The sequence below is a fragment of the Sorghum bicolor genome, chromosome 10, assembly GCF_000003195.3.
Source record: "Sorghum bicolor cultivar BTx623 chromosome 10, Sorghum_bicolor_NCBIv3, whole genome shotgun sequence".
Classification (NCBI taxonomy): Eukaryota; Viridiplantae; Streptophyta; class Magnoliopsida; order Poales; family Poaceae; genus Sorghum; species Sorghum bicolor.
In genome coordinates this window covers 1,210,846-1,351,179 of record NC_012879.2, presented here as the reverse complement: position 1 = coordinate 1,351,179, position 140,334 = coordinate 1,210,846, and the positions used below count along the sequence as shown (strand labels likewise).

General features: G+C 44.0%; 16 protein-coding genes and 1 long non-coding RNA gene across 20 annotated transcripts; 7 read left to right on the top strand and 10 right to left on the bottom strand.

The window, feature by feature from the left end:
* LOC8069037 (histone-lysine N-methyltransferase setd3) lies at window positions 15,611–30,895 on the top strand. Of its 3 annotated transcripts, none has more exons than XM_021449265.1 (17): window positions 15,611–15,746; window positions 22,708–22,812; window positions 22,899–23,248; window positions 23,340–23,445; window positions 23,536–23,615; window positions 24,996–25,028; window positions 25,743–25,875; window positions 26,296–26,407; window positions 26,552–26,632; window positions 26,772–26,836; window positions 27,437–27,493; window positions 27,973–28,044; window positions 28,331–28,576; window positions 29,323–29,435; window positions 29,539–29,631; window positions 29,893–30,049; window positions 30,464–30,895. In XM_021449265.1, exons 2-16 carry the CDS (start codon window positions 22,753–22,755, stop codon window positions 30,035–30,037), a joined length of 1,746 nt encoding a protein of 581 aa, XP_021304940.1. In that variant the 5' UTR covers window positions 15,611–15,746; window positions 22,708–22,752; the 3' UTR covers window positions 30,038–30,049; window positions 30,464–30,895. The 3 variants fall into 3 exon arrangements, with proteins under 3 accessions (XP_021304940.1, XP_021304941.1, XP_002437738.2); XM_002437693.2 differs by lacking the exon at window positions 15,611–15,746 and having other exon boundaries at window positions 22,899–22,998; window positions 23,074–23,248; XM_021449266.1 differs by lacking the exons at window positions 29,893–30,049; window positions 30,464–30,895 and having other exon boundaries at window positions 29,514–29,631.
* LOC8069036 (dehydration-responsive element-binding protein 1C) lies at window positions 34,601–35,778 on the bottom strand. The gene has a single exon (XM_002436341.2). The coding sequence runs from the start codon at window positions 35,613–35,615 to the stop codon at window positions 34,866–34,868; it is 750 nt and encodes a 249-aa protein (XP_002436386.1). The 5' UTR covers window positions 35,616–35,778; the 3' UTR covers window positions 34,601–34,865.
* LOC8069035 (peroxisomal membrane protein 11-5) lies at window positions 40,361–43,322 on the bottom strand. The gene is made up of 8 exons (XM_002436340.2): window positions 43,156–43,322; window positions 42,031–42,238; window positions 41,860–41,934; window positions 41,685–41,759; window positions 41,342–41,422; window positions 41,128–41,202; window positions 40,867–41,040; window positions 40,361–40,759 (listed from the first exon to the last, which is right to left on the bottom strand). The coding sequence occupies exons 2-8, from the start codon at window positions 42,220–42,222 to the stop codon at window positions 40,727–40,729; spliced, it is 705 nt and encodes a 234-aa protein (XP_002436385.1). The 5' UTR covers window positions 42,223–42,238; window positions 43,156–43,322; the 3' UTR covers window positions 40,361–40,726.
* On the bottom strand, window positions 54,749–57,259 carry LOC8068368 (BAG family molecular chaperone regulator 3). Its single transcript, XM_002436339.2, has 4 exons — window positions 56,492–57,259; window positions 56,132–56,388; window positions 55,799–55,945; window positions 54,749–55,665 (listed from the first exon to the last, which is right to left on the bottom strand). The coding sequence occupies exons 1-4, from the start codon at window positions 56,796–56,798 to the stop codon at window positions 55,333–55,335; spliced, it is 1,044 nt and encodes a 347-aa protein (XP_002436384.1). The 5' UTR covers window positions 56,799–57,259; the 3' UTR covers window positions 54,749–55,332.
* Window positions 65,058–66,804, top strand: LOC8068367. The gene is made up of 3 exons (XM_002437692.2): window positions 65,058–65,652; window positions 65,807–66,292; window positions 66,434–66,804. The coding sequence occupies exons 1-3, from the start codon at window positions 65,530–65,532 to the stop codon at window positions 66,569–66,571; spliced, it is 747 nt and encodes a 248-aa protein (XP_002437737.1). The 5' UTR covers window positions 65,058–65,529; the 3' UTR covers window positions 66,572–66,804.
* Window positions 67,912–71,235, top strand: LOC8069034 (probable receptor-like protein kinase At2g21480). The gene has a single exon (XM_002437691.2). It carries the CDS (start codon window positions 68,295–68,297, stop codon window positions 70,884–70,886), a length of 2,592 nt encoding a protein of 863 aa, XP_002437736.1. The 5' UTR covers window positions 67,912–68,294; the 3' UTR covers window positions 70,887–71,235.
* On the bottom strand, window positions 73,582–78,563 carry LOC8069033 (glutathione S-transferase T3). Its single transcript, XM_021449183.1, has 3 exons — window positions 75,351–78,563; window positions 74,396–74,799; window positions 73,582–74,316 (listed from the first exon to the last, which is right to left on the bottom strand). The coding sequence occupies exons 1-3, from the start codon at window positions 75,367–75,369 to the stop codon at window positions 73,807–73,809; spliced, it is 933 nt and encodes a 310-aa protein (XP_021304858.1). The 5' UTR covers window positions 75,370–78,563; the 3' UTR covers window positions 73,582–73,806.
* Window positions 78,867–85,870, top strand: LOC110431238 (probable transcriptional regulator SLK2). Of its 2 annotated transcripts, none has more exons than XM_021450092.1 (10): window positions 78,867–79,023; window positions 80,495–81,315; window positions 81,403–81,531; window positions 81,839–81,887; window positions 82,619–82,833; window positions 82,986–83,054; window positions 83,520–83,620; window positions 83,735–83,828; window positions 83,914–83,983; window positions 84,590–85,870. In XM_021450092.1, the coding sequence occupies exons 2-10, from the start codon at window positions 80,578–80,580 to the stop codon at window positions 85,468–85,470; spliced, it is 2,346 nt and encodes a 781-aa protein (XP_021305767.1). In that variant the 5' UTR covers window positions 78,867–79,023; window positions 80,495–80,577; the 3' UTR covers window positions 85,471–85,870. The 2 variants fall into 2 exon arrangements, with proteins under 2 accessions (XP_021305767.1, XP_021305768.1); XM_021450093.1 differs by having other exon boundaries at window positions 78,868–79,003.
* Window positions 86,351–89,170, bottom strand: LOC110431239 (E3 ubiquitin-protein ligase MBR1-like). The gene is made up of 8 exons (XM_021450094.1): window positions 89,012–89,170; window positions 88,449–88,635; window positions 87,957–88,203; window positions 87,732–87,799; window positions 87,511–87,576; window positions 87,218–87,354; window positions 86,902–87,010; window positions 86,351–86,751 (listed from the first exon to the last, which is right to left on the bottom strand). The coding sequence occupies exons 2-8, from the start codon at window positions 88,596–88,598 to the stop codon at window positions 86,710–86,712; spliced, it is 819 nt and encodes a 272-aa protein (XP_021305769.1). The 5' UTR covers window positions 88,599–88,635; window positions 89,012–89,170; the 3' UTR covers window positions 86,351–86,709.
* On the bottom strand, window positions 91,096–94,220 carry LOC8068366 (pentatricopeptide repeat-containing protein At5g08510). The gene is made up of 3 exons (XM_002436337.2): window positions 93,263–94,220; window positions 92,194–93,056; window positions 91,096–92,002 (listed from the first exon to the last, which is right to left on the bottom strand). The coding sequence occupies exons 1-2, from the start codon at window positions 94,196–94,198 to the stop codon at window positions 92,469–92,471; spliced, it is 1,524 nt and encodes a 507-aa protein (XP_002436382.1). The 5' UTR covers window positions 94,199–94,220; the 3' UTR covers window positions 91,096–92,002; window positions 92,194–92,468.
* Window positions 101,689–105,743, top strand: LOC8069032 (oligopeptide transporter 7). Its single transcript, XM_002437690.2, has 7 exons — window positions 101,689–101,976; window positions 102,094–102,605; window positions 102,767–102,864; window positions 103,689–104,258; window positions 104,339–104,594; window positions 104,673–104,855; window positions 104,943–105,743. Exons 1-7 carry the CDS (start codon window positions 101,856–101,858, stop codon window positions 105,558–105,560), a joined length of 2,358 nt encoding a protein of 785 aa, XP_002437735.1. The 5' UTR covers window positions 101,689–101,855; the 3' UTR covers window positions 105,561–105,743.
* LOC110431009 lies at window positions 103,469–104,733 on the bottom strand. The gene is made up of 2 exons (XR_002448467.1): window positions 104,392–104,733; window positions 103,469–104,287 (listed from the first exon to the last, which is right to left on the bottom strand). It is a non-coding gene; the product is annotated as an uncharacterized LOC110431009 (long non-coding RNA).
* Window positions 106,168–108,337, bottom strand: LOC8069031 (pentatricopeptide repeat-containing protein At5g16420, mitochondrial). Its single transcript, XM_002436336.2, has one exon. It carries the CDS (start codon window positions 107,856–107,858, stop codon window positions 106,218–106,220), a length of 1,641 nt encoding a protein of 546 aa, XP_002436381.2. The 5' UTR covers window positions 107,859–108,337; the 3' UTR covers window positions 106,168–106,217.
* On the bottom strand, window positions 109,229–111,344 carry LOC8069030. The gene is made up of 2 exons (XM_002436335.2): window positions 110,100–111,344; window positions 109,229–109,893 (listed from the first exon to the last, which is right to left on the bottom strand). Exons 1-2 carry the CDS (start codon window positions 110,258–110,260, stop codon window positions 109,689–109,691), a joined length of 366 nt encoding a protein of 121 aa, XP_002436380.2. The 5' UTR covers window positions 110,261–111,344; the 3' UTR covers window positions 109,229–109,688.
* On the bottom strand, window positions 117,144–118,023 carry LOC8068365 (cytochrome c1). The gene is made up of 2 exons (XM_002436333.2): window positions 117,842–118,023; window positions 117,144–117,723 (listed from the first exon to the last, which is right to left on the bottom strand). Exons 1-2 carry the CDS (start codon window positions 117,947–117,949, stop codon window positions 117,376–117,378), a joined length of 456 nt encoding a protein of 151 aa, XP_002436378.1. The 5' UTR covers window positions 117,950–118,023; the 3' UTR covers window positions 117,144–117,375.
* LOC8068364 (ethylene-responsive transcription factor RAP2-7) lies at window positions 120,347–123,304 on the top strand. The gene is given in 9 exon segments (XM_002437689.2): window positions 120,347–120,672; window positions 120,758–121,285; window positions 121,432–121,457; window positions 121,565–121,595; window positions 121,685–121,772; window positions 121,852–121,894; window positions 121,897–121,996; window positions 122,202–122,317; window positions 122,405–123,304. Coding segments are annotated over 7 exon segments (711 nt in total). The 5' UTR covers window positions 120,347–120,672; window positions 120,758–120,902; the 3' UTR covers window positions 122,242–122,317; window positions 122,405–123,304.
* On the top strand, window positions 131,598–134,867 carry LOC8066990. The gene has a single exon (XM_021449144.1). The coding sequence runs from the start codon at window positions 132,201–132,203 to the stop codon at window positions 134,724–134,726; it is 2,526 nt and encodes an 841-aa protein (XP_021304819.1). The 5' UTR covers window positions 131,598–132,200; the 3' UTR covers window positions 134,727–134,867.

Genomic DNA, 140,334 nt, shown 5'->3' with positions numbered 1-140,334 from the left:
TGGCATCCTTATTGCGCAGAATATCCCCAAGAGGGAAACTGGTGGTCACCAAGACTCGATGGCCGTCGAAGTAGTGCTTCAGCTTTCTTGACGTTATTAGAATTGCGTATTTGAGCTTCTGTATTTGTGGATACCTGGCCTTGGACTCGTTTAAGACTTCACTTATGAAGTAAACGGGTCTCTGGACCTTATAGGCATGACCTGGTTCGTCACGCTCGACCACTATTGCTGTAGAAACAACCCTGTCGGTTGCAGCAATGTAGAGGAGTAGGTCTTCATTGGGCTGAGGTGCTGTAAGGACAGGTGGTGAAGTGAGGAAAGTCTTAAGCTGAGTGAACGCAGCGGCGGCTTCCTCTGTCCAAGAGAATTTTTCCGACGCTTTCAAGAGTTTGAAGAAAGGGAGGCCTTTTTCTCCTAGCCTTGAGATGAAGCGACTGAGGGCGGCCATACATCCGGTAAGCTTCTGAATATCCTTGACGTTCTTGGGTGGTCGCATGTCGAGTACTGCTTTTACTTTTGAAGGGTTTGGTCGTATGCCGTCACGACTGACAACGTTGCCGAGCAATAGACCGGAAGGAACACCGAAAATGCACTTCTTGGGGTTGAGCTTCCACTTGTATCTATTAAGCGCTTTGAAAGTTCTGTCTAAGTTGTCGATTAGGGTGCTCGCTTCCCTTGTTTTTACGACCACGTCGTCTACATAGGCCTCGACGAGGTCATCACGAATCTCGTCGTGGAGGCACTGCTGGATGGCCCGTTGATAAGTGGCTCCGGCGTTTTTAAGTCCGAATGACATGGTCGTGTAGCAGTATGCGCCGAAAGGAGTAATGAAAGATGTTTTGATCTGATCGTCTTCCTTTAGCGAAATCTGGTGATAACCAGAGTAGCAGTCTAGAAAAGAGAGGAGTTCGCATCCGGCCGTTGAGTCGACCACCTCGTCGATGCGAGGGAGACCAAAAGGATCTTTAGGATAGTGTTTATTGAGATCAGTGTAATCAACGCACATTCTCCATTCATTATTCTTTTTGCGTACAAGAACCGGATTGGCGAGCCAATCGGGGTGATACACTTCTTTTATGAATCCGGCTGCTAGAAGCCGTGTTATTTCTGTCCTAATAGCCTCCTTTTTGTCACGAGCGAACCGTCGCAGCTTTTGCTTGATTGGTCTTGCGGTCTTCGAGACATTTAAAGAGTGCTCGATCAGGTTTCGCGGGACGCCGGGCATGTCTGCGGGTTTCCATGCGAAAATGCTCACGTTGTCCCTTAGAAACCTGACGAGCGCGTCTTCCTATTTTGGATCCAGATTGGCCCCGATGAGGGTCGTCTTCTCGGAGCTGCCGTCGACCAGCTGCACTTCTTTGTACTCCTTGGATTTTGAATTCTTCCTGGCTGTCTCCTGCTCGGGTAATCGGAGCTGGTCGGGAGGCAGCTGCGCGGCTTGCGTTGCTGTTTCTGCCATGCGGATTGAGAGGTCGATTGCTTCGGTGATCTTGAAGCTCTCTTCTTCGCAGGTGTACGCGGTGTAGACATTGCCTCTGACGGTTAGGACGCCCTTCTCCGTAGACATTGCCATGAACTTTGTCAGCGATGGTCGGCCCAGTATAGCGTGGTAGGTCCCGTCGAAGTCCGCGACCACAAAGTTGATGAACTCTGTCCGAAAGTGGTCGGGCGTGCCGAATTGGACAGGCAATGTTATCTGTCCAAGGGGCACTGAACTCTGACCTGGCAAAACCCCCCAGAATTGGGCATCGTAAGGTTTTAGTTGTGCAGGAGATATCTTGAGAGCGGGCAGGCTGTTGCGGAAGAGGATGTCGATGGAGCTTCCCCCATCCACGAGCACGCGCTCGAATCTGATGCTGTTGATGCAAGGGTCCAGGATCAGGGGAAAACGACCCGGCTCTGGGATAGCAGCCCACTGGTCCTTCCTGCTGAATGAGATCTCCCTGTGCGACCACGGGGGATATTTTGGGTCTGCGATCCACCCGTCCGTGCTGTCTATGTTGAGGCAGGCTCTCTTTAACAGCTTTCTTTCTCGCTTAGATTCGATGGAGACCTTGCCCCCGAAGATGGAGTGAACCACGTCAGTGGGGCTGACGTATTGGTGTCGGGGGTCCCTATCCTGGTCCTCATCCTCGTCTTCGTGGTCGTGCCCGTCTCGTTTGCCGTTTTTCTTGGCGGAGTCGTCTTGGGCGGCTCGCCGTGTATAGATGCTTTTGAGGACGCGGCACTCTTCCATGGTATGATTAGACTTTGGATGTAATTGGCACGGTCCCTTCAACGTTTTGTTGTAGTCTTCTTGGTAGTCCCGCCGCCCGTTGGGACGCTTGACCGTATTTACTTCGTTGTCGTAGTCGCGGGGGCGCTTTCCTCTGAAATCGTCGCGGTTGTCGCGCCGTTGATCCCAACCTTCTCTGTGATCGCGGTTGTCGGGGCAGCGGTGGTTCCTGTTGTCGTAGCGACCACGACCGTCATCTCGCCGGGGAGGCTGGTCGGGACCTCTCGTATCGTCTCGGATTAGTTTTTCCGCGTCGTCGGCATCGGCGTAATTTTTGGCCGTGGCGAGGAGCTCCGCCACGGTTGTTGGCCGTTTACGCAACAGCTTGTTCCTCAGCGCTTCGTGGAAACGCAGGCCCTTGATGAAGGCAGAGATGGCCTCGTCGTGGGAAATCTTCGGGATCTTAAGGCGCATATCCGAGAATCGTCGGATGTAGTCGCGCAGAGGTTCGTTCTTCCTGTCCCTTATCCTTTCGAGGTCATACTTGTTTCCAGGCTACTCGCATGTGGCGATGAAGTTGTCGATGAAAGCCTGGCGTAGCTCTTCCCAAGAGTCGAAGGAGTCCTCGGGCAAGCCGAGAAGCCACTGATGACCAGCCTGGTCGAGGACTACGGGGAAGTAGTTGGCCATGACGTGCTCATCTCCCGCTGCTGATCGGACGGCGATTTCATAGAGAGTGATCCAGTTCTCTAGATTTTCCTTGCCGTCGTATTTCTTAAGTTTTTCGAGCTTGAAATTGCGGGGCCACACGACCTGGCGGAGGTGTGAGGAGAACTGTCTTAGGCCCGGGGGGCCGTGCGTTGCATCGTATTCGATACGGCGCAGGTTTTCGTGGACTGCTCTCTCTGTGGCGCGCCTGTTGATGCGGTCCCGGGCATCTTTGGGAGGGATGTTGTGCCGGAGATCCCTGTGCTGGTTTACTTCTTGACCGCGTCTGCGGTTCTGCTCGCGGTAACCGTTAGTGTCCCGACCACCATCGTCACGCCGTGAATCTTTTCGACGGTTGTCGGGAGAGCGGCTGCGGTGACGCCTGCTGGGAGGTGGTGAGGTCCGGCTACGATTAGTCTGGTCGGAGGTGGCTTCCGTGTAAGAGACGTCCTGCACTCTCTTGAGCAGAGTGGCTGTCTGTCCCATTGCGGCGATCAGGTGTGCTCGGATGCTGGTCCGGACTCCCTGGCACTCAGGGGTATCAGGGAGCCGATCTAGATTAGCCATGGCGACAGCCACGTTGGCGCTTAGCGTCTTGTAGACTGGCTGATCCCCGACCATGTCAAAAGCGTCGTTAAGATTATGCGGTGGAATTTGTTGTTGCTCGTCTGCGCGTCGTCGGGCGCGATCGGCATTGCGCTGCTCGCGAAGTTGCCTCTGCTCATCTGTTTCTCCATCAACAACCGGCTCGTCGGCGCTGACGTTGAAGACAATATCTCCTCGCCGGGGGGGGGAATACCGGGAAACGAGGGAAACCCGGAGGGTGTGAAGGCAAATCCAGGTTGTAGTCCTCGTCTTCGGAGTTTATAACTGCGGTGGGGACGGAGCCGGTGCTCGAGTTGGTGCTGGAAGCCTGGCCGTCCTGTAGTTCTCGGACTGTCACCATGTTGACGTAGTGACGACCGTTTCTTTTTGGGGACCAACCTGCTTTGTTGAAAACGGATTGGATGTGCCGTGAGTAGAGAGAGGCCGAGTTGTTCAGGCCGCAAGGATAGTCTCCCTTCTTGAGCTTGACAGACCGTTCTGAGGGAGTTGAGGTTATCGTCAGAGACGTTCCCAGCCGTTCGTGTGTAATGACACGAGTTGGCCGACGGGATTTGAAAAAATCCGTTGGAGCAGCTTGATCAGGCTGGCGCAAGATTCCGTCCACTAGTTGGGAGGCTTCAAGTAGCTTGGAATCAGGGTGATCGAGCGCTTGGAGAAGATCCGAGCAGTCGATCTTCTTTCCCTTGTAGAGCGGGAACGGTGGTCGGGCGCTCGGTGCCATCACGCGAGTGGTCGGAGACGACGTGTTCTCAGATTGGATCTGAGTTTCTTTCGAAACCGTGGTCGTGAGGCCGCCGCTGAGCGTCGTCCACGTGATCTGGCCGACGGTGAACGTGAGGCCTCCAGGCACGGCCGCGGAAGCTGGGATCGTGACCATCTTGTTCGCCGGAGAAGTTGCACGCACACCCCCTACCTGGCGCGCCACTGTCGACGAAAGCTAGTCGGCAGTCTACCTTGGGGTATACCCACGGTAGTAGTTTATCGGTAGACGGTGCGCAAACTACGAACTCGATGGTGACGCAAGACACGGGCAAGCTTTTTATCCAGGTTCGGCCGCCGAGTTGGCGTAATACCTACGTCCTGCGTCTGGTGTATTGATTTGTGTTGAGAGAATATGACCTGTCCTAGGGGGGTCCCTTGCCCCTCCTTATATAGTCTGGAGGGCAGGGTTACAGATCTGGAAACTAATCCTAGTCTGTTACAATTGCCATAGAAAATTCGATATCAATTCCTATTCTAACCGACTAGAATCCTGCTTGATCTCCTCATCTTGTTTCCTTGCGCGAGACTCCAAGCTGTCGGATCAAGCCTTAAACTCGTCTCGTAATGGGCCAAGCCTCCTGGCCCAAGTCTAGCCGTAAGGGTATAGGGGTTTATACCCCCACAGTGAGCTGGTCGAACTGTCCCCGAGCGTATAGTGCTCGGTGGTCGGCACAGTCCCCGAGCACGACGTAGGGACCGGTGGACAAGTCCCCGAGCGTGGTTGGGAACGTAAACGTGCTCGGTGGTCGGCACAGTCTTCGAGCATAGCATAGAGAGTAGTCGACAAGTCTCCGAGCGTGGTTGGGAACGTAAACGTGCTCGGTGGTCGGAGCAGTCCCCGGGCACAGCGTAGGGAATAGTCGACGAGTCTCCGAGCGTAGCTTGTCGACTGGGCCAAACTCCTAAAAAATAAATATAAAGAATTGGTAGTACATGATGTATAAATAACCTTTAGATAAAAAATCAGTACTAAGATAAGTTTTAGATTTTTTGTTATAAAATTAGCACGACTAGTTAGTTCATCCTAGAGCTTGTACCAGCTCTGGTCTAGCCAACAATCAACATGAGGTGCGGAATCTAGACACGCGTGGGATTGCCAGCCTCGCCAGAGAGCTACTGCCGACCACCCGGAACGCAGAGGGCGGATCTCATGCACGTGTAGGGAGGAGTCGGAGACAGTACCGGCTCTGCAAAGCTCGTGTTGGAGAAAAAACTAGTCGGCTAACCAAAAAGTTGTTTTGAAGGATAATAAAAAATATTATGCCAAAAATAAATAAAATATTAGAAGTGTACTTATCTTTGGACGAAAGTCTGGTCGGTGACGACAAAATTGTCTGGCCCTCGAGCTTTTGGACTTGTTGTCGTGACGGTGGTCGCGGTTGTCGTAGCGCCGTTCTTCGCGGCGATTATTATTGCGACTCGTGGTCAGAGCAAGTAGGCCAAACAACTTGGTTGATAGCCTGAGCAGGTCGGTGTCGTCGATCTGCCTCTCTTTGTAGCAGAGAAGCGACGACGCTTTGTCGGCGTGGTCGGAGACGTTGCTGGTGTGGTCGAAGCCGTAGCCAGCGTGGTTGGAGCTGCAGCCGACGTCGGTGAAGAAGTGATCGACACAGATCGGATCTACGCCTCCTTCGCGGTCGTGGTGGTGAAGCTGTTGAAGCTGACGGTGAACGTGAAGCCGCCCGCCATGGCCGTGAAGTCGGGGATGATGGCCATCTTGTTCGTCGGGAGAGCTATACGCACACCCCCTACCTGGCGCGCCACTGTCGACGAAAGCTAGTCGGCAGTCTACCTTGGGGTATACCCACGGTAGTACTTTATCGGTAGACGGTGCGTAAGCTACGAACTTGATGGTGACGCAAGACACGGACAAGCTTTTTATCCAGGTTCGGCCGCCGTGTGGCGTAATACCTACGTCCTGCGTCTGGTTGTATTGATTGTATTGAGAGAATAATGTCTGATGTGTCCTCTAGGGGACCCCTGCCCCTCCTTATATATCCTGAAGGGACAGAGTTACAAGCAAAGTATCCTATTTGGTAGTAGCCTTGCGGTGCACGGCGACCAGTCGCGCGCCGTACGTCTTCATCCTGTGGGCTGAGCCACCTTTGATGGTGCGGCCCATATAGGCCCATGAGGGTATAGGTGTTTATACCCCCACACTATCCAAATGTTGTACTTGTGCTTGTAGCTTCGGCCGAAAGAAGTTTCTTAAAATTGACGTTGTTGAAGAACTATTGAGATCAACTATGTTACTAGATAGGTTAAATGGCTTGGTTATGTGCACCATCGAAAAGGATATCTTGGATCAATATTGATCTCAATACCATCCTTCATGATTTTGCATTAGGAAATGTCCAAAATGATGGAGTTCTATTCTTCTTTTAAGGTAATTATATTAGATCTAGAAGTACAAATATTTTATTTTTTTAATCTACATTGTTTCTCATTCTCGATAATTATCAGACATGTTAAATTAAAAATATATTATTGAATTTTTTTCTCTTTACAAATAAAATTAGCTTATATATTATAAAATTTTATGATCTAAAGAGGGTGTCGCAACGGGTTACCAGAGGCTTCTTAAAATCCTACCGGCGCCGAGTATAGTCTGTTAAATCCATCCGCTAAGAGCATCTCCAACAACTTGGTAAAATTCACTTGTCAAAACTTGAGTTATAGCAAGTTGCTAATTTGTTTAGCAAAAGAAAAAAGGATGTATCTCCAATAAGTTGCTATTCTCACTTGGTAAAAATAGAGTATGGCAGATGGGACCCGCTCACTTGGTAAAAGAATATGTGTCTCCAACAAGTTGCACTCAGGATAGCAACTTGGGATAGCAACTTGACAAATCTCGGCAGTAGAAACCTCTGGATAGCAACTTGGGAAATTTAGCAAGTTGAGATAAAGAGTTGTTGGAGGAGGATTTTTATGCTTTTAGCAAATTTGGTAGGATAGCATGTTGAAATACCAAGCTGTTGGATAGCAACACGTGACCAAGACAATGCTGAACTAAAAGTAAGGGGGTGTTTAGTTCCTTTTTTTTCAAAAAAATTTGTGTTTTGGTTTATTATTTTGCAAAATAGAACTAAACACCATGTAAATTTTTTTGGCAAAAAGGTGGTTATTCTCCATTTTTTTTATTTTGGCATCAAGAGGCAAAAAAAAAACCCAAAAAGCCTCAAAAGGGCTCTTATGAGCGCAATAAATCTTGCATTTTAGATAAAACTAAACATGACCCTAAAAATTTTGGCATTTTATATTTCATCTCTTGAAAGTAGTTGTCATTTTGTATTTAGAGTAACGTCCACCACCGGTCCCTAAACTTGTACTGTCGTATCATCTCGGTCCCTAAACTTACAAATCGATCGTTTAGGTCCTCGAACTTGTTTATCTGTGTCATCTCAGTCCCTAAACTTGTTCAGTTGTGTCATTCCGGTCCCTAAACTTAGAAATCACCCATTTAGGTCCTTAAATTTGTTCAACTGTGTCATCCCGGTCCCTAAACTTGGTTTTGAATCTCATCTGGGTCAAAACAAAGCGATTTAAAAACTCTATATCAAAAAATAATTCATAATTTTTTCATATAAACTCGAATAAAGACAAACTTTATACCAAAGTTGTAGTCCTCAGCACAATCTACAACTTTGTAGTTGAAAAGGTTTTTATTTGAAGTTGTTTAGTGTTATAAAATTTAATTTTAAATTTTAAATTTCAAAATCTATAAACTTATAAAAAATATTTTAGGACCCCAAATGATTTTAATTTAAAAAATTTTCAACTGCAAAGTTGTAGATCACGTCGATGCCTACAATTTTGATATAAAGTTTATCTTTATTTGAGTTAATATGAAAAAAGTTATGAGTTATTTTTCAATATAAAGTTTTTAGATTCGTCCTGTTTTGATCCAGATGAGACTTAAAAACAAGTTTAGGGACCGGGATGACACAATTGAACAAGTTTGAGGACCTATATGGGAGATTTTTGAGTTTAGGGACCAAAATGATACAACCGAACAAGTTTAGGTACCTAAACAGTCGTTTTGCGAGTTTAAAGACCGGGATGACACATCCAAACAAGTTTAGGGACCGCTGATGGACTTTACTCTTGTATTTAGACTCTATGGGGAACAAAACATCCTCTTAGGTTTACCATGTAAACAATAAAATATTCCAGCCATGATGCTAATACCTACGAGTTGTTTTATTGCCTTCGTACTTAATTGCATAATCTTTCCTTCCATAATTACTGATTTGGCTGTTCAAAACCATGCAAATGTAAAGCTTTGCACATTTGGCCTGACGTACGAGATGACTTGCTGCGCCTGATGACCTGACACTGATGGGTCCTTCGTTGCACACCGCCAAGCCTGCTCTTGAGTTGCTAGTAGATTGATCAAAATAATGATCGATTATCTTGTTCACAAATTAACCGCCTGGCCATTGGATATATCAGGCTTTCATCGGCTAACAAACAAATAGGCTATAAAACCGAATTGAGCATCAAATGTGGGTCAACCAAATTACGCCATCAACAACTGCATTGCTTTATTATTCATTCAACAGACAACTACGTACAGACTCGCGGGTACAGTAACTGCTGAAAGTAAAATAAGATACGTACGGCAACTGTTGAACATCACACTGATATGAGAGAGCATATATATGCTAGCTCTAGCTGCCGGCAGCATGCATATCCAGCAGGAACCTACGTAGTCTCAGAACTGACAACACTTATTTATTAGGGACATGCATGCATGATTATTATTGTGGCATGCAATGCAATGCGTGATGGACATAATAACCCGGCCGGCCGTGAAAGCTACAGTACTAGAGAAGGGTCGAGCATATCCCCCTACAAACAGGGCTGCCAGCGCAACAACCTAGAGGAAAATCATCAGAACAACCATTTCCTCCGCATGTGTCGCCGACGATCTGGAGTAGCTTTCTTGTTGCCCCCAGCCCCAGCTGCTGGCTGGAGTCGGAGGTCGTGGCAGTGGCACTCGCCGTCGCCGTCGCCGCCGCCGCCGCCGCCGACTCTACAGTTGCCACCAGCAGCACGGCAGCCATGAACACCATCGTCACCACAGCCATCTTCTTGCTGGTCGCCATTCTATTAATTCCTCCGAACCCTTTAATAATTTCCAGTCACGGCTACTTTGCTTGCAAGCTTCCACACAGATGAGATATACTAGCTAGACGTATGTGGGTGGGAGGCTCCACTACCCCTACAATGCTTCTTATATAGCTAGACAGCTAGCTGCATTTCAGCATATTGCGAACAGCTGCATCTCGATCAATTAACTTGACAGCCAGCAGTTATTTCTTCCATCAATATAATGCAACTTGTTTCCATTGATATCGTCTATATGGAGCATACATATTTGATATTTCAGCGTATTGCCGAGCGAGGGGTCTTGGTGTGACCCGTCAGTCTAGGATTACGGGCTTGTTTGGTTCGGTTGCCACACTTCGCCGTAACTAGAGCGCCATATATAAATTTGAAGAACTTTGAGCTGGCGACAGAGTTAAGGCGTGCCACAATAAAATCATAGCAACGTAGTTTAAATTTGCTGCCACATCTTGCCAAACGTGCGGTGAGTGTTTTCAACGCCAGACATTTGGCGCAGCCGCAGTTGCGTTGCGGCACGGCAGCGCCGTGTATAGCAGGCGCCGTCCAAACAAGCCCGAGATGATAATTGATCTCTATGTGCCGATGCTTCGTGTTGTGCTTCCTTCAGTTCGTTGATTGGCATGCAAGTTTTTGTGCTCTTCTCTCGCTACTGGAAATCTTGTCTTTGCTTATAGTGCTAAATTATATTATCGAGTGCAAAAAAAAAAAAAAAAAAAAAATCGGCAAAGAGCTTGTTTGCTAAGTGTTTTTTTTTTTGCACTCGGATATATAAGAGTCTGTCAAGTAATTTTTTTTTGCACTCGGCAAACAATTGCAATGCCGAATGTTTTCTTTTTGCACTCGTCAAAGAGCTGCTTCAAAGCATATTTTGAAGTAGTAAATTAATTCAAATAAAAAAAGCTTTGTTTACTACAACGTTGTATAAGTTTTCAAGATCTACAACTTTTACTTTGGTTATTTCTTCATTTGACAAAGCAATAGTAACGTTGCTCACAAAATCTACATCTCTCTCATAAGTTTCATAAAACTATAAGAGAGATATATAAGATTTGTGAACAATGTTAGAACCACCATGTCAGATGAACAAATGATCAATAACCAAAATAAATTTTGTAGATCTTGAGAAGTTATAGAATTTATAGTTGGCAATTATTTCATTTGAGTTCACCTTGTCATACAAACTACGTTTGAATTTTAAAATTTGAATTTTTTAAATGACTTCGGATAGAAAAACAACCAAAATGAAATATGTAGATCCCAAAAAGTTATAAAACTTTGTAGTTGACAACCTTTTCATTTGAGTTCATCTTGTCATGTAAAATTACGTTTGAATTTCAAACTTAAATTTATCAAACGACCTTGGATGGAAAAATAACATAAATAAAAATGTAGATCTCAAAAAGTTATGAAACTTTATAGTTGACAACTTTTTCATTTGAAATTATCTAGCCATATAAAACTACGTTTGAATTTCTTAAACTTGAAATTCAAATTTTGTAAAAGACCTCGGATGGAGAAACTTCCTAAATAAAAATTATAGATCTCGAAAAGTTATGAAACTTGATAGTTGACAAGTTTTTGATTTAAATTCATTTAGGGCCTCAAATAATTAATTTACATTTGGTTTGGTATAATACGTGGAGAACCAAAACGGATTATAGACATAAGTGGTAGTGTGTTGTCGTGGTTAGAGGGGGAGATACGTGAGAGGAAGGTTGCCGGTTTGAATCTCACCGGCTGCATAGAGCGTGAACCAAAAAATGCCGTAACTTGCATCGGATGGGCACTGATTGGTGGGGCCTCTCCGAAATATTTTTTTTTTGGGTTTTTTGGTTTTTTATTTTGCCAAATGTTTTTTTAGTATTTGGCAAAGTCTTTGCCGATTATCCAACAAAAAGAACTCAGCAAAGAGCTCTTTGCCGATAAAATCTTTGGCGAGTACTTTTTGTCAAATGTGGTACTCGACAAAGTCTTTACGGAGTGCATTTGTGACTTTGCGGAGTGCCCGCGGCAATCAACAAAGGAGACGAATATGGTAGTGCCTCGTGGATATGGGAACAACAATATGAATAGCATGGCATAGCCCAACATATGACAAACTTTTCTTACACTGATATGATTGATGCAGGCAAAATATCTATCACTGTTTTAATGAATGTGAGTCACAATTAATGTTTTTAATTTGGTCTTTGCATCAACAATGCATATGCATTTGCATCAACAAATCAGCGGGCGAACAGAGCGTTAGTAAACAAAAACAGAAACACATATATGTCAGTTGCTGCAGCATGCATGTTTCAATCAACGTTCAGAATTAGCCAAGGATACACGATCTATAGACGGAAACGTGTTTGTACTCTCTTTTCTTCGATAAATACAATATCACATCAGCAAAATACAATAAATAGAAGGATCATAGAAACATGATATTTGTTACACCAATATACCACATGCAAATTAAGCTTTGCACATTTGGCCGGGCGTATGTACGAGATAACTTGCTGCATGCGCCTGATGACCTGACAGTGATGCGTCCTTCCTTGCCACACCGCCAAACCTGCTCTTTATAAATCCTGCTGCTTGAGTAGCTAGTAGATTAATGGAAATACTTGTTAATGATCGATTATCTTGTTCACAAATTAACCGCCTGGCCATTGGATATATCAGGTTTTCATCGGCTAACAAACAAATAGGCTATAAAACCGAATTGAGCATCAAATGTGGGTCAACCAAATTACGCCATCAACAACTGCATTGCTTTATTATTCATTCAACAGACAACTACGTACAGACTCGCGGGTACAGTAACTGCTGAAAAGTAAAATAAGACACGTACGGCAACTGTTGAACATCACACTGATATGAGAGAGCATATATATGCTAGCTCTAGCTGCCGGCAGCATGCATATCCAGCAGGAACCTACGTAGTCTCAGAACTGACAACACTTATTTATTAGGGACATGCATGCATGATTATTATTGTGGCATGCAATGCAATGCGTGATGGACATAATAACCCGGCCGGCCGTGAAAGCTACAGTACTAGAGAAGGGTCGAGCATATCCCCCTACAAACAGGGCTGCCAGCGCAACAACCTAGAGGAAAATCATCAGAACAATCATTTCCTCCGCATGTGTCGCCGACGATCTGGAGTAGCTTTCTTGTTGCCCCCAGCCCCAGCTGCTGGCTGGAGTCGGAGGTCGTGGCAGTGGCAGTGGCAGTCGCCGTCGCCGCCGCCGCCGCCGCCGACTCTACAGTTGCCAGCAGCAGCACGGCAGCCATGAACACCATCGTCACCACAGCCATCTTCTTGCTGGTCGCCATTCTATTAATTCCTCCGAACCCTTTAATTTCTAGTCACGGCTACTTTGCTTGCAAGCTTCCACACAGATGAGATAGCTAGACACGTATGTGGGAGGCTTCACTACCCTGGCCTACAATGCTTCTTATATATACATATAGCTAGCCAGCTAGCTGCATTTCTGCATATTGCGAACAGCTGCATCGATCAATTAACTTGACAGCCAGCAGTTATTTCTTGCATCAATATAATGCAACTTGTTTCCATCGTCTATATGGAGCATACATATTTCAGCGTGTTGCGAGTAAGGTCTTGGTGTGACCCGTCAGTCTAGGATTGCGGGTTTGTTTTTGGTTCGGTTGCCACACTTCGCCGCAACTAGCGCGCCATAATTAAATTTGACGAACTTGAGCTGGCGTTTGGCTGGCGACAGAGTTAAGGCGTGCCACAATATATAATCATAACAACCAAAAATCGACACACCCTCGTAAGTTAATCAACTATTCATACATTTTACTCTAATTGATCTATGTGCCGATGCTTCTTGTTGTGCTTTCGTTCAGTTCGTTGATTGGCGTGCAACCATTTTCTTTTTTTGTGTTCTCCCCTTCTGGATCATCAACACACATTTTTTTGTGTGTTTTCCCCTCCTAGCTAGGTCGCGCCGTTACGTCAGAATTGGTTGTTCCTTTTACGTAACATCGACTAAGAGATCTTCTACTAAGATGGTCCAGCTAGCCATAGGCCTTATTTAGATGAAAAAAGTTTTGAGATTTTGACACTGTAGCATTTTCGTTTTTATTTGACAAACATTGTCTAATTATGGAGTAACTAGGCTTAAAAGATTCATCTCGTGATTTACAAGTAAACTGTGCAATTAGTTATTCTTTTTATCTATATTTAATACTTCATGCATGTGTCGTAAGATTTGATATGACAGGGAATCTTGTAAAGTTTTGAATTTTTGGGTGTATCTAAACAAGACCATAGTTGTGTTGTGTCGACCTCCTTTAGCACTCATTTGAAACGTGTTGTATATGTTATCTAAACTCTTCTACTTAATACAATGATACATAAATCTTTTGCGTATTTAAAGATAAAACAGTATGAATGGCATGGCATGGCATGAGCCCAATATATTACAAACTTTTCTTACACTGATATGATTGATGCAGGCGAAATATATCTATCACTGTTTTAGTGAATGTGACTCACAATTAATGCTTTTAATTTGGTCTTTGCATTGCATCAACAATGCTATCGAGCGCAAGAGTAATTTGTTACACCGTATATACCACATAGTCGGTGGTCGTGCCCATTACATCTCGCACCTAGCAAGACAGCCAGTACATGAAGATGTCAACACACACATTGTTGGTTTGGCTAATAAACCATGACAAAAAATATTGTTGGCTGATTTGTTGTGAGAAAAAAATATTGCTAAATGGCTGACATGCTGACAGTTGGGAGGAAATATAGCTGGTAGTTAGACTTTTTATGACGTGCAAAGCACCAATCCAAGGAACTAAGTTCAAAATCTGCATGCCATTTGCATGCATGACGCCAATTCACTATAAGAAAAATGGTCCATCTTATCTTATAATAACATAAAATATAAAAGATGCGTTTCATTTGCTTATTTGCAATGTCCTAAAATAAATATTTATCTAGCTATTGGCAATGTGTTCCTTGGGAAATAGTAAATCAGCAAGCATAATAAAAAATAAAAAGAAATCAGAAAGAAAGAAATCTATCCCTATTACTAAATTGTGAAAATTTCAATCTGCCAAAAATTTTTCTGCCTGCCGAGTCGGACCGCCCACGCGTCCATGCGTTGGATGGAATCGTGGCTTCCGCTGGCAAAGAGGAAAAAGGAATAAAAGTTTTTTTAGATTTCCAATATAAAATCTCCTTTATATATTACACCACATTGAGATTAAAGAAACTATAGGGGCCTAAATACAAAATGTTTATCCTATTAATTTATTTTTCTTTTATTATTTCAATCGGCTGAAAATTGATAAATACAGAGTAATTCATAGAAAAATCTAAAAATTACAAAATAAACTTTTTTCAGCTCCACATACGTAGATCCATGCAGTAAACAAAAAATATCACAAAATTTATTATTATTTTTTGTTGGAGATGCTTGCCTATGTTTTTTAGTGTAAAATTGATCGGCTGAAATTGATAAATACGTAGTAATTCATAGAAAAATCTAAAAATTACAAAACAAATTTTGTTCAGCTCCACATATGTAGATCCATGCAGTAAACAAAAAATATCATAAATTTTAGTATATTTTTTTATTGAAGATGTTTGCCTATGTTTTTAGTGTAAAATTAAAATTGTAGTTATCTTGCTCCAATTATTATGAAAATTTTATGATAGTTTATTTAATGTGATGCTTGATTTGTGGTAAAAGTTTTAGCATCATTTCTGTATATCTCACTACTTTACTAATTTACCTAAATTTATGCTTGAGGATGCTTACACTACCTTTGCACGATGTGTTGTTATGTCATATAAACACTTCATTAGCGCATGTATACAAAGTTAGCAACAAACTTATCATGTTTTAATATAATACTAAGGTATATTAAGAGATAATATTAGAGTAAGATAATGTTTCTAATTTCTATTTTTATTATTAAATAAATATATCTCCAAACTACATATTATTGTAAATATTAATATCTAATACCATAGATGTCATGGTTATCAATAAAATAGTGAACTTTAAATTTTATAAAAAGAATAAATATAAATAGATATGTAACATTATGTCATCAGTTTCTATAGCCATTTAATATTTTTCTTCCGTTGCAACGCATGAGCATATTTGCTAGTAAGAATATAAAAAAAAACTGCAAAAGAAACACGAGGAAGCCCAGGTGCGGGTGCGCGCTCCCCCTTCACCATGCTTCACCCCGCTGGCCGCTCTCGCTCGGTCCCGGCGTCAACTGGGCTACCGCCGCCGCCTTACGCCAGTTACCGAGGTCTTCCTCACTCCCTTCGCCGGCGGTTAGTACCCTCCTGGTATTCTCACCCTTCCCTTCCTGCTGTGCGAAACCGAGCACCCAAATCTATCCTTTACAGGGTCCGCCCCTGCCTTCGCCCTGACTGCAGGGGCTTTCAGCAAACACGTAGGGTGTTTGTCAAAATTCCCGAGAGAAATGAGCTTGCGGTTTTTTGTTCCATTCCATGTTTTTTTTCCTTCAATGAATGATATTCTACCTGGATCGATCGATGCCCTGAATATATATGGTGAGTGGGGGGCAGCCGTGATTTCTCAGGCCTATGGCTAGGACAGCACAATTTGCATTTGATGTGGGATGCATCGTTTGGTATGTTGATTATTTGTTTCATAAAAATATGTATTGTCGTTTATAGGATATAAAAGAACGAACGATCTTTGGAATGCCATGTGTTTACAGGTTCTGTGGGTTCGGGTTCATTTAGTTCTGACAGAGTTTTTCTGGGAGCCATCACAAGTTCAATCTGTGCATGCCACAATAGGTGTCATAGCAAAATGCTTATCAAAAGTTGAGTGCTACTGCTAACATGTAGGAATATGGAACTCTGTAATGTCGTTGCCCCTTGCCCACCCTGCAAGTAACCATTCTATGTAAAGGAAAACAATTATAAATATTCTCTTGGTGAGGCGATCCTCTGTTTTTGTTGCACTCATGTCCATCTAGTATATTATTATTTGACTTTCACAAGAAACTACTCTAGTTTAAATTGTTGCTTTACTTGCCATGCTTCTAGATATGCAAATATTTTGCCTTTTTCAATTTGATCGCATGTTATTCGGATTCAGTACAAGTAGTCTAAGCTACTGAATCCGTTGCTAATTGCTTGGAATGAATTTAAATTGTACTACATGCAGTTTCTGTCACCTGGCTATTCTGTAGAGCTAAGTTTGTGTCTAACCAATGTTCCTTTAATCTTTTCCCCCCAAAGCACGCAACAATTACCAACACTTTTAGGATTGGTTGGTTGTAGGAGGTATATATTCATGTAATGTCTATTGAAAACATTTTCTTTGAAAAGGTCAGCAGGGGAGGCCCCTACCTAATTTTTATAGATATATATAGAATCACAAATTTACAGTATGTACAAGGTGCAATGCTTACAAAGCTCAAAGAAGAAAGAGACAAGAAAAGACTAGGTGTAAATTTCTTGCACACCAACCCAAGCTCTGCCTTGAACAAATCTTCCATTTTGTGAGGTTGCAGCTCTCATTGTCAAAGATGATAGTTATCTAAATAATCCAACAAGCAGTGGTGACAATTTCTCTGAAAATAGGACTATACGTCAAAGGTTGTTCTACCTTCAATCATCATATCTTAAGGCTGAACATTGAGGTCCTAGTGTATTGAAAGGGAGATCCAACAAGAAGTACTGAAAGGGCATTCAAAAAATAGGTGGAAACTAGCTTCTTCACGGCCACTGTTGCATAGGACACCACTGTAATCTTCAAGAACAAAGTTTGTTCTTCCTCTTCAAAAAGTTTCTTGTGTTAAGATGATCTTTGAGCAGTAGATGAAAAAATTGTGCTTACCAAAATTACCGGAGGACCATAGCCATGGAAAAAGAGAAGCCTCGAGTTTAGAGTGCCTTGTATTTGGGTGTAGACTTTCTTGAATCTTGATACTGACTTCATCCTTCACCCCATCTGCAGGTCGTATCAAAAGAATTATTCATGGAATCTTAGGAGTCCATGTTCAACACTCTGTTCAAGAAAAAAAAAAGTAAAGTTGTGAAAGCATCTAAAGAGATGCTTTATAAACTCCAGGTTTTTTATGAACCTGCTCTATGATGGAGTTTGTGGAACAGAGTTCGTGGAGTAGTCCCTACTATATAATTGATTTTCAATGATATGAGCTGTTTTATAGAGACGACTCAATGCAGTCGTCTCTAGAAATGTCTTTATAGAGGACTCTATTTTCTGTTGCCTTTACAAATATCCTTATTTTTTAGAGGTGGCTCTATTTCAGTTGCCTCTAAAAAGAATGTAGGAAATAGAGTTGCCTCTAAAAATAGGAGTTACATAGTAAAATTTAAAATTTCACGATGACCTCAGATGAATAAATGGTCAAAACAAAAGTTGTAGATCTCGAAAAGTTATACGTTTGTATAATTAAGAATATTGTTATTTGAAATCATCTATGCAAGTAAGTTACATTTGAGTTTCTCACAATTGAAATTCAAATGGAGAAATAATCAAAACAAAAATTATAGATTAAAAAAGTTATATAACTTTGTTTCCAAAATCGGACAAAGATACACCTGAGACTTCCCGGCACTGAGTCGCCGCGGCCGCGCGAAAAATCACGTGACTTTCAAGCAATAATTGTAGTCATAATCTCCAAATTTAAGATATTATTACTATACGTTCAACTCATCTTAGGCCTTGTAGTTCTCAAAATTTTTAGATTTGAGGTAGTGTAGTATTTTTTATTTTATTTGGCAAATATTGTTCAATTATGGACTAACTAGGCTCAAAAGATTCATCTCGTAATTTACAGGCAAACTGTGTAATTAGTTTTTGTGTTCGTCTATATTTAATACTTCATGCATGTGTCGCAAGATTCGATGTATTGGGAAATTTTGAAAAGTTTTTGGTTTATGGGCTGAATTAAACAAGGCCTTATCTTTTTGCTCGTCATTATTAATTCCTTTTTGGCAGAGTTGTATTTCCTATTGGGTTGGAAATTAAAAAGAACAAAAGGAAACACGGCATGCACTGCTTTAATTTATAGAACTATATATCAAAGTACACGAAAACAAACGCGTACAATGGATCTGTTTGGTTCCCCTTGCTAAATTTTAACCAACTAAACTTTAGTCACTTGTAGCTAAAGTTCTAAACATATTAACTAAAAAAAACTAAAATAGTTTAGTCTCATTAGTCATCCAAAAGTAGTTAAAATAAGTTTAGCTGGCTAAAATTTAGTATGAAAACCAAACGAGATCAATATATAGCTGAACATATGGACACTTGAGATCAAATTTTGATGCACCGTGAAGCAGGTAGCATGCACTGCACGCAGGCTATCACATCATCGGCAAAACCCGCGTGAACAACTGCCGGTGCAACACTTTGTAAGAACAGGAACACAAGGGAATCCATTTGGGAGGCACGCCAGTAGCTTTCTTGCCCCCAGGCTGCTGGATCGCGAGTAGGAGTAGCCCCCGTGGGTGCTCAAGGAGCTGGACAACCCCATGGCTGCTGATGCCGACTCCACGGTTGCCATCAGCGGCGGCAGCAGCAGCAGCACGGCGGCCACCGTCACCACAGCCATCTTCTTACTGGTCGCCGCCATTCCGATCCGACGACGACCGACTACTGGTGTCTTCTGCTTCGCTCTGCAAGTTTCCACAGCTAAGAAGCCTCCACACCCATCCAATATTAATGCTTATTCACCCTTAGGCTTTGTTTAATTACACCTAAAATCTAAAAACTTTTCAAGACACCTCGAATTTTACGGCACATCCATGAAGTATTAGGTATAAATAAAAAAATAACTAATTGTACAGTTTGTCTGTAATTTGCGAGACGAATCTTTTCAGACTAGTTAGTCCATGGTTGGATAATAATTACTAAATGCAAACGAAAGTGCTACATTATCTAAATCTAATTTTTTTTATCTAAACAGAGCCTTATATATGTATGCAACGGAGCCAATCGACCTTTGCTCGCTCGGCCAATCGGTGCATGGAGCCACCATCAAACTAAATATGTGGAATCTGTCACTTTAGAAATTATCTACATCTACATCTATATCTATATCTATATCTATATCTATATCTTTTAAATTTATATATATCTTTATCTATATGTATCTAGACTCTATTAGAGCTTCTTTCGTTGATATATGTTTTCCTTCTGTAGTTTCTTTTCTTTTCTTTTTTAGACCAAAGGCCTAACCTAGCTTTATTAGAAAGCTTAAGGTTTGAGCCCCTGATCCTGAATTAGGTTTAGAGCAACTCCAGCAGTAGCCCCTAAAACAGAGCCCCTACTTTTCATTTGGGTGCTCTTCCTACTTTTGGGTGCCCAAAATTTTTGCTTCCACTCCAACAGTACCACCTAAATGAAGGCCCCCAAATCCAAACTAGCAGACAATGACATGTGGGACCCACTCGTCATTGGGTCAAACATTTCGCTACCGCATGGACACAAGAAGGGGAGGCTCGACGCTCGCGATAACCATGGCTGGGGCTGCTCCCGCTCATCGAGGAGAGGCCACTCTCACCGGAAGGGATGGCGGCGAGGCCCAACGGTGGAGGTCGGAGGTGGAGGGAGGGAGCGCGGTAGTGAAAATTAGCGTTGGAGGGAGATGGGCGAAGCTGCGCTTGTTCGGTGTGATGAGGTAATTGCCACACCACGCAGGATGGGGGCTGGGCTGTTGGGCCAACAGGAATGGGGGCTGCAGGGAAGATTTGGGTGCCCACTCCAAATTGGGGACTCTAGTAGGGGCCCTGCTGGAGTGCTGTTTTTTGCCTGGACACCCATATTTAGCTATAGGGGCTCAAATAGGGGCCCTGCTGGAGTTGCTCTTACCAGCATACAAGATAAGCCTAACAACTAAAAAAGGGCCACACTAACGACTGGGTGTGCCAAACATCTAGCCTCAACAAGTCAAAACTAACATCGCCACACCCAACTCAAAAACTGAAACATCACCACCCATCTACAACTAAACAATCCTAAAACCAAACTTCACACCTCAAGAAGACCATGATTCAGTTTATCAATGATCATCTTTGCCATTGCCTTGGACTTTGGCTTGAGTAGGGGGCCTCCAAGTCTTGATCAACATAACTCTCTAGTGGATTACCATCAATGGTGAAAGCCATTATCTTGTTGTTGAGGACCACATCATTCCTTATCTTCCATAAGGTCAAGAGCACCTTACCCTATAGCTTCTCTTCTTTTCTCATCATTGCCTTCTTCATCATGTCCTCACCCTCTCTAATTCCCCTTGAGATCTATCATGTAGCCATGCATAGAAGGACCCTTGTTGGCCCCAAACTTTGCCTTGGCCTCATTGAGCAGCTTCCTTCAAGGCGAGACTACCTCTCCTCTTGAGCCACCTCCTAAACTTGCTCGCCCCCCTCAAGCTCAAGTGACATGTGCAACTCATATGAAAACAATTGTTTATGTAATATTTAAACTTCGTATTTCAAAACACTATAATCTCCAAATTTGAAATATTGTATGTTCAACTTGTCTTATCTTCCTGCGCTCATCACTGAAAACATAATAGAGTTGGGAAAATGTGCGATGTATTATTTAGTGACCATTAGCATGGACATATAGGCATGATGGGGAACCAAGGATGAGAGGCTCACAAGCCGAGGCACGTTTACAATCTAACACTCCCTCATAGATGGAACTAGGAGCACCGTGAACACTAAAATTGGCTCTGAATTCCACAAAGACGGATTGATAGGATCTAGATGGCTAGAGGGGGTAAATAGCCTCTAAAAATTATCCTACAAACTCACAAAATATTAGGGCAAATGTTGATTAGTATATAAGATGCTAATGCAACTACTTGCTCTAGCTCTATTTCACCACAAGCAAGCCTCTAATCAATTCTAGTTGATATGTCTTAGGTTGTATCACACAAGTGCATAAACTAGCAACTACACAACAGAACTAGAGAGCTAACTACAACTAGTTATAACTACAAGCTACTTTGGAGCTACTCTGCAAGTTACACAAGAAACTAGGAAAACAACTATCACACTAACAAGAATACTATGGATGTAAATACAAGCGTGATAGTGAGTAAACCAAATTGGGCAAGAGAGAGATGAACACAATGATATATCTCGAGGTTCGGTTGCTTACCGTCAACCTATGTCCTCATTATGGCGAGTCCAAACTAGGTGGTTCGCGCGCTAATTGGCATCACACGCTAAGCCACCACATGGGTGCCACAAGAACCACACATGTGGGGTGTATAAATATATGTCCAATTCATGCATTGACTCTCTCTTGCCCATTTCTTCGGCGGAGGCATTCATTTGGAGTTCAACGGAGTGCAAGAGCCTAGTGGGGTGATTGATATTTGTTAAGGACCTCACTCATTAGGCTTGTCATGGTTAAGTGAGAGTATATGCTTATTGCTCTTGGTGATCGTCGTTGCCTAGACGGCTCGGTGGTGATCATTCGACAGAGATTGTGGATGATCCAACTCATCTTGTGAGTGGTTGTGGGGCAATTCACTGCGTCGAAGAGACAAAGAATCAGCTCATAGAGAGCACTTGGTCCTTGCGCAAATCGAAGAGGAGCTACACCACCATTTGCGCGAGTGCTCCAACGAGGACTAGTGAGGAGTGACGACTCTCTGATATCTCAGAAAATCACTGTCGTGTTCCTAACCTTCTCTTTACTTTGAGCAATTTCAACTATGTTTTTACATTTCTAGAATTGCTATGATAGAATAGGGTTAGAATATAGGGAGTGTTTGGGACTGCTCCACCGACTCCACATTGGAGCAGATCCACAAAACCTAGGTTTGTGGAGCACCTCTTCACGTGTTCTCACAACTCTACTTTTTTTTTCTCAAACAGAGTACGTGGAGCTAAAACCGTTTGACTAAAAAATATAGAGTGGAGTTGAAAAACATGGAGTGGAGTAGTCCCAAGCACTCTTTTAGAATGCAAAACATTGTACAATAGAATAGAAAAACACTAGTAGCACTATAGGTGAAAATGGACTAAGCAGTAGATTTTAATTATTTCGAGAAATTTTAGATTAGCTCAATTCACTTTTCTTTTAAGCAATAGATGGAAAAGAATGGGCTAGACGAAAAACAGCCTAGACGATTTTTTTAAAATTTTTTGTCTGTTTATTATTAAGGATAGATAGAGTAGGCGTGATTGGATAGGCCTAATTTTAATCAGGCCCATCTGTCAGCCCAAGGGCTTGATCGTAATCAGGCCCCTCGATTTTTTCCTTCTGCAGCTCCCTCCACCTCACTCGTGCAATTCGTCGAACTCGAACACTGCCATGGCAGCCGCCGCTGCCGACGACGACGCCAAGCTCGAATCCTTCCTCCAATGGTTCCAGGTCCCTCCCTCTCCCTTTCCCATATCTCGTCCAACCCTTGCTTCCACGTAAAACCATAAACCCCGACCCCTCCCTTTCCTCCGCAGGCCAACGGCGCCGACCTCCGCGGCTGCACGATCCGCGCATGCGGCGGCAAGGGCTTGGGCGTCTTCTCCACCGCCGCCCCGGAGCCAGGCGCCAACGACGGTAACGCTCCCCTCCCCTCCCCTCCCTCCCCCGAACGGACGAGGCTCATCCGGGAGTTACGCCGGTGCGGTGCAGGGGTGGCGATGGTGGTGCCGCTCGATCTCGCCATCACGCCGATGCGGGTGCTGCAGGACCCACTCATTGGCCCGCGGTGCCACGCGCTCTTCGAGGAGGGACGCGTCGACGACCGCCTCCTCGTCATGCTCTTCCTCATGGCCGAGCGCCGACGCCCTGGCTCACTCTGGAAGCCGTAAGACTGCGATCCGCTACTGAATCCCCCTGCCCCCGCACATGGAAGTAGTTTGAACCGTAGCTGAAGTGGTGTGTCACTGCAATCGCAGATATTTGGATATGCTTCCGAGCACCTTCGGGAGCTCCCTTTGGTTTACTGAGGAAGAGCTTGCCGAACTGGAAGGGACGACGCTGCATCGGGCTACGGTGATCCAGGTTCATCTGGGCACACTGTTGTTGTTAGACTTCTGTGCTGGGGATATTGGGTGGTAAAGACAATCAATCTGTTTTGCGATTTTGTTTCAGAGGAAGTCATTGCAATCCTCATTTGATGAGAAGGTTAAAGGACTCGTTGAGGAGCTTTTACATGTCGATGAATCAGAAAGGTTTGGATTTAGTTTTCACCATTTTGTTCTTATATTTATTTAGCAAGCATGCTGCATGCTTAATTGTCGTTTATAAATCATAGAATCTTAATTTCTGTGGGGCCTCAATGCAAGGGCCTGGCTTGCCACTGGGGTCAGCCGGACCCATACAATCTTGAGAATTTCAATGGAAAAATACTGTGTATAGTGCTAATAGTTTCTAGTGATTACATCCATTCTCAGACTAAGACCCCAGTGATTGTTTGTCTTGGATTCACCCCCAATGCACAGCATTACACCTGATGGTATTTTACAGACATGATGATTTCCACAAGGATGCTGCATGACTAGTGTTTCTCGAGAGGCATTGCCCACTTTTGTGTGATGGCAAGAGTCTTGTCATCTTGTGTTCATCTAGGATGTTTTCAGTTGATTCATGGTAGAAATCTTACTGTCATGATATTCACAGCGTGGTGGCATTTATGTAAACTGTATATACCTTATTTATGAGGTATGGATTTAGTTTATAAGGTGTTTGAAATTCACTTCTAGTGTTGTTTATGGTTACCCATTTTGGTTTATTGACTTTTAGAGTCTATTTTGGTCTGAATAGCCTTTTTCAGCTAGCCCTTACTACACTTGCAGATCTTATGTTATTGATCTAATTGGATCTCTCATGATTTTATATTTGTTTCAAAATGTACTTAAGACCCATCAGTTCACAAATTTAACAACACCCAAATAATGACATACCTATGTATGCTCTCATGGCCTCATGTTGAAATTTGAATTTCACTCTGATTCTGTTGTAATAATGCTGGTGATTCTTCTAACTCTTTTATGCTGCATCACTTCTTATGCGCAAATACTGGCCTGTTTTTGTGCAACCAAGGAACTGACGCTAGGGCCTAATCTCATTCTGCTTAGCATCAAATTATCAGTTAGGCGTTTCTAAAATATTGTCAGTTATTCAGCTTTTTAGGTGCATGGGTATCTATTCATTAGGTGCCCGGTCGTTATCTTTGTCTCATTGATTGAGTTGTTAGGAGCCTCAAAATTGACAGAATGTTGCATCATGCTTAAGCACATAAATATTAACTTCATTCCATATCACTTCTCTTCTGCCATCTCCTCAAGTAAGCCAGTGCCATCTGGCTCTGTTTTCTTGAAAGGTTCATTGTTATTGCCTGATACATAAAGTATTATGTTTATTAAGCAAAAAAAAAAAAATCTATCTCTATTGTACTCCCTCTCAAGTAAATTGGTGCCTCCTGGCCTTTCTCTCCGAAACTAAGATTCATTACAAATGCTTGTAGCATGTTTGCTGAGAAATGTACTCCTTTTGATCCGCTTGAAATTTTCCATTCGTTAAATGCTAATACTATCAAAACTGTTTTGCAGCTCAATTGAAGTGCTGTTTGAGGACTTCCTTTGGTATGTAATAACTCTTGTTTGTACTAAAGTTAGAAACGAGTCAAACGACATACTGTAAACTTCACTTGATATCATTTTACCATCTTGATTGATCATGTCATTATGTGGACTGTGGACAATGCTTTATTAGTGTAATGTTGTAAAAAGTACATGGGATTGGAGAATCAAGAGAAGAAGACAATCCTGAAATGTTGTAATCAAGAAGAAACAGAAGAATCTTTTGTGGTTATTTTTTGTTTATGACAGTGTAGATTAGTTAGGTATCATCTGTTACAATAGTATAACAATTAGGAGTTCATTTTCACCATGATTAGTAGTGTTGCATAGCTATACTATTGTACCTGCAAATCTACCATGCAATTGGATGCTCATTGTTCAGTATAGCCACGTGCATAAATGAGTTAGCCACATGAAAAAGCCATAGCTGAACCAAATAAGGCATGGCAAGGTATTACTGTATTAGTCATTCAAAAAAAGTTAACATGTTTCAATATCTAGCATCAAGTACCTGCTTCCTTTTCCTGTGGTCAGGATGAAAATTTGATCGGCATTAAGGAATCTGCAATTCGTACTTGATTAAAGTGATGGTGTCAAGGACTAGTTCTTTCCACAAGTGTACATAATCAAAAGCTTAATGAAACTCCCATATAGACATCCCAGTTTTATTATCTCCAGCTATTTTTCTTTCTAATCAACAGTATGAGTCTTTGACAGGGCAAACTCAATCTTCTGGACTCGAGCACTGAACATACCACTGCCTCATTCTTATGTTTTTCCGGGGTCCTGTGGCGATGAACAAATCAGAACCGGCAATGATGCTTGCTATTCTAGCCCCCCTGCCCAACAGGTCAATTTCAACCTAGCTCTGGTATCATAATTGAAACTGAATTCAACATTGTGTCATGGTCACAAATCTTACAATTTGGAACGTAGGGAGTAGGTAAATGTACTATCCCCACCATCAAATGAGCCTCAGGATTGTTGCAGAGTTTTAAAAGTTGAAACTGAATTCAACATTGTGTCATGGTCACAAATCTTGAGTCTCGAACCATTTCTGACTTTGGAGGATTGGTATCATAATTGTACCTGTATGCTCGAGTGGGTGTCCTTTTCCTAACATAGAAATAGTTAAAGAAACTTAATGAGGCTCTGGTATACCATGGGCATCATTTCTACTCGTGCTTTCTGGCATCTTCACTATTACTTTTAAATGGTTTTCTTCATCCTTATGTTCTTGTGCCAAAATACTTGCTCTTTTTTTTGGCAGGAAATTGATGTTACGGCTAAGGATCATAGTGCTGACGACAATTCTAAATCAAGTAACACAGAGTCAATTTGGGTTGAGGGCCTTGTCCCAGGAATTGATTTCTGCAATCATAGTAAGGGTTCTATATTTAATTCATCAACTCTGACAAAGTATTGCCTGTTTTTTGACAATAAAGTAAACATGTATGATGTATCTTTAGTCTAGCATCACTCTTTCCCTAATCCCTGTTATAAGCTAGTTTGATTGTATTCACTAGATGTAAAGGCACTGGCAACATGGGAAGTTGATTCTGTGGGAAATGCTACTGGAATTCCTGCTTCAATGTACCTCTTGCTTGGTAACTTTATGATCCAACCTTCTTTTTGTATAGTTCACCACATGATAAATGAACTTTGTGGCTTTCCTTTAAGCTAATATTTTCAGTAAAATAATTATTCCCATTATGATTAACTGTATGTATTTGTTTCTTTCTGAAGCTGATAAAAGTTCTGCTGAGGCTGGAGCAGAGATCTGCATAAACTATGGCAACAAAGGAAATGAGGTATTACTCAAAAAAAATGTGTAGATCTAGCGTTATTAGTTTACCACTAATGTTTTGTTCTTTTTTATTTTAGCTTTCTGTTTTTTTATTATAGTTGCCGTTGTATGACTTGGATCACTCTCTTTGTCTCACATATTCTTTTTTAGAATCTCTATCACACTTTTTGTAATATACTAATACGGCACCATGATACTTGTGTAATTGCCTCTTGTGGAACAATAGAAACCATTACAGGAAATTCCTTTAGATCTGTATTCTTAGGCCTTAGTTACAATTTTGGCAAAGAAATCCAGAAAACAATCTAATGTTTCTTGACGATGCATAATCTAAAAGCAAACAAAATCAAATGAGGGGGATGCACTGCTTGAAGCTTATGTGGCCTTTTTTTATCCCTGGGGTCTGGTTATTTCATTTGAGTGGCACATGGATTCATATATCCTTAGTTGCTTATGGATTTACTTCTAGTGCAAATGCTGAATTATTGCTCTAGATTTCACACTGATCATACTTAGAGGTGAAAAGATGGTTTTGTTCCATGTTTAATAGTTTAACAACTAGAATAGCCATACTGATGAAGTTTTGTACTTTGTGTACTTACAGGAACTATTGTACCTATATGGATTTGTGGTTGACAACAATCCTGATGATTATCTCATGGTAACCCTCATAATGATGTATGTGCTAAAAGATAATAATTTAGAATTTTTCCATTTATCTTTTGTAGCCAATAAATAAAGAAAGGTCAGAATTTGGACTATTAAACTGACCAAGCATATGTTTGGCTTAAAAAATTGTGATACTAATCAGTTTACCATCCTGTGATATTTGGAAACCTAACTCTATTGCTGTCAAAAGTTGAAAGAAAAGGATGAAGTCAAGTTATTATTCACTACTAATTCCTTTCTCATTTATTGCTGAGTCAATAGAGCTAGGATTTGAAATTTCATAGAATAGCATGTCTGTGTCTCGTCCTTTGTATAAGTTACTAAGAAACCGTACAATTATTCAATTGGCTGTTTGAAAAGCTTCACGTGTTTACAGGATTAAATTGTTAAGATTCAGTATTTTCCCCTCTTTTGGCATACTTACGTAAGATGTATCTAATAAAGCAAGCTCGGGTTACTTGCTAAGTGCAGGTTCATTATCCTTTGGAAGCTCTTAGACAGATCCAGTCTGCTGATACAAAAATGCAGCTACTAGAGATGCAGGTACTGCCAAGGGATTAGCCCTTTTCGATCATATTCATGCATTGCTTCTGTCATTATATTAAGGTGCCCTGTACATGCCAGGGTTTTGGGAATTGCCTACTAGTAACAAGTACCTTTTGCTTATTAGTACCTTATATATCGCTTTTGACTGTTAATTTGTACAAAGATTTCAAGATTTGTCCCTGCTCAGGACAGCCCAAGATTATGATGACTGCACCCAGATCAAGCTCTCTAAGCCTTCATTACCTCCATGAATCTCACTTTGTGTGTCTTCTGTATTTTACAGAAGGGCGAATTGAGATGCCTCCTACCCAGAAGATTGCTTGATAATGGATTTTTTGGTATCCATTCCAGTGAAGATAAGGATAGCAAGAAAAATACTAGTCCATTTTCAAGTTTTAGTTGGAGTGGTCAACGCAAAGTTCCATCATATCTTCACAAAAATGTTTTCCCTCAGGAATTTATGAGTACCCTACGGACGATTGCCATGCAAGAACATGAGCTTGAACAAGTTGCTTCTTTACTTGGAGAGGTTAGCACTTTTTACGGTGTATTTTAAGCCAAGAGTTGACTCCTAAGGCTATATAATCTCATGATTTAGATTCAGATTTTATTCTTAAGGTGTCATACTACATTTTCTGGAGATGCAGTAATCAGCGATTACGTCTGAATTGATCTGTTGATAACTGTATACTGAAAGGGAGTAGGAGACTAGTGACTGTGCACGTAAGAATCTTTTCTTAGCCATTTATCGTGCCAAAATGGCAGAATTCCATGTAGCGTGATTTAGGCATGCTTTGTTAGCTGACATCCTCATCCTATGACAAAACTTGGAGTCCTTAGGTTTCAAAAAATCTTAAAACTAACTAGCATGGGTGCTTTCACACTCTTGTAATGTGTGCAGCTACATAATTTGCTGCATGTGCCCCTGTTTTTGTGGCAGCGCCAGATGATAGTTATTTCATGTCGTTTGCATGGAGGCACTAGTTTTTGGCATCACATCCATGATCCATGTCATGAAGGCTGCATTCATGAATAGGAGCTTTACTGGCTATGCATACCGTCAAAAAGTATTCATGAAGCAATTGAGCATTCAGATGAAGATTAGCTTTTGTTTTCAGCATCATTCTATATGGCCTATTTAACTGATGACTACACTTATATTTGAGGTGCTCAAAGAATTTATTTGGATGTAATACATCTAAACTTGAAATACAACAGATTCTGTATTATGCTGCAAATTGATTCTAGGGCCTTTGCCGAATTTGTTCTTGCTAGGTTGGATCTAGTGAAGATAGAGAAACATCTGATGCAGAGATCCAAAGTGCTATTTGGGAGGTCTGTGGTGATCAGGGTGCACTGGGTTTGCTTGTGGATCTTCTTGGGGTCAAGTAATCACTTTTATCTTCCTATTGATGTATTTTCGATCATATATCTGTCTTTGGTATAGCATCAAGAATAATCCATAGATCATCACCCCATTCATTTTGCAAGAATGGCTGAACTTGACGAGGGCTCTGGAACAGAAGCATCTGACACCGAACTGCTTGAGCAGTTTGATTCCATTCAGTCAGAAGACTGCGCGAGGTGAGCAGATCATTTTTTGGCTTTTCTCAGAGTTTTTTTAGTTTTATTTCTCTTATCTTAAATTCACATCCATGCATGGTACTATACTTATTTCCTGCAATGTACTATGGGGTCACTATTGAAAATTACTATTTTAGGATAAAACAAGAATAGCCCCAATATTCAAGATGTGCATGGAGCTAACAGATTTTAGAGCATGTCTTTGTTCATCAACCTCATGTTTTACTGTAACGATATGCAAACCATTTTCTTTATGCTCAGTGAAAGTGACGAGAAGCACAAAAGGAAGTCAAAAATAAATTACCGTTCATGTATAGTGTACCGAAGAGGGCAAAAGCAGCTGACAAGGTTGTTCCTGAGGGAGGCAGAGTATCTTCTGGAGCTTTCTGCAAAAGAACAGACCTAACAAACTTATCTGGTATAAGTTTTCTTCTCTGTATTTTCCAGTAAAATTTCTAAGGTTTTATACAGTTGTAGTTGTGGAAGTAATCTCCACGTAAGTGTGGATATTTCAGTACAGAGGCATGGTAGTTTGAGTCAATTTACAAGTGCAATGTTTTAAAAATCATATTCCACGGCATAGTTTGCAGTGCAAGTCATTTTGTACCTATGATAGCAAAGCACAATTTCTATGCTCCCCAAGCTTGCGTTGGATTATTCAAGTGTTTCCTCTGCAATGTTTGGCCATGCCTGATTTTTTTATTAGAAGTTACTCCCGAATCACATGAAAAAAAAAGAGTGTACAGAAAGGCATCAGATGGCTTAAAAAACACTTGCAGTGATAAAGGTTGCAATATATTTTCTAATTTGTTTATAATCGTGGCATTGGCAGGCCTGCATCAGGTCTTGAATTGCAGAGTTGTCAAACTTAGTGCTGGTGGCCAGATCCGATGGAGGAATGGCACCTGTATGTACCCTCTCGGATTCTTCGGGCAGGAGACCTTCTTTGCTTTGCTAGGGGTAGCAATAGCATTCACATACATGCAAAAGCACTTGATGCCAGAGTACGTATGCACGTTTGATGTCCTTTCCAAAGGATTCTGGATGCAAAAGACCGAAGCATGCTGCAGTCGCTGGTGTTTACCTCTGTCCTTTCCCGCTGGGGATGCAAAAGACCGAAGCATGCTGCAGTCGCTGAAAGTAGTGGTAGTAGTGGTAGTAGTAGTACCACCACTACCACTACTACTAATACTACTAATAAATCTCCACCACGGATGAATAATTAGAATATAATTCAAGTTTAATATGAAATTAAAACAATCTAGTTCATATCGTAACACCAAGTTCAAATTACGATTATCTATTTCTGTCACTTCTTTATCTATGACAACGCTTAAGATAGGAACAAGCACATATAAATTCACTAATCAATTGAACTGTAAAGTATCCAATAGAACCATGGAATAGACTTCGCTGGTAATAATGCTTCACACAACGTGGCCGGTTTACCGCAGAGGTAAACACCACCTGCCTGCTGCAACATGTCCTCCACTGTTCTGAGCTATCCGAGCTGAGTCATATCTGCTGCAATTGCACAATTTTGAGTAAACAGATTTGCACCCCACTGACACACATTGCAAGTTATCAAACTTCTCGTGCAAACTGTGAGCAAGACTAACATTGGTGTTGCTAAGATATATATAATGCACTTAAGGTTTGCCACCTACTACCTGTCTTCAGTTTCAAACAGCAACTACAAACTGCCACCAGTCAACTGATTGTCCCATGAAGGATTCCCCATCAGGAACTACAGCTAAGCCATCAAGGATGCCTCCATCAGGAACTATAGGCTTGTCGCGTTAAATCTCATAGGAAAACATAGGCCTTGTTTAGTTCCAGAAAAAATTTGAATTTTAGTATCGTAGCATTTTCGCTTTTATTTGACAAATATTGTCCAATTATGGATTAACTAGGCTTAAAAGATTCATCTCGTGATTTACAGGCAAACTGTGCAATTAGTTTTTGTTTTTGTCTATATTTAATACTCCATGCATATGCCGTAAGATTCGATGTGACAGAGAATCTTGAAAAGTTTTTGGTTTTTGGGGTGAACTAAACAAGGCCATAATTAAAAAACTATACAATCAAAATTTTGTTCAACAACTCAAAATCAATTTTGCAACAATTTTTTTTTTTGCAAGTGCTAGCAATCACACCAAATTTTGTTCGAGGCGAAAGCAATCTATACAGGAGATTATATCCTACAACGTAGTTGACTGTCTTTTTTTGTTTTACTCTTTTTTAAAAGATTCTTACAATTACACCTCTTATAATTTGATTTAGAATCTGGGCTTAGTAACACTGTAATTAATTATTTTTTATTTATATTTAATTAATGCTCTATACATATGTCACAAGATTTGATGTAATGAATAATAAAGGTTTTGAATTTTGAATGCAACTAATAAGACCTGGGTGATGATGTCATGATGGGCTTGTCGTGAGGTGTGGCCATGCGCCGCACCGCCCGCGCAGACGCGTCTAGTACGAGTGCGGCCGGTGGCCATATTTATTCAATTCGGGATTAGCAATGCAACGACGACTTTTATCTGCTAATAATCACCTGCATGATTCCCCGTCAGGTAGTACTACTACTACCCTATGTTCGCAAGTCGCAACAGGGTATCACGTGCGGAACCGTGACGTGCTGGAACTTGCGCCACCGCCAAGATCTTGTCCTACCCTCTTGTAGTAAGGCCTTGTTTAGTTCAAAAAAATTTACAAAACTTTTCAGATTTCATGTCACATCAAATCTTTAGACATATGCATGAAGTATTAAATATAGACGAAAATAAAAACTAATTGCACAGTTTGGTCAGAATTGACGAGACGAATCTTTTGAGCCTAGTTAGTTCATAATTAGATAATATTTGCCAAATACAAACGAAAGTGTTACTGTTCTTATTTTGTAAAAAATTTTGGAACTAAACAAAGCCTCAGCCACGGGCACGTGCACCGTCCTAGTCCTAGGTACTTTCGGTAGGGTTGTCTGGACGTGTATCAAAGTCTTCTTCCTATTACTACTAGTACACCTCAACCTTTTTTTTCATTTCCCCTTTCTTTTTTTTTTCTACAAATAATAAATAAATAGCGAGCATGACCGGGGTAAGACCAAGATTCAAGTGAATTTCGTGTACTCCCGTCCCACAAATAAATATATTTTTTTGACGGATATGATTTATATTTAACTATTTATCTTATTCAAATTTTTGTGCAAATAATAAAATAAATAAATCATTATAAAAATATATCTAATAATAAAATAAGTCATGAAAAAATAAATAGTATTTATTAAAAATTTCTGAATAAGACGATTGGTCAAACATGAATTATAGAAGTCAAAGAAATGTAATTATTTGTGGGATAGAGGGAGTAGTAATTACGGTGATTACTTCAAGCAGTGTGCGTTGTGCGGGCCCAATGATTCAGAGAAGACGATACGATACGATGGGCCATGGGGGCAGGCAGAGCTGAGCTGAGCTGCATGCGCGCCGCCCGCGCAAACGCGTCTCTGCCTGCCTGCAAATCTGCAACCGAGGTCGGTGGCGTGCTCATTTTTTATCCGTAATAATCACCCATCACTAAAATGATTGTCATCACGTGCATGTAGTCTAAGCACGTGCGCCATGTCCGACTGCCTGCATGGAATGGATGGATGAACGCACGGGGATCACCGGCCGTCACCGCCGTCGCGCCTCCACAGGCACGTGCATCGATCTGCTTATCACTCCATCCATTCATATCCAGCCGTTGAATTTTATTTTCTGTGACGATGTTGCCATTTCCCACTTAGGCCTTGTTTAGTTCACTCCAAAAATCAAAAAAAAATTTAAGATTTTTCTCACGTCGAATCTTGTGGCACATGTATAAATCATTAAATATAGATAAAAACGAAAACTAATTGCATAGTTTGCTTGTAAATCGTGAGACGAATCTTTTAAGTCTAGTTACTCCATGATTGAACAATATTTGTCAAATAAAAACGAAAGTACTGCAGTATCAAAATCAAAAAAATAATAATCTAAACAAGGCCTGAAAAGTTGTTGATCTTTAGAAACCCAAGGAAAACAGATTTAGTATTAGGCCTTGTTTAGTTTCAAAAAACTTTGCAAAATTTTTCAGATTTGTCACATCGAATCTTGCTACACATACATGGAGTATTAAATATAGATAAAAAGAAATAACTAATTGCACAGTTTACCTGTAATTTGCGAGATGAATCTTTTGAGCCTAATTAGTCCATAATTGGACAATATTTGTCAAATACAAACGAAAGTGCTACAATGTCCATTTTGCAAAAAAAAATGGAAGTAAACAAGGTCTTAGTTCACTCCAAAATACATTTTTTTAAAAGATTTTTCATCACATCAAATCTTATGGCACATGTATGGAGCATTAAAAAATAATGAATTGTACAGTTTGCCTGAAATTTACGAGATGAATCTTTTGAGTCTAGTTAATCTATGGTTAGACAATAATTGCTAAATACAAACGAAAATACTACAGTATGAAAATCCAAAACTTTTTTGAATCTAAACCAGGCCTTACAGAGCATTTCTCAGCCAGTACTTGCTGCTCACCTCTCTTCCATCTCAAAAAAAAAACATAGGTATAGTTTTGGGTTTAAATTGACAGCCAAATTATCTCCAATTTAATTAAATCCATAGCTTAAAATGTTTGACTTTTTTTTTCAAAATCGACAATTGCTTCTTTTTTGTAAAAAGAGATATGATACTAGGTGACACCGTATGTAGCTGAAAAAACTTAGCTCTGCAATGCAAGCACCAATCTGGATCTGATGGTCTCTAAACTTTGGGTGCAAACATGGCCTTACAATCACTGTACCCATACATGCAGCATAAGGGGATCCTGCAAACTTCCAGCCTAGTTAGTTAATCTTGTTATTTCGTCCCATGAAGATTAGCAGTCAGCAGTGTTAATCTCATCTCATTTGAAAAAAAAATGTAAAAGAAAAAATAAGAAGAAGAAGAAGAAAAACAAGAGTCCTCTTTTTATGTTTTAAAAAAATAGTATAAACTCTTGGCAGAGTTGCAGGTCTTTTATTATTCTCTCCCACCAAAAAAAAAGGCAGAAGAACGGCAAATGCATTCTTGCGCGCCCTTTCGCCGTTCCCTCGTGTATACTACTACGAACATTTGAATTCAAATTCAGACTCCCCTGCCCCTATCAGCGCCAGCCCCAGCACCTGAATTTGTGCTGGTGCAGTGCAGAGCTCAGTAATAGCTCCAGAGCGACATGTCGCCGGCGCCTTCGTCGTCGCCGGCGTCCACGTTGCTATGCCACCCGCTGCTGCCGGCGCTCTGCCACTCGTTCCCGCCCACCATCCCGTCGTAGTAATACGAGTGGTCGAAGTCCATGCCAGCGCCATACATTGCCGCCGCCGCGTACTCGGCGCCATACATTGCAGCCCCCGTGGCGTCGTCCCCGGCCTGGTACGCGGACGACGAGGGCGTGGCCTGGCCGACGGAGGCAGATGACGCCACGGCCACGGCAGCGGCGGCGGCGGAGGCGTCCGGCGTGGAGGAAGAGGAGTCCTCGGCGAGCTGGATGGCGGCGCGTCGGATGTCGTCGGGGGTGGCGAGCGTGGCGGGGTCGACGCGGAGCAGGCGCGCGGAGTCGGCGAAGTTGAGGCAGGCGGCTCGGCCGCGGAGCGCGAGCGCGGCGACGTCGTGCGCGCGCGCGGCGGCCTCGGCGGTGGCGAAGGTGCCGAGCCAGATGCGGGACTTCTTGTTGGGCTCCCGGACCTCGCACACCCACCGCCCCGCGGGCCCGCGCCGCCGCACGCCGCGGTACACCGGGTGACGCGTCTCCCGGAACTTGGTCCGACCCGCGGGGCGCTTCGGCGGCGCCGACAGCACCGTCGCGTACTCGTCACCGTCCACGGACGACGACGACGGCAGATCCTGCTGGTCGTCGTACCCGCCGTACCCGTACCCGTAGTCGTCGGCGACGCCGTACTCCATGGATTCGGCGGCGGCGGTGGTGAAGTGGCGATCGTTCGAGTGGTGTCTAGAATGTTGGATGGAAATGGATTGGATATGGCGTGGCTGGCGATCGTTTATATAGGATTTGGTGGTGGAGGGGGAGGAGACATGGATGGATTTGGAGAGGAGGAGTTTGAAGCGGGGGCGCGTGGCGGGAGACGGAGGTGAGCTGGAGACTGGCTGCGCCTGCGTGCGGTGCGGGACGGTGGCGAGGCGGCGGGGGAAGCCGCGTTGGCGTCAGCGTGGCGTTGCTTAGCGGACGGCGTTAAGGAACGTTGCGGATTACTGTAGATTTGAGAGGTGGGGCCCGCAATGGCAGCGACAGAGGAAGGCGCTAGGCAGGTGGGGTGTCATGGGGGGTGGCCACGTGGAGATGGCGACAGCGGCTGGCTTTTGGGCGGCTGGGCTACCTGTCAGGCTATCACCGGCCGCCACACCCACACCACACTGTGCTGTCGTCTTTCATTCTTCACACTCACTGACCAGTGAAAAGGCAAGAAGGGTGCCTGGTCCGATTGCATCAGGGCCTTGTTTAGTTCACCCCGAAATCCAAAAAATTTTCAAGATTTTCTGTCACATCGAATTTTGCGGCACACATGCATAAAGCATTAAATATAAACGAAAATAAAAACTAATTATACAGTTTGTCTGTAAATCGCGAGACGAATCTTTTGATTCTAGTTAGTTCATGATTGGACAATATTTATCAAATAGAAACGAAAATGCTACAGTAGTGATATCTGAATTTTTTTCGAAACTAAACAAGGCCTAGTTCCGAAAAGTGAAAAGTTTTCGGTACTGTAGCACTTTTCGTTTGTTTGTGATAAATATTATCCAATCATGTACTAACTAGGATCAAAAGATTCGTCTCGTGATTTACAGCTAAACTGTGTAATTAGTTTTTGTTTTCGTCTATATTTAATGTTTCATACACGTGCCACAAGATTCGATGTGATGGGAAATCTTGAAAACTTTTTGGTTTTCAGGGTGAACTAAACAAGGCCCTGGTCCGATTGCATCAGGGCCTTGTTTAGTTTCCAAAAAAAATTAGCAAAATTTTTTAGATTGCCCGTCGCATTGAATTTTTAGACGTATGCATGAAGTATTAAATATATACAAAAATAAAAACTAATTACACAGTTTGGTCGGAATTGACAAGACGAATCTTTTGAGCCAGGTTAGTCCATGATTGGACAATATTTGTCAAATAAAAACGAAATTGATACTATTCACATTTTGTAAAATATTTTGTAAGTAAACAAGGCCTAAATTTTAGAATTTCAAAAGAGCATGAAAATAAAAAATATTTAGGCTTCCAAAGATTACGAGAGAGATACCAAAAATCTTAGACATTGTTTACCTAAAAACTTTTTAAATTTAATATTATAGTACTTTCGTTTATATTTAAGAATTATTGTTTAACTATAGACTAACTAAACTTAAAAAAATTATTTTGCAAATTATAGATAAATTGTATAATTAGTTATTTTTTATTTATATTTAATGTTTTATGTATATGTCCCAATTAAGATTTAATATGCAGCCTGGGCCTGTTGGAGCACCAATAGTAGTAGTAGTACAACTCCGGCTGCGACTGCGAGAGTCGAGACAAGAGGATGGTGATGGTCCTCTCAGCCCCACTATACAATTCAAAAATGCTGTGGAGTACTACTCGTACGGCCTTGTTTAGTTCATCCTAAAAATTTTTAAAAAAATCACGATTCCTCATCATATTAAATATTACGGTATATATATAAAGTGTTAAATATAAATAAAAAATATAATTAACCTAGGTCTTATTTAGTTGTAAAACTTTTTTGGTTTTAGGTACTATAGCATTTTTTGTTTTTATTTGATAATTATTGTCTCATTGACTAACTAGGCTCAAAAAAAATGTATCTCACGATTTATAGGCAAATTGTGTAATTAGTTTTTGTTTTTGTCTATATTTAATGCTCAATGCATGTGCCGCAAGATTCGATGTGATGGGAATCTTAAAATTTTTTTGGTTTTGGGGTGAACTAAACAAGACCCTAGTTAGTTTATGATTGGATAATAATTACCAAATACTCTTAGAAACGGAAGTGCTACAGTGTCAAAATAAAAAAAATAGATCTAAGGCCTTGTTTAGTTCCTCAATTTTTTTTGTTTTGGATACTGTAGCACTTTTGTCTAATTATAGACTAATTATACTTAAAAGATTTATCTCGCAATTTATAAATAAACTATGAGCTACCAGATTTGATATGACATGACAGAGAATTTTGATTTTTTTTTTGTTTTTAGGTGAACCTAAACAAGGCCATAGTACTCAGGCGCCGCCTTTTTTGCCGTCCGATTGCCCTCTGGAACCCGCGGGCTGATCGGAGCGGTGCGCACGTCACGTGACGGCGGCCGGTGGGCTTGGCTTGGATTGGCATGGCACGTGCAAGTGCAGTGCGGCGGCAGTCCACTGGTTTGGTTTTCCGTCGGCTGGGGCTGCGGGCTACAGCTACACCCTCGTGGCATGCCAGTGCCAGCTCGGAGACAGCCGGTGGGGCGCCGCCCGCGGAAACGCGTGGGCTACCTCTACCTGCCGCCCGACACCGACCCACCCGCACCCGAGGGGGTCGGGGGACTCGGGCCTCGTTTAGTTAAAAAAAAAAATTTACAAAATTTTTCAGATTTTTCATCGTATCGAATCTTTAAACGTATGCATGGAGTATTAAATATAGACGAAAATAAAAACTAATTACACAGTTTAGTCGAAATTGACGAGACGAATCTTTTAAACCTAGTTGGTCCATGATTGAATAATACTTGTCAAATACAAACGAAAGTGCTACAATATCGATTTTGCAAAAAAAATTGGAACTAAGGCCTTGTTTAGTTCCCAAAAAATTTTACAAAATTTTTCAGATTCCCCATTACATCGAATCTTTAGACGTATGCATGAAGTATTAAATATAGACAAAAATAAAAACTAATTACACAGTTTGATCGTAATTGACGAGACGAATCTTTTGAGCCTAGTTAGTCCATAATTAGATAATATTTGTCAAATACAAATGAAATTGGTACTATTCACATTTTGCAAAATATTTTGGAACTAAAACGAGGCCTCGGATTCGATGCGGATGTGGCCGCCGCCGGCCGCGCGGTCCGTCCTACGACTACCCCCAGCACTCTCAACTGATCAAATCGAATCGGGGTGTCGCCGTCAACCAGCGGCGGGCTGCGACGACCAGCCAGCCACCCGTCCGCCTCTCCTTGCTGCTCCCGCCCCAGGAAAAGAAAGCAAAACGGAACGAAAGCTGCTGCTGCTATGGCTCGTGCCGTGACGTGAGTCCCCGCCTGACACGTGGTGCGGTGCTCCCAGGTTGGATGTGACGGTCGTGGTCCAGCCGACCGGGTCGTCACGACTCCGGAGGGCCCCGACGCAGAGGCACGCGTGAAACCACCATTGGGCTGGGCTGCCCATCCATCCATCGTTCTCATTCAAATCGGCACGAGGCACGCCCAGATGGGTTGGATACTGACACTACTCTCCCCGCTTTGGACCGGGTCACCGACCGTCGTTGCCATCCCGATGCACGCACGTCCACCTTCCATTCCATTCTGCCCACGTCACCGCACAGTCCCAAAACAAGTTTGTCGTTTGCCTTTTCTGACAAATAACTTAGTCGTCTTATTTAGGCTTTGTTTAGTTTTAAAAAAAAAATTTGGATTTCGCTACAATAGCACTTTCGTTTTTATTTCACAAATATTGTCCAATCATGAACTAACTAGAATCAAAAGATTTGTCTCGCGATTTACAGACAAACTGTGTAATTAGTTTTTGTTTTCGTCTATATTTAATGCTTCATGCATGTGCCGCAAGATTCGATGTGATGGGAAATCTTGAAAACTTTTTGGATTTCGCACCGAATCTTGCGGTACATGCATGAAGCATTAAATATAGATAAAAACAAAAACTAATTACATAGTTTACCTGTAAATCACGAGACGAATCTTTTGATCCTAGTTAGTTTATGATTGAATAATATTTGCCACAAACAAACAAATGTGTTATAGTAGCGAAATCTAAAAACTTTTCGCATCTAAACAAGGCTTAAATATATAGTTAAAAATATTAATATTTATAATATATAGTTAGTATCATTATAAAGATCTTTACGTTTAGTTTTTTAACAAATTTATTTAGAGTTATAAATATTGCACGTATTTTTTATAAATCGAATTAAATTTGTGACACGAAAACCTAAAACGACATTTTTTTTGGGAACAGAGAGAGTACTCTACACCTGAACTACTGTTACTGCTATACCGGTATCACTACCTGAATTGATTATACTCCCTCCGTTTCAAAACAGATATATACTCTTTCCGTTTCAAAACAGATTGATCTTGTAGCATTCAAATTTTTCCTGAAAGTACTTGATCTCCTCACTTTTTCAATGTACCGCCGATCTCTCAATATATCTTTCTCCTTTCACGACATTGTTTATCTTTTGGTTTCAGCGTCGGTTTTCGTGAGAGATTCTAAAACGTCAACTTAATATGAGATGAATGAGGTATAAAATAATAAAACCTGCTTTGCAGGCAGGAACAGTAAAAGTGTAAACACACAGACCACAACTAATGGGCCGCCAGATGATCTTCCTCAGCGGCGACCAGACGGCCCCGCCGCCTGCAGACTCCACTGACCCACCCGCATCAAAGCCACCCATCGTTGTTTCACCCCATCAACAGTATCAAAGCTTTACACCCGATAGAAAATGAAAGCTAGTACTTGGTGATGCTATAACACGAATCGTTTTCACAGGTGGCTATTTTCTTTATTCTGCCACAGGTCACTGTGCCTTCAAGCTACATAACCAACCAACCAAACCATCAACAATATGATTATTTATGATTAGTCCACCAGAACAGACACCACAATTGCCGTGGTTACCGCCACCTTGCGTGGCAACCGACCTACTAGTACACGCTACACGCAGAGCTGAGAGTTCCATCCGGGAATTATTTCCTGCTGACAAGGATGCCATCCATCAAATCGTCGACGCACCAAGCCGATCTCTGCATATGCAGCAGCCGCCGCCGTCGTGTACTCACTTGCTCTTCGCTGGTGGGCTTGGAAGCAACTGCCAAGGCGACAACAAGAGATGAAATTTCCAGCTCAGTCTTTTATTTTACACAAACAGTCAAACAGAGGACAAGCATAAGCAACGGTGGTACAGCACTTATATACCTGGTAGCAAGCGATCAGCGAGCTGGCGAAACCAAACGCGCCCGTGACACGAGGGGTCACCTTCTTGGGCGCCAGCTGCAGCAGCCCCACGGCAACCACGATGTCGAGGCTCGACTTGATGAGGGCCAGCAGCCGCTCGTTCGACTTCTGCAGCTTCATCCGGTACTGCTCATTCTGGCACAAAGATACAACCAAATGCATCAGAAGGAAGAGACGTGGAGAGCAGTTTCATTTTCATCAAGGTGACAAGAGGAAACGCACCTTGTACAACTCTTGGTGTTTCAGCTCCTTCTCTAGCTTCTTCATTGAAGCAGATAACCGTTGGAGCTCAGCTAGCTACATGGTTTGAGCATAAATCAGGTAATGGTAACAAGATCGTGCCGAAAACTGTAGGCTCACATAATAGAATTGTTTCTAGATGGAGATGGTTAAATGCTTACATACATGATATGACACACTAGAAAAAGCGACATACCTCGATAATGGTTGTGCAGGTGTTTGAACCGAGGAAGCAATAAAATGCTATCCTTCCAAGGAACTCCGCTCGCTCCTTGTTCTGTAATGTATAAATAATCGGATTAGTTTTCTGTCTCTTGTTTGTCATCATGTAGCAAGTAGTATTGACTTTCATATGTAATTTCTCTAACAGATACTATAGGGAAGAACAGTTGTACATCAACTTTTTTCCCCTTTTGTTTATCTGAACACAAAGGATAGCAACACCCAGTCCTTTTTCCTATGCCACAATCGAAGACACAGGGCAAGACCAGTGCATATCAAACTTTTTGTAGCATGAAGATGTGAAAGGAAATTCAAACCTTGTATATTCCTGTCCTCCCAGCCCACACAATTTGGTCCAGGAAGAGGAAAGTTGACAGCATCGCATTCTTCGACTGGAACACGCATAAACAATATCAATCAGAAAACTTCAGAACAGAACCATCCTCATCTGAACAAGTTCTCATGTAATGCAAACTTCAGCAATCAGCATACCTTCCCGAGTAAGATCAGTGGAAGTGGAGTTCCTTTGGCAGGAGGACTAATTAAAGCATGGAGATCATTGACAAACTGTAAATAAGGAAAGACTGAGTCATAAACCACACCAAGATGCAAGAACAAAGTGTTTTGATTTGAAAGCAGTAGTAGTAAGTAAACGATTAATACCTTAAAAAGCCGGAAAACTTTCCGAGCCAGACTAGTTGACTTGTCGACATTCTGTGCAGGCCCTGGTTCTCCATTGCTCAGGAACTTTGATCCATACTGTATCGCTCTGCAGATTTTATCTCTTGCCTCAGCCTTGTTTAGGTACAAAATAACCAGGGCAAGATCTCCTCTCACGGTGTCCAGAGAAGTCATACTGTATCTTCAGTAACTGCACACAAGTGACGATGAGTCAAAACTATGGCATTGAATCAATGGACATCACAATGACTGAATGACAGCAGCAGGCATGCAACTGAAGCACACACGGCGAAATTGAAAACTGGTGTGGGCAGTCAATGGATGAACTATCCTGAATAGTTATGCAGAGATAAATGATTCTAAGATTACATGAGCATAGCCTAACAACTACTAATATAAATAGTTTAAGCTTCAGAAAATCTGCACATGCAGGATGAGATTCTTCGTAAGAATCCTGGCTAAAAGAACACTGCCCAGAAATATATATACCCTTATTTATGAAAATTCATGGATGTCGTATAGTATTAAAAGTAGGAAATACGGTTGCAAAGAACAGATCAGTTAGTTCAATTCCATGAGATGCAATTTCTCCTGCACCACCAAACTTTAGCTCGCTGCAGGATCCACTGCAGCGAGCGAGCTGGACCTCAGCAGCAACAGGCGCCTGAGGCACCAGCAGCACCGCCGCCACGGGTTGACGGCGTGAGCCGTGCCTCGCAAGTACTTGGAGGTCGCCGGCTGGCACATCACTGGCACGTGTGTGTGCCGTCAACGGAACCCAAGCCCCCGGCCCCCGCGCGCGACCGAGAGAGAAGCGGCGGCGGATTCGGGTGGCGGAACCGCGGAAGCCAGTCAGATCGACAGCGGCGGCCCGGCGGCAAGGTAGAGAGATCCCCGAACAGAAACACGCCGCGCCCCGAATCGAACCAGCGAGCTAGCAAACCGCGCAATCAGGATCGGAATTTCGGGCGCCGCACCTGAGGAATCGGGTGGCACGAACACTACTCTTTTCTCTTTCAAATCCGCCCAAATCCCGCTACGGAAATCAGTGCGCAGACTCGCGACCGATCGATGGGAGCCAAAGGCGGCGTGCAAGAAGGTTCTCACCTGCGCCTGCGAGTCCGACGAACGATCTCGCCTTGTTGCTTGCCGGCTGCTGCAGCTGCTGCGGCGTTGCGGGCGATGAATCGATCAATTTGATTGGGACAGGGATGGGCACGGCAAGAGGGAAGAGGACGAGGACACCACGCGAAGTACTCCTATACGTCTTTTTTCTCTTCTCTTTATTTATAAATTTATAAATATAAATATACGTATTTTTGTTGGGCAGGTAAATGTTAGGCGCACATGGAAATGGAAACCTGTTACTAGTGCAAAACGTGCGCTTCTTCGCTTTGGAGGAGTACAAATTGTTGAGCTGGATGAAACCGTGCCAAACAAAATTGTAACCCTGTTTCTTTTGTAATCTTATGTATGTGTTGAAACTTTGAATCGGCTAATGATTATTGTTGGTTGAGTTAATAGGGTTACAACATCAGCCTAGCTAAGTTATGCTGCTGGACGATTTGGGCGATTTATCATAAGCTTTGTGAAATTCCTTCTTAACACATAATTAGGGACAACGATAATAAATTTTGAAGTGTCCATCCTAGTTTAGGTCCTATTTAGATCTATTAACTGCTAATAGTTAGCTAGCCAACAACTCATATACTCTCTCTCTATCCCAAATTAGTGGATGTTAAAGGAGCCATAACAGCGACCAATATGCAAGCCAAAAGACCCTGCCACCCATATACAACTGGTAGCTGATGCTTGACGGTGACGTCACTTTGGAGCAGCTAATAAGCTCCAACTGGAAATCACATTTTACTCAATTCTCCACATTGTAGTACATCAATAGTTTGGAATCTTCTTTTTTTATTTGATCTCACAGATGAGTGGACGACGGGAAGTGACACTTTCATGGTATGTTGGTAGAGGTTTGATGTATGTGTTGGACTATAATGTTTAACCTCATAATGTCCTATATTTTTGGGGACGGAGGGAGTAGCTGATAGCGAGACAATTGTTAGTTAGTGTTAGCTAATGATTAGCTATACCATTAGTTGGACATGTTTGATCTAAATGAGCTAACTATTATCTCTATTGACCTAAATAGGGTTCGCTTTGTGTCAAGCTTTCTAATATCTAGATTCAAAGTATAGACGAGGGTGTAACCTTATAAAAATTAAAATGTACTATCACGTTAAGTTTTGCCTTGTCCCACCTTGCAATGCAATTATACAATATATGAAAACATTTTTTTCTGCTATATCTTAATTTACTTGACACTAAAATCTGCAAAATACGATTATACAAATTATGGTACAATGGCTGAGAGTCCAATTCTAAAACATAAAAGCAAGGTAATAATATAGTCGGCTTAGCTTTCTTGTAACCTACTCATATAGTGTAACATCCCCGATGTTACGGTTACTAAAACTGGACCATGTCATCATGAGCATTGCATAGCATATTGATTAAACACAACTTGATGCACAAACTTAAAACAAGTTTATTTTGATTGCTTGTGCTTAGGGAAGTAAAGTGTGCTTATGTTGTGAAGTGATGCTTGTGTTGGTTGTATAATCCCTAGGGTGAAAGATTTTCGAGAAAATGGGGGGGGACCCTGATTTTAAAAGCCTTGTTTTGCCCCCTTTTGTGCAATTTAAAAACTAAGCAAAATTTGAGGTTGAGTTCAAAAGCAAAGTTGTATATCTTGTCAAGATGTACAACTTTGGTGTTTTGAGTTTTTGAAGTTTCAATACAAAATTCAAAGTAATTTTAAAAATACAGATTTCCAGAAAGTGTCCCCTTTTCCAAATTGAACCTCCAATTCAAAATCTATTTGGAATTTTGAAAAGTGACCAACATTAAAGTTTTAGAGCTCAAAAAGTTGAACAACTTTCATGTTGGGAGTTTTTCAAGTTCTTTGGAAAAATTAAAAGTAATTTTGGAAATTCTAATCTGCCCCAATTCAAAAATTGGAATTTCCCCAATTTGGGATTTGAAATTCAAACTGTTTTGTCAAATTCGTCATTTTCCACCCAGAATTGGCTTTGGTCACCAAAAGAAGATTTGTAGTTTGTAAAATTTTAAATAACTTTTGTTTTGGTGGAATTTTGTCTTCAGTTCAAAATCTGAACGAATTTTGCAAAACCACAAAACTGGTTGGATAAAGCCTGCTACAGTAACCGATGAGGATCACGGGCTGCACTGTCGCTGCGGCAGGCGCCGCTGCTCCGCATGCGGCCACGCACCCCGCTACGCAGCTACCTGCCTGCTTGGAGTCGCGAGCGTGTCCTGATCCTGATCGTGCCGGCCGTTGCCGAGAAACGGTGTCGTTTCTTCTGTGACCTCGCCGCCGAGGACCACCACTACTACACCCGTGTTCCAGCGCCTTGGCAGGCCATATCGCAAGCTTCCTGAGCGTCGTATGCCACTCCTACAGCTAGCCTCTCGGCTTCCCTACTGTCGGAGCGCCGAGTTCCTCCCTAGCGCCGGCCAGAGCTCTACCGGTGCCGCTGCCCGCGCGGCCAGGCCGTCTCGAGCCATTGCGGGACAAGCTATGACCACCAGAAGGTGCACACTAGTCTGGGAAAGCTCCCCCGATGCTTCACTGCCGCCGACGAGCACTCCAACGCCGAAACTGCGAACTCCGACGAGCTCCTCTGTTTCCAGTTCGCGACCAGGGACCTCGTGCAACAATTTGATGTTTCCCAGGGGTCTAATTGCAGAGACTGTGACTCAGGTGAATAGTGCTATAAGGACTTGTTTGTAGATGTTTTGTTGAATCTTTGAAAATTCATATCTGGAGTTTGGTAACTCCAATTTTGGTGAACCAAATTTTGTTGTGCTCCTTGAGATGTCTAGTTTTTATTAAAAATATGAAACTGACCATGTTTTGTAGTAAAATAATTAGTTATGATTTATGCCTTTTAATTATGTTTAAAAAGGAGAAATTCATATCTCATTCTGTGTAGCTCCTATAGGCCTGAAATTTTTATTGTGTTCTCATGATGTTATGTGAGTGTTGCAGTAAAAATTTCATGTTCAGTGGATGATATATGGTTAAGTTATTAATTTATCTTGTTTAGTGCTTATTAAATAGTTTACAATTAAAGTAAAAAAATAAATAAATGTAAAATGTGGTTCCTCTGCATTCATATGAAATTGTTATAACATATAGATACATAATTTAGCTATGTGTTTGTATAAAATGTTGAGTTTCTTATTTATCTTGCCGTTACATGCTTCTTTGTGATGGAAATTTATCTTTTTCATGGAAATTGCTATACTTATCCAAGTGGCATGAAATTTATACAGTAGACTTTGGAGAGCATATATGAGCTTCTGTAGTTTTCTCAGAATTTATTGTGTACTTTTGATATATGGTTATTACTTTGTCTATTTATCTAAATAAATTAATAAAGACATAAAAAGAATTTATTTAGGGATGACCATGATATTTTCTAGTATCTCTTTGATGTATTTCAACTGTTGGTGAGCTGGGTTTTGCCCAGGTTTAAGTTTGGGAACATAAATGAAATGTTTTTTCTCTGTAATTCAATTATTAGTGATTTCTAGATAGTTTCTGGAACATTATGAATTTCTCTAGGTAAATGATGTTGGATATGAAACTTGTCTATAACAAAGTTATATATAATTCATGTATCTACCTGGTGTTAAATTTTGGTGGCATTTGGCCCTATAGTTTCTGAGTTATGCCTGTTTAAATTTAAGTTTCAGAAATGGTTACTCTCTGTCAAATTCTGGACCAGTTTCTGTAGTTGTGCAATTTCGACCTACTAAACTTGTGAATCATGATTTGATGATGAAAGATAAATTGTAATAATTTTCATAAGCTTTCCAAAATGTTATGGATCATAACGTTTGGTGATCTAGAACTCTGGTTATAGAGGTATAAAGCTTAATGTCTGATTCTGTCCAAAGTTTGGACAGAATTGTTTATTCATGCTGTTTGGCTATTTTATCTTTTAAATCAGTTCTCGAAGATAATAACAAAGTTGTAGAAAATTATCTAAGCTTTCCAAAAAGTCTAATATCACCTTTATTGGATGTTTGGATCTCTAATTATGGTTGAATGAAGTTGTGTATATGCTGCTGTCCTGGTTATGTGTGCAAATAGAATTGTTTGTTTTTAGCTAGCCTTTACTTAAATAATGAGTTGCTTAATTTCCAAATTAGAATTTGAGTGCTTTTGGGATTGCATGATGACCTGAGGTCATTATCTTTCAATGACCTTTGGCACTTAATTATTGTTTGATGTTAATACTTAATTACTGCCTTTAATATTTAATTAAGAATTGATTAAGATAAATAGAAAGCCTAATCATTTTAGGTTTTGATTGATCTTTGGGATTGATTGACAACTAGTGGTTACTTGGCATGAGATCTATACAACCTTGCTTCATGAAAATGATAAAATTTGCTTAGTAGTAATCTATATTTTGATAACTAAGTTAGTTTGTTTCTATACCGTGAAGGTAAGTTATACTCGAGGTAGTTATGTTTGTTGTTATCATCTAAGAACTTGTAACCTGTCTTTATCATGTCATGAACATCTCATTAATCATGCATATGCACTTCTACGTGTAGACTACGCTCCGGAGGAATCTGATCCTCAGTGGGTTGCTTCCGAGTTTGTGGATCCATCTGTTTTTCCTGGTTTTTCTGAGTTGTCGGACTTCCCTTCCCACCAAGGCAAGCCCCGGACATTAAACCCTATCCTTGTATTTTCATAAAGTTATTTATATCACTTGAGTTAATATGATGCATTAGGTGAATAAGAGTTGAGTGAATCCTATTTGCTGCATTATCCACCTTGATGATTTTCATATTAAACTTGATACTTGTTTTATGAAAATACTTAGTATGCTTAGCCCTGCTTATTAGATAGGTTTTCAAATGAGAAAGTTTGAAGGGTTGTTGTGGAATACTTTTATGGTTAATAATGTTTCAACTTGAGACCGGTCGGTGGACTTGCTTTAAGAATGGAGTCTTAAAGTAGTGTCTCCAACTGTGTCGATTAAGGACCGTTCCGTTGTTGGCCTGTTGTGATTGAGACCTTTGAGTACAGCCCACATGCGGTGGTAAGCCTTACCTATAGCTATTCCGATACTTGAGAACGGCCAACCGCGTACTGGGAGTGGAGAGATGGCGAGAGTAGCGTGTACCCACCTTACGGATCTGAGATGACCGAGAAACATCTAGATTGGCTGTAGGATGGTGGTGTACTGTACTCTCGGGTGACGCTGGACCCGTTCTTGTATGGGAGGATCTATAGAAACAGGTTGACATATGTAAGATTAAGTTCTACATATGTCGTGTGGTACTGAATCCCCAGCTGGGTTTAATCGATTCGAATCGCCGTGTTTCCTCGGACATGGAGCCTCAATCCTCACACCATCATCGTAGTAATAAATGAACCTTTGGTATAATAAAGATGTGGTATGCTTATGAAAGTTTGATAATAATTGTGGTTAGTCATAAATAATGATCTTGAGTTAAAACTTGAAAGTAGGTTTTACTCTTAGTAAGCTTTTATGCAAAAGAAATGCTTTGATCTTGCTAAAGCTTTACCTTGAATCCCTATAACCTGCATACCTGAGTCTTCACCTCTTTTCTAGTCGGTTAAGTCTTGTTGAGTACTTTTGTACTCAGGGTTTTATAACCCCTGTTGCAGGTGCTGAATTAGACTGCTAATGGAGGTCATGTCGGTGGGCGCGACATGATTTATCCACCTCTTCTATCTTAGAAGCTTCACCTAGGATGCTTCCGCTACTCTACACATCTTTTGAAAATTTAGTTGTTTATACTCCATCATATGTTGTAAATTAAGTTATAAATCTTCGGCACTCTGATGTAAGTTATTTTTGTAACAAATGTTGTAATGTTGTGGTAACTCCATGTTGATCCTGTATGAGTTAAAAACGTGGATGATTCGGGTTTCCCGAGGACACCCGACAGACTTGTTGAGTCATTTGGAACTCGTGCACGCCGATCAGAAGTCTTTGAGACAACGATGGGTGCATGTGGGCCACTTAATTCAGGAGGTTCTGCCACATATAGTGGTTAGCTCATCACTATTAATACATGATCTACTTATCTCTTTTACAAACTTTATTGGTTCTCATGTCTAAGCTGACTGTAAGTTTACAATCCGCTTCTACTCTCTTTTCTTTTCCTGTCTTAACATTTAGCCGGCTTACAACCTGATATTTATACTTGCTGTAAGGCAAATGTCACGATCATTGCATAAACCTCGGGACCGACGTGGACACGAAAATGAAGAGTAATTAATGAAAAATCGAGGAACAGCACCCCGGGCTGGTTGGTCCTCTTCTCGGGTGTGAATTTGGTTGCGCCCCGTAGCATAGCTGTGGCTCATACGGATAGATAGATGTGTCCCGGCCGGTTGCATAAACCTAGAAGAAAGCGCTTTTGTGGGTCCCAGCTGACATGGGCATAACTAAAAAGGCTAGCTCGCGTGCGTGCAATTGGATGTTCCCAAGTTGATTGATTATTTGGAGGCCATATAGCTAGCTGGAGATCACCGTGGAGATTACAATTTACAAAGGTCTTGGCGCTGTTTTATGAAGTCAGATCAGAGGACGACTCCTCATTCAGGTACGTACAGATGAATGAATGAGGCAGTTTCAGAGTTTTGGTAATGGTAATGGCTACTCACACTGCCACACAAGATAACGGGCGGAGGTATGCAGTGGGCCGTGTGCAACCGATCGAAAGCACCTGTGTCTTGTGCTGTGCATGACTCGATCGTTTTTTTTTTAAAAAAAAAAACTTCAGCAGCCACGCCCACGACTTCCACACGTTCCATGACGACCGCGCACGAACCCGCGAAAGAAACCTCTCTCCTAACTAAACCCTCCTCCTGCCTTAAGTTAAGTTGTGCCTTCTCTCTAGCTATACGTCACTCTTGTCGTCTCTCCGCTCTGCACCGACATATGTCGCTGCATGCCGAGCCTGCGTATTGTTCGGTGTACTCGATATCTAGTCACCATCGGCGTTCGACAATAATAGACTCTCCTTGCAGCATTAACCAAAAAAAAAATCAAACAAATGATCACTCATAAATCCCCATCTCAATTACTCACCTAGCTAGGTGTGTATGGACTTTCCTCGCAAAAAAAAAACTATTAAAAGTAATTAACTACAATTCCAAAACATCGGCTAAATTATAACACATATTTGTTATGAAAAGTACTCTAGAGCAACCCTTTAATTAGTATGGATCTAGGTTAATTTCCAACCGTTGTCCCTATGAAGATATAGACCTTGGGTGAAACTGTTTCGCTTTACATCGTCGCCTATGAACCTCGGGAAGAAGGCCATGACATAGTCTCCAAGATAGCGATGCTTGTGCTCTATGTGACCAGGCACCGTAATCAGTGAGTCATTTGTTTTTGGAGTGCGTTTTCACCAGACAGGTTTGGTTCGCGTTGCTTTGCCCATTGCAGCTATTGTCGCTTGTCCCGGATGCAGAAGAGGATCTTTGCCTCGTGGTGGCTCGATCGCCATTAGTGTGTCTGGACATCACATCCAGGCCAATCTTCGATTTGCTACTCCTTCTCATCTCTTGGGTGGTGTAGAAGGAGAGAAACTGTAGGGTCTTTGATCGATCTTCATCCTCGTTGCAATCTATTGTGCAAGGAGGGGTCAGATTGGGTACTGGGCAGATTCATGCCAGTGTCGGCTTTGTTAGAAGTTTGGTCACCGCATCTGTTTCATATGTAATCATTTTATTGTTTTTAGACCTTGGGTTTCACTGCGGTTAGCTTGTTGTTGGTCACGCGCGACCGGCGACGAGCTGCTGATTTTGTATCTTTGTTTTTTCCTCCTAATTAAAAACGGGTGAAGTCTCGGTCTCAAAAAAAAAAAGTATAATAGCTTATAAATAACTCATACTCGCTTTGTTCCGAGTTATAAGAAGTTATCCTAGGTTTTCTAGTTGCATCGTTTTTGTTTTGTATCTAGATATACATAATAACATCTATGTATCTAGACAAGCCAATTAACTTATAGTTTAGAATAGAGAGTAGGTTGTTTTATCTCAATTACTCGCACATGCTATTACAAAATAAATAATAAAAAAGTATCTGAAAACCTATACATGTACAACGCCTCTTCATAATAAAAGACACGTATGAAGTCATTATCAGATCGTTTTCTATGCCCAAGACACAGCCAAACATACATCTAAGGCACAAGGCACCGATGGAGGTGCTACGTTATGCAAAGCAGGAAAACTATAATCAAATCAAACGGTCTAAATAAAGCAACACGTAACCTTCGATCATATAAAAGCGTACAAAGTGCCACGAGTATTGCGTTACAACACGACTGAAAAAAAACAAAAGATAAAAGATTCTTTATTAGGTCTGCGGCTCTACGCCCAAGTTTGTTTTTTTTAATCAAAAGACTTCTAACAGTTTTATATATCAAAATCACTACCCTCTGCACAGGGTGATGGACCACCATTGCCTGCCTCTATTTCGTGACTTATTTATTTGGAGAAACTCTGCCGTCGAACAGTTTTTTTTTTTTACCTCTAAGAATTCATTTTTGTTTTTACTGATTCTGTGAAATGATTCTTTGAAACGAACTAGGGACCGTGAGCTAGAAAGAGGTAACTTTTCTTCCCTTGTATACATAGAGTTTATCCTAGAGAATCAATTTCAATAAGAGAAACACTTCTCACAAAGAATCAACATTCACATAGAATCTAGAGAAGAAAAAGCTCTACCAAACCGATGCATTTGGAGCTCTACCAAGTCAGGATGCTTGCATTATCGGCCGTGGCATTGCACTCTTGCCCTCTCTTTCTCCGCCACGGCGGGCTGGCGATCGCCGTCGCAGACGAGACCACGACTACGCAACCAATAGCCACATAACTATCATGGCTGTCTTGTTCTCGTCACGCGTTGGACTCCCCACAATATGCTTAACAAAAAAACACACACAAAGGATGTACGCGTCAGCTCCAAGTGTCTTTATGACTTCTTTTTGTCTTTTTTTTTTCCTTCTTTGGTCATGTGTGAAGCACTTGTCCTGTTGCATAATCCGTCACAAAAAAAAAGGACGGCCATGACTTCCACGAGCTCGCGAAAGAAAGAAACCTCTCTCCTAAGCCTCTCCTCTCTTCTCTCCATGCCACTTTTGTGTCTCTGCTCTACGCGTCATAGCTGCCAAAGAAAGAGATACAGAGCCATCACTCGTTTTTTAAAAAAATATGTTTTTCTTAAACCAACCGAACTACCCATCTATCTTATGATTACTGAAAGAGATTGTTTTCTTTTTCCCTTTTAGCATTTTATATATGTTGATCCTCGTGTTGACACATGCCAAGGCGAAAGATTCTACGAGTCATGGGGAACAAAACATAAACATCTAGCCTTGTGATCGATGTACTCTAACCATCATCGACATTCAAGAATAATATCTCTGATGTGCTATTATTAGAAATAACCCAAAATGTAAACCTTCAGCTAAATTACTCATTGTATTACTTGTGGTCTTATGGAAAATAACTCTAAAGCAAGCCTTTTAGAGTGGACCTAAATTTCCCACCTCTTTAGCCATAAAAGTAGCCTAGATAGCTCATACTCCATCCATTCCAAATTATAGGTCATCCAAGGGTTTCTACACATTTGGTTGATGGTTGTGGAATGGAGCATTTGGCCACAAGTACGCCCAAACCCTTGGTCTCCCACTAACACTATGCTTGAATATAATATATGTTGGACATTGTTGACAAAAAAAACTCTGTGATCCCAAAGAAAGGAATTCGTTCTCTAATCCTGCTTGTTGTGTGGGAATCGTGGAATGAGACGAATGCAAGAGTATTTAGGCACGGGGAAGCTTCCACCATTTCACTTGTAAACACTGGGAGAGCGAGGCAGAAGCTTGGTTCATGGCACAGGTGGGTGCCTTGCACCACTCCTTTGCAAAGAGTAAATTTTCACCTTTTTTTGGCTTGACTGATTTCTAATCTTTTCAGAATTCAGATTAGCAAACCAAGTAACTCTTCTTTTATAAATAGAATTTAATTTGGCACTGTCTTTTGCCTTTCGTTAAAAATGAAATATAGTAAAAACTACTATATACCTAGAAAACAACAACTTATATAGTTCTGATGAATGGAGAGAGTGTGTTGCTTTATCTGTATTACTCGCACATGCCGTTACAAAATAATTAAAAAAAAGCCTAAAAACATATACATGTACGATGCTTTTCATCATAATATAAAGACATGTATGAAGTCATTAGCATACCATTTTCTATGCCGAAGACACAGCCAAACCTACATCATCTAAGACACAAATCATCTAAGACACAAACAAGGCAGAAGGCACCGATGGGTGCTACGCAAAGCAGGAAAACTATATATATAATAATAAAACGGTCTAAATAAAGCAACAGGTAACTCACGATCATATAAAAGCGTACAAAGTGCCACGAGTATTGCGCTACAACACGAATAAAAAGAACGAAAGATAGAAAATACTTTTGGTTAGGTCTGCGCTCAAATTTGTTTTTTTATCCAAAGTCTTGTAACAGTTCTATATCATATCAAAATCACTACCCTTCCCACAGGTTGACGATGGACCAGTGTCTGCCTCTAATTCGTGTCAAATTGTTTTTTGAGACGTATCTAAACAACCGAATCATATATAGGCGACAGACTGAGAGGCATTAATTAGGAGGTCCGTAACAAAAGATAAACAAGTTTTGATTAGGTCTGCGCCCCAAATTTATCCTTTTTATCTAGAACTTGTAAAACCTTCATCTTTCAAAATCACTACCCTATATATGCAGGTTGATGGACCAGTGCCTTTCTCTAATTGGTGGCATTTTTATTAGGAGATGCATCTAAACAAATCGAATCATGTGTGACAGGCATCAGTAGGTCGGGAGGCATCCCCCTCTCCTGCCAGCAGCAACGCGAGAATGAAGCTCCGGGCATCTCGCATCTCACATGTCACAATTGGGCATCGGCTCCCACGCATGATCCCCCACTGCTCAACTACCGGAAATAATACGCTTGCTGCACACACACACACACACAGCTGACAGCACACGACACTGGCAGCAGCCTCTGCAACGGCAACGGGCTCCTGCTAATCTCCCAATTAATCAACTGATCAATCAGCAGACCAAGTTGCACACTTGCACTGTTGTTAGTTGGGCAAGTCATCGTCGTCGTCTTCCTCCATCTCTGCTTGGGTTTCTTTGCTTTTATCAAGTGAGCAAGCAAAACCAAGCTGGGAATTGGAATCGTGGATGGATGCAAATGGGGCACCTACTAAAATGTGGTCGCAATAAAGAATTCAACAGCGCACCAACCCAAGGCCACTGTTCATCATCTCTGACAGATAGGCGCCAACTAACTCAGCAATAGCAACAGGAAATTTAAAACGTTTTTGTTTTATTGCCTGATTGCTACATTATACAGGAGAGAATAAGGGGGGGGGGGGGGGGGGGGGGGGGAAACAAAACTCTCTGCATCTGCATCCACCACAGCACAGCAGTGAGGAGTGACAGGCAACCGACCAAGTGCCCTCTCGATCGATCTCTCATCACTCTCAAACAACAGTGTAATCCATGTATGTAATGTGTGTAGTGTAGGTAGGCATGGCTACATTTCTTGCTTTGTTCCTTTCTTCAGAGTTCAGAGTAGACACCAACGACAACTGCAGTTGGACATGGACGACGACAATCCTTTTTTTTTTTGACTCAACAACTAGCTTATTATTCCCAATCTGAATACATTTCACTTGCCCTAACCAACTCTCTCATTCTCTCTTTATCTTTCTCTATCTGAATAGTATGCACACAAAAGAATCTCAAACGTTTCATGAACAGCAACAAGAAGAACAGAAGAAGAAGAAGAAAAAAAAAAAATTACTCTCACATGAATGATTGATTGATGAACTAGAATTGGCTGGTACGGTACCATGCAGCGCAATGCAGTTGTGTGATCAAAGCTAGCGTAGCCCTGCCTGCCTGCCTGCCCAAATCCAATCATGGCCTCATCAGGAGAGCTACCAGATTTCTGCCGGGCAGGGTGGGCAGGCAGAGGGTGCAATTCTTGGCACACAAGCATCGCATCTGCACTCGCCCTCTCGCTTTCCCCCCACATCGGACTCGCTGCTGCTTTTGCGCTGGTGGTGGCCGGTGGCCGGTGACGGGTTGCACTCAGAGTCAGAGCATCCAGTCCAGGCGGTTCGTCGGCGGCGCGCCGGAGGACGCCGTGGAGCTCACGGTGGTCGTTGACGAGGCCGAGGACGTGGATGGCAGCGACGACAGCAGGTCGAACATCTCCCACCGCGTCGGCCCCTGCTGCTGCTGGTGGTGCTGATGCCTCGGTTGCTGCTGCTGCTGCTGCGGCGGCGGCTGGTGCCTTGGCTGATGATACTGCTGCGGCGGCGGTGGTGCTGGCTTGGCGGCGGCCTTCTCGCTGGACTTGCGGATGATGGCGGCGTTCTTGGCTGCCACCGCGTCCAGCGTCTCCACGTACTTCTGGACGCGCTTCACCTGCGACGGCGAAGGCCGGAATCGATTCGAATTCAGTCGAGACAGCCGCGGCATTGGAAATCAACGGCGTGGGGGTGGGGAGGCGAATGAATCGAATTGATGCTCTACTGCAACCCGCTACTATCTCACTCACCTGCATCCGCCTCTGCGCCTTGACGTCGCCGTCGGCGACCACGGCGTCGAGCTTGAGCAGCTCGTTCATGAGCAGCTCCGTCACCTGCACCACGTCGTTCTCCGCGACCTTCTCCCCCTTGCGCACCGACGCGTCCAGCGCCGCCACCTGCCAAGCCAATCAGATTTATTCAGAGGCGAGCAGCACCGACTGCTTGTTTGGTTGGTCAACTCCCCTAGTCTAGTCCCTCCCCTGTTCTGCTCTCGATATCGGGCTCGGAAAAAGATGCAATCTTGGGATGGATGGATGGATATGGGTAGATGGAGATGGATGGCTAAAATGTACTGTAAGTACCTTGGGGGCGAGCTTGTCGACCTCGGCGGTGACGGCGGCGACGGCCCTGGCGGCCTTCTCGAGGTGTCCGTTGCGGCGCTCCTCGATGAGGCGGCGCGCGCGGGCCTCGGGGTCCTCCACCACCACCACCTTGGAGCGGTCCTTGACGCCGGCCATGTCCAGGAACGCCTTGGAGTCGCGCTCCTTGTCCTTGTACAGCACCTTCTGGTCGTCCGGGTGCAGCCCCGTCTTGGCGGCCACCAGCTTCTTCAGCTCCCCTGCACACCGCAAGCCGCCGGAGGAGCTTCGTCAGGTGGTTGGCCTGGCCGGCGCGGAAACGGACAAGAGAAACGAGCGGAGCGGATAGACTGACTGACTGACCGAAGGAGGCCTCGGAGCTGATGTAGATCTCGTGCGTGACGCCGGCGTGCTTCACCTTGACCCGGATGGTGGGCACCGGCTTCACGTTGGGCGACGGCTCGTCGTCGCCCGCCCCGCCGCCGATGCCGCCCCTCTTCTGCACCAGCATCCCGCCCGGACGCACCTCCCACACCTCCTCCGCCGGCACCTTCCCGCCGTTCCCTCCTCCACCGGCTGCGGCCACCGCCACCGCCGGCGCCGGCACTTCCTTCATCGACCCCAGCTTCACCGCCGCGCCCTTCCTGCTCTTGGGGCTCGCTCCCAGCATACTTCCTGCCTTCTCCCCTGCTCGACTCCTCAAAACCTGGGCGCCGCCGCCGCCGCCGCCGCCGCCGCCGATCGAGGCAATGGCGCGAAAGAAAGCACACCTAGCTAGCTAGCCCGAAGCTTGTTTGTCGGCCGGGCGGCGAATATGAAGGCAGGTGGGGCGGGCAGCGGGGATCGGAGGGAGAAGCCAAGAAGAGGACCGACGGACGGATGGATGGATGGACAGCGAAGAGGAGGAGAAGAAAATAATGGCGAGGTGGATGCGGGAACCACCGCATGGACAGGGGGAATATATACGCCAAATAGAATACCGGCAGCGGCGGCCACTGCCCACATGGCCGCCCGCGACCGCATACTACATTGCCATTACCATCGTCGGTCATCAGGTCCGGTACTCCAGTCCAGAGGAGGAAGACGATTTAAAATCGCAAGCCCCCACTTCTCATACATAATTCCGGCTAAATTGAATTGATTAATTAACTTTCAGAGCTTTGGCTCGATCGATCGCAACCTTTTTTAATTCGGGCAGCAGAAAGAAACGACGAAATGGCTCACTGTATAGTAGGTCTGTAGCTGATTGCTTGCTTGCTTAGCTAGATGATGCTGATGGCGCCATCTGAAACCATTTCGTTTGTTTATTTATCGTTAATGCTCTTGCTACCTGCAAATGCAAAAACTTAACAGATTGATCTTGCTGAAACATCATTTCGGTGCTGCTTCCTGCTTGTCTCCACGCTAGCTAGTGTACCTGCCTGGATTTATTTATTTAATGGTAGATTTATTCGCAGTTTTTGTTTGATAATGTAATAAAGGAGAAAATAGTAGAAGAATCCTGATCGATGACGCCCGATTCTTTCGGTTTGGTTGGACGTTGGAATCGCGCAGTGTCGGCTCGGAGAGAGCGGCGTCTCGTAATCATGCGCTTTTGCCTGTGCTTTGACGTTAATCGCGATGGGCGGTGCCTGTCAGACACCGACGACGTCTCAACCGTCGATCGTACCAGCCTACCACAATTTTACAAGGGATTTTGCGTTTGCGACAAGCAGAAACAACCGTGTCCGTGAGCAAATTTGAAGAAACCGTGTCCGTCAGTCGTCACTCACTCCTGCTGAGCTAGAGTAGAACTACCACTGCATCAGCAAATTCCAGCAATTCAGCAATGCAGCTAGCTGGCTGGGTACTGGTAGTTCGTTCAGCACATGCAGAGATTCAGCTGGTGGTGCATGGAATGAATGAGGAATCATCGCGGAGAAAGTGTGTGATCAGGGAGGAAGAGGAGCAAGAGCATTATTAGCGATGGACCGGAGGAGGCATGATTTGGGTTAGTTATTAGTTAGTTAGCTCCGATCCAACTACTGAACGATCTGAAGCCTGAACAAACTAAACCTGCGGTGTTAATACGCGGGCTTTATCTGTCGGGTCGGATGATACTGTAGTTTTGAGGCATGCAAGAGCAAACGGTTTTCAAGCTGTGACATAATGATGCTGTAGTATCGTCCTTCATTTCATCAGGTTCATGGACAAGGAATTACATTACCATAGTGTAATTGTAAAAGGAGCTGCTTTTATCTTAGCTGTCTAAATTTTCATGCACAACCAGCTAGTACGATTAAAAGGACAAGTAAGAAGAGATAGTTCATTTTTTTCATTCTATAGCCAAACAGTAATGTTGCCTGAACAATAACAAAGAGATCAGTCATCTGAAATACGGAGTACAATAGAAGTCCGGTATGAAACCCTTGCATTCTATTCTACTAGGTCAGTCTCAATGCATGTTTTATGAAAGTGTCATGCACATTAAATAGGTTGCCACATAAGCAAAATTGGTGACTTGGTAGGATTATTAAATGAAGGAGTTTCATCGTATGAGAGAGGAGTTTCATCCCCATAAAACTCATGTGGCTCGGTTATCTAGTTTATAGTTTTGGTAACTGTGTCATGAAACTGTGTATTGAGACTGGGCTAACAGAAGAGTACGATCCACCGGTTTGCTCTAGCTTCGCCCCTAACAGAGACGGCGAATTGAAGCGGCAAAAATTATGTTAGCAAGTGTGCAACACTGCAATCTGCGTCTGGACGTGATCGGATCGGAATGTTCATGCTGGTACGATTAGGTACACGAGAAATCGTCGTCGTCGGTGTTTTTACGAGAAAAAGAAAAGGAAAAAAAAAGGCAGAAATAAATGAATTGTGATGCATGGGTGTGAGGAGGATGTCCATGGGAATTAATACAAGGGGCCAACCGGCCAAACATGCAGTGGGTGCACGGTGGAGGAGCGAACAGTGTGATCTAATCAGACGGCGGAGCTAGCTAGCACAGCGTCCGGGTCAATCTCCAATCATGGAAGGACGCAATTATGTGTACATTGGCCCATCAGTGAGTCAGTGACAATCTATTGTACTCCCTCCATAACAGTAAAGAAAGATATTTAGGACGAAGATACAATCTCAAAAGCCTAATTTTGACTTCTTATTTTTATAAAAATATTTATCAAAAATAGTGTATATATGTTTTTTATAAATATACTTTTTAAGACAAATCTATTTATATAGTTTTCACATTTCTAAAGTCAACGGCTTAAAAGTTACTCATGATCTATATTATCAATGTTTGATCTAAATTTTATCCAAAACGATTTTCTTTACAGATATGGAGAGTGTTATAGATTTAGTTAGTACCAAGTTATTTTAAAATTAACAAAGTTTTATGAAGAAATAACATTAACATTAAGACTCTAAATAGATATATTTCAAATATATACTTAATGATAAATCTAACGGTACTTATCTAGTTATGAGAGATACTAATATTGTTTTCACTGTTCCCCAAAGCAAGATTCTTAAAAAACTAGTAGAAACTAGAGGATCCAAACTAGACGGGCCTTGTTTACTTCCAAATTTTTTTTGCAAAATAGGAATAATAGCACTTTCGTTTGTATTTGATAAATATTGTCTAATTATAGACTAACTAGGCTCAAAAGATTCATCTCGTCAATTCCGACCAAACTGTACAATTAGTTTTTATTTTCATCTATATTTAATACTCAATGCATACGTCTAAAGATTCGATGTGACAAGAAATCTGAAAAATTTTGCAAAATTTTTAGGGAACTAAACAAGGCCCTAAGCTAATAGTATTGCATTCACGTACAGTAGATGATGAATAAATAGTAGTAAGAAGTATTTTAGACTGCTCCGCTTTATGTTTTTAGCTTTGTTTTATCTTTTTTAACCGAACTATTCTAGGGCCTTGTTTATTTCCACCTCAAAATTAATTTTTTTAAGATTTTCTATCAGATCAAATCTTTAGATGCATGCATGGAGTATTAAATACAGACGAAAATAAAAACTAATTGCACAGTTTGGTCGGAATTTATGAGACGAATCTTTTGAGTCTAGTTTTAGTCATAGTTGGACAATAATTACCACAAACAAACAAAAGTGCTACAGTATTGCGAATTTTTTTCCCCTTAAAAAGTAAACACAGCCTAGCTCTAGGCATTTTGTTTGAGTAAAAAAGGTGAAGTTATATAACTCTCTGTTTTGTTCCAAGGTGGAGTGTGCGCAGGAGTTCCGCACACCATGTGACTAACGCCGTGGCACTAAACTTTAGTTTCGAAAAATTTTTATTTTAAATGCTGAGCATTTTTATTTTTATTGAATAATTATTATCTAGTCATAGACTAATTAGATTTAAAAGATCAATCTCATGATTTATAGGTAAATTGTACAATTAGTTTATATTTTTATTTATATTTAATATCTTACACATATGCCGTAAGATTCGTAGTAATGGGAATCTTAAAAAAATTATTTTTGAGATGAATAAACAAGTCCAAAGTTTGGGTAAAAAAAACGGTGGCCATGCATCGAGAATCTGAGAGCAGTGGTATTATTGTGCGATGATATGATACGATCCGTTGCGCTTGCAGAAGGTGACACGGCTGACAGTCTGCGCTCCACCGACAGTGAGGAGTGTCGCGGCGGTCCCCACCGTCCACGTGGGTGTGCATGCCACGCTGGCCGCCGCCCGCCCTGGTCCCTCTATGCTCCTCTCGGCTCTTCCATTTCCATTCCATACGGTGGCCTTATTTAGTTTCAAAAAAAATCACAAAAAATTTCACGTTTCATCGTTACATCAAATTTTAAAACGCATACATAAAAAATTAAATAATAATAATAGTAATAATAATAGTAATAATAATAGTAATAATAATAATAATAATTTATTTATAATTTGTGAGACGAATTTTGTAAAGTATATGATTAATTAAATTTTGTCAAATACAAACGAAAATATTACCGTATCTATTTTGAAAAAAAAAAAAACTAAACAAGGCCTGTATTTCCATCGATCAGTAGTCGGCCGTTGACCGCCGCCGAAAAAGACGCTGGAACGAACCTTACCTACCTGCCGCCGGCCGCCGTGGCTGTTGATGTTGGTGTTCGTGTTCCTGTTCCCGGCGCGGCAAGCCTCGCACCTGCACAAACCCTACAACATGCAGGCCCCAGCAGCAGTTGATGAAGGACCTCGCTCGTGTCGTGCCAAAACAAAGACCTTCAAAACTTAACGCGTGAGAAATAATATATAGTATATTGTCCCGTTTTTTAGGTTGTTTTTCCTCTCAGGTCTTGTTTACTTGAAAAGTTTTTACAAAATGTAAACAATATTATTTTCGTTTGTATTTAACAAATATTGTCTAATTATAGGCTAACTAGGTTTAAAAGATTCGTCTCACAAATTACATATAAATTGTGTAGTTAGTTATATTTTTTATCTATATTTAATACTCTATGCATGTGTCGTAAGATTCGATGTGATGGGAAATCTAAAAATTTTTACAAATTTTTTTGGAACTAAACAAGGCCTCAGAACTAACGAACTGGTTTCTATAAAATTCTTATGAAGTTATTCCTACGTTTTAAAGAGGTCCTAACTCCTAACCGTTCCTCGAATTCTGGTCACATATATTGTGAATCATGGCACAACGAGCAACGGATATGATATGATGATAGAAGCACAAGGGGACACCAACACCATCAGAGTCCCCGTCTATATATACTGTATTTTCAGACAACAAGCACGCAGGACGATGGTACAACACCACTAGTGTGCCACACATATCATCGCCGGACGGGACGTACAGTATACGTTTTTCTCGAATACGCAGGAGATCTACGCATCATTTCCATTAAGAAGGAATAAAATTAAGTACAAAGACCGACTGACCAGGCCGGCTGGCTGGCTGCTCAAACTGGGCTATATGATTGAAACAAAAAACGACCGTGGCGCAAAACGGAGGGAAAGGTTAACTCCTAGCTAAGACTGCAAGGCCGGTGGCGCCCGCGTTGATCCAACGATCGGCTTCCATCGTGATGAGCTGCAGCAGATCGTTGATGGTGGCTGAGGCATCTCGAAAACACCTGGCGTTCCGCTCCTTCCACACATGCCAAGAGACTAGCGCAAAAAGAGTGTCAAGCCCCTTGCGCCGCTGTCCGCTTGCCAAAGCGCGGATGCGCCTCCACCAGATGAGTGAAGAGGCAGTTCCTGCAGGTAACTGTAGATGAAGAGCTTGTAGGATGTGGTGCCAGAGCTCCCTAGTGTAGGGGCAGGCGGCGACGATATGATCAATCGTCTCAGAGGCTTGGTCGCACAGGAAGCAAACATCTCTGGCTTCCAGTCCGTGCCGAGCTCGCCTGTCTGCTGTCCAGTGCCGACGCCGTAATGTGAGCCAGAGGAAGAACCTACATCATTTCGCATCTGCTAATGATCCGAATAAAATTCGGAGTGATCTCCATTCTCCAAGGAGGGCAAAGCGGACAAGTGTCGGCTCCTTCCTTCTTATCACACATACATCATATCAATCCGCCAGCTCCTCTCTTTTCTTTTCTTTTTTGCCCAGCATAATTAAGCATCTGACGACGACACGTCGATCCCTCCATCTTCTTCCATCAACAGGCTGTAGCCATGCATGATACTCCTAGTGCCATGCAGTTGCTATATGGAATATATAGACATGCAAGCCGGCCTTCTTTCAATTCGATCGAGAAGCACCATATTGCAGCCTTCTTGCTTTTGTAGTAGTACTCCAGTAGTAACTAGTTCACACAGTTTCGAACATGGATATACTAGAGCTAGCTACCTAACCTAGCTCGTGGCCGGCTTCGTCGTTCATGCATTGCCATCTGCAACTACCCTATTGATATATAGTATATAGTAGTACTACTCCTAATATTATATATAAAGTCTAATAATAGGCGATCGAGATGGACCGAACGGGATTATGCATGTATGCATGCAGGATCAGTTCATTAGTGTTCAACCTACTAGCTAGACATGTGCATGCATGATCTGTCTCGTTCCCATTTGTTAGCTCGTTTGGTCATCAGTCAATCATCAGTGTGGCTACTACTGTATATACGTACCTCAAGTGATCATGCATATATGCGCGTGGAGGGATCAAGACCGTTGGCTGATTTTGTTGTGAGAGAAAAATACTGTTAGTTGATAGATTTGGTTGATAAGCTCAAGCTAACATCAGCTTCTGAATATAGTAATAGTCTTCCACACTTCCTATATATGATAATAAACAAATAATCCATCCTAATCTCTCATGACTTTGCTTGCTTTCACTGTCAAAGTCTTACTGGTGAAAAGTGGTAATTAAGGTTTATTTTTTGGGGTGTCAGGTGAAAAGTAAAGGTTAGTGAGCCAGTGGTTGCATGAACTTTTATACAGTAGTATATATAATATATAAGCATATTTGGTCATCAGTTGCTTGCATTGCTTGCCATATGCTGACCAAGGAAGCTGCTTGGAATTGTTTAGGCAGCGCAGCACGAGTTTCAGACACTAACTAGACCGGGACCGACCGCGTGGATGTTCAGAACGATCTAACTAACGCCCGGTCAGAGAGGAATGCATGGAGTACTGTCAGGCAGGCATAGCCAAAAGCCCAGAAGGCCCCCCAAGCAATGCAGAGCAAGTTGATTGTGGATCTCGATACAGCTACTTGTATATATGTATCCATGGTGGTACTGATTTGTGCACATTATTATCGATCTCCCTCTGTGATCCACACTGTAGCTAGTTGGTTTTGACTTTGGGGATAGATGCCTCGTTCCGGACCAATCATCCGGGTTCTGACTTTCCGACGCTAGCTCCAATTAGTGTTCTGTGCAAGCTGGTCCTCACTCGTAAACCATGGCCGGGCTATCTCCTTTTCTATTTTTTCAGGAGGCAGCGCCGGCCAGCTTCGTTCATAGATGGCAAAATTTTTCCATTGGGAAACGAAACCCGAAAGCAAAACCAAATTAAAAGCTTTTGACTGTCATCACTCTTCATTGATGGCGAAGGTGAAGGTCAAGACGCTAATGTTGATGGTGAGTCCGCCTTCCCGCTCCAAATTAGCGGTTAAGGCAATGTCGGTGACGCCAAAGTTGATGGCAAAGCTTCTCGACGTAAGGTTTGTGTAGGTGGTGTCAATGATACCGGAGCTGATGACAAAGCTCATTGAGCCTTTTGATGACATGTTGTGGTGTGTGGCTAGGGTTGGTTTTGCCACTTGGGCCCTTTGATGATGCAATTTATGCAGGAGTTTTTGCTTCTACTGATTGCTCTTCCAGCATCTAAGGTGTACCTTTGACTCTTGATCTCTCTCAAGATTCTTGACCTCCCATGAAAGTGGATGTAATAAGGGGAAACACCCCTCTTTCTAGTGGACTAGAATAAAAAATCTGGCGTGCAGTACCCATCCTGCTCCTACGCGCACAAGAATAGGTAGAGGAGGCCCCTAAACCACACCATCCTCTGCGTTTATCAGCTCAGGTGAAGGTTTCATCAGGACGAAACCCACCGACATGGTTACCAACACAAAGGCTAATGTGTCACTCTCGGTGACTGTGCTATGAAACTTTCCACTTAAACTGGACTAAGATAAATATGATACACAGATTTATAGTATGTAATAACAATCTATGGAAAGTATTAATTTATAGCAACAAAAGTTTGAGCACTAATTAGGAATGAAGTTAGGCTAATTAAAATAACAAAGCAGTTAGCATTTTGAAATAGCTAGGGATTAGTGTCTACCTGGTCAAAGGGTTATGAGTTTAATAATGTCTATCTGTATCTCTAATTATTGTAGATTCTAGAAGTTATACTTTTTTGCTATAAAGATTTCATGTTTCGGATTCCTTGGGTGCCTAGCACTCGGTTTTCTCCTGTAGAATCAACAAAGTGAGAAAAGAACACTACCGGCCTGTTATGATTGGAAGCCATCGAAGCAGGCCTATTGTTTGAGGGAAGGAATCACACAACTATATGGGCCACATTCTCGAGGATGGGCTGTCTCTCTCTCTCTCTCTCTCTCTCTCTCTCTCTCTCTCTCTCTCTCTCTCTCTCTCTCTAGCTATGCCGGGATGGTTCACGTTGTTGGACCCAGCCAAGTCTACGACCCGACCTCGGCTCCGACCATGCCGGCCTCCGCTGCACCGCACCCCGTCGTCGCCATGCCGCTGCATGCTCCTCGATCGCCGCCCCGATCACCTCTGACCGACGACCCGGCCTGCGCTCCGCTGCGCTGCTGCTCCTCACCGCCGTGCCTTTATAACTGACGATGGCACGCCGCGTCGTCCTTGCAGCCGCAGCAGGCAGCGTCGTCACCTGAACCAGGCGTCGAAGTAGCTAGCAGCCAGCAGCCCCTGCGCGCGAGCCGTCGCCGTCGTCCGTCATGGCGGACGTGCTGGTGGACTCCCAGCGCCGCGTCCTCATCAGCGGATACGGGTACGGCCTCCCCCCGCCGCAGCCTGCAGAGAGCCTGCTGCTCGGCCGCCTCGACCAGATCGACCTCCGGGTAAGTACGTACGTCGTGTAGTTGCTGATGGGCCGGCCGGTGATGGCCGGCGGCCGGTCCGGCCGCATGCATGGACGTTTGTATTGTGTGTATACATCGTCCATGCACACCGATGTGATGCATGCCTCCATCCCTGTGTGGTGTTTTCGTGCAGCTGCGGCAGCTGGAGGAGCAGCAGCAGCAGCGCCGCCCGTCGCACGACGATCATGGCGCGCCCGCCCCGGCCCCGGCCCCGACCCGCCGCGCGCCGGCGGCGCAGCACCAGCACACCAAGTCCATGCCGGCGGCGCTGCAGCACGTGCAGGTGCGGGGCGACCTCATGGACCGCCTCAACCTGCTGGAGTCCCGCATCAGGCAGGTCAGCTGCGAGCTGGGCCTGGACAGCGGCGGCGGCAAGGCCGTCCATCCCCAGTTCGGGCTGGGGCTAGGTCTGGGATCCTCCTCGTCCGTGCCGGCAGTCGAGGATCCCGCCACGTGGTCCGACTCCGCGCCGGTGGCGGTGGTGGACCCAGCGTTCGGCGGCGGCAAGGTGCAGAACAAGCCCGCGGCGGCCGGCGGGAGCTGGAGCGCCGTGGAGATCCTGCAGCGGGGCGCGCGCCAGCTCCACCGCAGCACCAGCAAGCCCAACCCACCCATCAAGGTGAGCTCCGCTCCGACGATTCACCGCCGACGACGACGACAGAAAAACCTCTCTGATCGATTTTGCACATTGATCGATCAGGGATTCCAGATGCGAGAAAAAGTTCTGATCTTGTTGTTCCGTTTGTTTGATTTGAAAAAGGTGAACAAATTGAAAGAAGCGAAATCCGCGTGCGAGAAGGAGAAGAGGAAGGCGGAGCGCAGCAAGTCTCTGACGAAGGCGGAACGCAGCAAGTCGCTGACGAGCAGGCTGTGGCTCATGGTTGGATGTAAGCATTAGTTGGATGCTGAAAAAGTGAAAAAAATTGCCAATAACAAGCATGGGATGAACTGATCTTTACATATATGTTTTTGTAATTTTTGTTTCTACTCTGATTTGATCTACTTCCGTCCAATCATTAGCTGTACACAGGTCTGTATGGGTTTCAGAGTATTAGTACCACTTCGATAGAATTCCCGATTCAGTTTGCTTCGTGATGATAACAATGTCAGATACTCACATATTTTCACTTCTGATTTGATGCTAGCTGAGCGTAGTCTGTTTTTTGAGATAGAGCAGATCACTAAACAAGGCCTTTTGCTGCATTATTGTGGTACTGTTGATCATTTTTGGATAATATTTGTCAAATAAAAACGAAAATGCTACAATACTCAAAACTGAAAAATTTTCAGAACTAAACAAGGCCTTTGCTGCATTATTGGAGCTTGCACATGCAGTATCTCTGAAACTAGTCTGAACATGCAGCATACCGATGAAAAAAGTTTGAACATGCAGTATCTCTGAAACTAGTTTGAACGTGTACTCTTTTTCTTTTTTGCGTGGAAATGTGAAATTGTGTGAACAGCAATAGGCAATAGCATAATTGTTTCGCATGCATCTGTGAACTAGTGCGAATAGCAGTAGCATATTTTTTTTCTTCCATGATTCGGTGATACAGTGAGCTTTACTACAGTGATTTCGTTCAGATACAGTGCATCAAGAAAGTCTACATAATATTTGGCACACGGTTGATCCTTGTTTGTTTGTGTTGGATAAAGTGTTCATTAGATTCTTACTCCATAGAAACTACCTGTACAAACTATGCATTATTGTGAATAATATATACTTTCTAATGATAGAGTATTGAAGCTATCGAAACTAAGTTAATTTTGAGCATTGGGAGTGCCCTTAAAATCTCCATGGCTGCTGCTGCTCCTTCCCCCAAAACACATTAAAACAATTAAAATCTTGTACAACAAACAATGCTTGAGATTGAGGCATTACCGCAAAACCATGAACAAACTACTACTGGTCTGCTTGGTTTGCGACCAAAATTTATCATGCCAGTAAGCCAAAGCTAGGCAAAAAAAAAAAAAGAGAAATTGGCAAGTTTTGGCAACAAACCAAATAATAACTAAAATCACGGCTTGTCAAATCTTACATCTTTTCCTTCCAAGAGAAAGATCGATTCTGACCTGTAAAGATGAGTTGTGTGAATGTGCAGTGCACAGCAGTAGCACGGTAGCAGTGTCCATTTGTCCAGCATACATATATAGCATCCGGTTGGGCCTGCCTGAGGAAAGGAAGCAAAATGATGCGATGGGATGGCCGGCTCCAAGAATAGGCAGGTTGGCACACAGCAGCAGGTGGGGCAGGCAAGCAGCGCCAGCGCGGGCGCGCGGGGGCCGGAGAATGCGGTGGAGCGCACGTCTCGGCGGTGACCCGGTCGCCGGCCCAAACATAGCCGGCTGCTTAAACTTGGCGCGCCGGTGGCCACCACATAATTAACCCGCCATTTCAACCCCCCTCCCTCCTCCCTCTCCTCCGATTGGGCCCACCAACCAGAGAGAGGGTGAGAGGGCCCCCCCGCCACCGTCAATAACCCCACCCAGTCAGCGTGCCGGCGTCCGGTGCTGCTCTGCCACCGCCCTCCGGTGCCGGTGGTGCTGACGTGCACGCTGGACTAGCAAGCGCTGCTGCTGCTGCTGGTGGTCGAGCTAGTACGTAGCACACCAGGCCAGCCATGTCGCGCCGCGGGACGCTCCCGCCGGCGCTGCTGCTGCTGCTGCTGCTGCTGCTGCTGGCGGCGGCGGCAATAACCACCGTGTCCGGGCAGGGCCGGCCCGTGACCGAGAGCGGCGCGGAGACGCCGCCCACGCCGTCCAGCTTCACGCCCAAGGACAGCTTCCTGATCGACTGCGGCGGGACGGCGCCCGTCACCGCCGACGGCAAGTCGTACAAGACGGACGCGCAGGCCAACCACCTGCTCTCCGCCAGCGACGCCATCCGCGTCGCCGCCGACGACAAGGCCGGCCTGCCTTCGCCGCTGTACGACACCGCGCGGGTCTTCAAGGAGGAGGCCGTCTACAGCTTCCCGCTCACCGTCCCGGGCTGGCACTTCGTCCGCATCTACCTCTTCCCCATCAAGGGCGGCGACGTGGACCTGGCGTCCTCCACCTTCAGCGTCGTCACCGACGACAACGTCCTCCTCCACAGCTTCACCCCGGAGAACAAGCCGGTGATGAAGGAGTACGTGATCAACGCCACCGAGAACCACCTCGCGCTCAAGTTCCAGCCGCTCAAGGGCTCCGCCGCCTTCGTCAACGCCATCGAGGTGGTGAACGCCCCCGACGAGCTCATCACCGACTCGGCGCTGGCCGTCCAGCCGCTGGGCGAGATCACCGGCCTCGTCCACGACGCGTACCAGGTCCTGTACCGGATCAACGTCGGCGGCCCCGCCATCGGCCCCGCCAACGACACGCTGGGCCGGCGGTGGGAGACCGACGCGTCCTACGTGCAGACCAAGGCGGCGGTGAAGGACGTGTCGGTGCCCACCAGCACCATCAAGTTCCCCGACGGCACGTCCCGTCTCGTGGCGCCGACGCTGGTGTACGCCAGCGCCGCCAAGATGGCGGACGCCGACGTCGGGAGCGCCAACTTCAACCTGACGTGGAAGGTGGACGTGGACCCGTCCTTCAGCTACCTGGTCCGCCTCTTCTTCGCCGACATCGTCAGCAAGGCCACCAACGACCTCTACTTCGACGTCTACATCAGCGGGCGCAAGGCCGTGTCCGGGCTGGACCTGTCCACGGTGACCGGCGGCGAGCTGGCGGCGCCCTACTACAAGGACTTCGTGGTGAACTCGTCGTCGCTGGAGGGCGGGGACGGGAAGCTGAGCGTCCAGGTTGGTCCCATGGGGCAGGACACGGGGCGCATCGACGCGCTGCTCAACGGCATGGAGGTGCTCAAGATGAGCAACTCCGTGGGCAGCCTTGACGGCGAGTTCGGCGTGGACGGGCGGAAGGCCGACGACGGCGTCGGCGGGCGGAAGGCGGTGGCGGCCGTGGGTTTCGCCATGATGTTCGGCGCGTTCGCGGGGCTAGGCGCCATGGTGGTCAAGTGGTACAAGCGGCCGCAGGACTGGGAGCGACGGGAGAGCTTCTCGTCGTGGCTGCTCCCCATCCACACGGGGCAGTCCTTCACGACGGGGAGCAAAGGCGGCGGGTACGGGTCCCACAAGAGCGGCAACACCTTCTCCTCCACCATGGGGCTGGGCCGCTTCTTCTCGTTCGCCGAGATCCAGGCGGCGACGGGGAACTGGGACGAGAAGAACATCATCGGCGTGGGAGGGTTCGGCAACGTGTACGTCGGGGAGATCGACGACGACGGCGGCACCAAGACCAAGGTGGCGGTGAAGCGCGGGAGCGCCGAGTCGGAGCAGGGCATCAACGAGTTCAACACGGAGATCCAGATGCTGTCCAAGCTGCGGCACCGGCACCTGGTGTCGCTCATCGGCTACTGCGACGAGAACCAGGAGATGATCCTGGTGTACGAGTACATGCACAACGGCGTGTTCCGGGACCACATCTACGGCAAGGAAGGGGTGGCGCCGCTGCCGTGGAAGCAGCGGCTGGAGATCTGCATCGGCGCCGCCAGGGGGCTGCACTACCTGCACACGGGCACGGCGCAGGGGATCATCCACCGGGACGTCAAGACCACCAACATCCTGCTGGACGACAACTTCGTGGCCAAGGTGTCGGACTTCGGGCTGTCCAAGGACGGGCCAGGGATGAACCAGCTCCACGTCAGCACCGCCGTGAAGGGAAGCTTCGGGTACCTGGACCCGGAGTACTTCAGGTGCCAGCAGCTGACGGACAAGTCGGACGTCTACTCCTTCGGAGTGGTGCTGCTGGAGGCGCTGTGCGCGCGGCCGCCCATCGACCCGCAGCTGCCGCGGGAGCAGGTGTCGCTGGCGGAGTGGGGCATGCAGTGGAAGCGCAAGGGACTCATCGAGAAGATCATGGACCCCAAGCTCGCCGGAACCGTCAACCCGGAGTCGCTGGCCAAGTTCGCCGAGACGGCCGAGAAGTGCCTCGCCGAGTTCGGCAGCGACCGCATCTCCATGGGGGACGTGCTGTGGAACCTCGAGTACGCGCTGCAGCTGCAGGACTCCAACCCGCCCGAGGGAGCGGGGGAGGACGCCTGCGAGGGCGGCGGAGGCGGCGGCGGCGCCGTCGTCCCCGCGGCCAGCGCCTCGGGCGGCGGCGTGCCGGACGCGTCCACCACCGCCGCCGGGGAGCTCTTCCAGCAGCTCGCCGACATGCAGGGGAGGTGATCCATCGACGATCGGCCAGCCAAACCGATATGATCGACACGCACGCACTGCACATTGTATACGTGGCATGGCATGGCAATCTGACTGACTCAACTCAGCTCATATCGATGCATGTATTGCACGGTGAAAATTCGATTCGTTAAAACACAAATTCAAAAGAGTGGTGAGTACGTATGTGTATAAATATATGTATATGTACGTGTAATAACTAGCACTGATCGATACGTACATTCTTTCAACCTGCTGTTCTGAGACGTGGGGTCTGGACTACTGCTGAAGGAGGGGGAGCTCATCATTATTTCTGAAATCTCCAATCTAATATACATGTGCCATAATGTATTTGTAATTTCGTGATGGTGTGATACTGGCCCCCTCATTTCATTTTTCACCGTGGTAGTGAAGCCGGAGACACGTAGCTAGGTCGCTGCAAATTTTGCTCCATCTTTGTTTCTTATGAGTCTTCACCAAAATATTGAAGAGAAAGAGGCTAATATCGCTGCCCAGTTCACGTGTGAGTGGTTCGAGCCAAGGCGCACGTGTTGCATAGCATAGCAAAATCCTCTCGTTCCGAGGCTGTACATGATGAGAAGTGATATACAGAGGCACACACCAATGATTTAACATATAAATCAACTGGTTTGGACACCTGACAAATGTGAGTTGGAAAGAGAAATGAACTAATTTGTCATAAACCTCCCTAGTATACTTGAGTCCACATGATGACGCGTGAAACAAACAAAATCCTAGAGTAGTAGCGTTCGGCTTAATTCTTAATTCAATTATTTTTTAAAATGATTCAATTATTAAAGTTCGTTCTGAGGGAAACTTTTCTTTTTAAAAAATAGCTAATAAGAACTTTGGTATTTACCAACTATAGAAAGAAGATCGATAAACACAAAAGTCAGTCTTATATATGGGTCAAATGATAAATCAAAATGAAGGGTTAGTCTTGAGCGACCTTCCAAACATCAGCAAATCTGGGAATTTTTAGTGCCTAATGACTAACATCCTCGTCAGGTGTGCTTCGAGGCGAAGGATGCATCTTTTTAGACAACCAAATGGCTAAACCCACACGTAATGCCATGCTACTGGTTGGGGATGCCTTGGTTTAGGCCGGTTTCACCACTTAAAAGTTTATTGCCGGTTATATCAAATGTTTAGATACATACATAGAGTATCAAATATAGACTATTTACGAAACTAAAAATATAGCTAGAGAGTAATTTGTGAAACGAATCTTTTGAGCTTAATTAGTCCATGATTAGACATTAATTGTCAAATAAAACAAAAATGCTACACAATTAGTATTCAACTATGGACTAAATAGGCTCAAAAGATTCGTCTCGCAAATTATCCTCTAGTCGTTGTTTTAGTTTTGTAAATAGTACATATTTAGTACTTTATATATGTGTCCAAATATTAATGTGAGGAGTGGTAGAAAAAATCACCGGGAACCAAGTAGGGCCTTAGTGTACATGGCCTGGTCAGCTGGAATATCTTGATACCATGGGGCCATATTTCTAGTATTTCTTGACTTAGACCGTTGGAAAATTGAAAAGTGAACTCTATATGTACTAACATTCTAAGATATACATGATTTCTCTTTAATCTCTCATTGAAGAGAATATGAAAATTCAGATACATTTTATTCATTTGCGTATGTGAACTTATAATATATGAAATTACTAAGGCCTTGTTTAGTTTCGAAAAATTTCACATTTTTGTACTGTAGCATTTTCGTTTTTATTTGACAAATATTATCCAATCATAGAGTAATTAGGCTCAAAAGATTCATCTCGTGATTTACAGGTAAACTGTACAATTAGTTTTTATTTTTGTCTATATCTAATGCTTCATGCATGTGCTTCAAGATTTGTTGTGACGGGAAATCTTGAAAAGTTTTTGGTTTTCGGGGTGAACTAAACAAAGCCTAAGTAGTTTATGCAAGATCGACTAGAAGAAAACTCCCTCGCGGATGGCCGACATTGCAACCCCCGTTTGAAGTCCTCATATCATCCTGCGCTTTAGCCTAGAACGGGAACATGACCTACGTTCTCGTTTTCAGGTTCCACGTTTCGGGAACGTCTACATTCCGAAAACGCAAATATTCCTATTCCCATGTTATAAAATGGCACTCTAAGTTCCCGTTCTCGTTCTGAAGACGGGGACAAGAACATGGCTGCTAAGATCCTGCGTGGATGCGTGAGGTGAGCGCCCTCGTGCACTTGCCGAGCATTGCTCGCTGCCAGAGTTTGTCGTTGCACTAGGAGTACTTTTTCCACCAGCCATCAGTGTTTTTCTCTCACAATAAATCGGCCAACAGTAATTTCATTCATGACTTTTCAGACTAGCGAACAGAGGGGTTTAGATTTGAAAAGTTTTTGGATTTTAATACTATAATAATTTTATTTGTATTTGTCAATTATTATCTAAAAATAGACTAAATAGGCTCAAAAGTTTTCTCTCGTGATTTCTAACCTAGCTGTGCAATAAATTATTTTTTAATCTATATTTAATGTTTTATAAATGTGCCGTAAGATTCTATGTGCCTAAGAATCTTGGAAAGTTTTTGAATTCTGGATGAAACTAAACGAGACCTAGGATTAGGGAAAGAGAACTGAGAGCATCTCCAAGAGATTAGCCAAAATGACTATCTAAATTTAGTGATTTAGCTATTTTGTAAAATAGCTCCTACTTAAAAAAACTAGACCACTCCAATAGACTATCTAAATTAAGACTCTCCATATTCAAAACCCTGCCACGTCACCTAATCTCCCGTCTTATCGGATCACGGCGACGTTTGCGTCTCGTAAGCCGCCGTCTGGGAATCATCTTCGTCAATTTGAAGTCACGATCTGCTAGCTAGCCAAGTCACGATATTAGCACGAATGGCATTTTTGAGAACTTCATAGTACTGCTGTTAGTCAGTGCACAAGTGACTTGTGTCGATATTCATAATTCTCTCTTCTTCTAGGTAGAACTCAAATTGGTCCCTTTGTAACTCAAGTTTTTCTTTCTCCAGTCTGATCCTTTCTTCCTGCAATGTGAAGGCTTTCTTGTACCGTTCCTCTTTCTTCAACTCCTTCTCTGCATCAGCTTCTTTCTTTTTTGCCAAAAGATAATCCAATTCTTCGATGCTAGAATGTTGCCGTAATTTATGCTTCTCCTTCTTTTGCCCTTGAGGTCTCTGAAGTGCACTATCAGAATGTTGATTCTCATCAACAGTACGAGCAGGCAGCAAAGGAGTAGCTGATGTATGACTTGAATTGGCTGAAACCTTCTGCTTTTTATTGTTTGGCTTCTGAGTTTCCATCTGTTTTTGCCTATCTGCCCACTTAGCTTGACCTTTTAATAATTTCCAGCAATGCTTGTAAGGAATTTGCCTATGCTGCTTGTCTTCTCTGATAAACATTTTCAATGCATCTGCTTGCTACATAGTGGACAAAGATGAATGTGTGACATGCATCAAAATCATTTACAATTGGAAAGGGAAAGATGTGATGTCAAACCTTGCCATCGATGGTCACTCCACTTTGATTTCTGCCCTCAATCTTAGAAAGACAACCCGCAAAGAGGTTCACATCGTGCTGTATACCAGACCAACGGTTCATCAGAGAGCCTTGCGAGCGGTCAGATGAGAAATCCTTGTGCGTATGAAAATGTTCATGTATTCGTTTCCAATATGTGGTACGTGATTGGTCCACACCTTTCACTGGATCCAAGCTCACGTTTAGCCACGATTTGACAAGTTGTTCATCCTCATGAATTGTGAAATTTTTTGTTCTTTTCGGATTTCTTGCTTGAACCTCATCTTGTGCAACTAATTCCTGAGCAGGAGGTGCATTTTCAGAATGACCAGCAACAAAGCCGTTTGTAATCAGGTCAGTGAAATATCCCCCTGAATCCATGGCACCTATGATAACAAATAATAAAGAACATTAATGATATAAATTATACTGCTCACTGTTTGGTAATACGACTAACAAACACCATAATTTTAGACCTTGCAGTAACAATAAGACACTAAAAGTAAGACTTCAGGAAATGCAGTGACAATCAGACTACAAGTAGGAATTCACATAAACTAACACACTACAAGACTGCATGATTTCACAACAACTAACACACTAATTGACTGATGCATATCCCTAGTCTATTGACCTCAAGCATCTCGTACAGAGCAGGAAAAATTAATATTAGGTACACTATAACTAAGTTCATCCTTGCTGTGACAATCAGACTTGACTGATGTATACCCATGCTGCCTCAAGTGACCTCAGCCTGTCCTACGAAGTGTAGAAAATATCAATAGCATGACGAACTGCATCTGGGTCTTTCAAGCAAAGGTTAATCGTTTGGTTTTCAAAATTAAAATTATGCATGCACTGTGAAGGAAATACCATGGGCAGAGAGCACAAGTGCAACAGCTGCAAAGCAGCAAGAATAATGTTGAAAAAAACTAACCTTGCCCATTGCCTTGCATCGATGCTGCAAAACAAATATTAATATTAATTTCTAATCTAAATGTCACTCTACAACTAGAGAAAATATATCAGTTCAGTCTCAAACAAATTGCTATTTCTGGTGACAGAGCCAAACACCACATTCTCAAATTACTACATAAACTCAACAGGGCATCACTTCTGAGTGCAATTATTTCCAAACACGAGGTCATTCATAATTCAGCCCTCGGCTACAGAACATACAAAAATTCATCCGTACAAGAGAGGAGCAAGATATGGAAAAAATTGATGACAATTCATTTCTAGATTTTATTTCCTGAATTAAATCGATTTTGCTCAGAGCAAAACACCGCTATGAACAAATTGAGAAATAAAATAAAATTAACAAGGCCTCACCAGAAAAATCCTCCACGCCGTCGACCTGGTTTGCACCTAGGATGGGAAACTGCGATGGCTGCCCACTGGCTGGGAAAGATAACTGCTGGGCACCGAAGCCGGTGGGAGGCACCACCCGCCGGCGCAGCAGTCCGACTCTTTCGTTTTTCATCCAATCTAGATTCATGAGCTCCTCACAACGACTGGAATCTTGGCTACCTTGACTCATGGAACTACCAGGCAAGTGAAGCATCGGAGAAGACCGGGCGCCATACCCCCTGCGCGCAGTTGCCAAAAACAGGAGGACGCGGCGGCAGGGACATGGGGGGTGCTTGCAGGGGGCGACGAGCAGCAGATTGGTGAGGGAGTTGGGCGGAAGCAGCAGGGGACGCACTTTGTTCGCGGGAAACTGCAGGAGAAGATGCGGGAAGAGGGAAACGCTGAGCGCGCCAACAGCCTCATGGCGAGCGATGTGGGCTCTCCAGGAATAGAGAGCGGAGGGGGAGGGATGGAGAGCGATTAGATTTGGATAGTCACTTAGAGAGACTATTGGAGAACAGTTTTTTCTACTAATAGCTAAATTTAGCTTTACAAAACGTTTTAGAACATCTCTCGGAGATGCTCTGAATAAAGGAAGGAGCAGCGAGGCAAGAAAGACGTAAGCATGTGTGAGAGAGTTGAGAGACGCTGTCAACAGCAACTGGCGAGATTTTGGGCCACTAGGCCTTATTAGGCCTTCGGTGTAGAGGGAAGCAAGTAAAAATATGTATGTTTTTTTACGCTCAATGCTTAACGTATATGTATTTATTCTAGCTTTATTTTCTCTTTTTTCAGTATACACATATATATACACTATATATACAACTTTTTTACTAAAATCTTTAGGTATTCAGTTAAATATTAGTGAGGCAGCCCTGTCACGTTTTCACTTCAGAATGCTATACTTATACACAAAACAACTCCTTATTTTTTTCTAGGATATTGCATATATGGTCATACATCCATCTTTGTTTCTAAATTTTGTCACAAATTAGGAATGACGAGCTTTTGGCGAAGAAACATTTTACGAATTACTAATGAAAACAAGACACTGATTGATCATCAGTCACCAACGGCCTGTTCACTTGGCTGATAAGTCATAACTAAAAGTATTATTCGCTGATTTATTGTGAGAGAAAAAATATTATTAAATGACTGCTAGATACGGTAGATAAGCTTAAGCGAATAGGCTGACAAACTATCATCATACGTGTTATGATTGTTTGGTCATTTTTCATGTCAAGATTGTCTGTCAATCCCAATTATGCTTGTACCCTGTCTATAATATAAACAGGTGATCAAGGGGAGAAGGAAAACCGTACACACTACAGACCACACTAGTCCAGCTCCAGCCTAATTATCCTAAGCAGAAAACAATGCAAGCTAGTCAAACCCAACAAGCATGCTGGGCCCCACAGGCTTCTTCTACTTCTACAACAAGGAAAAGGAAGCTCTGTTTTCGCCTAAAAAAAGCTCTGATAGAGTGCGGAGTCATCCTCCCCTCCTTCCCGGTGTGCACGTAGCAAAATGCAAAACCGCGAACAGTGTGGTCGGCCCTGGAAAAAAGAAATGGCGACAGACTTGCCAACATACCCACACGCATGTTTTCGTCACGAACACGTAGGCCCCAGTTTAGGCGGCCCCACGCATCAGTAGGAGCCGTGTGGGCGTCTATAACGTCGCTAAACCTGGAAAGGTCCGTCCCTTTCTTCTCATAAATACCAACCGGGACACCCTGGAGAAGGAAGCAAAACGGGTCACTTACACTCCGGGCCCACAGACAGGAGATCGATGAAGAGGTTTAGCACATTGGTTTTTTCTTAGCTTATTATCAGGTTTGGTTTGGTGTGCGCTGATCTACCAAACAAAACTGGGCACCGTGTAAGAAATTTTTTTTATTGTTTTTGTCGTTTCAGTCTTATAGAAAAATTGTGATGAAACTAAAGATAGCTTGTTACGAAATAACAGCCAATTACATTTATATATGATTGAAAATAACAGCCAATTACATTTAGTTTTGCCTCTTTTTTTAATAATAGAAGAAATATACAACTTGATCCTCCAAAGAGAGGAGTTAGACCACCTTGTTACAAAAAATAAGACATTGCATGGCCTTACCGAATAAACGAACAGACTCGACACACGATTATGAAAATAAAAGGCTATTACGAAATAGAACATGCAAGCCAGAGACAATTAGTTTTGTTATGATCTTTTAGATACATAGCTTTTGCTATGTACCTAGATATACATTACGTTTAAATACATAGAAAAATATTATGTATCTAAAAAAACTAGAACGACTTACAATTTAAAACAGATGTACATGAAACTTATTTGGTAAATCAATATTATGCTAGGTGAAGAAATACTCTATTAGTCCAATAATTTTCATTAAAACTAGTGATGGGAGGAACAACCTGACAAATATCCATCGCGGCTGCACAAGTATCTATACTCCATTTTGTTGCAATTTATAGATTATTTTGGATTTTTTAGATATATGAAACTTTTATTATGTATCTAGAGTTGTAGACATATATCGTATATCTAAGTACATAACTAGCATCTAAAAATGGCGGAACCACCTATAATTTGGAACAGTGGGTGGCATTACTTAATTTTAAAAAGGCAAATATAAATCTTATTTATTTATCAAAAGGAATTATGGAGCTACTTTAACAAGCCACTAGTATGCTCTAGCTAACAAATTTTAGCCTAATGTCTAGTGATGGGCTCATCGCCTCATGGATATCATGAGCAAGCAGCACCCACCGACCCAGCGCGTCTGGCACGGGTCCCACCGCTTCCTCCTCCCCGCATGGCCCCACCCAACCCCTAACGTGTACACCCGCTGGGTGCACGTAGCCACGGGACGGACCGCCCCTCTCCCGGTCACCCTGTCCCCACCGCCACCCAATCAGGCGCCGACGCGTGTAAATATCCGCCTCACGCGCGCGCTGCCGGCGCGATCCGACGGTCCTGATCGACCCCGCGGGCCCGCCGAGACCGGCGACGGGCGGTCAAAGGCGGGCCGCCCCACCGGCTGCGCCCGGTCACCCCCGCCTCGGGCGCCGCGAAGCTATTTAGCAACCCGGTGGCCGCGGCGCCGGCAACGGCTGCCACACCAACACACACACAGACAGACGGGCGCAGGAAGAGGAGGGGGAAGAACCGAAGGAGGAAGGAGATGAGAGGGAAATAATTTAGCAGCGGAAGCGGAAGAAGCAGCAGCACGAGGTGGGGGAAGCGGCAGCGGGGTGAGATTTTTTTTTGAACCCCTCTTGCTTTTGTGCACGCGATTGATTGCCGGACTGGTTGCGAGGGGGCGGAGTTCGTGCGCTCGCCGGCGTGGGGAGGATTCGTGGTGGGATGGCCACCGGATACCGCCGTGTTGGGGGATTTTTTAGGGGGTGGATGGGCGCCGGTTCCCGCAATGCAGCGCGCCTGAATTTTGGGGTTCGAGGCGGGAATTCTGCTCCTGCTCCTGCTGTCGCTGGTTTGGTTTTGCTAGCCGTTTCGATTTGGTTTGGGTTTGGTTTGCAGCGAGTTTTTGCTTAGGGTTCAAATTCAATTCGTCCGAGGGGAGCGAAGTTTAGTTCTGAGGGTTTCTGCCTGCCCAATCTAGTTGTCGTCTTCTACCTTCCCCAAGCTCTACCGATAAAGTCCCCCCAAAATATTTCCTTTTTCTTTTTATTTCTCCCCCGTAGCGGTTAATTTGGCCTGGTAGGCGGAAGGCGGTAGCAATCTACGTCTTTGCTTCCTCCAGCAGCGCCATTAGCGTTCGCTTCGTGCCGCTGCGTACATGATGTGTTTATGTTCTTGTCCCCTTCGGTTGCTGAACCGGATGGTTGGTGGAAAGCCAACCCAGCAAAAGTACTCCATGGTATTAGTTATTGGGGTGATTATCTTTTTTTTTTCTACCTAAGATTGTTGTTTCAAATGTTCTCTATGTGATTACGTTCTTTGCTTTTGGGGTTACTTCTTTCCCGTGTGCACTCCTGCGTTATCTTCTTTGCACTGCAGAATATCTTCCGCCTGGGTACATGTAGGGATTGTCTGCGTTTCCCCCGAGATAAGATTTGGCGGTACAATTACTTCACTGGCTGCAATACCTCTGATTGATGTATAAGCGGGTGGTTAGGTACCACCCTGCTGCTGTAATTTGGGGAGAATCGATGCCTAGCTGGCCAACACCGTGGTGGTTTGAGCTTAGTTCATGGTCTGGGCAGTCCACGATTGTGCTGTCATTAGGTCTATCAAGTTTTATGGAATGCTGATTTTACATTGGAAATTTGTAGTCTTGGGCTCTTGGCCTCTCGGGGAAGGCTAAGGATCTCAGCTTTGTAGGCCAATTTCGCTAATTAGTAGTATCTGATGAATAGAGGCACGTTACATCTGGGTCTTACATAGTAGCTTCTTATATACTCTTATAACAGACAACTAAATACCTGGATTTTGTTGCTTCAAGTTGGTGCAGGCTCTTTTATTTATCGCTTGCAGCTTGATCCAGTTTTGTTCCCTTAATCATCTGTTACTTGCCTTGTTTGCAGTTAGGAAACTGACCTGGTTAGTTTCGTGTTTTGCTGAGATGAACACAATTTGTTTCGCTTATATGAAAGCTTACAGTGCACACATTTTTTTTGTTAGTGCAAAACAAAGTGAAAAATATATGATGCATAATTCCTTTGCATGTCCTTAATACCGTTGACACCTGCTCTCTTTTTACAGGTTCTGGCTGAAGTATTTTAAGGTCTTTATTATCAGTGATACCAGTAATGTGCCTTGCCTCTTGTACGTGATTGTACAAGGCAATGAACGGAACTCATCCCTGGACCTCCATGTCCGGGGGTGCATGTTCTAACCTTGGATATGCCAGGGACATGAATGGTAATGTTCCAATTAGCACCACAAATTCCTCTGGGCCAAGTATTGGAGTTAGCTCGTTGGTGACTGACGCCAACTCGTCACTTTCCGGTGGTGCTCAGTTACAGCCAAGTACTAGCATGAATGGTGATTCATTGATGCGTGTTCCTGCATCACCAATGTCATTTTCATCCAATAACATCTCTGGCTCTTCAGTCATTGACGGTTCCATCATGCAGCAAAGTCCACCCCAAGAGCAGGTGCAGAAACGGAGGTCTTCAAGTGTAACATCACAACCTGTGATCGATGCTGGAGGTGCATTGCATGCTCAGAAGAAATCAAGGATTGATGTTAGTCCGGGTGATATCATGCAGCAACAGCTGATTCAGCAGCTGATCCATGGTCAGAATTCTCTTCATTTCCAGGGGCAACAGAACCCACAGCTTCAAGCTTTGATTCAGCAGCATAAACTGGCACAACTTCAGCAACGGCAGCAGCAGCATTTGTTGCAACCATTTTCTCAGATGCAACAACCCCAAGTTGGTATTCCTCGGCTGCCTCAACTTAGGCCACCACTGGCACAGGCTGGAATGCAGTTAAGTGGTCCTGTTAGGACTCCTATCGAGAGTGGGATTTGTTCTCGCAGGATACTGCAGTATTTATTTCACAAGCGTCATCGTCCAGAGGTGAGTTTCTCTATAGTGTTAATTGTTTGTGGGATTATGAGGTACAAGCTCTTGGCAATACAATTTATTTTGAACGATGTTTTCTAGAATAACCCTATAACATACTGGAGGAAGCTTGTTGAAGAGTACTTTGCACCTCGAGCAAGAGAAAGATGGTGTGTCTCTTCTTATGACAACAGAGGGAATTCTTCAGCTGCTGCACCACAGAAATCTCTGGTAATTAATACTTCACACCTACTTGTATTTTATTTCCCACCATATACTGCTCTTTATTTCATGTCTGAACATCACTTTCTGCTTGATGTTCAGTATTAGATTGATTAGCATCAGTGCAAAGCTCTGATTGGGTTACTGAAAACCACATTTAATTTGTCAAGTGCCTTCAATGGTAGAAAAATAGATCTTGTATGCACAACTTTTTGCAGTAAAGAGTTCCATTGTAGCCTGCAGCGGTTAATTTTTTTTCTATATATAAAGATGCGATGGTTACATTCATCAATTTTCTATTGTCTCTATGGTACAGGATACATGGCGATGTGACATTTGCAATACACATGGTGGGAAAGGATATGGTTAGTTGTTCTCTGTCAACTCTACCTGACCAATGATAATGGTTCTTTCATTTGTCCAAATTCTTAGTTTGCTCAGTTCATAGTTGTGATCTATTAGTCTTACCGTATTTTCTGGTAACCTTCTTGTGGCTCTAAAGAATGTCTTGCCATTTCAGACTAGAAAAATATAATACTAACAATTTGTTGATAAGCATTAATAATGATAAAAGTATCATGCAAAGATCATTGCCAAGTTGAAAATTAATCTCTGGATCAGCTGAATGCTTTTTGAAATGTATGAATGTCGCAAGCAAAGAATATTGAAGGATCTGAAGTTTGTAGCTCCTAGTCAGTAGTCACAAATTAAGAGTTTGAGCCCTCTGTTTAGTCTCAAATTGGAATCGAGGTTCTTCACTCAAACACCCCTATTCTACCTGAGCTCTCCCAAACAGGGCCTTTGAACAAGGTGATGCCCTAGTGATTCTTGTTTTCTCACAGTGAATCTCTGGTTAAATCAGATATGTTTTTATGTCTTCGTGCTATCATTTATGCATTCTGCATGTGCTATTAAGATGACATAGATGATTGCCTTAGTTTCTCCTTTCTGAGTAGATTTCTTCTTAACATCTGTAGGTTATTCTCATAGATCATGATTTATTTTGTGCTTTTCCTATTTTCTGTTTCAATGTCTGCCATTAAGCTCGCTAAGTTAACTTTATCTTTTTTTTTTTGGTCTTTGTTCCATTTGGTAGAAGCTACCTATGAAGTACTTCCTAGACTCTGCCAAATTAGATTTGACCATGGTGTTATTGATGAATACTTGTACTTTGACTCACCCAACGAATTCCGGTTGCCAAATGGACAAATGGTGCTGGAGCATGCAAAAGTTGTTCAAAAAAGTGTTTATGAACATCTACATGTTATACATGAGGGACATCTGAGAATCATTTTCACACCAGAACTGAAGGTATGTTGCTTAGCTGTCCTGGTTGCTTGCAAATGCCATTATCCATTTTGGTAACATGCCCATGTTATTTAGCATTTGTAGGCACTGGAATGTTTCAAATGGGTGGCAATTGATAATCATTTCTATTTCCTGATTGCCTGTGAAATGTGTAGATAATGTCCTGGGAGTTCTGTTCACGGCGCCATGAGGAGTACATCACTCGCAAGACTATAGCACCACAGGTGGAGTTCTTTGTCCAGTGTGCTGTTCCTTTGATTTTCGCTACAATTTTTCAAGTCTATAATTTGGCAGGACAGTATGGTAGTTTAATCATCTTTGCCTATATGTGTATATATATTGCTTGGCTATAGGAAACAAATTTATATGATGTGGCATGAGTTGTTGGATCCTGGATTATTTGTTGGGGTGAAAAATGCCTTTCGTTTTGTGCACTCGCATTTATTTCTTATCTTCTCTATGTTTTTATTTGCCCTACAATATTTTACAGCCGCATGGACTTAGTATAAGGTCAAAATATTAAAATTTGTACACATAATGCATCACATTTCTTATTCTAATGCGTATTCATTGTGGGTGCTACCCCAAGTGCATATTCCTTGTACCTGAGTTAACTCCTCTTGTATGGTATGCCACTAACTTTGGTGACTGTTATATCATATCTTCTACTCACCCTTCTGTTTTTCCAGGTTAATAATCTGCTGCAAGTTGCCCAGAAATACCAAGCTGTTGCCAGTGAAAGTGGATCAGCGGGGATATCAAACAATGATGCACAAACCATCTGCAACATGTTAGTGATCCCATATTTCACCTTCAGTACTTGACATTGACATCCACATGTACTGAGCAAAATTTTCTGGTTATCTAATTGATGTGGTTACATCTTTTTCTTCTGTACTGTTAGGTTTGTCACTGCATCACGGCAACTGGCAAAAAATCTAGAGCATCACACCTTAAATGAACATGGGCTTTCTAAAAGATATGTACGCTGCCTGCAGGTAGTTTGAATCCCCCCCTGTTTCTTTTTACAGTTCAAGTACATACATATGCATGCAGCATCTGATGGTTGTCTGTACTTGTCAGATATCGGAGGTGGTGAATCACATGAAGGACTTGATTGAGTTCAGCCACAAGAACAATCTTGGTCCTAAAGGTATGATGATTGTGCACATTTATTTAATAGTGTCTCCAATTTTCATTTAGTTGTGTGAATTAGTTTTTTCTCTCTAAATTATTAGGTTCTTCCTTGCTGTTTTCCCCACATTTTTGTATAAAGATGGTTGGATTTAGTATTAAAATTGGAATCCTGTATTCAGAGGAAATTGAATTTGTAGGTCAAGTTTTGTTTTATAAAAATCTACAGAACCGGAAATCCACCATTTTGACCATAATGGGCTGTACCCAGACAGTTTGATGCGATAACTTGGTAGACATGGTTGTTTTTGGCTTACTCAAGCAGCAAGAGTATTTTTGCAAGTTATGCAGTAGAGTTGAAGAATACCAATGGATAACAGGTAGTAATGTCTGTGCACATGGTATGTAGTGGGAAGTTGAGCATCTCATCTATAATTTGTGTAGCTTCATTTATTTTTTCAGCTGATATCAGCAGAGCAATAAACAACTAAAAAGAAACAATATGAACAATGACAAAAACTGATTGCTGTTTTGATAGTATTGTGATCTTTAGTATGTTAGTGCACCTTCTGTTTGCCCCATTTATCTACACTGCACTTCTAACATTTTCTCTGTTCATATGCAGAGAGCCTGAACAGTTATTCGAAAACCATGGCGAAGTTTCAGAATATGCCTGATTCAAGACAGCTCATGGCTGCTGCTAACCTTGCCAATAACCAGAGCAACACCAAACTAATGGGGGTCAAACAAGAGCCAAGTACTTCTGTGAACAATCAGACTCCTGGTGTTGGAACCATTGGCAATAACACTCTACAGAATGCCACACCTCTAAACAGCTACCAGAATATGCTCAGAAGCTCCAGTGCAAATCCGATTTTGCTGCAGCAGGAGGCATCAAGTGTCTTCAAAGGTCCTGCGGCAATGCACAATGGCATACAGCTGGAAGCGGCCAGATCCTTCCGTGGACCTAACCAAGTGCAGTTCCAACACCCCACGTCATTTCAGCAGCCTATGCCGCAGCAAAACAATTTCCAGGGTTTTGGTGTTAGCCCACAATACCAGCAACATGTGCTTAATCAGCTTCTGCAGGAAGTTAAGAATAATAACAACCGCACAAAAGCACAGCAACCACCTCCAGATGCTCCTAATGCGAGCGGTAGTCTCGCATCAGGAGTTGCTATCCCCAACGTTGCTGCTACTGGGGAGCAGGGACAACATATCAATAATAGCAACAGTAACCATAACAGCGCGGTGAAGGGTGCTGCTCCAGCTGGCACTGGCCCTAGCAATGTGATCAACAATAGCACAGCCAGCATTGCCCCTGGCAGAAACAACAGCTTCAAGTCGGTGAGCAGCAGTCCAGCTGCTGCTGCTGCTACCACTACCGCTGGCAATGCCGTGAACTCAAAGGTCGATGACTCCTTCCTTCAACTGGAGGACCTCGATGACACAATCACTAACGCACTGGTGGAAAGCGGGCTGTTCGGTGCAGGACAAGGGTGGTAGTGCCTTGCCGTGGTAACATGTGAGCATGTCAGCACGGTATATAAACGTCTCACTACTCTTGAGTTCGTTTGCCGTAAGCGCCAAACAATGATGTAGCCTGATTGGTGCTGGCAAGTGCTTTGCCACCCTTGTCTTTCTGGAGCTTCTGTATTGACAGTTTCTCATCATCATATCGTACACTGATGTAACTCCAGATGCGTAAGATAGTGAGTGAGTTGGATTTGGCTTGGGAATCGGGAGTGGTGCAACCACTAGCTGTTAGCGTGTGTATGACATGTTGCTGAATGATATGATGTGATTATCGCAAGGTCACAAACATTACCTCTGTCATGTATATCATTTTCATGCTACAGGGAGTGCCAATTATAATCTCCTGTTATCTAGAACAGGTTGTGTGTTTCGCATGGTTCTATGTCAAATGATAGAAGAAACAAGGATCAATCTTAACTCGTGCTCGCCAGTTTGGTGTCCCAAGCCTCTGGGCAGCACTTCAGTAGACTCTGGTAAAGATGTGTTAGAGATTCTTACGGAAATGTTTTAGGTTAGAGATTCTCACGAAAAGGAATTTACTACTGTTGAGATCGCTTGGCAGCTGGGTTAATACGGACTATTGGAAAGGGAATTACCTACTATTGAAATCGTTTAGCAACTGGATTATTATCTAGTACTATTGAAATCGCTTGGCAACTGGATTTACTTTCTTATTAGAAGAGTAAAATAAAAAGTGTAGAGAAAAGAATTGGTGTGAAACCACGATTTAGGAATTGATTCTCTGCGATTCAGCGCCCTGGGCGTTTGGCACCATTTCCAGTGATTCCACTAATAAATTCTTATCTAAAAAAACAAGAAAGGTTCTATGCAATCATACGCCCCTAAATAAATATAAAAAAATGGCTATGTTTTGTGAGAAAACAGTTTTCATAATTCATCGCACAACAAATACATATAGTCATGGCAAGAGAAAGAGCAAGCTTCTAACCAACTATAAAATTGGGTCTCTTTAAAATACATTTCCACAAGCCAAAGGCAAAATAAAAACACCTAAAATTCATTTTTTTTTTCCTTTTTCATTTCTTTTCCTTGGGTGATCAAGCATCTATACTTCTAACTTTTTTTTCTCCTTTTGGATTGTTTTTTTTTTCATTTTCAATTTTCTTGACACTAAAAAAGTAGATGATGCAACCAGCCGGGTGTGACGCCTCATCATTTTATCAGCTCGGTCGGTGACGCGGTCGGATGCTAGGAATGTCCAAACAGTTCATATTTGCATACAGGACATGTCTGTTTTCACAAAACAAGGAGAGATTCAAGTTCAGAAAAGAAAAACTATCACGGTGAATAAATCCCAATCCACTGTAACGGCAGTAACAAGTTGCTATTATTACTAACAAATAGCAGGAGAAAAGGATGTTTCGTCATCTGCAGATTTACCTTGTTGACCTTGAGCCATTTGGTGACACAAGCTGCGTGGTAGTGATGCCTGCACGGCAACGTTATCATGGTTTCACGGCTTCTGAAAGTGGACAAGCAGATAGGGCAGCTGCATCCAAACAAACCCCAAAAAACATCATCAGTGATGCCATGGAAATTTCATCATTTGTCATCAATATCAGAAAACAACAACTCACAAGCTGTAATTGCGCATATGAATCGATATTTATGGCTCGAGTATATTTGTATGTTTCATACTATTCTTAAAGAGCAAACTTGTAATAATGTAAACTGAAAAAGGCAGGCGTACACCTACTCTTCATGGTTTGTTTTCCGGGAGAAAAACCCTGAAGCCTTGACTGCCTTGTACTTCCATGGCTGCAGGTAGGAGATGAGCTCATCGGATAAACCTCTGTCCTCAGTCCCCACAGATTCTACAAGTGCCTGTCTTTGCTGCATGACCGGAAAAAGGGCAGGAAATCAATGGCCGTTCCAAATTCCAACCCAGGTGTAAAGGTACACACTACATGCATAATTCTATTTTGTTCACAAGCTTTACATGTCACTTCAAAAGAGGTGGGAAAAAAAGAACATTCCATAACCACAAACCTCATAAGTCATGTTGTCTGGATCAACATCATCATCATCATCACCATTGCCATCCTGCCTGTCAGCCTTCAGACACAATTATCAGAATCTTCAGTTCTCCACTTTTCATATCTTTGAAGAATAACTAACTAATTCAGAAAGATAGATAGATGTTGAGCCTGCCAAGTTGAGCAATGTTCTCCTTCGTGTTCGAGAAAAGGAAAAAAAAGTTGAGCAATCACCTCTTCCTCTTCGTCGTGATGGTCATGGTCATCGTCGGAGTCAGATGGAGACGGCACGCAGCTGATATCTGAACAATCATGGCAGCGACAACACAAGAACCACAAAATTATGAGATGCGACGGCCGACGAGCACAAGAATCCGACGAGTGTCACATCAACATCATGTAAAAACGAAACGCATCTGAATTTGCTGAATCATCATCCATAGGCAGAGCAGATCATACCGTCGCCATCGTCGTCTTCGACGCTGAGGTCCTCCATCTCCTGCTGCAGCTGCTTGGCGTACTCGAAGTCTGAGGCGATCTGTTGATCCGTGCCTGAATTCCTGGTAGCAGTTGCTGCTGCAGCAGTGCTGCTCTCTCCATGGTATTCCTGTGCCTGTGAATAATCATACGGGGCATGGGGCCCTGCACCTCTCATATGGTTCTGGTTGCTGTATGCTCCTTCCAAGATCGATTGGTGTAAACCTTCCTGCAATTGTGAAATCTAGTCAGTAATTGTTGCTTGTTTATGAGCCTATTTTATTTTTCAGTAGAGACTGAAATCCTACTTCCAAAGCTACAAGAACGAAAGCTACAGAAATGATACGCAGGTCTGAGGTCTCCTTCGTCTTCACAGAAGAAACAAAGATACAACGAGGCTGACAGAGACGCCATGTTTGAAGGTCTGCTTGAGTGCTTGCGCTGAAGATTTGAAGGCGAAGAAAGGGCACGTACCTGGCCAGGAAGAAGATCGGCGAGGACAAACTGGAGCAGCTCGTCGTCGAAGTCGTCAAGGCTCACCTCTGCCACCGTGCTGCGGGTGGGTGAGTTGGCGTAGTGCACGGTGACCCTCCTCAGGGCCCCGGACTGCCCCACGGTGGCCATGATTGGCCGGCCACCGAAACAAGCGTGAGCCGGTTACCTGCAAGCCATGGCACAGCATCTCTCATAATCAATTGGGACAAAGAAAGTCTCTGATCACCGGGAACAAGAGGTAACCACTTAGTTGATGTCAACTGTTATAAGCCCAAGTCTAACACTAGTGATTTTAATTTGGGAAAAGAACTTTTTTTTCTCGAAGGAAACTCATCCAAATCTCTCATGTTCTTGTGAGTCATGCACTGTGCATAGCTGAATTAATTTGCAAGAAAAAAAATCAAAGAAAATGGCACTCAAGAGCCAAGAACATGGAAAGACTGTACCGATGAAGCACAAATTAAAGAGCAGAATCAAATTGCGAAAACAAAAAGGGAGATCGAAGGAAGATGAAGAGGATGACAGAAGGATGCTTAGTGTACCTCTGTGTCTCTTGTTGTCTCCTCTCTTCTCTCTCTCAACTCAAGGTTTGTTGAAGGGAAGGGGTGGATGCTTTGTTATTGGGAAGAGTGGGTGGCTGCCTCAGTGTTTATATGTAGAGACACACAGGTCGCTCTCACTGTCTGTTTTTTAACATAATTCCATGGACAACAGAACAGCAGTGTGTGAGCTTTTATACGTTCTGGCCTGACGAGCCTCTCATTGTCTCTGAGTTTGTTTTTACCAATCACAGTAAAATCTTGTCAGTGAGTTTGTTTTCATCCTACTTTTGACTTGCCTTGCGTTTTCAGTTGTGGAATACTCCTGTCTGTCCATTTATTTCTGGACAAAGGCATCAAATGGCGACAATTTCACATTTAGGAACCTTGGTGATGCCCTTTTTCTTTTCTTTCCTTTTAAAGAACCAAGGATTTAACCCTAGTTGGGCCGTCAGTGTCACAACTGAAAGAACCACCACTTCATTGTGCATGACAATTCAACATTCGTTTCTGAAAAATAAATCACAATTGCAATTCGACATTGGTTTGTGAAAAAGTACGTCACAGTTACCTGAGCTTGAAATCTCATCCAATCAGACGGTGAGAATAGGAGGTTTTTATTGAGAGGACAGGAGTATCTGACGGGGATTTTTTTCCCTTTGTTTCAAGAGTAAGTCACATGCGCTGTGTTGTTCTTCCTCCCCTACTTTGCTTCGCAGTTACAAGTCATTATCATCCATGACTCCATCACGTCGAGACCGTGTGGACGGTTGCATTGCCGTCCATGTGAGCCGTTGCACTTAATTTAATTTAATGCATCATTGTTGAGTCAAGGTCTTCTGCGACGACGACAACTGCAGACAAAGAAACACTAAAAATCAAAATGGGCCACTAAAAACTTTGAACCAAGCACCGGTATAGTAGCAATTGTAAACTGACCTCACCTCAGGCAATGTGGCTTGTTAGCACAATCAGCGATGACTTGGAGTCTTCAGAAGATAAAGATCAAGACATATCTTAAGCGCAATTGCGATCATGATCGAGATAGGAATGGTTAATGACAGCTGGAATGCTGGATCTTTTGAAACTTGTCAGTTAGTTCTTGGAAGAGGACCCCCAATATGGGTTGCTAACTTGCTAAGCCCAAGATTTTGTTCTTCAAGCATGATGCATGCCCGTTTCTTGCAAATTACTACTGTCCAAGTGCTTCATGTTATATAGAGCGCACTTAATTTGTCGCGCAGCAAATCTTGGTGTTTGGTGCAGGAAGCTTCATCTGAGATTCTAAGATCAGCTTCTGGTACACACAAAAGAAGATCCTAGCTAGTGCCAACAAGAAGCAGATATAGAAAACCCTCCTTGCTTTAGACCATGCATGTGTCCTGTGTCCATATTCAGCACAACAAATGCTTGGCATCCACTGAAGAAATGATCTGCTCAACACACACACACACATACACACACACACTAGTATACTAGATCAGTGACCAGTGGTAGTATATATGTGTAGGAATCTATTGGCATGTTCCAGCCGGACACCCAATTATCTTTACATCAGTAGGTGGCAATCCCTTTCACTTCCAACGGCGACATCTCATGCATGCCTCTGGCTCTGCCCTGCCTACCATCCAATCAGTGTAGCCAAGGGCGGTGGTGGATTATCATCATGTGGTTAAGACACCGGCCACCCTACTACTGATCTCTCGCCATTACTCACTGACCACGACCTCATGCTGTCACGCACAAATCATTCTGTCAATTTCATCAACGAAATTTCTGAGCAGCATCGCTGCACGTCAACACGACATGATCGAGAAGATTGGCCGCCAAGACATACATGGAGGGGGCCAAAGACTTGGAGCCAGTCAGGTCATTAGGTCAACCATAAAGTACTGCCGGCAGTTGGTGTTGCCAAATTGATTAAGCTTCTCTGTTCTTAAAATAATCTGGAGAAGGATACAAAGCAGTGTACTTTGTACTAGCTGATGGTGTCATGGAGATAATTACAATAGCATAGTACTGTGCAGTAACCTAAATTTCAGCTACAACACATGTACAACTAACTATAAAATAATCTACCTCTACCATACATCTGAATGTCTGATTTTTTTTAAGTATCTGAATGTCTGATACATGGCTCAGAGGACGAGCCTAATCCCATTTGGCTTCTGACACTATTATTTCCACAGGGGAACAAGCATGTATCTCCTGATTTCAATGCGTCATCAAGCATCCAGAGCACTAACTTCCTGGATCAGCCAACTTTTCAAATGCAAAAGGATCAGAAACGAAATCATAGTGCTGATTATTTCAACAAGAGAAACAACGGACAAAAGTAAAAGGAAGATGCTGCGTCATGTTCATTTCGTCAGCATTTACAAGTCATGTCAAGCATCTAACGTTATGATTATGCTCCTAATTGTGAAACTGACCCGGCGAAGTTGTTCTTTTTTCCACAAACACATGGCGATCTGAACATTGACCGGTGTCCTTCTGGAAGTGTCCTATCTGAGCAAATCTTTCTGCTCGTTTGTGCCGGTATGTTCACACCTTAATCAGCAGCCGCCATTTTCAAGTTTGATAGAATCCAGACAGATCCATAGTACACAACTAAAATTTTAGCTAAAAGTTGTAAACTTGTTCAACATATGAGCCTGTGCTATAAAAAGAACTAAGGAACATGATAAATCCAATGAAGCATGACAAAACATATATACTGCAAAGGGGGAGGGCATATTCTTTTAGAGAAAGCAGAGGACAAATGAGGGTTCTTATGTCTGCTATTTGTCAGTTTCATGTTTGCCTTGCTTCCAGGCTGCATCCAATATGAGGGTGTTCTCCAAACCACGGCTGCAAAGTGGTACCAGAAGGCAACCATGAGAATTTGATGGGCACAAAATATAACGTTGATCATTCCTGCATCATACTTCCAAGCAATCTCATGCACAACCAACCCCATAGTCTGAAAGTTCCTCTACTGTCTTCCATGATGAGCTGTCATGGCAAACGATGAGTTAGCGAGGTAGTCAGATAACTGCAGCAAAGCAGAAAGCATACACTACATGAAAACTAAATCACCAAAGCATATAAGCTTTCTCTGTAATAAACAGTTCTCCAGTTTCTGTTTAATAACTTGCTTGTCAGATCCAAAATTTCATAATTTAAAAGAGAAACAGAGAATTCACCTGTTTGGGGTATGTCATGCAATTATATGTTTCTTTCTGTCTGATGCTCTTGCACCTCTGAATTGTACGAACAAGAGAAACAGCCATTTGGTAGTAGAGGAAAGTCCGCTGATTTCAGGTGGTGCATTCAGTCACATCTTCTGTTGCCTCCTTGGTGTATCCCTTCGCAGTTCAATTTGATGTGGAGGATCAGAGCAAGAAGTCCGTGATCAATCTCAAGTGATTTTCTCAGTTTCTTCTCGCATAAAAGAGATAGAAGATGGTAATGCCAAAAATTAGCTTTCCACTTCTGAATTTTCCAAGTTGACAAGCTTCATGATCAGTGTGATGCTATCCAGGGTGTCATATACCATCTCATATATTGGATGCGACTTATCCTCAACCAGGAACTTGTGCATCCTACCATCTAACTCAATAAAGCTGTACCCAGCAGATTTCTTATGATCTTTTTCCTTTAGCAACTTCCATACCTGGGCAACACCGTCCCATTTACCATGTGACGCGTATATATTTGAAAGGATCACTAGGTTTGCTGTATTCTGCGGCTCCAGACGCATTAGTTTTTCCACTGCTACTTCCGCTAGCTCTAAGTTGCCATGGAAGCTGCAAGCTCCAAGCAAGGCTCCCCAGATCACGGCGTCAGGCTCCATTGGCATGCTCGCGATCAGACTGTCAGCTTCTTTTAACAGACCAGCACGCCCCAGCAGGTCAACCATGCAACCATAGTGCTCGATTCTTGGCTTAAGACCGAACTCCTCTCTCATTGAGTTGAAGAGCAGCTTGCCTTCATCCACCAAGCCTCCATGAGTACAGGCCAGAATGACTCCAACAAATGTAATGCCATCTGGTTTAGCCCCTGTCATCTAAAGAGAGTAAAATCAGCTCCAGGTTTAGCAACTGAGATGCAGTAGTAGGTAATCTGGATTTAAGGTCACTAGTCACTAGTGTTGTGCTTCAAAAGCATATTTGATCCTCTAGGCCATCTATGCAACCAAATTGGATGCAGAGCAAATGCTTGAAGTAGGGATATAATAAGATCATCAAAAGAGTGCAAGAAAGAAATCCTCACCCTCAATTTATGAAACAAGCCCAGCACCTCCCTCCAGAGTCCATGCACGGCAAACGCCATGATCATCGAGTTCCAAGAACAAAGATCCCTCTGCTTCCCGATACCCCGAAACACCATCCAAGCCCGACGGATGCTGCCACACTTGGCATACATCTCGACCAAGGCGTTGGCGACATACACGTTGGTGAGCATCCCTCTCCCCCTGGCGTACCGCTCCACCTTCCTCCCCAGCGCCAAGGCCCCGACGGCAGCGCACGCGGGCAGCACGCTGCTGACGGTGACCTCGTTCGGCCGTACGCCGCACCCCTCCCACATCTCCAGGAACGTGCGCACGGCCTCCTCGTGCCTCCCGTTCTGCGCGTACCCCGACACCATCGCCGTCCAGGAGATGACGTTCCGGTCGGGCATTCCCGCGAACAGCGACTCCGCGTCGTCCACCCGCCCGCACCGCGCGTACGCCGACAGCAGCGCGTTGCGTGCCGCCGCGTCACTGTGTGGCGGCAGCTCGTCGAACACCCGCCGGGACTCCGCTAGGTGGCCGGACCTGGCGTAGGAGGCGACGAGCGCCGACGCGAGGTACGGGTCGCCCGACGACGCGGCATGCCCGGACTTGCTCAGCAAGGCGTGGGCGAGCCGCGTGGTGGTGGTGGAGGAGGAGGGGGAGGAGAAGAGGAGGGTGAAGGAGAGCGGGGTGAGGAGTCGGAGGCGGTGCGCGCGCGCGAAGCAGGGGAGTAGGAGCGGGTGGCGCGCGGCGGCCAGCGCGTGGAGCAGTCGGTTGTGGAGCGGCGCGGAGGGCGGGGACGAGGAAGAGTAGGAGTCGAGCAGGCGCGCGGCGTAGCGCAGGTCCCCCGCCGCGAGCACGCGCAGGAGCAGCGGCTGCAGGCGGCGCTCCCCGCGGCGGAGCAGGCGCGCGTGCAGCCGCTTGGCTTCCTCCATGGCCGCCGCCGCTGCTGGCAGGCCGCGGGCGGGGCTGAGTGAGATCGTACGTGGATGGATGGATGGGCCAGATAGGCCGAGTCCACTGGAGTGGGCCTATTTGGGCCTATTTGTGACTTGGAGTGGGCCGAGCGTGTTGGTGGCGGGCCTTGACTTATCGAGCGACCCACGACTTGATTTTGTGGCTTGGGCCTCTCACAAAAAAAATCAAAAACTTTTCAAGATTTCCCATCGAATATTACGGCACATGCATACAACAATAAATATAGATAAAAATAAAAACTAATTGCACAGTTTTTTTTAATTGCAAGATGAATCTTTTAAACCTAGTTACTCCATGATTGGATAGTTGTCAAATAAAAATGAAAATGGTACAGTAGCGAAATTTAAAATCTTTTCGGATGTAAACAAGGCGTTAGTGATCGTCGGCAACTGGCGCTGCTTGTCCGTTCACTGAGGCCTTGTTTACTTCCCAGAAAATTTTGCAAAATTTTTCACATTCTCCATCACATCGAATCTTTAGACGCATGCATAGAATATTAAATATAGACGAAAATAAAAACTAATTGCACAGTTTGGTCGAAATTGACGAGACGAATCTTTTGAGCCTAATTAGTGCATGATTGGATAATATTGGAACTAAACAAGGCCTGAGCCCTTGTTCAGTTTACAAAAGTTTTTTGATTTCGACATTGTAGTATTTTTGTTTTTATTTGACCAACATTGTCCAATCATAAAGTAACTAAGCTTAAAAGATTTGTATCGTGATTTATATACAATTAGTTTTTGTTTTGATATACTGCAAGATTCAATATGATGGAAATTTTTTAGCAACTGTGAATGAAAAGCAGGTTCAGGCTCACTGTGGCTGTGAGAGAATTCAGAGCCAGAGAGCACTGATGACTGATGACCCCATCGGCATCGGAGTAGTACCAGACTAGGCCTTGTTTACTTCCAAAAAATTTTGCAAAATAGGAATTGTAGCACTTTCGTTTGTATTTGATAAATAAATATTGTCTAATTATAGACTAACTAAGCTCAAAAGATTCGTCTCGTCAATTCCGACCAAACTGTGTAATTAGTTTTAATTTTTATATATATTTAATACTCCATGCATATGTCTAAAGATTCGATGTGACGGGGAATCTAAAAAAATTTGTAAAATTTTTCAGGAACTGAGCAAGGTCACTGTTTGTTCTTGGAGGCTGGCCTGGAATAGAGATTCCAGGAATCTCATCATCTCGTCAAAGCAAGCCCGGTCCTTGACCAGAGCTAGAGCTAGCAGAGACGTGGACTGACAGGTACCGTACCGGCAGGGGCCCCAGCTGCTTGAATGCTGCTCCAACCTGATTGGATTGGAGAGGCCGTGGTGGTTCAGATTCCGCTTCATCCCTCATGGCAACGAGGAACCGTCCAAAAGGGCATATTCATCTGCTTTCATACTTCGGCCTTGTTTAAACTATTTTTTTTAATATTTTCATCACGTCAAATTTTATAATACATACATAAAACATTAAATATAAATAAAAATAAAAACTAACTATACATTTTATCTATAAATCGTGAAATAATTTTTTTAAATTTAATTAGCTTATGATTAGATAATACTCATCATTGGGCTAAATAGAAACGAAAGCGCTATAATACCCAAAATTAAAAAAAAAATCGAAAATAAACAAGGCCGATTCCTTCTCTAGCTCGTTAGCTGGAGTGATGTGATGCAACGTAATAACGTAATGGAATCAGCCGCACATGATATTTATTTTACAAAAAAAAAAAGCACTGCACGTCTCTATTTAATTGGAGAACCGCACATGATTTTTATTTTACAAAAAAAAACACTTCACGTCTATATTTAATTGGAGAATTGAATTTTTGTTTACACGATCAGGATTTCATTCATGCTCGATCAAGGCCACCGCCATAAAGGGCGCCGCAAAGCCACTAAGAGCCCACTCCTTCCCCTCCAACGTTAACGTACCTCCATGCAGCACAAGCACAACACAGACACTGCAATGGCGATTGCACTGCAGCGTGTGCGAATTGTAAACGTACCAAAGAGCATGAGCACATTTTTGTGGAAAACTTCCATGGTTGCATGCATTTTCATGGGTTGCGTTTGATGATTTGGGAAAGAACTTGGTGTTCAAGTTTTGAGAGGAGCAGCGCGTGCAAGGAGAATTCTCGTGGAATAGTATTCCCCTAGCTAAGAGCTGATTTATCTCGCCTTGGCTTTCAACTCTACATACACTAGAGGAAAAAGGATCGTGGTGTCATTACCAAATCTAGAACAAGTTACGGTGTGCAGTACGGCAATGCATGCAGGGTGGAATATATGATGTCCCTCAATGGATCTATTCATGAGATACATACATACATACATATATACACACACAACTTAGTCTTGCATTGTCTTGAGGAAAAGCAACCTTGAGGTTGACTTTGACAGAGAGATCTGGTGGACCTACCTGCCAGTGTCACTATATGACTCAACGATTCGCTCTCGAGAATATAAACCAATAACCTTCAGAGAAACCCGCCTTAAGTTCATGAGAAATTTTACAAAATTTTTAGATTTTTCGTCACATTGAATCTTATGGTCCATGTATGGAGCATTAAATATGGATTAGAAAAATAACTAATTATACTGTAATTTACGAGACAAATCTTTTGAGCCTAGTTAGTATATAATTGAACAATATTTATCAAATACAAATAAAATTGCTATATTATCCATTTTATAAAAAAATTTACAACTAAACAAGACAAAAAAAAAACACATCATGAAATTCGACCACAGTCATTCAAGAGCTGGTACGGACGACGACGGTCCAGTCCTGGATCCGTAGGTACATTGAACCTGGCCGGAAAATGCAGTTGACGTGGACGAATGTGGGCACATTAGGACATAACATTAACAACACACAAGGGGCAAATGTCGCATGTGTCCATTTGCATTGCATGCAATTGCAAACAAACCATTGCATTGCATTGCATCTCCCAGATCCGATCCAACGTACGAAAGGGAAACTAGTACAGTACTGTACTGTACATGAGGGGAGGGGGAGGGCAGAGAGGAGTTGGTGGTAGTTGAGTTGGGTTTGTTTAGTTTCTAAAAGTTTTTGGTTTAGGGTACGGTAGCACTTTCATTTATTTATGACAAATATAATTCAATTATAGACTAACTAGGTTTAAAATATTCATCTCATAATTTACAGGTAAATTATAATTAATTTTTGTTTTTACTATATTTAATATTTCATATATACCGTAAGATTTAATATGATGAGAAATCTTTTAAAAAAATAGTTTTTAGGTGAAGATCTAACCTCGCCTCGCTCGCGCGAGGACAACAACAGCGTGCATGTCGTCACAAACACCCATGCATGTAGCATGTTCCATAATCATAGTCTTGTCCCCACGTCTGCACGCGTAGCATATATAGGCCTTGTTTAGGCCGTAATTTTTTTATTTGATATCGTAGCACTTTTATTTATATTTAATAATTATTATTTAACTAGTAAAAATGTGCCCGTGCGTTGCTACGGGTGAATGCCAAATTATTCATTCAATACAGCGACGAAGCCAGCAGTGGGGCTAGGGGGCTCCAGCCCCCCTACCGCTGTTGGCCCAGTGGAATCCCTAGTGCCCTCTTTCTAATTTTAGACACAAATTTATAAGGTACGGTGGGCTGAAAACTTTATTTTTTAATATATTTTGTGAATTTCATTATTAATGTATATTTACAAGGGGTAATAGTAGAGCTAAGTCGATGTAGAATTTTTGTTTAGCCCTCCTAAATTTTTTCCTACCTTCGTCCCTGATTCAATATGTATATTTTTTTCAACTCTTTATAAAACAATTAAAACTATAATAGCTTATTTTGCGGTTACCTAGATGATTTATATCTCGGATGATTTATCTAGTGATCACATCTTCTCTTCAGATATGTCTTCTACACGTGTTGTTGTAGCTTTGAGTCCAAGTTATTTATGAGACATGAAGTGCCGTAAGGCATTGTACGAAGTAAAAAAAACAAAGGTAATTAGAAAATATTATTTCAATTTAATATTAAACAAAGATAGCACAACGCTTTGATATGATTTTAGTTGGTTCATTTTATAAAAAATCCTAATAAATAAGTCTTAGAACTTTAATTTTATTCAAGCCAAAAAAAACAGCCAATTTCATGCAATGAAACATAAATAATTATAATTAGATTGGACCTTGCTCGTGTCTTAGCGTTTCCCTCACCTCCACGTGAGCCTCGTCCACGGCCTTGCTCGTGTTATCGTCATCTTCCTGCCCCGTATCGTTGTGGTGTCGTTGCTCAGTCTCGTCCACAACGCCCTCTCCCCTAAAGATGGCAACTAAAATATGTCCGTGCCTTGCAACAAGATTTATATCTTGTTCTATTTTTTAAATATATTTTAGAATCAGACTCCTTATATTGATTGGATGTATGGTACGTATCTCGCATGAATATGGCTCATGACTTCGAGACACTAAGTAATTATGATTTTAATCTCTTACCTAAGAAAGACAAAATGACTTATAATTGCAACAGAGAGACTAATAACATAATATTCTAATCGTCGATTCTAATAAATCCAATGCTGCATATTTCAATTTTCAACATGGCCCTATATTTGGAAAAAAAAAGAGAGACAAAGGTATTAGAGAGAACCCCCAACTCTACCTCGTATATATGAAAAAAAAACAGTAAAGTAGAATATAAGTGCATATGAATTATTAAATAATTATACGCAAGAGATGTTTGTGCAAGTTGCAAATTATTCATTTCTTATTAAAAAATGTGTTGTTTGTTGCAAATTGAAGTAACTCTAATATCAGTAGTAAATACAATCATCATAAAAGGAAACTGAAAATTAAATATAGTATATAGATTGGAAACAGGTGTAAATTTCCCTATCAACAAAAAACAATGCTTAGCCAAAGATTTACATATATAGATTTAAGCCTGTATTTATCCCTAAATAAATTTTATTTAAAATAATTCAAAACCTAGCATGTAGGCTAAAAGACATGGGTTAGATTGAATAAGGCACACACAACACGAGTACACATACTGTCCTAGACTTATCTAACATGGCATCACAGTGCACTTTGAGCACAGCCCTGCGCCCAATTCGCGGGCCTCCGCATCATGTTCTCGTGGTCACGCGCTCCGAAAGAAAAGCTCCCCAAAAATAACTTCGCTCTGGCTCATTTGAAGAAACTGTTTCAAAAAATGTTTAGCAAAATGCCTTCTTTAGACATTGAAAAGTTGAAAATGCCATTAGTCCTCTTTTTTACACATCTCTCTCTCTCTCTCTCTCTCTCTCTCTCTCCTATCTATTTCTCAACCTTATCTTTATCCTTTCTACCAGTATGGTACTTTCCTCACCCACGCATCCACATCACTCGGAGGGTCATTGGCATCGCAGCTGCTGGCCTCCGCCTCCGCCTCCGCCTCCGCCTCGCAAGGACCTCCCTGCATCCTCTGATCCTCTCGCGCCAGCCTCGTCCTTCGTTGCGCCTAGCCGCATCTGCTCCTCCGGTGCCGGCATCCGCGTCGCTTCTCATGCCGACCTCACCGTGGCGGTCTTCTCCATGCCCCTCCCTATGGTCGTCTCTTCATCCGGCTTCGTCCCTTCCAGTGCCGGGTGGAGGCTCTCCCCCTTGCCCTCGGAGCAAATTTTGCAAGGATATCTGCCACCACCTGGCTAACAAGGAGCGCCGTCGTCGCCATTGTAGCCTTCGCCGCCGCCGCCGCCGTGTCAACCACCCTGGTTGTTTTTCTCAATTTATATTCTATTTCTATTTGGATTCGACTTTGATCGTGAATTTTTGTTCTGAAACTTTTTGTGTGTATGCATATGTAGTACAATATCTGTGTGTTTCAATTTTGATTTGGATTTTCAATGATGAAATATCAGGTGAAGACTGATACGGGAGTATGAGGTGATTAGTTTTCATCAATTTCAATTTTGATTCAATTTAGATTTTGAGAATCAAGAGATCTTGATTCGTGACGCGAAGAACGTATGAACTATGGACTTGAGTTGGATTTTTATTTGTTGGATGTATATTATGTTTGATAGAAGATGTGTTTTCTAGGATGGTTTGGTTACGACCCTTGCACGGAAGAAGAATAGAGTCCGAGTGTCAGACGGTAACAGAAACCACGATAAAAACATGGAAGGGCAGACCAAAAAATTTCCAGACCAAAATTAAGGCTGAAATTTTACCTCTTTATTATTAGGGATAGATTACAGGCTAACTAGTCTTAAAAGATTCGTCTTGTAAATTATAGATAACTATGTAACTTGTTTTTATTTTTTTATATTTAATGCTCTATGTATGAGTTTGAAAATATGATGTGATGGAGAATCTTATATTTTTTTAACTAAACCAGACCTATACAGTACTCCGTAATAATAAATGAATATAAAAAAATAAATAGAGACCTCGTGTTGCTTGCTGATCACTGATCAGCACGTTCAGTTATTAACATGCATGTGCCGGCCCTCAACATCTAGCTCAACAACCGATTAGATACGAACATAAATCCTCTTGCATTGTCCTCACACCAACTGATCGATGATGGCCCTTCTGTCATTCAAAAGGGAGAGAGAAGAAAAAGCCCTCATGATTAGCATTATTTCACCTCCACATCCAATAAACATAGCCTACAATTTGTGTTTTTTCATAATAATTAAGAATACAACTTTTGTATAACTAGGCCCACAAATAAAATTAGTTCGTCACCAAAACTCTCCATTCAGACCATTCCTATGCATCCTAATAGCAACTTAATTTAAAGGAAAACGAAAGACAACTTCGCGAATCGCTGCATTATTCATCACAGCTAATACCTATAACAGCAACAAGCTCACGGTAGGTATTCGATTCTATATGGACGGCTCTCTCAGCAGAGACCAATAAACATAGCCGTCCAACTTTGTACCCTGATCCAAATGATATCCCATTTAAGGATTCAAGTAAAGATGAATGCGACACTTACACGAGATCGACTTTCTCAAGGCTTACTGTTAAATTTTCATATTTGTTTTTTTCTTAAATACGCAAAAGATTTGCGCATCTTTGCATCAAGATCAAGAAGTAGTGAAAGCTACAACAACACACCACGAATGGCACACTAGACAAGGGATGGTGATATACAATTGACCCTGCCCTCCCTCAGAAGGAGATCATGGCTATTTTTTAATATTTATTATGATTTTTTTAATAATTTAGACCATTAGATAGATGAACACGAAATCCAAACGCATTAGGGAGTCTTCACTGGCTATGGGACACACGTAAGAGGGGGTTCGAGCCCACTTGTCATTGAGTGGAAGAGGCGACGCATGGAAATGACCTATTTTTTAATATCTAGATATATGTTGTATACAGATGAGGTATCAAATACAACATCTTTGTATATATAAAAAAGTCTCAAGACACACTAACACGCAAATAAGTTATCAGTTGGCGCGCAGATATTTCCACAAACATCCCTGTCCCACAAAAATGCAGAACACAGAAGAAGACTGCAGTATTAGCAGACAGCTACGGGAACAGCATCAGGAGCGTGTGACCCCAAAAGGGCCAACGGCCAGGACAGGTAGAGGTAGGCACACAGGCCACATCCATGGCATCCTCTCCTCCTCCTCCTCCTCTCCAGGAAGAGGAACAGGAACAGGGACGGGAAGAGGAGCACCGCCATGGCGCCGGCGGCGGTGACGATGACCAGATCACCACCCCGCTCCTCCGTAAGCATCTACCGTCCCCGTGGTCTCATGCACCATAGCTGTTTGCTACTGTTCGCTGCTCCACCCTGCCTCGTCGTCTGTCAATCGTGTTCATTCCTAATGATGATGATGATGCAGTGGTGGAAGCGACGACATCGACGTCGCGCAGCTCGCCGGCGGGCGACGAGCACTACTCCGACGACTTGTCGTCGTCGGAGGGAGAGAACTCGCCGATCGAGCAGGTGGCGCTGACGGTGCCGGTGGGGGACGACCCGACGACGCCGGTGCTGACGTTCCGGATGTGGGTGCTGGGCACGGCGTCGTGCGCGCTGCTGTCGTTCCTGAACCAGTTCTTCTGGTACCGCAAGGAGCCGCTGACCATCACGGCCATCTCGGCGCAGATCGCGGTGGTGCCGCTGGGCCGCCTCATGGCGGCGGCGCTGCCGGAGCGCGCCTTCCTCCGGGGCACGCGCTGGGAGTTCTCACTCAACCCGGGGCCCTTCAACGTGAAGGAGCACGTGCTCATCACCATCTTCGCCAACTCCGGCGCCGGCACCGTCTACGCCATCCACGTCATCACCGCCGTCCGCGTCTTCTACGGCAAGAACATCACCTTCTTCGTCTCCCTCCTCGTCGTCCTCACCACCCAGGTACTCTCTCTCCTCGCCGCCGGCCACGCACGCACGCCCGGCGTGGCGGCGTCACGCGTCGCTGCACGGACAAAGCGTTTAGCGTACGTTTGGTTAGCTTCGTGTTGCGTGCCGTGCGAGGCTTCACCGTCGTCGTCTGTCATGTAATTGTGTGCACGCAGGTGCTGGGGTTTGGTTGGGCGGGAATATTCCGGCGGTATCTGGTGGAGCCGGCGGCGATGTGGTGGCCCTCCAACCTCGTGCAGGTCTCCCTCTTCAGGTACGGGATTTACGACCAATAGTTTCATTTCATCAAAGACAGCCAAAACGATTTACGATTTGGGAAGGATGATGGAGTAATGGACAAGCTATCGTTGATTAGTTTGACAAAGACAAAATAAACAAAAAAGCTTACTAGTCATCATTGATGACGAGACAAGTATCGGTACATTAGTGTGAGCGAGGAGAGATGTAATAATGTGTGGTTGGCACGTCTGTGTGTGCATGCGTTTGGCGTTCTGATTTTTAAGACAAATCACGTCATGATAGACAATGGGCGGGGATTACCTGGCATGGGCCATGCCACGTCGGTTTGGAGTTGCTTACATCCAAGGATGAAAGCGACTGCAATGTGACTTGTACATTGGGTCCATTATTTGAAATTATGGACAGATAGTAGAAAAAAAAAGAGACGATCACGAACATTAGGGTTCATATTCCAGGTAGAGAGTAATTTCTGAATTGTAAGGTTGTGACGATGAAGCACGCAATAGATCGACAATACATACAAGAAAGGTCTGACCAAGCTAGATTCGAAAGATTCCAACAACTGGCATTTGCATCTTGTTCGAATTGTACTGGTCCTGAAAACGACTCACATCACATGCAAAGAAAAATTTCCTTATCAGTCTAGACAATGAGGTAAACAGGCACGGCGAGTACAAGTCACTGTTTATTTAGACCATAACCCAAATGAAAATTCGTTTGAGAATGCAGAGAGATTAATCAAAGATTCAGACAAATGTACATGTTCATGTTTTGACACTAATAACTTTACTACGACAACGACTCACACAAACATTGCAATGTGTATCTGCTCACCAGGGCGCTCCACGAGAGAGAACGGCGGGTCAAAGGCGGCATGACTCGCAACCAGTTCTTCCTGGTGGCATTCATCTGCAGCTTCGCCTACTACATCTTCCCGGGCTACCTGTTCCAGATGCTCACTTCCCTGTCCTGGATCTGCTGGGTCTTCCCGCACTCCGTGCTCGCCCAGCAGCTCGGGTCAGGCCTGACCGGACTAGGCATTGGAGCGATCGGTCTCGACTGGTCCACCATCTCCTCCTACCTTGGGAGCCCCCTTGCCAGCCCCTGGTTTGCCACCGCGAATGTCGCTGCTGGGTTCTTCATCATCATGTATGTGATCACGCCCATTGCTTACTGGTTCAACTTCTACAAGGCGCAAAACTTCCCCATCTTTTCCGATGGCCTCTTCACCTTGACCGGGCAGACGTACAACATCTCGAGCATCGTGGACTCTCACTTCCAATTTGATACGGAGGCGTACGAGAAGAATGGTCCGCTATACCTCAGCACTTTCTTTGCTGTCACCTATGGTGTCGGTTTCGCATCCCTTACCGCGACAATTGTTCATGTTTTCCTCTTCCATGGAAGGTGAGCAACTTCTTCTGGACTTCCTCATTCTGCTAAGGAAAACAAAATAATGAAGTTAAGAATCATGTGCTTGTGTGCAGTGAAATTTTGCAGTTAAGTAAATCAGCTTTCCAAGAAAAAAAGGTGGACATACATACAAAACTTATGAGGAGATATAAGCAGGTCCCGGAGTGGTGGTTCATCTGCATCCTCATTGCTAACATTGCTGTCACCATATTTGCCTGTGAATACTATATTGAGCAACTCCAGCTGCCTTGGTGGGGTGTTCTGCTTGCATGTGCCATTGCGTTTACCTTCACCCTCCCAATTGGAATAATCACAGCAACAACGAACCAGGTACCGGTTTTTAACACCATGTGCATATTAGCTGAAGAGCGCAAGTTCAGACACTTCAGCTTCTTTTGCTGTATGCAGACTCCAGGCTTGAACATCATCACAGAGTACATCATGGGGTACTTATACCCTGGACGGCCAGTGGCAAATATGTGCTTCAAGGTGTATGGTTACATCAGCATGAGTCAAGCTCTGACCTTTCTTCAAGATTTTAAGCTGGGCCACTACATGAAGATTCCCCCAAGGACCATGTTTATGGCTCAGGTAAGCTATTACTAGCATCTCTTCAGCACAGATACAAATATGGCTCTGTTTTATTGTGTCACTAAACAGCATCTTGTAACATGATAGGTGGTGGGAACTTTGATTGCAGCATTTGTATACCTTGGAACAGCATGGTGGTTGATGGACACAGTCCCTAACATCTGCAACACCGAGCTCCTCCCATCAGACAGCCCTTGGACCTGCCCTGGGGATCATGTGTTCTATGATGCATCAGTTATCTGGGGTCTTATTAGCCCACGCAGAATATTTGGCGACCTAGGCACTTACTCGGCGGTGAACTGGTTCTTCTTGGGTGGAGCTGTTGCCCCCCTCCTAGTATGGCTTGCACACAAGGCATTCCCAAGCCAGAGCTGGATCTTACTCATCAACATGCCCGTGATGATCGGTGCCACCGGCATGATGCCACCTGCTACTGCAGTCAACTACACCACATGGATACTTGTTGGGTTTTTGTCAGGTTATGTGGTTTACAGATATCGGCGTGACTGGTGGGAGCGACACAATTATCTGCTTTCCGGTGCACTAGATGCTGGTTTGGCATTCATGGCTGTCCTGATTTACTTATGCCTAGGCTTGGAGAACATCAGTTTGAACTGGTGGGGCAATGATTTGGACGGATGTCCTCTCTCTTCTTGTCCAACTGCCAAAGGTATTGTTGTCGAGGGCTGCCCAGTGTATACATGAGAACCCATGGTGTGACCTGGGGAGAAGAGAACTTGACATGTCAAGTGTGTGAAGAGCAATGTAAATAATCAAATTTATTTTCAAACAATTTAGAGATGAGAAATTGGTGTTATTTTTATTGTATTCCTAAGAGTTATCAAGATTCATAATAATATTCAAGTAAAATGGGTAGTTATGGCCAAAGCAACTTCTATTCCAGCTTGGAAAGAAGTCATTCCACGGCAGAACGAAACATGTAGGCATAATTTATCCATAAAAGGTAACCAAAGAAAGATGCATCTTTTAGGCTGCTAAACATTGACAATACCATATCCTTTTGTGTGTGTGTGTGTGTGGGGGGGGGGGGGGGGGGGCATGTGCTACAAAACTTGTCTGATCTCATGGTCATGGAAACACAACAACTAACCTGATTAATTTTCTGAAGAAGCCCAATGACATAAAAAGAGAAAGATGTGTCTTTAGACTAGTAAACATTATCAATTACAGATCTTTTTTTTTTGAGTGTATGTGCTAACTAACCTGTCTGATGTCATGGGACCACAACACACTAACCTGATTAATTTTCTGAAGAAGCCCAATGACATAAGTTTCATAAGAAAAGGTCCCAGAAAAAAATTAGAAGTTCCAATCTTCCAGCTATAATCTGATTCTTTGTGGCTACATATTTAGCACCAAATCAAGTTTCTTTTTCCAAGTTTCATTTGTATCTACCACTTTTCTGATAAATATTTCCCATAATTGACCATCCAAGAAATCCTGACCACTTAAAGCTACAGCTTCAACGATAGTCCAAACAGTATCATCGTGACTTGGCTCAGAAAGGCTATCAACCAATGCTTGATAAAGAAACTTGCTTGGAGTGCACCCTTTGGCCACCATCTCCTTAAATAGCGCATAACCTTCATTTGACTTGCCTATTTTGCAGAAACCCTTGATCAAGGCTTCATAAGTCATTGCATTTGGTTCATACCGCCGTTCAACCATGTCATCCCAGACCCTACCAGCCTCCTGTAACTCTCCATTCTCACATAATCCTATAATAAGCGAGTTATACGTCAGCAAGCTTGGCACAAACCCCCTCTCGAGCTCATCGAACAGCCCTCTCGCCTCCTGAACCATTCCATTCTTGCATAACCAGTAGATCAATGTGCTCACGACAGTGTTATCTGGTGGGACGCTCTTCTTCACCATCTGTCTCCATATCTCATTCGCCTCTCCTGCCTTTCCATCCTGGCATAACACATCAACCACCTTAGCACACAGTGGTGTGTCCGGTACATATCCTGCCCCTAGCATCTCCCTTGTCAAATCACACGCCTCGATGGATTTTCCCTCCTTGCAGCATGCTTCGATCACCACAGAGTATGTAACCTCGTTTGGCTTCACCCCAGCAGCTTCCATCTCATCCATGATCCTTGCTGCATCTTGCAACTTCCCACGGTGGCAGTACCCATCTACGAGCACCGTGTACATAGTAGCATCCGGCCTACGCCCACTGGCAACAATATCATCAAAGAGCTGCTGTGCACCCTCCAGATCCCCTTTGGCGCAGTATGCAGTGAGAACCGTGGTGTACGTGACGACATCCGGAACGATCCCCCAGCCAGTCATCTCGTCGAGCACCTTGAGCGCAGCGTCGAGGTCACCCATGCCCACTAGACCCTTGAGCAGGATGTTGCAGGAGACGAGGTTGGGCGTGATGTAAAGCTTGGTTGGCGCGGCACGGAAGAGCGCGGCGGCGAGGCGGAGGCGGCGCGCGGAGACGAGCGAGTGGAGGAGCGCGTTGAAGGAGCGGGTGGAAGGGCGGGAGTTGAAGGACGGGAGGGAGAGGAAGAGGCGGAGGGACGGGAGCGGGCGGAGCGCGCGGAGGAGCGGCAGGAACGGGCGGTCGGAGAAGGCCGGGAGGCGGGACGCGCGGAGCAGGGAGAGGACGGGGGCCAGGTGGCGGGCCGCGGCGCCGGCGCCGACGTCGGCGTGGGAGAGGCGGGAGAGCGCCGCGGCGAAGACGGGGAGCGAGGGCGGCAGCGGAGGCGCGGCGTGGAAGAGCGCGTGGCGGAGGGCGAGGACCGCGTCGTCGGGCGTGGCCGCGCGGAGGAGGAGCCGGGACAGCGACCGCGCCGTGAGGCGGCGCGGCCAGGGCTGCACCGGCGGCGTGACGGTGTAGCCGGACTCCGGCAGCGACGCCGGAAGCGGGGCCAGGTGCGCCAGCGGCACGGTGGCCCGCGTGGCCGGATCCGTGGAGAAGGCGCGGGCGCCGGGGCTCCAGCTCCACCGACGCGTGCTGCCGGCCATGAGCATGGCGTCGGCGCTGCCCGGGACGCGTCGCGGTGGCGAGTGAACACGACGCAAGCGGTGCCGGTGAGTTGCCCTCTCGCGAGGAACTTGGGTTCAACTAGTGGGCATATTTTCTGTGGGCTTGGCTCGTATGGGGCCTCCAGGTTTCTTTTTTGTTGGGCCGGGCGCACTTGGGCTTACTGAGATTGGCCTGCCGTTGGGAATGCGATGCCAGTTGCCAGGAGCCGGTTGTATGATTCTCAAAAAAAAAAAAAAAAAAAAAAAAGGAAGAAGAAGAAGAAGAAGAGGGAGCCGGTTGTATAATCCCCTAAAAAAATTGGAGCTGGTTGTATACTTGTTGTGTACTCGCTCCATCCTAATGTGTTGTCTAAAAAAGAATATAACTCTAGCTTAAAGAGTAGGAGTGGTATAACAAAATGTGCTCTGTGGATGTATGACACAATAAAGTATGCAGTTTATGACTGCAATCAATTGTTTCAGGATTTTGATGTTGCCTTCTTTTCCATCCTACTTCTAAATGACCTTTGTACAGTTTTGGGTAGGTATGAAAAGTGGCATACTTTACATCACATAGTTGTTCTAAGTCAAAGAGTGGATCTAAGGAGATGCAAGCCATCATTTTGATCAAGAAGTGCAAATGTGTTGAGTTTTAAATTAATAATTTTAACTCCTTTGTCACGCGCTCTCACTCTTTTGCTTTGGTTTTAAATTAATATTCGATGGTGAAGAAGCATGAAGAACACGGAGCAATACCAAGGCACCACAACTCGTTAACAAGGATATACTTCTTCCATACCCATAAAACAAAGTTTGAAAATATGAAAACCATATGAATAGAAGTCAAAGTTATACTTTGGAGACCGTGCCATTGTCCAAAACGACTTGTTTTATGGATATGGAGGAAATATCTAAAGGCCAACGAGAAGTTCAACCCACTCAGATCGACACCTTCGCTGTGGAATCCAAGTGACAAATCTAACACACACCATCTAAACAACCTTGAGGCACACAAGGACCTCCACAAGGTGTGCACCTATAGGAAGTCGGTGTGCCATTGTAGATGCCGCCACCACTTGCGAAACCAATCCCGGATAAGGTTTTCATCAAGACCTTGTTTACTTCCACCCAAAAACTCAAATTTTTTCAAGATTCTCCGTCACATCGAATCTTTAGACCTATGCATGGAGTATTAAATATAGACGAAAATAAAAACTAATTGTACAGTTTGGTCGGAATTGACGAGACGAATCTTTTGAGGCTAGTTAGTCTATGGTTTGACAATAATTACCACAAACAAACGAAAGTGCTACACTGTCGTGAATTTTTTTTTCCTTCCGGGAACTAAACAAGGCCTTGGGCCCACCAAGGTTGTATGGAGGGAAGAGACATGATGATGCAGTTCATTGAGAAACAAGAAAAGCAGTGTGCATGTACGTACAGAGAAAGAGGTGGTTATATATTATTCCTATCTACTCTTGTGAACCTAGCTTTTTGCAGGAGATGTAGTGTAGCTAGCTTGTCCACTTTGCATTGCTTGCTGCGAAGCATCATGCCACAAGTCTTGTTCCCAATCCAACATGTACGTACACAGACCGTGCGCCATGCATACGTTCTCTAACGGATCGCAGCAGCTGGCCACAAAACCAAAAACCATGGCAAAAAATGTACACATCAGCAGCTGACCAGACGACGCGCCGCCGCGATCCCATGCAAGCATGGTAGCCGGACACATGGCAGTTGGGGGAAAAGCCGGCCGGCCGGGCGTGGACTGCGAGGCAGGCAGCACCGCAGCAGCGACGGACGGACGGCCGTCGGCCGGGCAGCGCGCAGCCGTCAGAAAAAACCCTCACCCACAGCGATATTCCAGTTCCCGCCAGTAGTGGCGGCCTTGTTGGCGGTGCACGCGGCGGCCGACGACGACGCCGGCAAAGAGGCGGTGCGGCGCAGCAGGCGGTGGCGGCGCCTGGCGGCCTTGAGCGCGGCGTCCATGCCCCTCTGCTCCTGCCTGCAGTCGTCGCTGCAGAACGCCGCGTCGCCCCTGCATCGCACGCGGAATCGGAATCGAATGAAGCACGATCGAGCACGAGCTGAAGCTGATGCACGGATTAATCGACCAAAGCAGGCATGCATGATCCCGTGGCCGTTCGTGCAGGTGCAGAGACGACGACGAGCGCACCATGCATGCATATTGATCGCTTAATTAAGAAGTAGGAGTAGCTAGCTAGCTTGCCACTAGATACGTACTTGTACATGAAGATGTGGCGGTCCGAGGTGATGTCCCGCTTGCACAGGAAGCATGCGTCGAGGAAGTGGCGGCGGTCACCGCACCCATCGCCGCCGGCGTTCCCCTTGCCGCCGGCGAGGAAGAACCGGGACGCCACCTTCACGTACCTCGCCTCCTCCATATATATATATATATATATATATATATATACCTATATATATCGTTTCCGCCACTCGTACAGTCTCGTACGTCCCTGTGCGTGATAGATAGCCGGCGTCAGCCGCTGCTGAGGGGCGGTGGTGCCGGAGCGGAAGGAGATGGTGTGGCTGCTTTATACTGCGTCTCCATCGGTTCAGTTGAGTAGTGTGCTGCCTCGCGCATGCAATGCAACTTGCGCGTTCCGGCGGGCGGGCGCCGATCGATCGGCAGCCGCCGAGGCTTTTGGCACAATCTGACGGCCGCGTCTCCCACCGCTTTGTTGCTGTTGCTGTTGCTGTTGGGCCAGCCCAGCAGTTCGGCAGTCGGCACGACAAAGACAACACGGCTGATGCCCGTGCATGCAGTGCACCAGGAGGGACGCCGTGTCGGGCTCGCAAACTTGCCGCGGCTGCGCGTGCAGTGGATTATTATTCGATAGTTCCAGTACATCACTCGGGTACCAGTAGCAAGCAACACTGCCAGTCTGCCACACACACACACACGGAGCAAAACACGCTCCTGGGTCAGTCAGGCGGTGCTATATTACAATTGCAGTTAGACCGCGGTGATGATATACATAATCAGAACCAGATACACCTAAACGTCAGTAGGTGCAGTATTTGGAAATGCACCCTCAACCCAACCCAAAGGGTCAATGGTAGTAACACCCAACAAATTGCGCAAGGAGGCAGATATTTATGGAGTCCCATCAAATGCAACAACCTTTATTCAGAGTAACTATACCAAGAGACAAGTTGCACATCATCATGTCGCACAAGTTGGCGCCAAACAAGTACTGAACTCTTGACAAACCAGGGGCCAAAAGGCCACCCAAAGCCCGTTGTTCTCAATGATGCCAAAGCCCCTTGTTCTCAATGATTTTTAGTACAGCGCGCAGGTTGCAGAAAGAACAGAAAACCAGAGTCAGTTTATTATTATTGACATATCGGAGCAAGTTTTGCTCAGCAAAGTGAAAGCCAGTAGAAGGATTCCATCCTAGAAAGGGACTTGTTCCAGTAGGGAGGCAAGAATCTTGTGCATTTGATAAGTTGATGCTCCCTCTCTAGCGTCGGCCCATCGCGGCTCTGTCCTGCTGCCTAAGCCTCTCGCCTTCGCGGCACAGATAGTTATTGAATTTCTCCTGCCAACATGCATGTTAAACAACACATCAGAAAATCAAGAATCATATATTCTATACAGCGCCCACAGAAAAGCTGACTTCAGCTTGGGCAAAAGTTGGTAGCCATGGGAAACTGACCAAGTTACTAAATACTAACATACTGACTGACTTAGGATACAAACAAGGTATCAAAAAAAGAAATCAAAGTAATAAACAAGTGGAGTGTGTGTAATGAGCAACCTAACCTGTTACCCAAGTATTGGATGATCTCATGCATGACGCATCAACAGATCTACCGATTGGTATTTGGTGGGGAGAAATCTCTAAAATCGGTTATTTAAATCTAAGTAAGTTTTATCCTGACTATCAACTATCACAACCCCATTCCGCTGAATAAAAATAACATCAAATTTCTTCAGTAAACAATGTACAAGTACTATGATAACAGGGAACATTTAGAATAGCGATTCAGGATGCCTAATCTAGTATGCAGTTCATGATTTCTAAATGTATCCATAGTTCTACGCAAATTGGTGACCACTACATTTGAGAACGTGTTGATCAGCTGTTGTGCTTCTCAAAAAAAACCCCATTTTCCATTGGAATTTGGAAATGAAGACACTAGGGAAATTCAAAACCCTAAAAGAATAGTACCCCATTTGCCAAAATAATATACATGCAAGGATTATTTCTACTGTGGAAATATTCCCAGAAAATGAAACTGGACGAATCGAAGTCCCACTAATAAAACAAACAAGTGCAGCATACAGTGAAAGAATAGCATCAAAGTATAAACTGACCGATATAGATGAACTGCAATGCATTAATATATCTATAATCATTATTGCCACTTATTTTTCAAACACTTCAGTATGTAGAGCATTGCCCAACACCAAAAAAATCACTGAACATGGTCAGATTGTAATCATCTAGAGAGAGAGAGAGAGAGAGAGAGAGAGAGAGAGAGAGAGTATAAGGCACACTACAACCCAAAAAAAAAGAACCAATCATGACAAAAGGCTATATGTGTTAGAACAGGCACTCATATTCAAAACCACATTCCTCTGAATAACATTGACATAAGTTTTTTCAGCAAAGAATGCATAAGTACCCAGCATAACAGGGAACCCAAATGCATTGCATTGATTCTGACAGAAATTTCAGAGAAAGCCTGACTATTGGGCATGGCTGGGGCCAAGGCACTAGAGAAGTTGCTGTCTAGGATCTAGGGCATCTTCTTAGGCAGCTTTGGGACATTTTTTTTCTCTCTTCTGAATGTAATAGAGAACCAACTAGGGCCGGCTTGTACTGGGAGTTATTTTCTCTTTCTTAATAAGAAGATGTGCGGCTCCTGCAAATTTGCAAAAAAGAAAGAAAGAAAGAAAGAAAAAGAACAAATAGATTGTAATGATTTAGCCATTTAAGATCACTTCATGATTTCTAAATGCATCACAGTTCTTCACAAATTGGTGATCAGTATATTCGAGAACATAATGATCAGCTATTAAGGCGAACCGAACCCAGAAGAGACTATGGAAATTTGGAAGCCCAAAAAATATTATGTAATGAGCACCCAGTTCGCCAAAATCTCAACTACTTAAAATTATGCAAGGTTCCTATCCTTGCTTCTCCCGTTCCGCTCGCTGGCCTAAATGCCATCTCCACTAGGCTCCCTGACCCACCCCCAACCTACCGATTTATCCACAACTCCACTACACATCCACCTGCCCACACCCGTGCCTCCGCTCCAAATCCCACTGACACCCCTGGCATCCAGCACCGCCCACCTGCGCTCCATACCCCGTGCCTTTGCTCCACAGCCCGCCGCCGCCGCTAGCACCCTTCACTCTGATTCCCTCTTTCCTACATCCACCCGATCTGCTCGTGCGACGTCCTCCGCCCGATCTGCTCGTGTGACGTTCTCCGCCCTCTTCTCTACCTCATCCTCCGCATCAGCACCCATACAAGTTGCAGCATTCCCCATTGTCGTGAAGAGGCGCCCTGTACATATCCTGCGCTATGCCGCTATCTCACTCACGCCATCCTCACCGCCATCAAAGAGGACGCCGTCGCTCCTGTCAGCTATAACTGTAACCTTTTGGTGAGACAATGAGATGATGATGATCTCAAGATCGATTAGTCGGTAAATTCTGGCATGCCATTTTGTTTGCAAGCAAAGGAATATGTTAAATGAAATAAATGATGTATTGTACTATACTCATGGGTTCATTTAACCAATTGCTTTAGCTTGTGAGATGACCTTTCGTCGTAAGTAAAATTGATTCAGATGAACCTACTTTTCCTGACTCTAGGAAAACCTTCTTCAGAATCTGATAAGTTAGCCAACATGAGTTTTGTGTAATTTGCAAGGAAAAGGAATGGTACTTAAGTTACAGAATAATTTGCAAGGAAAAGGAATGGCTGGTTTATTTCTCATGATTCCAACATGAGTATAAATAATTGTGTACCTGGACAGTAGTTCAGTAGCATGATTAGGTAATGTCACAGGCATGTGCAGGGTTAATTTAAATTTCTAGAAGGACAAGTGTATTCATATGTCAATTTATTTAGTACTTTTTCCATTTTGTTTGTTCTGGCAAATTTAACCTTATCTGAAGTGTATATGCGCTCTGTTCAAAATGCTACATACATACAATTAAACTCTTTATTTCCAATGTTTTCTGCTACATTTTGCTGTCAATGAACTAAATAAGAAAGATATTGTAGTTGTCAGCTGTGGAGTCAGCAAAAAAAGCATAGTACTGGGAAGGGGAATCAAATAAAATAACATCAGCTAATGTCTTTGGATCTACGAGCAGATTGTTCATTGGCGGCAAATTAAATGCCTTTTATATTAAGACATGATTGTGCATTGGCGCCAAATTAAATGTCGTCTGTCTTAACCAACTGCTCTTGATAAGAAGAAGAAACAAAAGCGCTCAAAACCAGACAAGACAAAAAAAATACTCAAGACAGAGACTATGATTCTAGGAACATCACGTATAAGAAGATCCTGAAACCATAATTGAGTTATTCAATGCTTATATACAAACTGTTGGCGCCTAATATATTTTTGTTTTACCCGCAATGTTGTCATGAATCTAATAATATTTCTATTCACACAGGAAATTGCATCGTGTTGCTATTGGGCTCAGTTTTGTACTGTCATACTTATCTATTTGAATCTGTTCTATGGTCGATACAATGGTCCATACATATTTTTACTTTTAAAAAAAAGTATAAATGGTCACTGCAGGTGCATGTGTGGATATCAAAGATGGTGTTGTTCATAGCAACGAGCCTGTAGCATGTAGCAACGTGCAGGCATTGAACTAGTAAGATACACATAAGAATTTTTTTTCCTACTCTGCAGCTATTTACTAGAAAATGAAATTAGAGGTACTGAGCTCCCACTAATTAATCAAACAAGTGCATGGTTGGAGGCATACAGTGAAAGAACGGCGCCCCGAGTTTAAAATGATCAATACAGGTGAATAGTAATTTGTAATTACTACCTAGTCACTATTGGTACTTATTTTGTCAAATCCGTCATTACATAGAGCATCGCGCAACCTACCACGAAATCACAAAACACATATCAGAGTGCAGCCCAATCATCAGCATCAACTATAAGAGCCACACCACAATCTAATCCTGCACACTCAAATCCGTAAAATTATTCGATGTCTTATTAGGCTGTCAAATCCCCTATTGGCTACGCAGTAACAAAAAAATCCACTACAGCTTTGACCTGACCCGTGGCCATGGCAGCCCAAAATTACATAGCACCTGGCTGAAATCAGGGCTTCCCCTAAGTAACCAACTAACCATAGAGAAATACGTCCCAGCGGAGAACAAACTCCATCGCCCCAAAATCTAGGGTTCTGGGTTCGTATTGATCGCTGGCGGCAGGGCAATCCCCAGACCCCACGGATGCACCAACCAGATCCACGCTCCATACCACCGAATCTACCGACGGGAGCAGCCGAAACAAACAAACACCGTGCACGGACGGCGCAGACGCGGGGACGGAATCGGCCAACGACGTGATCCAGGAAGGGGGACTGATGACAGTACCTTGCCGCCGAAGAGGAAGATCCCGGCGAGGCCGGCGGTGGCGACGCCGCCCCAGATGACGACCGTCGACGAGAGCAGCGACCAGTTGCGGTAGATCATCTTCGCCTTCCTCGGGTTCCTCTCTCTCTCTCTCTCTCCGGTCCCTTGGCCTCGCCTCTCTACGGCTCGTGCGTGCAGTGCAGGTGCGGCGGCCCTCGTCGACGGAGCTGGACGGAGAAGAGAGACAGGTGTGAAACCAAGGAAAGGGCCCAAGTTGTAGCGAGGCGGCTGCTGCTAGACCGTATGATGGTATGGCCCAAAGCTATGCAGGGCCCAAATGGTATGGGCCATACGGTATGGAAAAAGATAGGATTTTGGTCTGGCTGGGCTGCCGTGGAAGGCTTCTCTTTCAGCTGTTGGGCCTTACGGGTATTGCGTGTTGGGCTTGTACTAAATATTTTTTTAAAAAAAAAATAGGGTGAAACTTTGTTGGTTAAATATGTGGGATCCTGTAAAAACAGGTGGAATTGGATCCTCTGCAGTATTGCAATCCCGGTCCTGATTGCCCTTATTTTGACTCGTTCTGTTCCTGGCAGCCCTCAAATATGCGAAATGGGTTGGGTTGTAACGGTATTTTAGTCGTTCAACCCGGATTACATTACTCCCTCCGTCCACGAAAGAATCAATTCCTAGGATCCGTGTCAGTCAAACTTTTTAAAGTTTGACTAACTTTATAGAAAAGAGTAACAACATTTATAGTATAAAATGCACATTATATGAAAATATATTCTATGATGAATCTAATAATACTAATTTGATACTATAAATCTTAGCATTTTTTTCTAGAAATTTGGTCAAAGATTAAAAAGTTTGACTTAGGACAACTCTAGAAATTGACTCTTTCGTGGACGGAGGGAGTACATACATATGCCGGTTTAGGGACAATGTATAGTAGCATTTAGGGTTTGTTTGGGTATTCATGTATTTAGCTCTATTCACATGTATTAAAGTGGATTTGAGTACAACGGCAGAACAAGGGGGGCTAGCAAGGCCATGCCCCCCCTCTAAGCACAATACATTCATTTAAATACCTATTTAAATATTGGTATTTATAGCAAAAAAAAAACAAATTCACCTATTTTTTTGTTAAAATGTGATGATTTTGGTAAGAAATAGTATAATTTTTTTAAAAGTTCTTTAAATATATAATTATGTATATTTTATCACATTAAAAAATGCGACCATATATGTTCGGCCCCCCTTAATCAAAATCACTAGTTCCACCATTGTTTGAGTGAAAATTAAATTAAGTTCCACCCCAATTCAGTCCAACACATGTGAATTGAGGTTGGATACAATAAAACAAGGCCTTAGGTGGAATCATATAGTTGTCAAATCTCGATTTTGCTATATGATTACATGAGTACATGACTAGGTCAGGGAGTCTAATTCTACGACACTAGTCAACAAAATCTATGTTTCTATTATTATTATTATTATTATTAAGTCATTATATTCAATGGTTTCAATTTATATAAAAAATCTCTGATTCAACTTATAGAATCTACGATTCTAACAAGCTTGAGACTATGAGTAAAATCAAACTAGCTATGAATTGTTCATTCCAATGTTCATTCATAGACACCGCATTGAGGAGTAGGCGGAGAATGTTGAGTTGATGAGTAATCCATAGCAGGCGATTCATAACGGAATCAGCATTCAATAGGCCCAAGAATATTGTTTTATAAGAACCCCGTGGAGGAAAAATGGGAGACATCAAAGGTTTGTTACATGGTGGCCGACTCTCTCTCCCGACCTATACATGTATATGCATGCCAACTCTAGAGAATTCAAGTGGCCCCTTAGCTTTGCTCGCACAACGATCATCAGCCATCAACCAATTGACATGCATGCATGGACGATCAGCTTTGTGTTGGCTTCTCTATCTCTTTATCCGTCTCCTTCTCCTCCTCCTCAGCGTCCTTCTTGATCACCTCCACCGTGGGCTCGGCCATCACCTCACCGGTGGCAATCTTTTCCTCTGCAGGGGCTGATGGCTTCTCCTCCTCGACGACAGTCTTCTCCACAGCTTCTTCCTCCTCCTCCTTGTTCTCGGGCTCGGCGACGACCGCCGCCTCTGGAGTGATCACCTCATCAGCCTTCTGCTCGGGCTCGGCAGTCGCTGGCAGCTTTTGCTCCGCCGCCGTTGCCGCCGGCTCCTCCTCCTTGTCCTCCTCCACCACCTTCTCAACTACCTGTTCAGCCGCAACCTATGCATGGATGATACACATACAGATTAATTATTCAGATTTAATCCACGTCAAGGAGAAAACAAAAATGTATATATATAACTAGTTCATGATCGAATATGTATTGTCATCACATCACCTCAGTGGGGACGGTAGTGGTCTCGGGTGCAACCTTGGGTGTGGAGATGTTGGCCTCAGCTGGGGCCTGCCCCTCAAGCGTCTTGGGCTTGGTTGCGCAGGCACCCATGGTTGCAGTGGCGGTTGCGGCGGCTAGGTTTTTTGGCCGGTGGAGGAGGCGATCGAGGAGGTGTTTGAATGTGTGGAGGTGGCTTGGTAGTGGGGGATATGGTCTGCATTTATAAGAGGAAATGTGGTTAAATTTAGAATGATGTTAGCAATGGTTTGGAGGGGTTACAGGAACCAACCATGCAGATCTGGCAAAAAAAAAACTTGCATGCACAACCTAGTTCCATATATAGAACACTAAATATATATGTGGTGCTTTCCTGTCTTGCTATTTGTTGACGTGAAGAAGAATACGGAGAATGACATACATGTTCCCAAAAATCATATCCATAGCGGGTGTCACGCTCATCCATTAGAGCAAGTATAATAAACTATGTCAACTTGGCTAATAAACAAGACAGCTCAGCAAAATTTTAGGTGAAAGCACTACTAGAAATGCCTACTTTGTCGAGTGCCACATTTTGGACACTCGGCAAAGACCAAATTTGTCGAGTTCCACACTCGGCAAAGACTGTCTTTGCCGAGTGTCTAGCACTCGGCAAAGAGGTTGCCGAGTGCCCGACTCTCGGCAAATCCTGGCACTCGGCAAAGATTGTCAGGGACCTAGCGCCGTCGACTTTGCCGAGTGCCAGACGTTTGGCACTTGGCAGATTTTTTTTGTTTTTTGCCACCAAATCTTTTTTGAAGCTTTACTACACTATGCCGGACGTTTGGCACTTGGCAAATTTTTTTTGTTTTTTGCCACCAAATCTTTTTTGAAGCTTTACTACACTATCACAAACAACATGTTCAAATTTAGGATATTTCATTGCCTTTTGGTATATTTCTTTAGTTTATTTTGTTTCATTGACTTTTTTCGGAAATGTGAGTTTAAATTACAAGTGGATCGAATAATAGATTTCATTCATTCAAAAAATTTTATCCTTGTTTCTTAGTGTAAATTTAGGCTATATCTAAGTACCGTCTCGAAGTTTCAAACAACGTGCTCACTGGACAAAGCCGCCAACTTGCATGTGAGTAGTTTTTTAAATTATATAAAATGCGAACGAATTCTGAAAACCATGAAACTTATCGAGTTGTCAAAATTGAAAAAGTATCAAGCACGTTGTCATGTACGATGCTCACAAACCAGAACATCCCCACATGTACGAGGCCGGAGCTCGGGCGAAATGCAAATCTCGCTCGAGGCCGAGGCTCGAGCGAGACGTAAGTCTCGTGTGAGGCCGTGGCTCGGACGAGACGTAAGTCTCATCCGAGGCCAAGGCTCGAGCGAGTCGGGAGCCTTACCGTGCCTTATTGGGCTCGTCGTTGGGCCGAGGTGGAGTTATCTCGATGTAACTCGATGAGTGTGGATCTTGTCGTTTTTGTGTGTTTTGACAGGGTACCCTTGTTTATGGTACCTGCCAAATGTTACATATGTATGTCATACGTGTCCTCGCCTCGTTAAAGGGCAAACCCAATGGGGGGGCTGAATGACTAGGCTTAAAAGATTTTGTCTCGTAAATTACAGGCAAACCGAGTAATTAGTTATTTTTTTATCTATATTAATATTTCATGCATGTGTCGTAAGATTCAATGTGATAGAAAATTTTGAAAATTTTTGGGAACTAAGATCTTGTTTAGTTTTTGAAAAAAATTCAAGATTCCCGTCACATCGAATCTTGCGGCCTATGCATGGAGTACTAAACATAGATTAAAAATAATCAATTACATAATTTACCTTTAATTTACGAAATGAATCTTTTGAGTCTAGTTGTCCACAATTGGACAATAATTACTAAATACAACTGAAAAGACCTAAACAAGTCCAAAAAAGTAGTTACGCCACCTGGTAAGAGAAACAGTAAAACTCGCTAGCCCTCGAAGGATACAAATATAGTATAACCAAGTTTCTAGTAAATAGTATTTATATTTATAACTCTAAATTACTTATTATCAAATTACATTTGATAATTAATCTAATAATAATAATTATTTAATATTATAATTATTTATATTTTTATTTAGAACTCGTTAAATTTGGTATAGTATGATATGATACTGTTCTAAAATTATTATTTTTAAGAAGGGAGTACATCTTAATAAGGGTCCTATTGCTTTATTCGTTGTATAAAAGTAGGGCTTTTTTCACAACTTCCAGACTTTCTATGGCCCTTTAAAGATGTGGTTGAATGTTTCCTTCGCCAAACATAACGGCATTGCGGCTTCCGCAATGCCCTAATATCCATGTTGGCCAGATCTCGTGTCATCTCTACTATAATTGAAATCTTCTTCAAGCCACCTCTCTATTTCAAAATCAATGGCTGAGAATACACGTCTAAGGAATCGGACGTCTCAGATTGAGTTGTTAGAAGCCGCTTCCAACTCTCCTCTCTCACGCGTGCGCTCCGCGGCGAGGTTTCGAACCCCAGACCGCGTTGTTTTTATTTTCTCCGAGAAAAAAAAAATCATCGTCCTCTCCTCTCCCCTTCCCACCGCCGCACCGCCCCGCTGCTCGCTCGCTTCCGCCCGGGACGGACCCGCAGCCTCCAGATCTCATCACCCGCGCCGCGCGGACTGACCCTCATGGCGTCGTCCTCCGACGAGCAGCCCAAGCCGCCGGAGCCGCCCGCCGCCGCCGCTGTGGTTGCCGCCGCCGCAGACGCACGCCGAGTGGGCCGCCTCGCTCCAAGCCTACTACGCCGCCGCGGGGCACCACCCCTACGCCTGGCGGGCGCAGCTGAGGTTCTGTGCCCCCTTTGGGTGGGGAGGGGAGGGGAAAGTGGGGTCACTCCGGTTCTGACTAGGGTTTTCTTGCTCGATTTTTCAGCACCTCATGGCGGCGGCCGCGGCGGGGGCGCCCTTCGGCACGCCGGTGCCGTTCCCCGTCTACCACCCAGGCGCCGCCCGACTGGTGAGTCGAAGCTTGAGCGGGAGGTGGACTTTGGGAGGCTCCGGCGGGCCCCGGAGCGGAGATGGTGCTGGATCTCAATGTAGCGTCGCCGGCGGACTCGGGCACGTCGAGCTCGTCTGTCCTCAACTCCGCGGACGGCGGCTTCCGGTTCGGCCTGCTCGGCAGTCCCGTTGACGACGACGACTGCTCCGGCGAGATGGCGCCGGGCGCGTCCACAGGGTTCATGACGCGGCAGCTCTTCCCGTCCCCGACCCCGCCGGCCGAGCCGGAGCCGCCGGCGGCGCCGGTGCCGGTGTGGCAGCCACGGCGCGCCGAGGATCTCGGCGCGGCACAGAGGCCGGTGGCGCCCGCGAAGAAGACGCGGCGTGGGCCGAGGTCGCGCAGCTCGCAGTACAGGGGCGTCACCTTCTACAGGAGGACGGGCCGCTGGGAGTCGCACATCTGGTACCCAGCTTCTGACATCGCTTCCGACCCTTCGTAATTACCATCTACTACTACTGTACTAATCCCTCCGCTTATGGCTCTTGATCACTTTCTCCTCCTCCTCCTCCTCCTCCTCTCCTTTTGCTGCTGCTGCTTGATCTGAGCAGGGATTGCGGGAAGCAAGTCTACCTAGGTGAGTGCCCGAGTTCGACGCGTTCGAGCTCGAGCATCTTCTATGAACTGTCGATTAGTTTTGCTGCGTATGATTTGGTTGCGATGTGCTGATTCCCTTCTACCCAGGTGGTTTCGACACTGCACATGCGGCTGCGAGGTAAGGGACCTTTGCTTGTTTAAAATCGTGTCGATTTGCAGTTTTGTGATCGATAATCGCGTTGAAACGGTCGAGTTTGGATCGAGCAGGGCGTACGATCGAGCTGCGATCAAGTTCCGCGGCCTCGAGGCGGACATCAACTTCAGTCTGGGCGACTAGGAGGATGATTTGAAGCAGGTAATAGCTGCATGAAAACATCAAATGGCATCTACAGTTTCTCCATGATTCGCGGTCGATTGATGGGTGTGCTTTCCAGATGAGGAATTGGACCAAGGAGGAATTCGTGCACATACTCCGGCGCAGAGCACAGGGTTCGCGAGGGGAAGCTCGAAGTATCGTGGCGTGACGCTGCACAAGTGCGGCCGCTGGGAAGCTAGGATGGGGCAACTTCTTGGCAAGAAGTAAGCTGGCAGTGGCAGTAAAATATTGACCTGCATACATAAGTGTAGCCCCTGTCTTTCCCTTTTTATACTCTGTTAGCTGCAGCTCAAATGTTTTTATGCATGGTTATGAGCTAGAAGCGCTGCTGTGATGAAGTTGGCTTGATTTCACATTTGACATGGGTGTGGTCAATGATTAATTATACGTAATTTAAGTTCATGTTAGGTGCAGCTTGGGGGTGATTTTAAGGAATACAACAAGGTGATTCTCGCATCATTAACATAAGTGCAACACTGCATTACACTGCGTCTTGGTACCAAATTCATGTCTCTGCTGCTAAGGTACCTGGTTCTCTTCTCCGAACCACTCCTTAATAAGAGAAAATAATTGGAATAGGCAGATTTTTTTTGATGTATTTGTTTGCATAGGCTGGGGTTGATAGCATCACAAGATCACTGGCTCTGGAATGGGGAACAGATTATGACATTAGAGTCAATGGGATTGCACCTGGACCAATTCAAGACACCCCAGGAAAGAGGAAACTTGCACCTGAAGAGATGAGCAAGGGGCTGCGACCTGCGAGAACTGATGCCATTATTCAAATTTGGGGAGAAGCAGGACATAGCAATGGCTGCGCTCTACCTTGCTTTGCAGGTTGATTCTGTTCTACATGTTTCCTAACCAGATTATTATAAGTCAGATACTCTCAGAATGTCAACAAGAACTGTGCACCAGTTACCTGAAACTTGAAGGTCATATCAAAGATCTTGTCTACAGAGCTAATAGAATTAGGTAGCTATGTATTGTGTTTTTTGTTGTTTTAGGTGTGATCTGAAGGAGTCAATAGAGCTGTGAAACACTTAGAATTCAGCTGAAACACAGACATTTGACATGTTTTGTAATCTTGTTTGCAGGCAAAGTATTTTGAAAAACAAAAGAATTTTGTAAAACCAAAGTATTTCTCCAATACTTAAAAATGCTTTACATCCAAACAGGGTTACATGTATTACTTTTCTGAATAATATGGCTATTGATTTGACTTTTAATTTGGACAAAAGAAAAAAATCATAGATCAATTTGATTTTTTAATTGCCAAGTATACTTGGGATTTGTTGTGGACACTTTAACTTAATTCCTTGTTGGGTTGATATTTGGTCAAATGGAGCATTTGGGTTGCCTAATTCTGGCAAAATGCATAGTGTACCTTATCTATATGAAATTTAGGCATTGTGAGATTTTTCTTATCACTTTTCTTGTCAGACTTAGCACTTGTAATTCAGTGTACAACAATATGATTTATATTTGACAAGAAAATCTATGTTTGGCAATCTAAGCATTGTTGTTTCATGACCAAATGACTACCTCGATGATCATCTTTGCAGTCATGGATGGGTAATCAAAATTTAGTACAAATCAGCCATCGACAAGGCCTTCCCTGCTGATTGCAGTTGTTGAGGCCTCCACAAACCATGATTTGTTTTAATTTATATTTTATTCTTTTTTCTAAGTATATTCATCTAAGATGATTTACTTTTTCTTGACGTCACGGTAGCGTTAGCACGGGCAATATACTAGTAGAGAACAGTGGCTTAATTCATAGGCGTTCAGAAAAAGCTAAGTACTATACTACTGATTATCAACTACGCACATGGATGCTGACTTCCTCCCTCCAATAAGAGCAGGACAACATATGTTTTTTCTACAATAAGGCCTTGTTCAGTTTCCAAAATTTTAGGATTCAGTGTACCGTAGCACTTTTATTTTTATTTGATAAATATTGTCTAATTATGAATTAACTAGACTCAAAAGATTCGTCTCATAAATTCTAGGTAAATTGTGTAATTAGTTTTTATTTTCGTCTATATTTAATACTCTATACATGTGCCGCAAAATTCGATGTGACGGAAAATCTAAAATTTTTGGCAAAACTTTTTGAAAACTAAACAAGGCAGTGTGGTGAAGCCACTGTCAACTAACATACGCACATGGACCCATGGGGTTAAGGGAGCAAGACAACATACTCCCTCTGTCTCTAAGTATGTGTCGTGTACGTTTTCTAAGAAATAACTTTGACTATATATATATAATATTTAATTTTAATGGTATATAATTAATATTATTGAAAAAATCTTTGAATCTAATTTTTTAATAAATTTATTTAAAGATACAAATATTGCACGAATCTTTTATAAATCTAGTCAAACTTGTGGCATGCATACTAATAACGACAGTTATTTAGGGACAGAGGAAGTATGCGATTCTACAATAGGAGCTTTAAGATGTGACCTCCCTCTTGAGATCACGAAGGTATGATAATTTATTTTTATTGAGAGGGACGATGTACTAGGTTTATGGACAAAATGTTCTAGATTCACACGAAAAATGGGCCTAGGGATGATTATTTTAGCTTGATGAGATAAAGATGTGAAGAGAAAAATGCCTTGACTCCATGAGAAAATTGTTCTAGGTTCAGTAGAAATTTGGTATAGATTTGGGATAAGAATGCTCCATTTCAGGGCAAAAAGTTAGTTCTTGTTCAAGATATATATTTTTTTCAATGTCAAGACAAATATTTGTTGCTTTACAAGAAAAATGTTCAAGATTCATGAAAAAAAGGAAAATGTTCCGAGCAAGTTTGAAAATATAACTGATAAATATACAGATGGATAAAAACAGGAAGAATAAAATATAAAATGAAATAAATAAATAAATAAATAAGAGGGGTAGGGGAGAGAGAGGTCAGAAAAAGAATAGAGAAAATTATCTTTTTGATTGGCAAAGACCCTGATGCAGCTAGCAGCAGAGCGAGAGTCAGCAAGGCCTAGGTTACATGGGTAGATGAAGATGCATTCTGCATTCATTCAGCCCAACTCGGAGGGGGAAAAAGATGAAAGAAGCCCAAATCAAAGAAAATCTACTGTCAGCACACATAAATGGCCGGCTTCAGCTGGAACGAGATGCGACTAATTAGCCACTTGTGTGAGTTAAGAACATTTTCTAGATGTACTTCTTTTATTTTAGATAAAGTCATTTTATTCCCGTGGCTATTTCACTGATGATTTCGGTGGTTGATGTTGATTTGTTGTTCGAGAAAAACACCATTTCATGCTTGAAAAGTAGTGCAATATAATGTTCATAAGAATCTTGCGTTCAACCATCTATTTTTTAATATAAAGCTTCAACCTTCAGCTGGTGAATAAAATCTTTCAGAAATTGACAAAAGCATGAGAGACCGTCAATTCTTGGCGAAAATCTCCATTGCTAGCTGTAGTATTCATCACTCTTAAGTCTTTAATCACAAAATACCGGTATGCAGTTACGTCGTCCAAGTTCAAAAATTGTACTCGTAATCACAAAAGAATTCAAGCAAAATCAATCTTAATTCCATTGCACATGGATGGACCGAATCACAAATTCACAATACAACACACAACAGTGGCACAAGTTGTGCTGTCGAATTGCATCAGCCACTGACTAGCTAGCTAGACGCATCTGACCGGCAGGCCAGATGCGCCGGCGGCGGTGGCGGCATCGTCGGCCGGTCTAGCTTTCGCGGGGAAGAAGGTGACGGGGCTGCAGGAGACCTTGATGTCGTAGAGCCGCGTCCACGCGACGCCGACCCTGAACCTGGCCTGCGCGGTGACCATCACGGAGAAGCGGCCGCCGCCGGTGAAGGCCTGGATCCAGGGAGCGTCGTCCACCAGGGGCACCGTCACGTTGATGGCGGCGGTGCGGCCCGTTTGCCGCAGCGGCATGCGCGTTGTCACCGTCGCCCGCACCCAGTTGTCCCACTGGGCTCCCGGCGCCGTGCTGTTGCTCACGTCCACGAACATGCTCTCGTAGGTCACCTTGGCGCGCCGGCTGGGGTTGTCGGCGGCCAGGGTGAGGCTGAGCTCCAGGCTGCTCCCGCCGCCGCCGGAAGTAGTCCCGGTCCCGGACGACCTGTGGCTGCTGCCCGTGCGCGCGACGGAGAAGGTGATGCGCGCCGGGCACAGCAGCACGAAGAAGACGGTGACGATGGCCGCCACCGCGAGCGTCGCCAGGAGAGCCGCCAGGGTGTGGCGCTTGGCGTTCACGGCCATCAGACCCGCCGCCGCCGCCGCTGGTGGTGGAGGAGGCGCCATTGCGCACGCTTTCTGCTCGAACTATAACGTACGTACGTGATGTGCTATCTACTTCTCCAATACTCAGCTCCTAGTTGATTGCTTGCACGCGCGCGCTCGGGAAGAAGAGAATTATTGATGAAGCCAGCGGTACGGTATCTATAGATTGCGTACATTTATACAGTACACATCACGGCGCGGATATAATACTGGTATTAGGCAAAAAAAAAAAGTACAAACCATAGGCGATATGTATCTTTTTTTTTATCATATGTGCCTGAAAAATGCATTGTACGTATATGGATGGCTATGAACTGCGCTTCACTTTAGTAGTCCTTTTCGATCAGCGAAGAAATAATGTTTTTTCTCACGACATTTCAGCATTAGTATCAGTATTAGCGTAAGTTAAATTTCAGCGAAATAAATAAAAAGTTATGATCAAACAAATAGACAAAACTATTTTAAAAAAGTTTTTCATAGTTTTCCAAATGTTATAATAAAAAAAGCTAGCTATATATGCCGGCCCACCCTGATAGTTATACTAGTGCTGCTCCACCGTGTGCATATCATATTTGTCTTAAAAACCGCATTTCATATGGATGCCCACTAAGAAATATATATTAATCGAGGCATTTACCTTAAAATGTCCCCACCTCGCTTAATAGATTAATGGAGGCGGGTGTATGAGTACCATTAACTGAAGACGACTGCCTAGAAAACATTTGTATAGTAGTGAATGTTGTATTATACCATATCATCTATTAGCAATGTAAATATGTAATATATAAAATGAGCTCCATGGAAGATAATACTCCGTATAACAGACATATGATAATTATATAGTGCATCTAGGCTTTTTCTTGCACACACGATGGTATTAGTCGTTCCTTATTCTGAGCGGATTTTCTTGCACACACGATGGTATTAGTCGTTCCTTATTCTGAGCAGATGACGCATCCAAGATGATGTCAGCAGCTTAAAACCAGCTGATGACAGTGGCCAATTGAGTCGCTCTCGCCACAAATATTGGCACGTCCAATGCAATTATGCAAAACGATCGAGCTGCACGGCAGGCAGGCAGCAGCGGCCTAGCTAGTTCACGTGAGAATTAAGGCTTTATTTAGTTCACGAAATTTTTTGAACTTGTCTATTGTAATACTTTTATTTTATTTAGTAACTACTGTCTATAGAATAATTAAATTAAAAAGCTTTGTTTCCTAAACTACAGAAAAACTACAGACTCTAGTAGTTATTTTTTACAATGAACAGCTCGCGAAAGAAGTGGGTCGATGCATGAGCTGCACAGGCGCAGGATGCAGCAGCGCATTGAAGCTGCCGATTGTCCGCCACCCGACCCATGTCAATGGATTTGGCCCTATCCTGGCCCGCCCCAGGGACCAGGATCTTGATCGAGGACGAGGGTCGTCTTAAAAATTTGAAATTCATTGGAGGTTTTTTATCACATCAAATCTTACTATATATATGCATGAAGCATTAAATATAGATAAAAATAATAACTAATTACACAGTTTATTTATAATTTACATGATGAATCTTTTAAATTTAATTAGTTTATAATTAGATAATATTTATTAAATACAAATGAAAGTGCTGCCGCGTCTATTTTATTGTGCACTATGCTTTACAGCGCTCATTTATAGTGTGCAGTGGATGCATGTCAGGCACGACGACAGCACGACGTGTCGACGTGGCACTGTGCTAGCTGCTAGCTAGGGACACCCCCGGCCGGCCGATCGTGACCCATCGATCTGTTCCACCGTCCTCGACGCCTGCCGATCGATCGAAGACGAAAGACCGTACCCGATGACGAGCGAGAGGAGGACCGACGCACCTCAGTTTTTCGTCCGGCAAAAGCCAGCAAGCAATGAATTCGAATATTTTTATAATGGGTGAGCACGACCCAGACAAATGCAATCAACCAGGGCACACACGCACGCAGCTACTAGACGACACGACGACTACGTACACATGCACAACACGTGGTAGCTAGGGTGCAAATTTAAGGCTAGCTGTCGTCGCTGCTCTTGTTAGAATGAATGAATGGTGGTAACGTGATGCCGGTTAAGGTTCACGGTTGCGTGTTAAGTAAAGGTGAGAAAAGCCCCCACCGTGGCTTACAGGAGATGAGTTGTTACAACCGTACAAAGCCCAAAGACAAGGATCTAGTCTATGACTAATGCTCTATGTTTAGTACAACACATATGCATGATCACGTATGAAGAGGCCTACCACTAATACTAGTCAAATGCTGAATATTTCTAACAGCTCTCAGTACGGATAGCAGCGAACACCCTCCGGCCGGACGGCCATCCGATCGTGACCCCCGGCCCGGCCATAATCTGCTCGTCGTCGACGCCGCCGGCCGGTCGTCCCTGCTGCCGAAGACGTACGGAAGACGACCGTGTGTCCTCGCGGCGTCGTCGAGTTGCAATGAATTCATTGGACCACTAGCGAAACCACGTACGTACGTTGCGCTGGCAGGTAGCAGTAGGCAGCCAGTGAAGCAGGTACAGTGGTGGTCGTCGTCTTCCTGTCGAGGACGTACGGAGTTACTACTAGCTAAACGACGACGACGCTGAGTGAAATGCATGGTACTCCTTCATCGTCATTGCGGACAGGTCACACCTACTGTATGAGCTATTCTATTATTATGTCCCTGTCAATTTTACTTTCTCCATGTACATCTACAGCTTATAATCTGTACAGTTTTTCACTCACCCGGTCATCCCACACCTATGATGTTGTACAACATATGTGGGTTCCATTGCATATCAAACAAATTAAGTAGGCAACAAATACGGAGTTAGTTAGAGCGCTCCCAACCAAAAAAACTAGATGGTTTCTATCTTCAGCATCTTCAAGGGTTTTGCATTTAAGGTTTGCATTTGAGTAATTTGTCAAAAAACTCTAAAAGAGGTATCCAACGGTTTTGCATTTGGAGTTTGCAATTTGGGCAACTTGGCAAATGAGTGAGCAAACTTGGCAAAAATGCCAAGCTGTGGAAGACTTTGCAAACCCGATCGCGCGAGCAAAGTCACACGCGACGAAAGCGCGCGCACCTGGAGACCTTCTATTTTTATCCTTTGCCAAGTCCAAATGCCAATTCCCTTGGAGATGACCTATTTTTATCCTTTGCATTTTGTTATGGGAGTTTGCAAATAGCAACAAATGCCAAGTCAATTTGCCAAAGCCTTTGGAGATGCTCGGGTGTCAATTAAGCAAAAATATGACGTAGCACAACGGTGAAATAAAAGATATAAGGAAATAGTTTCTTAGAGAAGAAACCATGCCTACGCGAGAACCAATACATGAAGAGATGTGATTAGTAGGTAATGAAGGGAGAAGACATGTGATTGGACAAACAATTATTGTGTACAAATTATAATCCAAACATAGTTTCTAAATGTAGTGTCTTCAATAATTAATAAACATAAAACACTTTTTAGTATTGGAACTGTCCTTAGTACCGGTGTGAACTGGCGGACCTAGGCCTCTGTGATCCCACGCTACTCAAGTTCACTAGACCTTGTGTTTTTTAGTTACAAGCATTTCAACCTTTGCATTCACAAGTAAATGCTTATGACCAAATGATACAAGAAGAGTACTTAGACTAAAGTTCTGCTAGACGTACACTAAAGAAACCCAAGAGAGATCATAACTCCTAGCTAGAGAGAGCGACAATACAAAAACCATAGGACTCTACAATCCTATTCTTCTCTGATTCTTCCACACACGAGCTCCAAAAAATTGTAGCACTACACCTTCTAGACGTCTGCAGCCTTCTTTCAAAGACCCTCTCGGGGCCATTGCTTGATCCAAAATGCCGCCTTAGAAATTATCTGATGTTAATAATTAGCAAATGACCTTTATTTGAAACACGACATCATTTCTATTCAACCATAAGACCCAACATATTGCCACTATCCCCCACAATTATTTGATTTCTTAGCCCTCGAGCAAAACTCCTTATCCAAGATCCAAACATGTGAATTGTGCTTTTTGGTGGTTGAATGTTAAAGGTGATGAACAACGTATTCCATACAAACCTAGCCACTGCACATGACAATTGAAAAAAAAAGATGTTGAAAAGTTTCTTTAAGCCACAAAAATTACACTTAAAATCTCGTTTCCACCCACTCTTCATTGAATTGTCTTTTCACTCTTCTCTTTAAGTAGCACAAGAATTTCGATTTTCAGTGGCAATTTCGCTTTCCAGAACACTTGTTTTCCTGAAATTCTCTCCTTCATTATTTCTCTATACACAACGATTGTGTTGAGAAAACTCAGTTTTCTTTAGTAGCCAATTGGAGTTATCCTTATCGTTGTTTAGAGTGACCGGTAGCACTAAAGCAACTAGTCGGAGCCACTCATTCAGCCTCTCTCTCCCACTAGATCTTGTGTAGCATTCGTATAAAAGAGATTAGAACCGCTTTGCTCCTTAGCCCACTAAACCGCACAAGCTTCTAAAAACTTGTGGGGTCCACTACTGACAATAGAGGAACCTAATTTTTTCCTAGATGAATCGTGCATGGTGCGCTGAGTTTTCCTAGCTTGCTAGGAAGCATGCTAGTTGATTTTGTTATTATGAGAATGTTTAATTTTGTACAAAGCATACTTAAACAAGTTGGTCTAAATATTTCTCACCGTCTAGAATTTTGTACGTATATTAAACTTATCGAGAAATTTTACAGCCCTTGAAAATAATGGAAGACCTCCGTTTTGGTAGATCCGATGATTTTAAAATAAGAGGAAGTAAATAGTAGGAACTTAAGTTATAGACCGAAACTAAAAATTATATTCTTCTGCACTAAAATTACTAAACTATCCTAAATTATATTTAATTAATTACTTTTATATCAGATGGTTTATAAAGAAATTCACGGGAGGAACTACTGGTTCCTCCCAAGCAGCATACAAGATGAGACAGAAACTTACGCCGGGAACAAAGTCTTGCAACTATCCTGTAAACTACTGGTTCCTCCAAAGCAGCATATAAGATGAGCCAGGAACTTGGGCTTACGCCGGGAACAAAGGCCTGCAACTATTGCTAGCCGCAAGCATGTAGGACAATGTTTTTGATCAACAGGGTGCGTGTAGTGCAGTTGCTGCCATTCCTAGTATATAGTCTGTAATATTAGCCGGGTGGTGAGGGGTTCACACCGAGCAAAAAGGGTGGCTGCGGGCACAGCTTGCGTCAATGTAAGCCATTTTAACGTAATGATGCTGTACTTTAGTTTCGCTCTTATTAATAAAAGCCGGTAACGAATTTTATAAAAAAACTTATTTATTTGCACCGGTGCAAGCTAAGGCCTTGTTTAGTTCTAAAAAATTTTTACAAAATACTTTTATTTATATTTAACAAATATTATCCAAACATGTACTAACTAGGCTCAAAATATTCGTCTCGTCAATTCCGACCAAACTGTGCAATTAGTTTTTATTTTTGTTTATATTTAATACTTCATATATGCGTCTAAAGATTTGATGTGACGGAGAATCTTAAAAAGTTTTTGAATTTTGGGTGGAAGTAAACAAGGCCTAAAAGGCTGGCCACATGCATGCCAAGCCAAAAAAAAACACAAACATCCCGGCAGACTGCATGAGTAGTACTGTACAAAGCTAGCTGTTGACTGTACCAAACAGCGTATCAATAGCACCAGGCAGGGCACACAGGTGACGGGTGATAACGACTGCGAGTCTGCGACGACTGCGACTACGACGACGACGACTTCTTCCAGCTCGCGTGTTCTTCCTGCTGGTCATCACCGCCGGCGGGGAAGGAGCTCAACGTGCCACCGGAGGCGTTTTGCCGCCGGCCGGCACACGGCACGTACGGTGCATGATGTACTCCCGCGCGCGCCTTGTCGTGAACTAAGTGTGAATTTGTTGTCACTCTAAAAGGAGAAAAATGTGTGACATTATATTGCCAATGACACACGACCGAGACCTAGCTTGCTGCTCCCTTCGCTGGTCAATACTATGTGCAGTTGCAGTTGCAGGGCCTTCCTATATAGGCAACCTCCAGCTCAGGAGAGAATTCCTCAAAACTGAAGCTTAATTTTGTGAGCTACCACTACCAGTAATAAGCTTGGAGCTAGCAATGGATGCCAGTAGTAACCAGACGACGATGATCTTGTGCCCGCCATCCATCGACAGGTACATCAAGAACCTCACGTCGTCCTACACGGAGAAGAGCAACGAGGCGAGCATGGTGTCGGCCTCCGTCATCATGTTCGTGCTCGCCGGCCTCTTCTTCAACCTCAACCTCTTCAGCGGCATCTCCGACGTGAGCGCCACGCTGGACCCGAAAGTCCGCCTCTTCCTCTCCTCGGCGCTCTCCCTCCTGCTCCCCGTCATGTCCTACCTCTTCTCCGAGGCCAAGAACGCCGCCACCGCCACCGCCGCCGGCGCCACCAGCTTCTCGTCCTCGGCGGCCGAGCTGTCCATGGGAGCCGGGCTCATCCTCGCGTGGATGCTCCTGGTCGAGCTCCTCCGCAAAAAGGTGGACGAGATCCGCATGCGCGGCTTCTCCGGCTCCATCCAGCGCGCCGGCCGCGTCGTCTGGCTGGGAAGTCTCGTCTTCTTCAACATCAGGAGCACCGGCCGGAAGGCGCTGTTCGCCATCCTCTGGATCCTCTGTGCTACTAGGGTCGTGCAGAGGATCGCCTACACTGAGATCGGCAAGAACTCGTACGCCCATGGCAAGAACGCCCGCCTCATCAACTCGTACATGGCCAAGAAGCTGCAAGAAGAAGCTGGTGATGAGGAGAATCAGGCTGCCGCCCATGGTGCTCGCCATGACGACGACGACGACGTCGAGCAAGCTCCCGGTCCCGGCCAGGTCAAAAATGGACGCGATCTACTGAAGAGCTGCAGCTACATTGTGATGGGAGAAGAGAAGCTAGTGCGGCAGCCAACCGCAGATGGCTACGAGCTCGACCTGACCTCCCTTGGCAATGGCGACAGTAGTGGCGGCGTCATCACTGTCGGTAAAGTCTGGGAGCTCAACGAGAACGACGACATCTTCGCCTCCCAAGTCGAGGTTCAACGACTGAAGAGGCTCTGCCTCTCGTTCGCTCTCTTCAAGCTGCTGCGCCGGAAGTTCGAGCGGCTGCCGGCGGTGACCGACAAAGAAGCAGAGGACTGCCGGAGCCTCATCTTTAGAGGCCTGCTGCACAGCCATAGCAGCAACGCCCACGCCGGTGGTAGCAGCGCCGCGGCGGCCGCGGCAGAGGAGGTGTTCCAGGTGATGAACGACGAGGTTGTCTTCCTCAGCGAGTACTACCACTCCGTCGTGCCCGTCGTGCTCGCGAGCCCATTCTTCCTCTTCGTGAACTACTTCCTCGTCCTCGCCGTGGTGGCCGCGCTGTGCGTCATGACGGTCATCCTCTGCGGCAACGGGGACGCCGTGTACGCGTTCACGAGCATCGGCGACGACAACTACACCTTCCGCTCCGGCATCGGCAGGATCGCCATCTGCCTCATCCTCAAGGCCAGCAAGAACTCGCCGGAGGCCTTCTTCTCCATCGTGGACCTCTCCATCACGCTGCTCCTGTTCGTCATCTACTTCTACGAGGAGATCTGGGAGTTCTTCGTCTTCCTCCTCTCCAACTGGTTCATGGTGTCACTGGTCTGCAGCTACATGGCGAAACCCCACTGGCGTGACAGCCCATGGATCCGGTACGCCTTCCACCGGATCATCTGGCTGAGGAGCAAGCTCAACCATGGCAGCCTAAGCTTCCGGCAGTTCTCCGTGCTCCACCATCGCTGGCCACTCGGACTGCCGTTCTTCTCCACACTCTCCTTGGTGCTCAGAACAGAGCTGGTGCCCAACAACCTGAAGCAATCCATCGTAGAACGCCTCATGGATGGCCATTGCACCGGTGGTCGTAGTCCTGCTCCTGCGTATCTTACTCCTCTCACGAACGGCAAGGCCGCTCTGCAGAGCAACTTCCTCTTCGACAAGCTGTCATGGGCGTGCCGGAGCGACAGCGTCTCCGAGGTCTTCCTGACATGGCACATCGCCACCTGCATCCTGGAGACGCAGCGGCGGGGAGGCGAAGGGGCGGCGGCGGCGGCGTCGCGGAGAGCGGCGGTGAGGCTGTCCAAGTACTGCGCGTACCTGGTGGCCTTCCACCCGGAGCTTCTGCCGGATAGTCCGGATAAGACGGAGCGCGTCGTCGACGACATGAAGGCGGAGCTGGGCAGCATCTTCTGGTGCTGGGAGTACTACCTGCTGTCCGAGCGCGCACGAGCGAAGAAGATGATGGATGCGGCGGCGGCGGCGGCGGCGGAGGAACAGGTGAATAACGGGGTTGTGAGAAATGGTGCAAAGCTGGGGAGGTTGCTGATCGGAGTAGCTGACGCATGGAAGGTGCTGGCGGATGTGTGGACGGAGCTCATCGTCTTCGTGGCGCCGTCGAGCGACGAGGAGCGCGTCAAGGGGCACCAGGACGTGCTGGTGCAAGGAGGCGAGTTCATCACCGTGCTCTGGGCGCTGACCACGCACATCGGCGTGTCTCACAGTGCCAACAACAAGTTACCGGTGAAAACTTTGGAAGACCTGATGGGTGAATCCATGCGTAATGCACCCCACATTGCCCCGGAGATAAGCAACATGGAGTAGTAGTTGCTTTGTGAAGAGTAGTTTGTTTATTGATTGTATTGCGAAACTACCTCGAGATATATATGTATGTAATGTGTGTAGGTCGTTTAAAAGTTGAGGACTTATATATATTCTTTTATGAAAAGTAATAGCAATCTAAAACAAGTCCCTGAGAGCATCTACAACAGACTTTGTATATTCTTTCTAATTGTTAGGAATAGCAATTTTGGTAAAAAACTACCCTCCAGCAGCTTCTCTAAATGGTCATCCAAATATAGCCATTGTCTATTCTGGTTTTTTCGCTAGCTAAATATAGAAGACGAGAATGACTCTCTAGAGTGCGCTTGAGATCTAGAAAAACTGTTGGAAAGTAAAAAAAATATAAAAAGCAATTTTTATGCAAATGGCTCTCCAAACGATGATTTAGAGAATGAAATTTAGAAAGACTCTTAGAAATTTGTATCCAAATAACCAATCTTAGGCTCTATGTAAAATAGTCTAGATAATCCTTGAACCTGCATCTAATTACCCACATATTCCATTATTAAAATTAAACAAAAAACTACCTAATAATCATCTAAATTACAAATGTCTGGCATTATTGAAAAAATGACTCAAATCTTATATGTATTTTTCTAAGTAACTCACTTATGCCACTATATGTAAAATTTGAATCAATTATACAAGATTATTATATGGTGCATGTCATCGTACGTACACCTTGGATAAATGCATGCATGAAACAGTTGACATATTACATATTGACTTATAGTCATATAAATAGCAATTTTGAACTATACTCTTTCTATGGCCATTCGATCACAATAACCAATAAAACACATGTCAAACTAGCTAGTTGACCAGCACAAATAGTTGGACCTTGTATAAATGCATTCATGAAAGTGTTTGGATATTTTATTTGAGTATCGTTTTCAAAATATTTTATTTATTTATTTGATTATAATTATATTGTTTTCCTTGATGTGTATATACTCTATATTTTTTTATCCAATTTTAGTTATGTATTAATTATGGTATGGATTCTCCAGCTAAATTTTGGTCGTTAGATCATCATAAAATATAGCAGTGCATATTATTTTTTATTAAGCTCATAATTTCTAGACTTTATTGGCAAATGTGGAGTGCCTTGAAGATAACACATTTTTTGTACAAATAAAGGGTAAGATATAGATAAATTAAGAATTAAGAATATAAAAGAAACTATACCAATTAGAATAATTCTTCTATAGAAACAACATAACATCTTGAACATTACGGGTCTTCAACCGAAATGCATGTTATCCTGCTATAGTAAAAGAGGGTATGAATTGAGGTACAATATGTCCATGCTGCAATTTAACATGTGAACAAAGATCTTATATTGTAAATTGCAGTAGATAAGGCTGAAAATTGCGATGAAATTTTTTTTTGGATTTCTTAAATAAGGGTAAATGGACTGCAACAAAAAAATAACATATATAGGTTTCAACAAAATATATGTTGGGAAAAATAACAATATGAAAGTGTGATACGAAGGTGGAAAACACATGTATGTCGAGAAATTTGTAAGAAAGTTAAAATTCAAAAAAATTTGTAAGAAAGTTTATTACAATGATAGACTACCTTTTTGCATATGTGTGGACTATATTTGTGGACAATGTTAGAAAGTAGTAAGCAGATGAGAGATAAAAAAGTATAAGCAATTCTAAAGTAGACCTAGCTCAAAATTTGTACATAAGTTTCACATACTTAGCTCAAAACAATATGGTGTCTTACAAAATAGTTAAGCCATGCAACAACACAACATAGATAGATGCTCCCTCCATCCTAAAAAGAATGTAATTCTCACTACCCAAAAAATGAAACAATTGTAGGGTCGTTGACTAAATCTATTAAAAAAACTACTAGCATATTAGTGAACTAAAATAAATATTATTGGATTCGTTGTGAAATATATTTTCATAGTAAACCTATTTGAAGATATAAATGTTATTTTTTTATAACGTTGATCAAACTTAAAAAAGCCTAACCAATGTGAGTCCTAGAATTGCAATGTTTTTAGGACCAAAGGAGAGAGAGATATATATAGAGAGAGATCAGAGACTGTTCGGCTTGTTGAAAAAAATATTTGCCAATACTAATGCTGATTTATTATGAGGCAAAAACATTGTTATATGGCTTAAAAATAATGCTGATAAGTTCAAACAAAGACCGCTACTTTTGGTCAAGTTTTTTTTTTATATTGTCCTTCTGCTACACAAGAAAACTCAATTATCACTCCCAGTTTATCAGCTATCACTTGTCGGTAGCTGGAAGCCTACAAACACAAGTATCGTATCGGTACTACTGTTTCTGACGGACGGTGTTATGTGCGTGGCGCATAGTGGTCGGCACAGCGCGGCACAACAGACCTGGTTGGTCCTCGCGGTTTCTGGCTTTCTGCAATGTACACAAGGCCGCGGCGCACACAACATCATCATATCGCCGCCGGTCCTAGGCTGCATGTGTCAGCACGAGGCAGCCAACCACTTAGTAGTAAGGTCTTGTTTAGTTCTCAAAAATGAAAAGTTTTCGGTATTATAGCACTTTCGTTTATTTGTGATAAATATTATCCAATCATAGACTAACTAGAATCAAAAGATCCGACTCGTGATTTACAGCTAAACTGTGTAATTAGTTTTTGTTTTCGTCTATATTTAATGTTTCATGCATGTGCCACAAGATTCGATATGACGGAGAATTTTGAAAACTTTTTGGTTTTCAGGGTGAACTAAGGCCTTGTTTAGATGCACCCAAAAACCCAAAACTTTATAAGATTCTTTATCACATCAAATCTTGCGGCACATGCATGGAGTAGGCATGCAGCTAGCGACGACGACTGCGACCGATCGACGACCACTTCACGACGACGAGAGTCCACACAGATCGAGCTGCTAGCTAGGGCTAGCTGGCACAAATTCAGCCTATTTGCATGTGCACAAATTAAATTCAGTAGCCACAGACCGTCCGTACCCACCGATCGATGACGTCGTCGTTCGTCGACGGCAGCCGTCAATGTCAGCGGAGCACCACCACTGGTGGCTAACAGCTCCGTCCAAATCTTCAGCAGCACTCGCCAACGGCTCCAGCTCCGTAGAGCATGCGTTGCCGCACGCACGTCCGCGCTTCCGCTCTGTACGCCATGCCGCTCGCTCAGCTCGCTCTGTATAGACCGCGTGTATAGCCATGGCCAAAGGCCTGTATATGTAACCTTGTGATGATCAATACAATTTGTCTAGTTACATAATTCTATTCTACATGGTATCAGAGCCAACGGTTCTCCACTAGCATCCTTCAACCACATCTCTCCTTCCGCTGCCCATGGCTCCCTCCTCTCACCACTCTGAGCCTGAGCTCGCCGGCGACGAGCTCGTTGCCCCCGTTCACTCCACCTCCTCGCAGATCCAAGGCATCTTCATCCGCCACCACGTTCATTTCATCCTTGACAAGGACGAGGCCAACTTCGGCCAGTGGCGTCACTTCTTCGACTCCACCCTCGGCAAATTCGGGCTCAAGAGCCATGTCCGCACCTCCACCCTTGATGAAGACCGTGATGACGAGTGGCGCAAGATTGACTCATGCGTCGTCAACTGGATCCTCGCCACCGTCTCCAAGGGCGTCTTCGACACCGTCCGCAACGACCGCCACGACGCGTTCACCCTCTGGAACGCCATCGCCGGCCTCTTCCAGGACAATGAGATGCAACGCGCCGTATAACTGGAGGCCGAACTGCGTTCCCTGATGCAAGGTGACATGTCCATCAATGACTATTGCACCAAGCTCAAACGCCTCGCCGATCAGTTGCGCGACATCGGCCATGCGGTCTCTGAACCAAGCATGGTGCTGAACCTCCTCCGCGGCCTCAGCCCGCGTTTTCGGTACGTCAAGCCGGTCATCACCTCCAAGTACCCGCCGCACACCTTCCAGAGCGCCCGCTCCTTCCTCCTTCTCGAAGAACTCAGCCTTCAGCATAACGCCAACGCTGAAGCTGGGCAGGCACTCACCGTCACCCATGGTGACCGCTCTGCCGGCTCCTCCAACTCCTCCGGCAATGGCGGCGGGAACGGCTCCAACGATGGCTCCTCCGGCCCGTCCGCGCCGCGCTCCAACCGCAACAACAACAGCGGCGGCGGCCGCTATAACAACCGCAATGACCGTCGCCGCCAAAAGGGCAACGCGGCGGCGGTGGCGGCGGGAACGCGCGCTCTAACAACTCCAACGCCCAGAGCGCGCCCTACGTCGCGGGCTTCCACCCATGGCAAGGTATGGTGCAGGCATGGCAGATGCCCTTCCGCGCTCCGGGCGCGGGAGTCCTGGGTCCACGGCCGCCGTTCCAACCTCAGCAGGCGATGATGGCATCCCATCTGCAGCCACCATTCCCGCACGGCTCCGCCAACTCCTTCGACACCGGGGGCCTCTACGCTACCCTTCAGTCGGCCGGCGTTCCTCATCAGCCGCAGAGCACGTCCGACTGGTACTTCGACACCGGTGCCACGTCGCACATGTCCTCCAACACCGGTAATCTCTCCTCCCACACCCTCCGTCCTTCATCATCTTCCATCACAGTGGGCAATGGTGCTCGGTTGCCTGTTACTCACCAAGCGCACACCGTGATCCCCACTGCTTCCTCTCCTTTACATTTAAACAATGTCCTTGTTTCTCCTTCACTCATCAAGAATCTGATTTCAGTTCGTCAATTAACCCGTGATAATAATGTTTCAATTGAATTTGACCTTTCTGGTTTTTCCATAAAGGATCTTCCTTCCATGGAGGAGATGCTCCGATGTGAGAGCAGCGGCGATCTCTACCCCCTGCGCATTCCTCGCCATCAAGCCCTCACTGCATCATCAACTGCATCCCTGTGGCATCAGCGGCTCGGGCACCCCAGGCACCCTGTTAATTCTCAAGTTTTACAAACTTTTTCCTTTTCATGTAATAAGACTGATGGTCACAGTTGCAGTTCTTGCTGCTTGGGCAAGCACACCCGTTTACCTTTCCGCGATTCAGCATCCCAAACATTTTTTCCTTTTCAAATAGTTCATTCAGATGTTTGGACATCTCCTGTCTACAGTCATTCTGGGTACAAATACTATGTTGTTTTCTTGATGATTACACCCACTATCTCTGGACTGTTCCCTTACGCAATAAGTCTGACGTTTTTCCGACAATACGCTCGTTCATTGCCTATGTTCAGACTCAGTTTCGCCTTCCCATTCTCTCTTTTCAGACAGACAATGGCCGTGAGTATGATTCCTATGCCATGCACCTTCTTCTGTCCTCTCTTGGCATCCAGTTCCGACTCTCGTATCCCCACACATCGCAGCAAAATGGCAAGGCGGAACGCATCTTGCGCACCACTAATGACTTGTGTCAGAACTCTGTTGATTCACAGTGCAGCTCCCCTGGCGTTCTGGGCTAAGGCGCTCGCCACGGCCACGTACCTGATCAACCGGCGTCCATGCCGCGCCACGGCATCTGCGACACCACACTCCCTCCTCTTCGGCGTGCCACCAAGCTACGACGAGCTCCGGGTGTTCGGGTGCCGCTGCTACCCCAACATGCTCGCTACGTCCGCGCACAAGCTCGCGCC

Bases quoted from the DNA above. Each gene is read 5' to 3' on its own strand.
- LOC8068366 (XM_002436337.2), bottom strand. From the start codon at position 94,198: ATGGAGGAAGCCAAGCGGCTGCACGCGCGCCTGCTCCGCCGCGGGGAG. The intron at 93,057-93,262 runs GTGAGGATTTCT...TACTCTCTTTAG, and splicing joins GCTTGTTTCATAAATTGAGG to ATGACAGGGGCTAAACCAGA.
- LOC110431238 (XM_021450092.1), top strand. From the start codon at position 80,578: ATGAACGGAACTCATCCCTGGACCTCCATGTCCGGGGGTGCATGTTCT. The intron at 81,532-81,838 runs GTAATTAATACT...TCTATGGTACAG, and splicing joins CTGCACCACAGAAATCTCTG to GATACATGGCGATGTGACAT. The intron at 82,834-82,985 runs GTATGTTGCTTA...TGAAATGTGTAG, and splicing joins TTTTCACACCAGAACTGAAG to ATAATGTCCTGGGAGTTCTG.
- LOC8068367 (XM_002437692.2), top strand. From the start codon at position 65,530: ATGGCGGACGTGCTGGTGGACTCCCAGCGCCGCGTCCTCATCAGCGGA. The intron at 65,653-65,806 runs GTAAGTACGTAC...GTTTTCGTGCAG, and splicing joins TCGACCAGATCGACCTCCGG to CTGCGGCAGCTGGAGGAGCA. The intron at 66,293-66,433 runs GTGAGCTCCGCT...GATTTGAAAAAG, and splicing joins AGCCCAACCCACCCATCAAG to GTGAACAAATTGAAAGAAGC.
- LOC8066990 (XM_021449144.1), top strand. From the start codon at position 132,201: ATGGATGCCAGTAGTAACCAGACGACGATGATCTTGTGCCCGCCATCC.
- LOC8069036 (XM_002436341.2), bottom strand. From the start codon at position 35,615: ATGGAGTACGGCGTCGCCGACGACTACGGGTACGGGTACGGCGGGTAC.
- LOC8069030 (XM_002436335.2), bottom strand. From the start codon at position 110,260: ATGGAGGAGGCGAGGTACGTGAAGGTGGCGTCCCGGTTCTTCCTCGCC. The intron at 109,894-110,099 runs GTACGTATCTAG...CGTGCGATGCAG, and splicing joins CGCCACATCTTCATGTACAA to GGGCGACGCGGCGTTCTGCA.
- LOC8069032 (XM_002437690.2), top strand. From the start codon at position 101,856: ATGGCATCCTCTCCTCCTCCTCCTCCTCTCCAGGAAGAGGAACAGGAA. The intron at 104,259-104,338 runs GTGAGCAACTTC...GCTTGTGTGCAG, and splicing joins GTTTTCCTCTTCCATGGAAG to TGAAATTTTGCAGTTAAGTA. The intron at 104,595-104,672 runs GTACCGGTTTTT...TGCTGTATGCAG, and splicing joins TCACAGCAACAACGAACCAG to ACTCCAGGCTTGAACATCAT.
- LOC8068365 (XM_002436333.2), bottom strand. From the start codon at position 117,949: ATGGGTGCCTGCGCAACCAAGCCCAAGACGCTTGAGGGGCAGGCCCCA. The intron at 117,724-117,841 runs GTGATGTGATGA...ATCCATGCATAG, and splicing joins CCACTACCGTCCCCACTGAG to GTTGCGGCTGAACAGGTAGT.
- LOC8069033 (XM_021449183.1), bottom strand. The intron at 74,317-74,395 runs GTTTGACATCAC...TCCACTATGTAG, and splicing joins GAGTGACCATCGATGGCAAG to CAAGCAGATGCATTGAAAAT.
- LOC8069035 (XM_002436340.2), bottom strand. From the start codon at position 42,222: ATGACTTCTCTGGACACCGTGAGAGGAGATCTTGCCCTGGTTATTTTG. The intron at 41,203-41,341 runs GTATGTCGCTTT...CAAACCATGTAG, and splicing joins CCTGCACAACCATTATCGAG to CTAGCTGAGCTCCAACGGTT. The intron at 41,041-41,127 runs GTGCGTTTCCTC...TCTTTGTGCCAG, and splicing joins AACACCAAGAGTTGTACAAG to AATGAGCAGTACCGGATGAA.
- LOC8069031 (XM_002436336.2), bottom strand. From the start codon at position 107,858: ATGCTCATGGCCGGCAGCACGCGTCGGTGGAGCTGGAGCCCCGGCGCC.
- LOC8069034 (XM_002437691.2), top strand. From the start codon at position 68,295: ATGTCGCGCCGCGGGACGCTCCCGCCGGCGCTGCTGCTGCTGCTGCTG.
- LOC8069037 (XM_021449265.1), top strand. From the start codon at position 22,753: ATGGCAGCCGCCGCTGCCGACGACGACGCCAAGCTCGAATCCTTCCTC. The intron at 25,029-25,742 runs GTATGTAATAAC...AGTCTTTGACAG, and splicing joins CTGTTTGAGGACTTCCTTTG to GGCAAACTCAATCTTCTGGA. The intron at 27,494-27,972 runs GTAACCCTCATA...TGCTAAGTGCAG, and splicing joins ATCCTGATGATTATCTCATG to GTTCATTATCCTTTGGAAGC.
- LOC8068368 (XM_002436339.2), bottom strand. From the start codon at position 56,798: ATGCTGGGAGCGAGCCCCAAGAGCAGGAAGGGCGCGGCGGTGAAGCTG. The intron at 55,946-56,131 runs GTACTTACAGTA...TTGGCTTGGCAG, and splicing joins TCGACAAGCTCGCCCCCAAG to GTGGCGGCGCTGGACGCGTC. The intron at 55,666-55,798 runs GTGAGTGAGATA...TCGCCGTCGCAG, and splicing joins AGGCGCAGAGGCGGATGCAG to GTGAAGCGCGTCCAGAAGTA.
- LOC110431239 (XM_021450094.1), bottom strand. From the start codon at position 88,598: ATGGCCACCGTGGGGCAGTCCGGGGCCCTGAGGAGGGTCACCGTGCAC. The intron at 87,577-87,731 runs GTGATTGCTCAA...TTGTGTCTGAAG, and splicing joins ATCACGACGAAGAGGAAGAG to GCTGACAGGCAGGATGGCAA. The intron at 87,355-87,510 runs GTTTGTGGTTAT...CCGGTCATGCAG, and splicing joins CAGACAACATGACTTATGAG to CAAAGACAGGCACTTGTAGA.